General features: G+C 44.2%; 4 protein-coding genes and 1 long non-coding RNA gene across 6 annotated transcripts; 2 read left to right on the plus strand and 3 right to left on the minus strand.

Annotated features, from left to right (window-relative positions):
- Positions 1 to 14,600: 14,600 nt before the first annotated feature.
- LOC139554357 (transcription factor E2F3-like) lies at positions 14,601 to 26,204 on the minus strand. Its single transcript, XM_071367108.1, has 7 exons — positions 25,699 to 26,204; positions 23,516 to 23,615; positions 21,536 to 21,737; positions 17,580 to 17,744; positions 17,362 to 17,485; positions 17,090 to 17,225; positions 14,601 to 16,636 (listed from the first exon to the last, which is right to left on the minus strand). The coding sequence occupies exons 1-7, from the start codon at positions 25,954 to 25,956 to the stop codon at positions 16,386 to 16,388; spliced, it is 1,236 nt and encodes a 411-aa protein (XP_071223209.1). The 5' UTR covers positions 25,957 to 26,204; the 3' UTR covers positions 14,601 to 16,385.
- A 6,977-nt stretch (positions 26,205 to 33,181) lies between these two features.
- Positions 33,182 to 38,385, minus strand: srfbp1 (serum response factor binding protein 1). The gene is made up of 3 exons (XM_071368995.1): positions 38,264 to 38,385; positions 36,578 to 37,060; positions 33,182 to 34,651 (listed from the first exon to the last, which is right to left on the minus strand). Exons 2-3 carry the CDS (start codon positions 37,058 to 37,060, stop codon positions 33,278 to 33,280), a joined length of 1,857 nt encoding a protein of 618 aa, XP_071225096.1. The 5' UTR covers positions 38,264 to 38,385; the 3' UTR covers positions 33,182 to 33,277.
- A 109-nt stretch (positions 38,386 to 38,494) lies between these two features.
- LOC139555300 (macoilin-1-like) lies at positions 38,495 to 51,086 on the plus strand. Its single transcript, XM_071368994.1, has 11 exons — positions 38,495 to 38,626; positions 39,969 to 40,110; positions 40,235 to 40,361; positions 40,703 to 40,826; positions 45,106 to 45,284; positions 45,440 to 46,013; positions 46,755 to 46,913; positions 47,200 to 47,373; positions 48,499 to 48,619; positions 49,297 to 49,471; positions 50,744 to 51,086. The coding sequence occupies exons 1-11, from the start codon at positions 38,547 to 38,549 to the stop codon at positions 50,944 to 50,946; spliced, it is 2,058 nt and encodes a 685-aa protein (XP_071225095.1). The 5' UTR covers positions 38,495 to 38,546; the 3' UTR covers positions 50,947 to 51,086.
- Positions 51,087 to 55,954: 4,868 nt separating this feature from the next.
- Positions 55,955 to 97,904, plus strand: LOC139555302 (low density lipoprotein receptor adapter protein 1-A-like). 2 transcript variants are annotated; one of them, XM_071368997.1, is made up of 10 exons: positions 55,955 to 56,146; positions 72,082 to 72,224; positions 72,675 to 72,787; positions 75,030 to 75,144; positions 84,067 to 84,139; positions 84,288 to 84,383; positions 84,912 to 85,057; positions 85,382 to 85,416; positions 86,217 to 86,248; positions 96,110 to 96,303. In XM_071368997.1, exons 1-10 carry the CDS (start codon positions 56,062 to 56,064, stop codon positions 96,154 to 96,156), a joined length of 885 nt encoding a protein of 294 aa, XP_071225098.1. In that variant the 5' UTR covers positions 55,955 to 56,061; the 3' UTR covers positions 96,157 to 96,303. The 2 variants fall into 2 exon arrangements, with proteins under 2 accessions (XP_071225098.1, XP_071225097.1); XM_071368996.1 differs by lacking the exon at positions 86,217 to 86,248 and having other exon boundaries at positions 55,956 to 56,146; positions 96,110 to 97,904.
- A 13,533-nt stretch (positions 97,905 to 111,437) lies between these two features.
- On the minus strand, positions 111,438 to 115,261 carry LOC139555303 (uncharacterized). The gene is made up of 2 exons (XR_011670972.1): positions 113,425 to 115,261; positions 111,438 to 113,332 (listed from the first exon to the last, which is right to left on the minus strand). It is a non-coding gene; the product is annotated as an uncharacterized lncRNA (long non-coding RNA).
- Positions 115,262 to 115,270: the final 9 nt, after the last annotated feature.

A 115,270-nucleotide genomic window follows, 5' to 3' on the forward strand; every position in this document is an offset into this window, starting at 1 on the left:
TTGTATCTCAACTCTGTTTCCATGTCCCCCTCCTGCCCTAAACTCATCATACCCTAACTCCGTTTCCCTGTCCCAAACTCATTGTGTCCTAACTCCGTTTCCCTGTCCCAAACTCATTGTATCCTAACTCCGTTTCCCTGTCCCAAACTCATTGTATCCTAACTCCGTTTCCCTGTCCCAAACTCATTGTATCCTAACTCTGTTTCCCTGTCCCCCTCCTGACCTAAACTCATTGTATCCGAACTCTGTTTCCCTGTCTCCCTCCTGACCTAAACTCATTGTATCCGAACTCTGTTTCCCTGTCCCCCTCCTGACCTAAACTCATTGTATCCTAACTCTGTTTCCCTGTCTCCCTCCTGACCTAAACTCATTGTATCCGAACTCTGTTTCCCTGTCCCCATCCTGACCTAAACTCCAACCTTCTCATTCATTTTTTGCTGTATATCCCACAGCCCTTCTATACATCCAGTTACAGCATGGGTGTGGCCTAATAATATTGTCTTTCTCCTGAAGTGCGCACTCGTTCACTACTTCCTACAAATTTAAAAGCATTGGATGGGTGTAGACCCGCTCTAGTGGGAACATTGGATGGGCGTAGACCCGCTCTAGTGGGAACATTGGATGGGCGTAGACCCGCTCTAGTGGTAACATTGGATGGGCGTAGACCCGCTCTAGTGGGAACATTGGATGGGCGTAGACCCGCTCTAGTGGGAACATTGGATGGGCGTAGACCCGCTCTAGTGGGAACATTGGATGGGCGTAGACCCGCTCTAGTGGGAACATTGGATGGGCGTAGACCCGCTCTAGTGGGAACATTGGATGGGCGTAGACCCGCTCTAGTGGGAACATTGGATGGGCGTAGACCCGCTCTAGTGGGAACATTGGATGGGCGTAGACCCGCTCTAGTGGTAACATTGGATGGGCGTAGACCCGCTCTAGTGGTAACATTGGATGGGTGTAGACCCGCTCTAGAGGGAACATTGGATGGGCGTAGACACGCTCTAGTGGGAACATTGGATGGGCGTAGACCCGCTCTAGTGGGAACATTGGATGGGCGTAGACCCGCTCTAGAGGTAACATTGGATGGGCGTAGACACGCTCTAGTGGGAACATTGGATGGGCGTAGACCCGCTCTAGAGGTAACATTGGATGGGCGTAGACCCGCTCTAGAGGTAACATTGGATGGGTGTAGACCCGCTCTAGAGGTAACATTGGATGGGTGTAGACCCGCTCTAGTGGGAACATTGGATGGGTGTAGACCCGCTCTAGAGGTAACATTGGATGGGTGTAGACCCGCTCTAGTGGGAACATTGGATGGGTGTAGACCCGCTCTAGTGGGAACATTGGATGGGTGTAGACCCGCTCTAGTGGGAACATTGGATGGGTGTAGACCCGCTCTAGTGGGAACATTGGATGGGTGTAGACCCGCTCTAGTGGTAACATTGGATGGGTGTAGACCCGCTCTAGAGGGAACATTGGATGGGTGTAGACCCGCTCTAGTGGGAACATTGGATGGGTGTAGACCCGCTCTAGAGGGAACATTGGATGGGTGTAGACCCGCTCTAGTGGGAACATTGGATGGGTGTAGACCCGCTCTAGAGGGAACATTGGATGGGTGTAGACCCGCTCTAGAGGTAACATTGGATGGGTGTAGACCCGCTCTAGTGGGAACATTGGATGGGTGTAGACCCGCTCTAGTGGGAACATTGGATGGGCGTAGACCCGCTCTAGTGGGAACATTGGATGGGTGTAGACCCGCTCTAGTGGGAACATTGGATGGGTGTAGACCCGCTCTAGTGGGAACATTGGATGGGTGTAGACCCGCTCTAGAGGGAACATTGGATGGGTGTAGACCCGCTCTAGTGGGAACATTGGATGGGTGTAGACCCGCTCTAGTGGGAACATTGGATGGGTGTAGACCCGCTCTAGTGGGAACATTGGATGGGTGTAGACCCGCTCTAGAGGGAACATTGGATGGGTGTAGACCCGCTCTAGAGGTAACATTGGATGGGTGTAGACCCGCTCTAGAGGGAACATTGGATGGGTGTAGACCCGCTCTAGAGGGAACATTGGATGGGTGTAGACACGCTCTAGTGGGAACATTGGATGGGTGTAGACCCGCTCTAGAGGTAACATTGGATGGGTGTAGACCCGCTCTAGTGGGAACATTGGATGGGTGTAGACCCGCTCTAGTGGGAACATTGGATGGGTGTAGACCCGCTCTAGTGGGAACATTGGATGGGTGTAGACCCGCTCTAGAGGTAACATTGGATGGGTGTAGACACGCTCTAGTGGGAACATTGGATGGGTGTAGACCCGCTCTAGAGGGAACATTGGATGGGTGTAGACCCGCTCTAGTGGGAACATTGGATGGGTGTAGACCCGCTCTAGTGGGAACATTGGATGGGTGTAGACCCGCTCTAGTGGGAACATTGGATGGGTGTAGACCCGCTCTAGTGGGAACATTGGATGGGTGTAGACCCGCTCTAGAGGGAACATTGGATGGGTGTAGACCCGCTCTAGTGGGAACATTGGATGGGTGTAGACCCGCTCTAGTGGGAACATTGGATGGGTGTAGACCCGCTCTAGAGGTAACATTGGATGGGTGTAGACACGCTCTAGTGGGAACATTGGATGGGTGTAGACCCGCTCTAGAGGGAACATTGGATGGGTGTAGACCCGCTCTAGTGGGAACATTGGATGGGTGTAGACCCGCTCTAGTGGGAACATTGGATGGGTGTAGACCCGCTCTAGTGGGAACATTGGATGGGTGTAGACCCGCTCTAGTGGGAACATTGGATGGGCGTAGACCCGCTCTAGTGGGAACATTGGATGGGCGTAGACCCGCTCTAGTGGGAACATTGGATGGGCGTAGACCCGCTCTAGTGGGAACATTGGATGGGCGTAGACCCGCTCTAGTGGGAACATTGGATGGGCGTAGACCCGCTCTAGTGGGAACATTGGATGGGTGTAGACCCGCTCTAGTGGGAACATTGGATGGGTGTAGACCCGCTCTAGTGGGAACATTGGATGGGTGTAGACCCGCTCTAGTGGGAACATTGGATGGGTGTAGACCCGCTCTAGTGGGAACATTGGATGGGTGTAGACCCGCTCTAGTGGGAACATTGGATGGGTGTAGACCCGCTCTAGTGGGAACATTGGATGGGTGTAGACCCGCTCTAGTGGGAACATTGGATGGGTGTAGACCCGCTCTAGTGGGAACATTGGATGGGTGTAGACCCGCTCTAGTGGGAACATTGGATGGGTGTAGACCCGCTCTAGTGGGAACATTGGATGGGCGTAGACCCGCTCTAGTGGGAACATTGGATGGGCGTAGACCCGCTCTAGTGGGAACATTGGATGGGCGTAGACCCGCTCTAGTGGGAACATTGGATGGGCGTAGACCCGCTCTAGTGGTAACATTGGATGGGCGTAGACCCGCTCTAGTGGGAACATTGGATGGGCGTAGACCCGCTCTAGTGGGAACATTGGATGGGCGTAGACCCGCTCTAGTGGGAACATTGGATGGGCGTAGACCCGCTCTAGTGGGAACATTGGATGGGCGTAGACCCGCTCTAGTGGGAACATTGGATGGGCGTAGACCCGCTCTAGTGGGAACATTGGATGGGCGTAGACCCGCTCTAGTGGGAACATTGGATGGGCGTAGACCCGCTCTAGTGGGAACATTGGATGGGTGTAGACCCGCTCTAGAGGTAACATTGGATGGGTGTAGACCCGCTCTAGTGGGAACATTGGATGGGTGTAGACCCGCTCTAGTGGGAACATTGGATGGGTGTAGACCCGCTCTAGTGGGAACATTGGATGGGTGAAGACCCGCTCTAGTGGGAACATTGGATGGGTGTAGACCCGCTCTAGTGGGAACATTGGATGGGTGTAGACCCGCTCTAGTGGGAACATTGGATGGGTGTAGACCCGCTCTAGTGGGAACATTGGATGGGTGTAGACCCGCTCTAGTGGGAACATTGGATGGGTGTAGACCCGCTCTAGTGGGAACATTGGATGGGTGTAGACCCGCTCTAGTGGGAACATTGGATGGGTGTAGACCCGCTCTAGTGGTAACATTGGATGGGTGTAGACCCGCTCTAGTGGGAACATTGGATGGGTGTAGACCCGCTCTAGTGGGAACATTGGATGGGTGTAGACCCGCTCTAGTGGGAACATTGGATGGGTGTAGACCCGCTCTAGAGGTAACATTGGATGGGTGTAGACCCGCTCTAGTGGGAACATTGGATGGGTGTAGACCCGCTCTAGAGGTAACATTGGATGGGTGTAGACCCGCTCTAGAGGTAACATTGGATGGGTGTAGACCCGCTCTAGTGGGAACATTGGATGGGTGTAGACCCGCTCTAGAGGGAACATTGGATGGGTGTAGACCCGCTCTAGTGGGAACATTGGATGGGCGTAGACCCGCTCTAGTGGGAACATTGGATGGGTGTAGACCCGCTCTAGAGGTAACATTGGATGGGTGTAGACCCGCTCTAGTGGGAACATTGGATGGGTGTAGACCCGCTCTAGTGGGAACATTGGATGGGTGTAGACACGCTCTAGTGGGAACATTGGATGGGTGTAGACACGCTCTAGTGGGAACATTGGATGGGTGTAGACCCGCTCTAGAGGGAACATTGGATGGGTGTAGACCCGCTCTAGTGGGAACATTGGATGGGTGTAGACCCGCTCTAGAGGTAACATTGGATGGGTGTAGACCCGCTCTAGAGGGAACATTGGATGGGTGTAGACCCGCTCTAGTGGGAACATTGGATGGGTGTAGACCCGCTCTAGAGGGAACATTGGATGGGTGTAGACCCGCTCTAGAGGTAACATTGGATGGGTGTAGACACGCTCTAGTGGGAACATTGGATGGGTGTAGACCCGCTCTAGAGGTAACATTGGATGGGTGTAGACCCGCTCTAGTGGGAACATTGGATGGGTGTAGACCCGCTCTAGAGGGAACATTGGATGGGTGTAGACCCGCTCTAGAGGTAACATTGGATGGGTGTAGACACGCTCTAGTGGGAACATTGGATGGGTGTAGACCCGCTCTAGTGGGAACATTGGGTGGGTGTAGACCCGCTCTAGAGGTAACATTGGATGGGTGTAGACCCGCTCTAGAGGTAACATTTTTTATTTATTTATTTATTTCACCTTTATTTAACCAGGTAGGCAAATTGAGAACACGTTCTCATTTACAATTGCGACCTGGCCAAGATAAAGCAAAGCAGTTCGACACATACAACAACACATAGTTACACATGGAGTAAAACAAACATATAGTCAATGATACAGTGAAAAAAAAAATGAAAAAAATAAGTCTATATACAATGTGAGCAAGTGAGGTGAGATAAGGGAGGTGAAGGCAAACAAATATATGTATGAATAAATAAAAATATAAAAAGGCCATGGTGGCGAAGTAAATACAACACAGCAAGTAAAATAAAAACTAAAAACACTGGAATGGTTGGTTTGCAGTGGAAGAAAGCGCAAAGTAGAGACAGAAATAATGGGGTGCAAAGGAGCAAAATAAATAAATAAATACAGTAGGTAAAGAGGTAGTTGTTTGGGCTAAATTATAGATGGGCTATGTACAGGTGCAGTAATCTATGAGCTGCTCTGACAGCTGGTGCTTAAAGCTAGTGAGGGAGATAAGTGTTTCCAGTTTCAGAGATTTTTGTAGTTCGTTCCAGTCATTGGCAGCAGAGAACTGGAAGGAGAGGCGGCCAAAGGAAGAATTGGTTTTGGGGGTGACCAGAGAGATAAACCTGCTGGAGCGCGTGCTACAGGTAGGTGTTGCTATGGTGACCAGCGAGCTGAGATAAGGGGGGACTTTACCTAGCAGGGTCTTGTAGATGACCTGGAACCAGTGGGTTTGGCGACGAGTATGAAGCGAGGGCCAGCCAACGAGAGTGTACAGGTCGCAGTGGTGGGTAGTATATGGGGCTTTGGTGACAAAACGGATGGCACTGTGATAGACTGCATCCAATTTATTGAGTAGGGTTTTGGAGGCTATTTTGTAAATGACATCACCGAAGTCGAGGATTGGTAGGATGGTCAGTTTTACAAGGGTATGTTTGGCAGCATGAGTGAAGGATGCTTTGTTGCGGAATAGGAAGCCAATTCTAGATTTAACTTTGGATTGGAGATGTTTGATGTGAGTCTGGAAGGAGAGTTTACAGTCTAACCAGACACCTAGGTATTTGTAGTTGTCCACATATTCTAAGTCAGAGCCGTCCAGAGTAGTGATGTTGGACAGGCGGGCAGGTGCAGGCAGCGATCGGTTGAAGAGCATGCATTTAGTTTTATTTGTATTTAAGAGCAATTGGAGGCCACGGAAGGAGAGTTGTATGGCATTGAAGCTCGCCTGGAGGGTTGTTAACACAGTGTCAAAAGAAGGGCCAGAAGTATACAGAATAGTGTCGTCTGCGTAGAGGTGGATCAGAGAATCACCAGCAGCAAGAGCGACATCATTGATGTATACAGAGAAGAGAGTCGGTCCAAGAATTGAACCCTGTGGCACCCCCATGGAGACTGCCAGAGGCCCGGACAACAGACCCTCCGATTTGACACACTGAACTCGATCAGAGAAGTAGTTGGTGAACCAGGCGAGGCAATCATTAGAGAAACCAAGGCTGTCGAGTCTGCCGATGAGGATGTGGTGATTGACAGAGTCAAAAGCCTTGGCCAGGTCAATGAATACGGCTGCACAGTATTGTTTCCTATCGATGGCGGTTAAGATATCGTTTATGACCTTGAGCGTGGCTGAGGTGCACCCATGACCAGCTCTGAAACCAGATTGCATAGCGGAGAAGGTATGGTGGGATTCGAAATGGTCGGTAATCTGTTTGTTGACTTGGCTTTCGAAGACCTTAGAAAGGCAGGGTAGGATAGATATAGGTCTGTAGCTGTTAGGGTCAAGAGTGTCCCCCCCTTTGAAGAGGGGGATAACCGCAGCTGCTTTCCAATCTTTGGGAATCTCAGACGACACGAAAGAGAGGTTGAAAAGGCTAGTAATAGGGGTGGCAACAATTTCAGCAGATAGTTTTAGAAAGAAAGGGTCCAGATTATCTAGCCCGGCTGATTTGTAAGGGTCCAGATTTTGCAGCTCTTTTAGAACATCAGCTGACTGTATTTGGGAGAAAGAGAAATGGGGAAGGCTTGGGCGAGTAGCAGAGGGGAGGGCAGTGCTGTTGTCCGGGGTAGGGGTAGCCAGGTGGAAAGCATGGCCAGCCGTAGAAAAATGCTTATTGAAATTCTCAATTATAGTGGATTTGTCGGTGGTGACAGTGTTTCCTATCTTCAGAGCAGTTGGAAGCTGGGAGGAGGTGTTCTTATTCTCCATGGACTTTACAGTGTCCCAGAACTTTTTTGAATTTGTGTTGCAGGAAGCAAATTTCTGCTTGAAAAAGCTAGCCTTGGCTTTTCTAACTGCCTGTGTATACTGGTTTCTAGCTTCCCTGAAAAGTTGCATATCACGGGGGCTGTTCGATGCTAATGCAGAACGCCATAGGATGTTTTTCTGTTGGTTAAGGGCAGTCAGGTCAGGAGAGAACCAAGGGCTATATCTGTTCCTGGTTCTAAATTTCTTGAATGGGGCATGCTTATTCAAGATGGTGAGGAAGGCATTTTTAAAAAATGTCCAGGCATCCTCTACTGACGGGATGAGATCAATATCCTTCCAGGATACCTCGGCCAGGTCGATTAGAAAGGCCTGCTCGCTGAAGTGTTTCAGGGAGCGTTTGACAGTGATGAGTGGAGGTCGTTTGACCGCTGACCCATTACGGATGCAGGCAATGAGGCAGTGATCGCTGAGATCTTGGTTGAAAACAGCAGAGGTGTATTTGGAGGGCAAGTTTGTTAGGATGATATCTATGAGGGTACCCGTGTTTACGGAATTGGGGTGGTACCTGGTAGGTTCATTGATAATTTGTGTGAGATTGAGGGCATCAAGCTTAGATTGTAGGGTGGCTGGGGTGTTAAGCATGTTAAAATTTAGGTCGCCTAGCAGCACGAGCTCTGAAGATAGATGGGGGGCAATCAGTTCACATATAGTGTCCAGAGCACAGCTGGGGGCAGAGGGTGGTCTATAGCAGGCGGCAACGGTGAGAGACTTGTTTTTAGAGAGGTGGATTTTTAAAAGTAGAAGTTCAAATTGTTTGGGAACAGACCTGGATAGTACAACAGAACTCTGCAGGCAATCTTTGCAATAGATTGCAACACCGCCCCCTTTGGCCGTTCTATCTTGTCTGAAAATCTTGTAGTTGGGGATGAAAATGTCAGAATTTTTGGTGGTCTTTCTAAGCCAGGATTCAGACACGACTAAAACATCCGGGTTGGCAGAGTGTGCTAAAGCAGTGAACAAAACAAACTTAGGGAGGAGGCTTCTAATGTTAACATGCATGAAGCCAAGGCTATTACGGTTACAGAAGTCATCAAAAGAGAGCGCCTGGGGAATAGGAGTGGAGCTAGGTACTGCAGGGCCTGGATTCACCTCTACATCACCAGAGGAACAGAGGAGGAGTAGGATAAGGGTACGGCTAAAAGCTATGAGAATTGGTCGTCTAGAACTTCTAGAGCAGAGAGGATTGGATGGGTGTAGACCCGCTCTAGTGGGAACATTGGATGGGTGTAGACCCGCTCTAGAGGGAACATTGGATGGGTGTAGACCCGCTCTAGTGGGAACATTGGATGGGTGTAGACCCGCTCTAGTGGTAACATTGGATGGGTGAGGACACGCTCTAGTGGGAACATTGAGCATATTTCTTATACCAGTCATCAGGGACAGCCTTAGACTTTTGCAGTTTTGAAGCAAATTTAGACACGACTTACGCCATGTTAATATGCCATCTGAGTAAGAGTGACTAACATAATCAATAGGGGCCCTGTGAGCTCGGTCGGTAATTCCACCAGGATTGATACAGGTTTAGATTGCTGACTAGACTAATTTACTAATCTAAAACATGTTACCTGACATGGGCTTATTGAGTGACTGTCATAACAAGAGAAACACTGCTGATACAAAACCACAATGTTGAAATTACACATTGTGTGTATTGTAGTACTCTAAATCTCAACAGGAAGTTGAGACCCCGAACTGAGTTCCAAAAAACTGGGCCGTGGGGCCCCAAGCGATCGCTAATGTTGCTTATGTCTTCGGGCCAACCCTGCCAGTCATACTTTCCTTTACAATCATTGGAGTGGAGTGAACTAGTGTACCGTTTGGGAGGAAGGAAAGAATTGGGACACAGCCCCTATATCCACAACCCATTTCCTCTATAGGTGAGTAAGGCTATCCCCCCCACCACCCTAGTTAACCAAATACAGTAGACGCTGTAATTATTGAGACAGTGAAGCATTTGTTTTTCTTTTGTCTCTATACACCAAAAGGTTGGATTTGACAAACAATGACTATGAGGTTAAAGCGCAGAGTCACTTTTATTGTAAATACGAATAATGTTTCTAAACACTTCTACATTAAAATGTGGATGCTACCATGATTACGGATAATCCTGAATGAATCGTGAATAATAACGAGTGAGAAAGTTAGAGACGAACAAATATCATAGCCCCAAGACATGCTAACCCCTCACCATTACAATAACAGGGGAGGTTAGCATTTTATATCCCCAAGACATGCTAACCTCACACCATTACAATAACAGGGGAGGTTAGCATTTTATATCCCCAAGACATGCTAACCTCACACCATTACAATAACAGGGGAGGTTAGCATTTTATATCCCCAAGAAATGCTAACCCCTCACCATTACAATAGCAGGGGAGATTAGCAAGTATTGGGGGTATGACATTTGTGGATCTGTAACTTTGACACTCATCATTATTCATCTGGCACCATCGTAAAAAAAAAAAGAAGTTGGGGTAGCTATATAAATGCTTTATATTAATGTCTACATTCGTTTTTACCACATTTATTAAATTAGACACCTACATGCATACAAAGCTAAACTTAAAAATAAAATAAAAGACAAAATACAGTATATAAACATTTTCTTAAAGTATAATACTAATGTTACTGTCCCCACTACAACAACAAAAGTTTTTTCCTTGAAACATATAATTGAAATACTGTAGAATCCCATTAATTCCTATGGAGGACTTCTTCTACTGGGGAGTGCCAATATGGCCGACCAGTGGCTTCAAAGCCTCTCAATGGCCAATACATAGCATCAGCAATCTAGGGTTTATATACATTATTGGTAGAGACCAAGGGCCTCATTTATAACCGTTGCACGAATTTCACACTAAATAATCGGGCACGCACCATTTCTGAAAAGACTGCGCACATACAATAATGAGATTTATAAACTTGGCACACGCCACAGACCGGTTAGCTGAGAATATTACAAAAACGAGGCACACATTTCAAATGGGCCAGAAGGTCGTGCATTGTGGTGGTTCTGGATGGTCAGATAGCTAGCAAACATGACCAGAAACTACCATGTGAGGAATCTTGATTTGAGGTGTTTTGACCAAAGTCACATCTATGCTAAAATGGCAAGAATTCACAAGCTAGCTAACAACTGTAACGATGTATTTGAGAGAAAGCAAGTGTTCATTGTACAACTTTATTTACAGTTCCAGTCAAAAGTTTGGTCACTCCTACTCATTCCAGGGTTTCTTTATTTGTACTATTTTCTACATTGTTGAATAATAGTGAAGACATCAAAACTATGAAATAACACATATGGAATCATGTAGTAACCAAAAAAAGTGTAAAACAAATCAAACTATATTTTAGATTGTTCAACATAGCCCCCCTTTGCTGAAGAATGCTGTGGTAGCCATGCTGGTTAAGTGAATTGAATTCTAAATAAAATCACAGACAGGGTCACCAGCAAAGCACCCCCACACCTCCTCCTCCATGCTTCACGGTGGGAACCACACGCGGAGATCATCTGTTCACCTACTCTGCAGCTCACAGACACGGCCGTTGGAACCAAAAATCTCACATTTGGATTCATCACACCAAAAGGACACATTTCCACCGGTCTAATGTCCATTGCTAATGCTTCTTGATTCCAAGCAAGTCTCTTCTTATTGGTGTCCTTTAGTAGTGGTTTCTATGCAGCAACTCGAACATGAAGGCCTGATTCACGCACGTCTCCTCTGAACAGTTGATGTTCCTTGAACTCTGAAGCATTTATTTTAGCTGCAATTTCTGAGGCTCGTAACTCTAATGAACTTATCCTCTGCAACAGAGGTAACTCTGGGTCTTCCTTTCCCGTGGCGGTCCTCATGAGAGCCAGTTTCATCATAGCGCTTAATGGTTTTTGCGACTGCACTTGAAGAAATTTTCAACGTTCTTGAAATTGACCTTCATGTCTTAAAGTAATGATGGACTGTCATTTCTCTTTGCTTATTTGAGCTGTTCTTGACATAATATGGACTTGGCGTTTTACCAAATAGGGCCATCTTCTTCCTACCACCCCTACCTTGTCACAACACAACAGATTGGCTCAAAGGCATTAAGGAAAGAATTTCCAACAAATTAACAAGGCGCACCTGTTAATTGAAATGTATACCTCATAAAATTGGTTGAGAGAATGCCAATGAGTGTGCAAAGCTGTCAAGGCAAATGGTGGCTACTTTCAAGAATATAAAACATATTTTGATTTGTTTAACACTTTCTTGGTTACTACATGACTCCCTGTTATTCATCGTTTTGATGTCTTCACCAATATTCTACAATGTAGAAAATAGTAAATATAAAAGAAACCCCCTGGAATGAGTAGGTGTCCTGACTGGTACTAAAACACACAAAATCAACAGTATGTGGACACCTGCTCGTCAAACATTCCAAATCATGGGCATTAATATGGAGTCGGTCCCCCCTTTGCTGCTATAAACAGCCTCCATTCTTCTGGGAAGGTTTTCCACCAGTTGTTGAAACATTGCTGTGAGGACTTGCTTTCATTCAGCCACGAGCATTAGTGAAGTCGGGCGATTAGGCCTGGCTCGCAGTCGCCGTTCCAATTCATCCCAAAGGTGTTTGATGGGGTTGAGGTCAGGGCTCTGTGCAGGACAGTCAAGTTCTTCCATACCGATCTTGACAAACCATTTCTGCATGGATTTCCCTTTGTGCACGGGGGCATTATTATGCTGAAACAGGAAAGGGCCTTCCCCAAACTGTTGCCACAAAGTTGGAGGTTAAGATTTCCCTTCATTCATTTGAACTAAGGGGGCTAGTCCGAACCATGAACAGCCCCAGAGCATTATTCCTTCTCCACCAAACTTTACAGCTGACACTATGCATTGGGGCAGGTATCGTTCTCCTGTCATCTGCCAAACCCAGATTAGTTTGTCGGACTGCCAGATGGTGAATTGGGATTCATCACTCCAGAGAACGTGTTTCCACTGCTCCAGAGTCCAATGGCGGCGAGCTTTACACCACTCCAGCCGACGCTTGGAATTGCACATGGTGATCTTAGGCTTGTATGCGGCTGCTCGGCCATGGAAACACACTTCATGAAGCGCCAAACAAACAGTTCTTGTGCTGACGTTGCTTCCAGAGGCAGTTTGGAACTCAGTAGTGAGTGTTGATTTTTAAGCACTATGCGCTTGGCAGTCCGGTTCTGTGAGCTTGTGTGGCCTACCACTTTGCGGCTGAGCCGTTGTTGCTCCTAGACATTTACACTTCACAATAACAGCCCTTACAGTTAACCGGGGCAGCTCTAGCAGGGCAGAAATTTGATGAACTGACTTGTTGGAAAGGTGGCATCCTACAATGTTGCTACGTTGAAAGTCACTGAGCTCTTCAGTAATGCCATTCTACTGCCAATGTTTGTCTATGGAGATTGCATGGCTGCGTGCACAAAACAAATTATCATGCTAGTACTTGAACAGTCAAAACATGTGAAATGCCAATCCCTAACACCAACTATGGGTGGCAGGAAGCCTTGCAGTTAAGTGTTGGGACAGCAAATGAAAAGTCGCTGGTTCAAATCCCAGAGCTGGAAAGGTGGAAAAAAATCTGCCGTTCTGCTCTTGAGCAAGGCAGTTAACCAACTGCTCCCCAGGAACCTCTCTGATTGGGTTGGGTTAAATGGGGAAGAGATTACGGTTGAATGCACTCAGTTGTGCAACTGACTAGGTAGCCTCTTTCCCCATTAGTGGGGGGAAATGCAAAACTGACCCAAGGTCAGAATTTAGGGGCAACTTCACCCTACTCCTGGGGATAGTATAGGAGTAGTTATAGCAGTACAGTATTTGAGGGTCAAATCAAATGGCTACATTTCCTACCTTTACTAGCTCATCGCTGGTTAATTGTAGCCTGGTCCCAGATCTGTTTGTGCTATAAGCTCCTGAGTGGCTCAGCGGTGTAAGGCACTACATCTCAGTGCTAGAGGCGTCACTACAGACCCCGGTTCAAATCCCGGGCTGTATCATAAACCGGCCGTGATCGGGAGTTCCACAGGGCGGTGCATAATTGTCTCAGCGTCGTCTGGGTTAGGGGAGGGTAAGCAGTCTTTGTAAAAAATAATTTGTTCTTAACTGACTTGTCTAGTTAAATAAACGGTAAAAGTAAAAATGTTTGTTATGACACAAACAGATCTGGCACCAGGCTAGTTTAATAGCATGTAGGTTGGTAAATCAGGTAGTACACAACTCAAGTACCCAGACATGACATTCATAAGGGACAACCTCAGACTGAGGCTAGTTCAGACGACTGTGGACTCAACAGCAACGCGTTGTGCTATAGCAGTACGGACCTGGCAGAAATAAGAATAGACTAACCTGGTCCCAGATCTGTTCATGCGCTCATTTCACTCATTGTCATGCCAAACAATGCACACCCGGGCCGTCACCCGGCCCGGTAGCCAGGGCCGGTAGCCAGGGCCATCACCCGGGCCGGTAGCCAGGGCCATCACCCGGGCCGGTAGCCAGGGCCATCACCCGGGCCGGTAGCCAGGGCCATCACCCGGGCCGGTAGCCAGGGCCATCACCCGGGCCGGTAGCCAGGGCCATCACCCGGGCCGGTAGCCAGGGCCATCACCCAGACCGGTAGCCAGGGCCATCACCCAGACCGGTAGCCAGGCCATCAACCAGACTACCTTAAAAAGGAAGCGAGTACAGTATCTTTAAAAAATGGCTTACATTTAAAATACCCATTACTGTAGACGACAAAACAGTATATTCTGCCAATCGGGACGTCTGTACTCAGACATACTTTCACGTCAGGCAATTGACTCAAAACGGCTTTTTGATCAGTTCTGTAATTAAACGCAATAGGAAAAGGCACGTCCCCCACCAAATGGTACCCTATTCCTTAAGTAGTGCACTACCCTTGACCAGAGACCATAGGGGGACCATAGGGTTCAGGTCAAAGGTCGTATGCTACAAAAGGGCGCGATTTAATAAAGCACTCATCTAAAATCAGGTTCATTCCTCAAAGACAAGCGATGCTCCCAAACTCTGAATATATTTCAGCATTAGAGGTTAGTAAAGGGTTTTCCCAAACTCGGTCGTCGGGACTCCAAGGGGGGTGCACGTATTGGTTTTTGCCCTTGCACTACACAGCTGACTCAAATAATCATCCAGCTTTGATCATTTGAATCGGCTATGCAGCCCTTGAGGTCGCGGTGACAGAGTTCGGGAACCGCTGGGTTAGTAGTATGATCGGGTAAAAATACAAAAAAAGTTAACATTGGTATACCAATCAAAAAGGATAAATAAAAACTTTTATATACATTTTCATGAATGGGTTAATGATGTGTTAGGGGTATTGATCCTTAATGATTGGGTGCAGGAGTTTTGTACATTTTTAACTCAAAACATCTGGTAATAAAACATCCACTTCTACATTTGAACGAAGCAACATGTATTTAAAGTAAAAAGCCCTGAGAAACGAACATGAAGCCAGGAGTTGGTTCATAACGCTAGTCAATAAGTAATGGCTGGTAGCATGGCTCCAGTGGCTGAAACAAGATGAGGGGCTTGTCTGCGTGCATGTTGGTGTGTGTGTGTGTGTGTGTGTTTTACTGGTGGTAAGGAGGAACATTGCTTCAATATACAGGAATCAACAGAGGCTACGGGTGGCAGTAGGGAACAAACAACCAATATTACACACACACACACTCCCCAAAAATAGATACAAATAAAAATACAGCAAGTGTGTAGGAAAGATTACCCCAAATGGAACCCTATTCCCTATATAGTGCACTACTTTTGACCCTGAATGGCACACTATTCCCTATATATAGTGCACTACTTTTGACCCCGAATGGCACACTATTCCCTATATAGTGCACTACTTTTGACCCTGAATGGCACACTATTCCCTATATAGTGCACTACTTTTGACCCTGAATGGCACACTATTCCCTATATAGTGCACTACTTTTGACCCCGAATGGCACACTATTCCCTATATAGTGCACTACTTTTGACCCCGAATGGCACACTATTCCCTATATAGTGCACTACTTTTGACCCTGAATGGCATCCCATTCCCTATATAGTGCACTACTTCTGAACAGAGCCCTGATCAAAAGTAGTGCACTATATAGGGAATAGGGTGCGATTTGGGATGCAGTCCAGGGCCATCTTTCACTACATACTCTGGTTATCCTAACAATACCAGTGAGTCTCTCCCAGTATTGGGTCAGAAGGCTCCATGTGGAAGACCAGGGGACTCGCGTACCATCGACGCCCAGGCAGACCTCACCATCCTGGGGCCTAGATATCAGGTCTGCTCGCTTCTTGTGAACCCGAGAACCAGGACCTAGCCGGGCAGGTTCCACTACATCACATTATTAAAACACAAGTTGACAGATAACAGTCACACAACGGAAGAGATGGGTAAGAATCTGTGTCCAGAGGTTAATACCCATAATCCATCTCTGTTAGGGACAATCTGTGTTTTCAGACGAGAACAGTTCATCAAGACATAACGGTCTGCTATGGGGAGTGAGTGATTGAATGTTGGTTTGCCTCAGCGCAGGTCAAACCAGAAAAACAGGCTTTGAGAAGGGGTTTGTCTGTTTGTTCAGCCACAGAATTCTCCCCTCTAGACAGTTTGTGTTTGTGCTGGCCTGCCACATTTGTCCGGATGGCAACATAGGCTTACTTCCTTCGATCACATCTATACAAAAAAAAAAAAAAAAAAAAGGTATTTTCACATTCAATGTCAATTACACAGCAGGTCCTCTATGAGCGATGCAGTCCAGAATGTCACACCTCAAGAAAAAGCATTGCTCCAAAATGGCTGCTGAGCTACAGCTGATGAAACCACTGGGCTATAAGATACAACAGTTCGTTATACTGTAAATGACCACATTTGGGCCATAAATCTGGCCAATAACAGTGCCGCAAAAATCAAAATCCCCAAAATGGCCGCTGAGTTTCCATTTCACTCAGTTACAGAGCAGGTCTTCAAGTGGAAGCTGGTCCAGGTCGTAGGACAACAAGTCGTCTTCCCCCAGGCTGAGCATGTAGTCGTCCTCCTCAAAGAGGAGGGAGGGAGAGAGGGAGACAAAGGGCTCCTGGTCGACATCCTGGAGGGGGAGGAGGGAGACCGGGGTCACTGTCACTGCTGAGCATGCTGGGAGCCTGGACAGGGCGTTGGAGAAACTGATACTGGCGTTATCGGTGGGGTTATTACCCCCTGGTGAAATGGAGAGAAAGACAGAGGAGAGAGAGGTACAGAGAGAAAGGGGCAGAGAGAGAGGGGCAGAGAGAGTGCTTTGAAGGAGTAGTTCGCCCAATAACCAACCACAGAGACAGAGGACTAGTGCCCAAAAGCCTGTTTTAGCATGGGCAGCACCATTGAGGACTTTCACCATTTTGAAGTAGTCAACTGGCTGGGACTTCCTATGGGTTAAGTGCCTTGCTCAAGGGCACAGAGATTTTTCCCCTAGCTGCCTCGGGGATTAGTACCAGCAACATTCAGGTTACTGTCCCAACGCTCTTAACCGCTAGGCTACTAGGTCGCCCTAGTAGTAGAAACAAATGCACTACTTCAAAATGGAGATGGCCTCAACTGGTGCTTCCTGTGCTCTCTCAGACGCCATAATGGGACAGATAGATAATGATGCGATGTCTAAGTTTACGGGCTCACCTTGTGACACCTTGAGGACGGACAAAGAGGAGTTTCCATTCAGTGCCACGTTGTTCAGCGTGGAGGGGGCGTGGTCATCAGAGCATAGGAAGACTTCTATTGGACCCTGGGTACTGCTCAGGTGGACCTGGAGACTCTGATTGGACAATCGACAAATCAATCATTTCAGTATTTCAGCAATTCAATAGCCAACTGCAGGGAATAAAGAGAACATTGACCATGATCAGTGTGTGTGTGTGTGTGTGTGTGTGTGTGTATGTGTGTGTGTGTACCTCTGCAGGGTCTGGCACCTCCAGTCTGGTTTCAGTAGGGGCTTTGACCACAATGACCGTCTGGTCCTTCAGACTAGGAATCCTCTTCACATCCTCATACGATATGTATGCAAACGTACCCAGGGGTTAAGGAAAAAGAGTAGTCATTTACACACACAGGACAACACCACACACACACACACACACACCTCAAAAACAGCAGGCTTGTAAAGGAAGGCTATTTCCTTGTGGGTGTGTCTTTAGTCATCTGTTGGATGATGCGTGTAGAGATGTGTAGGAGTTCATCTAGTCTCTTCTCCTCCTGGGTCAACTCCAGCAGTTCTTTACCCACAGAGCCACAGGTCTGGACCCTGGCCACTCCCTCTGGAGACAGGCTACAGCCCCTACACACACACACACAGGAGAACGGCACACGTTAACACACACACGTTAATACCGATGGTGGGAAAGCTACCCAATTGTCCTACTTGAGTAAAAGTAAAGATACCTTAAATAGAAAATGACTGAAGTAAAAGTGAAAGTTACCCAGTTAAATACTACATGAGTAAAAAACTAAAAGTATTGTTTTAAATATACTTAAGTGTCAAAAGTAAAAGTACAAATCGTTTCAGATTCCTTACAATATTCAAATCAGATGGGGTGTTATTTCCTTGTTTGTCTTAAATTTACAGAAAGCCAGGGTCACACTGCCAACACATTTACAAATGAAGCATGTGTGTTTGGTGAGTCCGTCAGATCAGAGGCAGACAAGGGATTTTTTTGTTGTTGAATTGGACCATTTTTCGTGTCATGCTAAGCACTCAAAATGTAATGAGTACTTTTTGGGTTACAGGGAAAATGTACAGAGTAAAAAATAAATTATCTTCTTTAGGAATGCAGTGAGGTAAAAAGGAAAAGTTGTGAAAAACATAAATAGTACAAATACACCAAAAAAATGACTTAAGTAAATATACTTTAAAGTACTACTTAAGTACTTTACACCACTGGTTAACACACACAGAAGAAAGAACGCATTTAAAACTTCTCACGAGTCACCAACCCTGATCCGGTAGCACCCCCCACCCCACTGAGTAGCATAGCTAGCATAGCGTCACAAGTAACTTGTAGCATCTAAATATCATTAAATCACAAGTCTAAGACACCAGATGAAAGATACAGGTCTTGTGAACAAAGCCACCATTTCAGATTTTTTAAATGTTTTACAGGGAAGACACAATATGTAAATCTATTAGCTAACCACGTTAGCAAAGGACACGATATTTTTACTCCCAACAGCTTTTTCCTGCGTCAGTAGCTATCACTAATTCGACTAAATAAAAATATATATAGCCACTAACCAAGAAACAACTTCATAAGATGACAGTCTGATAACATATTTATGGTATAGCATAGTTTTTTTGGGGAAAAATGTGCATTTTTCAGGTATAAATCACAGTTCTACATTGCAGCTGCAATCTGAAATAGTGCTGACCCAGCCAGAACAATTACAGAGACCAACGTCATATAACGAATTACTCATCTTAAAACATTTCAGAAAAATACACAGCGTACAGATATTGAAAGCCCAACATCTGGTGAATCCAAACAATATTTCAGATTTATGAAATGTTTTATAACGAAAACAAAATGTAGCGTTAAATTAGCATAGCTATACCAGGCAGATTCGGCTAGGCGCCCACGGCCAGTTCACATGCACAACAGATATGATATAACATCGTAAATTGGGTCTTACTATGGCTGATCTTTCATCAGAATGTTGATCAAAGTGTCCTTTGTCAAGATGAGTCGTTGGTTCCGTTCAGAATTGTTCCTTTCCCACTCCATTTAGCACAGGTACCGGTCGAGTGGCACGGATCTCTCAAACGTAAATAAAATCAGACAACGGAACACCACAAAACTCCCGAAAAAATTCAAATAATCTGATTAAACTATATTGAAAAAACATACATTACGATGATCTGGTCACATGTATCAAACAAACTTCGAGACGGAGATAGTTTTCATCCATAATGGCCGCACAACAGAAGACAATCGCAGCTACAAGTCGCACGATTTAGACAACCGGAAGTTGTCGGTCACGCCAAAGAATTAGCTCTCATTTCACGTCAGTCCCAGATAAACAAGATATTTTTCCTCTGACGTCCTCTTGACACCCAGAGGAAGGCCAATGAGGTGTGTTTCGGGTCATAGGGGGCACGACCATATATAGGCAGAGCGTTGAAGCTGGCATACACATCTTGCTTTTTTCTTCTTGGTCATGGAAAGTGCTGTCAAATGACTTGTGTATCACTCAGAGACAAAATTGAAACGGTTTTAGAAACTAGAGATTGTTTGCTTTCCAATGGTATTATTTATATGCATATAGTAAGAGCAATAATTGAATAAGAGGCAGTTTAATCTGTAGAGCAAATTATGCTAATGGGAAAATAGCACCCCCTCTATTCTCAAGAAGTTATTAACACTCACAAACGGGAAAAAAACAGTCAACACACATTTCATACACACACGTTGTTCTTGAGTTTCCCTGTGACATCATGTAAACTCAGAAGAAAAAAAAGAAACATCCCTTTTTCAAGACCCTGTCTTTCAAAGATAATTCGTAAAAATCCGAATAGCTTCACAGATCATTGTAATGGGTTTAAACACTGTTTCCCAACACTGTTTCCCATGCTTGTTCAATGAACCATAAATGTATGATCATGCACCTGTGGAATGGTCGTTAAGACACTAACAGCCTACAGACGATAAGCAATTAAGGTCATAGTTATGAAAACTTAGGACACTAAAGAGGCCTTTCTACTGACTTTGAAAAACACCAAAAGAAAGATGCCCAGGGTCCCTGCTCATCTGCGTGAACGTGCCTTAGGCATGCTGCAAGGAGGCATGAGGACTGCAGATGTGTCCAGGGCAATAAATTGCAATGTCTGTACTGTGAGACTCCTAGGACAGCGCTACAGGAAGACAGGACGGACAGCTGATCGTCCTCACAGTGGCAGACCACATGTAACAACACCTGCACAGGATCGGTACATCCGAACATCACAACTGCGGGACAGGTACAGGATGGCAACAACAACTGCCCGAGTTACACCAGGAACGCACAATCTCTCCATCAGTGCTCAGACTGTCTGCAATAGGCTGAGAGAGGCTGGACTGAGGGCGTGTAGGCCTGTTGTAAGGCAGGTCCTCACCAGACATCACCAGCAACATCACCACCTATGGGCACAACCCCACCATCGCTGGACCAGACAGGACTGGCAAAAAGTGCACTTCACTGACGAGTCACGGTTTTGTCTCACCCTGGGTGATGGTCGGATTCACGTTTATCGTCGAAGGAATGAGCGTTACACCGAGGCCTGTAATCTGGATCAGAATCGATTTGGAGGTGGAGGGTCCGTCATGATCTGGGGCAGTGTGTCAACGCTGTGCGTTACAGGGAAGACATCCTCCTCCCTCATGTGGTAGCCTTCCTGCAGGCTCATCCTTACATGACCCTCCAGCATGACAATGCCACCAGCCAAACTGCTCTTTCTGTGCGTAATTTCCTGCAAGACAGGAATGTCAGTGTTCTGCCATGGCCAGCAAAGAGCCCGGATCTCAATCCCATTGAGCACGTCTGGGACCTGTTGGATCGGAGGATGAGGGCTAGGGCAATTCCCCCCCAGAAATGTCCGGGAGCTTGCAGGTACCTTGCTGGAAGACTGGGGTAACATCTCACAGCAAGAACTGGCAAATCTGGTGCAGTCCATGAAGAGGAGATGCACTGCAGTACTTAATGCAGCTGGTGGCCACACCAGATACTGACTTATTTTGATTTTGACCCCCCCTTTGTTCAGGGACACATTATTCAATTTCTGTTAATCACATGTCTGTGGAACTTGTTCAGTTTATGTCTCAGTTATTGAATCTTATTATGTTCATACAAATATTTACACATGTTAAGTTTGCTGAAAATAAAACTCAGTTGACAGTGAGAGGACGTTTCTTTTTTTGCTGAGTTTATATACTTTTCGGCATCGTCGTGCCGAACCCCATCTTAATGGCTGGAATATCGTGCTGCGTTACGGCACAGTTCCACCAACAATGGAGAATTTCTAACCAGGCAGTGCAATACAACTTGGCTTGGCACAGCTGTGTATAAAGGTCATAGACAGAGACCCCCCCCCTCACTCACATCCATTGGATGTTGTTCTTGGACTTCTTCTTGATGAGATGCACCCCCTCCAGGACGTTGGTGATGTCATAGAGACGTCTCTTCGGCACCTTGAGGGACTCCGCGGCCCGGTTCAGGTCCACCACCCCGTCACTGGACTGGGCCAGCAGCCGGACAAACTTCTGGGTCAGGAGGCCTAGAGATGCGTCATACCTGGTCTTCTCTAACGGGGAGGGGGTAGATGGAGAGAGAGGAGATGGGTTAGTTAACAGACAGAACCTGGAGGGAGGGAAGAGATGGGTTAGTTAACAGACAGGAGCTGGAGGGAGGGGAGAGATGGGTTAGTTAACAGACAGAACGTGGAGGGAGGGGAGAGATGGGTTAGTTAACAGACAGAACGTGGAGGGAGGGGAGAGATGGGTTAGTTAACAGACAGGAGCTGGAGGGAGGGGAGAGATGGGTTAGTTAACAGACAGGACGTGGAGGGAGGGGAGAGATGGGTTAACTAACAGACAGGAGCTGGAGGGAGGGGAGAGATGGGTTAGTTAACAGACAGGACGTGGAGGGAGGGGAGAGATGGGTTAGTTAACAGACAGGACGTGGAGGGAGGGGAGAGATGGGTTAGTTAACAGACAGGAGCTGGAGAGAGGGGAGATGGGTTAGTTAACAGACAGGAGCTGGAGGGAGGGGAGAAATGGGTTAGTTAACAGACAGAACCTGGAGGGAGGCGAGAGATGGGTTAGTTAACAGACAGGAGCTTGGGGAGGAAGGCAGACACACTAGACAGGAAGGCGAGCACACATACACACTTGAGCAGGTCCAGGTAGGTGAGGGAATTAATGACAAGTGAACTGTGAATACACACTAGGCCACAAAGAGCAACAATGTTGCTCAGGCATCTTTATTCCTCAACAAAGGCTAGACCATCTCTTCACACTAAAATGGTCTCCACTCCTTTCCTTCAACTTTTAAGTTATTGGAGTTCTCAGCAGGCCATGACGTGGCTCAAAACTGAAATAAACAGGAAGTTAAAGACTTGAGATGAGACGTTGTTTCTACTAAACAGAGATGAATGCACTGGGACGAGGAACGGCGTGACTCCGCCCCTGGACGAGGAACGGCGTGACTCCGCCCCTGGACGAGGAACGGCGTGACTCCGCCCCTGGACGAGGAACGGCGTGACTCCGCCCCTGGACGAGGAACGGCGTGACTCCGCCCCTGGACGAGGAACGGCGCTGACTCCGCCCCTGGACGAGGAACGGCGTGACTCCGCCCCTGGACGAGGAACGGCGTGACTCCGCCCCTGGACGAGGTACGGCGTGACTCCGCCCCTGGACGAGGAACGGCGTGACTCCGCCCCTGGACGAGGAACGGCGTGACTCCGCCCCTGGACGAGGAACGGCGTGACTCCGCCCCTGGACGAGGAGCGGCGTGACTCCGCCCCTGGACGAGGTGCGGCGTGACTCCGCCCCTGGACGAGGAACGGCGTGACTCCGCCCCTGGACGAGGAACGGCGTGACTCCGCCCCTGGACGAGGTACGGCGTGACTCCGCCCCTGGACGAGGAACGGCGTGACTCCGCCCCTGGACGAGGAACGGCGTGACTCCGCCCCTGGACGAGGAACGGCGTGACTCCGCCCCTGAACGAGGAACGGCGTGACTCCGCCCCCGGGGCAGCAGGTAGCCTAGTGGTTAGAGCGTTGGACTAGTAAACGAAAGGTTGCAAGATCGAATCCTCGAGCTGACAAGGTAAAAATCTGTTTTTCTGCCCCTGAACAAAGCAGTTAACCCACTGTTCCTAGGCCGTCATTGAAAATAAGAATTTGTTCTTAACTGACTTGCCTAGTTAAATAAAGGATACATTTAAAATATATATATATATATGTTAAAAAAAAAGAGGAATGGTGTAACTCGCCCTGGATGAGAACTTCATGACTAAAATGTCAATGAACCCCATGGTAACTTAGGCACCCCCATAATGTCCTCCCCTCCCCCCTCTTACTCTTGGGTCCTCTGAGGGAGTGCCTGGTGGCTCTGGAGCCTCTGTTAGTCTCACTGGTGTACTGCTGCTCACTCTCCTCCAGCTCCAACCGACGCTTCGCCTGACACACAGAGAAAACATTTATACACAAGGTGACAATCTGGATGAAACAGAACAGTGAAAGTGTGGATCAAATCTGAGGTGATTTATGTTGGTCCAAGGTCTCTGTGTGAACATCATAGTTATGACAGCAGGTAGCCTAGCGGTTAATTAAGAGCGTTAGGCCAGTAACCGAAAGATGCCCGTGAGCAAAGGCACTTAAACTCTAAAGCGCTCTTTTGAGCTGGACAAGAGAAGTCTGCTAAATGACTCAAATGTGTAAAAGCCAGTAGACGATTTCACCATTCAAAAACCAAGTACCAGCTCAGAATCAGCAGAATGAATACACCCCTGATCAGACGCAAACAGAGTTCACTTTCATAGCAGCCACATACAAACATGGCTGTATAATGTTTGTATGTGGCTGTATAATTGGCTGTATAATTCGATGGCTGTATAAATCCTTCTCGCATCTACACACTCCTCTCACCTTTTCCCTTCATTTGTGGACTTCAGTACACAACACATCAGCTGTCTGTGACCAGGTGAAAAGACCATTCCATGCCATACCTTCCTATCATAACCGCTACAAACAGCCTACATCGTTGTCACCATATTATCATCATATTCAACATAGCTACAAGAAATAGCGTGGTAGTAAACCCACTACAATCATGCAGTACAGTCAACAGCAAGCAGTTTAGCAGTTACACCGGCAGGCCACAGCAGTAATCAATTAATAAAACCAAAAGCTTACTTTGACTTGGAAGAGTTCCAGTGTTGGACAGCCATAACCAGCTAGCTAACATAGCATTCCTCTATTGAATGCAGGCAGTAGAACAACTGACTACGTATCCCCATTTCCCTTTGTTTGAGCGGGCTAAACTAGCTATATGCATTCGTTAGTTAAGTATGTGAAAGTTACAAAAAATACTAAATATAGCTAATTCTCTTGCTTATTTTTTGAGGAAATGAATTTGTTCAAAACTGTTCAACCATTGTCTCCCTCCGAGTCAACTACTCACCACGTATGCACTGCAGTGCTAGCTAGCTGTAGTTTATGCTTTCAGCACTAGATTAATTAATCCTTTGATTGGGTGGAGAACATGTCAGTTCATGCAGCAAGAGCTCTGATAGGTTGTAGGACGTCCTCTGAAAGTTGTCATAATTACTGTGTAAGTCTATGGAAGGGGGTGAAGCCATTAAACTCCTAAGTTTTGTATTGAAGTCAATGTACCTAGAGGACGAAAACTAGCTGTCCTCCGGCTACACCACGGTGCTACCCTACAGAGTGCTATTGAGGCTACTGTAGACCATTGCAAAACAGTACTTCTTTATTATTTGGTGACATGTGAATATATTTAGTATAATTTTAACTAAAAAGGGATTCATGTTTCACTATTTTTACAAAATTGACTGAGGATGGTTCTCCCCTTCCTCTGAGGAGCCTCCACTGGTCACCTCCCTGAGTTTGCATAAATCATTTCTTAGTGTGAGTTAATATGAATCGTAATTAACACAACATGTGCTGTTTGTGGGATGCAGTTTGCACGTGCACGCTTACAGATTTAGACCACATCACAACACATCTGAAATGTGTTGTACTTCCTCATGGTAGGACTTCCAGGTTAGCTAGCAAAAATGCTATCTTGGTACGTCACAGAGTTGTTCAGCTATGCGCTTACGATTGTCATTAGACACATGGAAGATAGTCCCCCTCCTTGTCATAAAACTAAAAGTACTGGAACTATGGTAAATAATTAAGTTTAACTCCAAACGCGCTCTTTTGAGCAGCTGGAGTAAAAGATTACAATTGGATGCAATCAAATTTAAAAAAAAGTTGTGTATTTAGCTAAAAGTCTAGCTAGCACTGCATACTACTAACAATAGCTAGCGAAGTAACGTTAGCTAGTTAGTTTAATACGGGTAGTTTAACGTCGGCTAGGATAAATCACTGGTTAGCCCTCACTAGTTAGCGAACATAATGTAAAGTCACAGTTGTTAGTCAACTAACGTTAACTAGTTAGCAAGCTAAATGGCTTGTTTGCATTCATGTGACTGCCCAGAATATTGTATGCCAAACGAGCCATCGCGTTATGAATTACCGGGTGTCTTCCGAGGGGTGGTCGCTGTCCGGTCCCGTTTGTAGACACCCCGATGGGGGTAGTATATAGCTGACTGTCGGTCGGGTCTGGGACACCGACATTGTTAGTCTGGTTCGGACATGGCGGAGGGCTTAAGATCTGATAATACGGCGCATTGGTGTACTGGGTCAGAACTGTGCGGTTTTTGTCCATGGAGGAGCCTACGACCCCTGCAATTAGGACTTTCTCCGGGACAGAGACTCCCCCCTTTCTCATCATCAGGCTCGAATGTCCTTTTGACCCTCCGCTACTTGGGAGCACTTTTTTTCCAAAATCCGCATCGATTCGACAAAAAAAAAAAATCTGGGATATCGTTAACTAATATCTAATATCTTACATGCCCGTTCTTTAAAAATTGATAAACGATATGTTTCTAAAACAGGGAAGAAGCAACGGATTTTATTAGGTCGCAAGCTCCATTCCTGCTGCTTGAAAAATGGCTCCAGGAAGCTGATAGTGAATTATGGGATGCAGTTTATACGCGAAACTTGGATTTCCCGGGAATGTTTTAAACAAGATTTACATATAGAATGCTATTGGTAGCGTAGTAGCAGACTCCCCTATACGTAATTGCGTCGGCGTGTCTGACCAATGGGTGAGTATTTTCGACATACAATGCAGTGTCCTGTGTTTACTTGGGGTGATTAGATTAATCTGTCTGGGCGCCCAGGTAGACGTGCTTTGCACCTGGTGAAAGTTGATTGCATTCGTTTAGGAACCGGGCTGCCTCCCGGGTGTGAGCCAGGTTACCCGTTCAAAGCTCACGGCGAAGTAGGCTCAAAACAAAAGTGGCTTAATTAAGCATGTGGAGTAAGATTCTGTGTTTTGACATGTAAAAGTGATTGTTTTTAATAATAACGCTTTTACCTGCCTTTCCAAATGAAAACTAGTTAGAAAATTCTAACATATATTTTATGGAAAATAGCTTTTGTATGTTTCTGGAAGATGCACCATGTTACCTTGTTGACAACATGACCGAGCAGCGCAGATTACTGTTCGATTGGAGAAAGGCACTCCTCCCTCACCGCTTTTTGCCCGTTCTAGTCACAGGCCACAGACTGGTGCCCTGCGGCTCAGCATAATCGAATCCGCCCTTTGTTTTTACTTAATTGTCAAAATGAATCATGTCAGGTATGCACCCTAAATATATAATTGGTAACACCAACAACCATTATTCACACAAACTGGACATTTTCTGGAATAACCAGTTTGATTCAAGCGGGCCGCAGGTAGACTGGCGGTTAGAGCATTGGGCCAGTAACCGAAAGGTACTAAGCTAACATATGGAATTGTTTTAAGATGGTGCTTACATGTGGAATTGTTTTAAGATGGTGCTACATGTGGAATTGTTTTAAGATTGTCATACCATGGATCATTTAGCTATTTGATTTAGAATTTTAGGACCCCTGTAACATAGAGTTACACATGGAATAAACAAACATACAGTCAATAATACAATAGAAAAGTCTAAATAGTGTGTGCAAATGAGGCAGGATAAGGGATGTAAGGCAATAAATAGGTCATAGTGGCGAAATAATTACAATATAGCAATTAAACACTGGAGTGATAGATTTGCAGAAGATGAGTGTGCAAGTAGAGATACTTAGGTGCAAAGGAGCAAAATAAATAACAGTATGGGGATGAGGTAGTTGGATGGGCTATTTACAGATGGGCTATGTACAGGTGTAGTGATCTGTGAGCTGCTCTGACAGCTGGTGCTTAAAGTTAGTGAGGGAGATATGAGTCTCCAGCTTCAGTGATTTTTGCAGTTCGTTCCAGTCATTGGCAGCAGAGAACTGTAAGGAAAGGTGGCCAAAGGAAGAATTGGCTTTGGGGGTGACCAGTGAAATATACCTGCTGGGGCGCGTGCCACGGGTGGGTGCTGCTATGGTGACCAGTGAGCTGAGATAAGGCGGGGCTTTACCTAGCAGAGACTTGTAGATGACCTGGAGCCAGTGGGTTTGGTGACGAGTATGAAGCGAGGGCCAGCCAACGAGAGCGTACAGGTCGCAGTGGTGGGTAGTATATGGGGCTTTGGTGACAAAATGGATGGCACTGTGATAGACTGCATCCAATTTGTTGAGTAGAGTGTTGGAGGCTATTTTGTAAATGACATCGCCGAAGTCAAGGATCGGTAGGATGGTCAGTTTTACAAGGGTATGTTTGGCAGCGTGAGTGAAGGATGCTTTGTTGCGAAATAGGAAGCCGATTCTAGATTTAATTTTGGATTGGAGATGCTTAATGTGAGTTTGGAAGGAGAGTTTACAGTCTAACCAGACACCTAGGTATTTGTAGTTGTCCACATATTCTAAGTCAGAACCGTCCAGAGTAGTGATGTTGGACAGGGGGGCAGGTGCAGGCAGCAATCGGTTGAAGAGCATGTATTTAGTTCTACTTGCATTTAAGAGCAGTTGGAGGCAACGGAAGGAGAGTTGTATGGCGTTGAAGCTCGTCTGAAGGTTAGGTAACACAGTGTCCAAGGAAGGACCAGAAGAATACAGAATGGTGTCATCTGCGTAGAGGTGGATCAGAGAATCACCAGCAGCAAGAACGACATCATTGATGTATACAGAGAAAACAGTCAGCCCGAGGATTGAACCCTGTGGCACCCCCATAGAAACTGCCAGAGGTCCGGACAACAGGCCCTCCGATTTGACACACTGAACTCTGTCTGAGGAGTAGTTGGTGAACCAGGCGAGGCAGTCATTTGAGAAACCAAGGCTGTTGAGTCTGCCGATAAGAATGTGGTGATTGACAAGAGTCGAAAGCCTTGGCCAGGTCGATGAATACGGCTGCACAGTAATGTCTCTTATCGATGGCGGTTATGATGTCATTTAGTACCTTGAGCATGGCTGAGGTGAACCCGTGACCAGGTCGGAAACCAGACTGCATAGCGGAGAAGGTACGGTGGGATTCGAAATGGTCGGTGATCTGTTTGTTAACTTGGCTTTCGAAGACCTTAGAAAGGCAGGATAGAATAGATATAGGTCTGTAGCAGTTTGGGTCTAGAGTGTCTCCCCCTTTGAAGAGGGGGATGACCGTGGCAGCTTTCCAATCTTTGGGGATCTCAGACAATACAAAGGAGAGGTTGAACAGGCTAGTAATAGGGGTTGCAACAATTTCGGCGGATAATTTTAGAAAGAGAGGGTCCAGATTGTCTAGCCCGGCTGATTTGTAGGGGCCCAGATTTTGCAGCTCTTTCAGAACATCAGCTATTTGGATTTGGGTGAATGTGTAGAAGACCTGGCTGGGCCCAGCACCCCAAGGTATGGCTCTTTATACTGTTGTATTAAAAACCTGACTGGGCACAGCACCCCGCGGTATGGCTCGTTATATTGCTATATTAAAGACCTGACTGGGCCCAGCACCCCACGGTATGGCTCGTTATATTGTTATATTAAAGATCTGACTGGGCCCAGCACCCCACGGTATGGCTCGTTATATTGTTATATTGAAGACCTGACTGGGCCCAGCACCCCATGGTATGGCTCGTTATATTGTTATATTGAAGACCTGACTGGGCCCAGCACCCCATGGTATGGCTCGTTATATTGTTATTTTAAAGACCTGACTGGGCCCAGCACCCCACGGTATGGCTCATTATATTGTTATATTAAAGATCTGACTGGGCCCAGCACCCCACAGTATGGCTCGTTATATTGTTATATTAAAGACCTGACTGGGCCCAGCACCCCACGGTATGGCTCATTATATTGTTATATTAAAGACCTGACTGGGCCCAGCACCCCACGGTATGGCTCGTTATATTGTTATATTAAAGACCTGACTGGGACCAGCACCCCACGGTATGGCTCGTTATATTAAAGACCTGACTGGGCACAGCACCCCACAGTATCGCTCGTTATATTGTTATATTAAAGACCTGACTGGGCACAGCACCCCACGGTATGGCTCGTTATATTGTTATATTAAAGACCTGACTGGGCCTAGCATCCCACGGTATGGCTCGTTATATTGTTATATTAAAGACCTGACTGGGACCAGCACCCCACGGTATGGCTCGTTATATTGTTACATTAAAGACCTGACTGGGCCCAGCACCCCACGGTATGGCTCGTTATATTAAAGACCTGACTGGGCTCAGCACACCACGGTATGGCTCGTTATATTGTTATTTTAAAGACCTGACTGGGCCCAGCACCCCACGGTATGGCTCGTTATATTGCTATATTAAAGACCCGACTGGGCCCAGCACCCCACGGTATGGCTCGTTATATTGTGTGTATGTTAATACACCGAGCTACATGTAACTTGGTTCCAGAAGAAAGACACCTTTTTCATTTCCTTATGTCATCAAGGTCAGTGTTTCTTGGTGTAAGGTCGTCACCAGGCTATTGAACACACAGCACACATAAGCCTGGGATATCAACCATTCCTTAATGGGAGTGACCTTACTGAGTAAAGTATTTGTCATCGGGCTTTGTCCTTTGCTCGCGTAAACATTCCACCTGGTTGCCACTAGTTAACACAGCCACAAAGTCCTAATTATGGCTAAACCCTGTCCATTTCTATAATTGTATTTTGAAACCCAACCCTAACGAACGAAGGCCAAGTTTGATGCGTTAGTCTACCAGACAGAACGTCTGGTAGACTAACGCATCAAACTTGGCCTTCGTTCGGCGGAAGTGTCTTTAAACACCATCCTTCAGCACGTCACCCTTTTATAAAGCACATGTTTATATTATATTCCACATAGTGGTTTATGTCACGTGAAAATGCAATTGTGTTTGTTATCCGTAGCGTATGCCTGCCCATACTATAACCTGACCAACACCAAACCTTTCGCCCACACAACGCTATACCCGTGGTCTGCGGTTATGAGGCCGGTTTCGATGTACTGCCAAATTCTCTAAAATGACATTGAAGGTGGCTAATGGTAGAGAAATTAACATTCAATTCTCTTGTTAACAGCTCTGTCGGACATTCCTGCAGTCAGCATGCCAATTGCATGCGCCTTTAAAACTTGTGACATCTGTGGAATTGTGTTGTGTGACAAAACTGCACATTTTAGAGTGGCCTTTTATTGTCTCCAGCACAAGATGTAACCTGTGTAATGATCATGCAGTTTAATCAGCTTCTTGATAATCCATCCACCTGACAGGTGTGGCATATCTTGGCAAAGGAGAAATGCTCACTAACATGGATGTAAACAAATACACTACCATTCAAAAGTTTGGGTTCACTTAGAAATGTCCTTGTTTTTGAAAGAAAAGCACTTTTTTTATCCATTTAAAATAATATCAAAATGATAAGAAATACAGTGCAAACATTGTTAATGCTGTAAATGACTATTGTAGCTGGAAACGGCTGATTTGTAATGGAATATCTACATAGGTGTACAGAGGCCCATTATCAGCAACCACCACTCCTGTGTTCCAATGGCACGTTGTGTTAGCTAATCCAAGTTTATCATTTTAAAAGGCTAATTGATCATTAGAAAACCCTTTTGCAATTATGTTAGCAGACCTGAAAACTGGTGTTCTAATTAAAGAAGCAATAAAACTGTCCTTCTTTAGACTAGTTGAGTATCTGGAGCATCAGCATTTGTGGGTTCGATTACAGGCTCAAAATGGCCAGAAACATAACTTTCGTCTGAAACTCGTTGTTCTGAGAAATGACGGCTATTCCATGCGAGAAACTGCAGATCTCATACAACGCTGTGTACTACTCCCTTCACCAGAACAGTGTAAACTGGCTCTAACCAGAATAGAAAGAGGAGTGGGAGGCCCCAGTGCACAACTGAGCAAGAGGACAAGTACATTAGAGTGTCTAGTTTGAGAAATAGAGGCCCCACAATCCTCAACTGGCAGCTTCATTAAATAGTACCCGCAAACACCAGTCTCAACGTCAACAGTGAAGAGGCGACTCTGGGATGCTGGCCTTCTAGGCAGAGATCCTCTGTCCAGTGTCTGTGTTCTTTTGCCCATCTTAATCTTTTATTGGCCAATCTGAGATATGGCTTTTTCTTTGCCTAGGCCAGCATCCCGGAGTCGCCTCTTCACTGTTATCCTTACTGCCACTGATCTGGCGGACTCACTAAACACAAACGCTCCGTTTGTAAATTATGTCTGAGTGTTGGAGTGTGCCCCTGGCTATTCGTGAATTAAAATAACAGGAAAATCGTGCTGTCTGGTTTGCTTAATATAAGGAATGTGAAATGATTTATACTTTTATTTTTGATAGCAATTAAACTTACTTTTGATACCTAAGTATATTTAAAACCAAATACTCAAAATCTATTTTACTGGGTGACTTTCACTCGAGTCATTTTCTATTAAGCTATCTTTACTTTTACTCAAGTAGGACAATTGTGTACTTTTTCCACCACTGGCTAATAAATGTACTGAGTCAGAGCAAACATAGCTAGCTAATACAGGTTGATCCCATCGCTGGTGTAGGACTACATTTTTAATGTAACCTTTATTTAACTGTGTGGGCATAAATCAGCATGTTTGTGCAACAGTATCTTCTAAATCAGAGAGGAATGGGCAAAACATGAGTGTTAGCAACATGAAGTAAGATAAACATTTAGTGGCACTCCAGTCTCCTTTTCACCTCATTTAACACCTGGTTTAAGTAACAAAAGGTACAAGTGTGTGTGTGGGGGGGAGGCTTTCCTCTTGTTTTCTATTGCGCCTTGTTTCTCAAGCAAAGGGGGAGACCAATGACATCCCCGCTTCCCCTCAAACCAAATCCTTGAAGTTTGCAGTTGTCTTAAAAAACACTATTCTGCTGAAAACATTTTTTCTTTTACCCTTTGATGTATGTACATTACTGTATTTCTGCTTAGGATATTGCTTTTCAACAACAAAAGTTCAAAAATCACTGGAGGACATCTTAAATGTAGCCAAAGATTACAAGAACCCACTCCTCTGGGAAACACTGACCAACACTTTGGTTCCTACCCTGTCAAAAATAACATCTCCATAGAGATCCTATTGGTAAGCTATTCTAATTCTCAATTCCATGAACACCTCCCTGCCTTTTTCATTCGTTGTTATGTTAAACACTGTATTAAAGGTGCCTCTATTACCCACTGGGCATACACAGGTTGAATCAACATTGTTTCCATGTTATTTCAATTAAATGACATTTTACCAATGCGGAATAGATGTTGAATTGACGTCTGTGCCCAGTTGGTACATTCTAACTATATAATAAGTATAATCATTCTATTTTCATGATTCCAACTGTTCACCCAAGTGTTTTTTTAAAATCTAAATCGCAAGTCAAAATCGCAATTGGAATATTTGTTTAAGAATAAGGCCTAAATTTTATTGTCAGATCAACTTTTGTTTAAAATTTGATTGAACAGTATAAACCAATCAAAATGGAGAAAGCCTCATTGAAATCATTTTAGAAGGTATGTGTTTCTACCCTAGGGTCATAGGTCATGCACCATGGGTCATGCACAACTCATACAGCAAATTGAGAACTTTTATTATTTAAAAACATAAAATACTGTCAAATACCATCAAAAATATTGTGATACATTTTGGCCATATCGCCCTGCCTTAGCTCAATCATCAAATTTGATCTTCTTTCCCTGGAAGGCCACTACTACGGTCTGTTGCTCCTTCCTCTTCTTACTGGCCTCCCATGACGGGTGCAGGGCCTGTTGTGGTGGCTGAGATGAAGAGGTGGAGGAGAACCCTCTGCCTTCCCGTTGCCTCCCAAAGTCCCCCCTTCCCCTCCCAGAACCCCTATCATGTGACCCAGGACCCCGAGACGGGCCATCATCTCCCCCTCTTCCCCGGTTTTTGAAGTCCCCTCCCCTACCCCCTCCTCGGCCCATACCCCTGCCTCTGCCTCCGCCTCTACCCCTGCCTCCACCTCTACCACCTCTGGAACCAGACAGACTGGAGCAGAAGACAGACCTCCCCCTGAAGTTCTGTCTGGCCTCTAGCTCATCTAGTTCAGTCTGGTGTGGGTTTAAGCTCTCCAGTGGTTCCAGCAGTGGGTTTTTCCCCAGTTCGCTGCTCTTCCCCTCCCCTCCACCTGGTGGCGCTGTAGCCGCGTCACTCTTCTTTTTGAACTTGGCGACTTTCCCCAGGAAGAAATCGTCGTTGTCGCTTTCATCCGACTGGGAGGACTGCTTACGGAAACGCTCCTCCGTGCTGTCGTCAAAATACTCCTTCTCCTCGTCGTCCGAAGACTCCAAGTCACTCTCCTCTTCCTCATCATCATCAGAATCCTCTTCTTCATCATCCTGCTTGTTTTTAACATCCTTAATTTGCGGTTTAGTGACTTTCTGGGGTTTGGGGTCTTGAGTCTTCTGAGTGGCTGGAGTGTCCTTTGTGAGTTTCTGGACTACTTGCTTCTGTGGTGTGTTTTTCATGGTTACTATGTTCTTTGTAGGTACTACTTGTGGGGCCTCTATTGTGAATGGAGTGGATGAGTCCACCAGAGTCTTATCGGCCTCTGACATCTCCTTGGGCTGAGGATCAGCTAATGTATTCTCTATGGCCGATTCTTTATTCTCTATCGTGGAAATGTCTTCTTCTGTAACCCTGACAGTCTTATCAACGGGTTGCTTTTCTATAACAGCTGGTTCGTCAACCGTTAGACTCTGGCTCTCCACGGGTGTTCCATCTTCCTCCTCATCCTTCCCCTCTTCACCTTCCACCCCTCCTTCTCCATCACTGTCCTTCGGCTGCTCGATCACCTCTACCACCTTTAAAGGCTGCTTTTTAACCGCTCCCTTTTCGTCTCCTTTCTCTACTATCATCCTCTCATCCTTGAAGGCTTTAATGGCAGCTTTGATGGTGTCTATCTTCTTGCTGAACTGGGGGTGAGTGGCGATACGGGCTACAGCTCGGTCAGAAATGGTGGCCTTTGGGTTCTTACAGACAAACTCAAAACTCAGGTTCTTCTGGAGGGCAGCCTTGGTCACCTAGAAATAATAATCAACAATTATTATGATCTGGTTTTGGGACTGTAAGTCAATTTGCAATGGTTTGGGACTGATATGAATATATGCACTAAACCTGAATATTCACTGCAGTATTCAACTTCCAAGCAAGTAAAACAAATATATACAGTACCAGTCAAATGTTTAGACACACCTACTCATTCAAGGGTTTTTATTTGTACTATGTTCTACATTGTAGAATAATAATTAAAACATCAAACTATGAAATAACAAATATAGAAACATGTAGTAATCAAAAAAAGTGTTAAATCAAAATATATTTTATATTTGAGATTGTTCAAAGTAGCCAGACTTTGCCTTGATGAAAGCTTTGCACACTCTTGACATTCTCTCAACCGGCTTCATAAGGTAGTCACCTGGAATGCATTTCAATTAACAGGTGTGCCTTCTTAAAAGTTAATTTGTGGAATTCCTTTCCTTAATGCGCTTGAGCCAATCAGTTGTGTTGTGACAAGGTAGGGGTGGTGTACAGAAGATAGCCCTATTTGGTAAAAGACCAAGTCCATATTATGGCAAGAACAGCTCAAATAAGCAAAGAGAAATGACGGTCCATCATTACTTTAAGACATGAAGGTCAGAAAATTTCAAGAACTTTGAAAGTTTCTTCAAGTGCAGTCACAAAAACCATCAAGTGTTACGATGAAACTGGCTCTCATGAGGACCGTCACAGGAAAGGAAGACCCAGAGTTACCTCTGCTGCAGAGGATTTGTTCATTAAGAGTTCGCAGCCTCAGAAATTGCAGCCCAAATAAATGCTTCAGAGTTCAAGTAACAGACACATATCAACATCAACTGTTCAGAAGAGACTGCATGAATCAGGCCTTCATGGTCGAATTGCTGCAAAGAAACCACTACTAAAGGACACCAATAAGAAGAAGAGACTTGCTTGGGCCAAGGAACATGAGCAATGGACATTAGACTGGTGGAAATCTGTCCTTCTGTCTGATGAGTCCAAATTTGAGATCTTTGGTTCTAACCACCGTGTCTTTGTGAGACACAGAGTAGGTTAACGGATGATACCCAAATGTGTGGTTCCCACCGTGAAGCATGGATGAGGTGGTGTGATGGTGCTTTGCTGGTGACACTGTCAGCGATTTATTTAGAATTCAAGGCACACTTAACCAGCATGGCTACCACAGCATTCTGCAGCAATACGCCATCCCATCTGGTTTGGGCTTAGTGGGACTATCATTTGTTTTTCAACAGGACAATGACCCAACACACCTCCAGGCTGTGTAAGGGCTATTTGACAAAGAAGGAGAGTGATGGAGTGCTGCATCAGATGACCTGGCCTCCACAATCACCTGACCTAAACCCAATTGAGATGGTTTTGGATGAGTTGGACCATAGAGTGAAGGAAAAGCAGCCAACAACTGCTCAGCATATGTGGGAACTCCTTCAAGACTGTTGGAAAAGCATTCCAGGCGAAGCTGGTTGAGAGACTGTCAAGAGTGTGCAAAGGTGTAGTCAAGGCAAAGGGTGGCTAATTAGAAGAATCTAAAATATATATTTTGATTTGTTTAACACTTTTTTGGTTACTAAATGATTCCATATGTGTTATTTCATAGTTTTGATGTCTTCACTATTATTCTACAATGTAGAAAATAGTAAAATAAAGAAAAATCCTTGAATGAGTAGGTGTTCTAAAACTTTTGACTGGTGCTTTATATCTGATATGTAATTGGTGAAGTACACCGCACTAAAGAGCTTGTACTTTTCTGATAAATTAAGTTTTACAGGACATTGCATGAAAGGAACTCACTCACCAGCAATGTGTATCAGCACATATACAATGGCTTGGTAATTATACTACACAGTATTCCAAATAAGGAAGTAATAATAGTAGTAATAATGTAGGTAAGATGTAATTGGGGAAGAAGCACCCACCGGATCAGGTTTGAGTGTCTTCATCTCATGGATTTCTTCCAGCAGTCTGCCTACCCTCCTCCGGTTCCTCTCCAGATCTTCTTCCTTCCCCTTCCTTTTCTTCAGACTTGCCATCTGCCTGGTCAACTTCCTGATGACCAGCGCCCTCACCCTTTTCACCTCCTTCCTCATCCTCACCACCTCGTTGTTCAGGTTTAATGGAACTGGCTTACTGGGATCATCTGGCTTCTTCTTCTTCTTTCTCGGAATCTCTGGTTTCTTCTTCTTTTTCTTTATCAGAAGCCCTGTTTTCTTGTCTTTTATCAGAAGCTCTGTTTTCTTGTCTTTTATCAGAAGCTCTGTTTTCTTGTCTTTTATCAGAAGCACAGGCTTATTGTCATTTTTTGGGAGTTCTGACATTGTCTGTTTATTTGGATCCTCAGGGATCGCCTCAGTCTTCAGAATGTCTGGCATTGTCACTTGCTGTGTGTCGGTTGATGACATCTGTGGATGACGCAGTTATGGGCAGAAGAGTGAGTACACAGAAAGGGATAGCTAAATACAGTGTTTTTTTCCCATCTCTCTCTGTCTTTGGGTGATACCTGTGAATGGTATAGCTAGATCTAGCTGTGAATGGCATAGCTAGATCTAGCTGTGAATGGCATAGCTAGATCTAGCTGTGAATGGCATAGCTAGATGTAGCTGAGGAACGCTCAACTCCATTGTCTTATATCGAGGGGGAGTTGAGGTTTGATAACTCACCTTGGGATTTTCAAACAACAACACTGAGTCACCATCAGTTGATTCTGAAAAGTTACGTTTTTTTTTTTTACATTTCTTATTTTATTTAACTAGGCAAGAAGGTTAAGAACAAATTCTTATTTACAATGACAGCCAATGGGACTCCCAATCACGGCCGGATGGGATACAGCCTGGAATCGAACCTGGGACTGTTGTGGTGCCTCTTACACTGAGATGCAGTGCCTTAGACCACTGCGCCACTCAGGAGCCCTAAACCTATGTTTGTCCTGTACAACTGCTGTACTTCCGCGGGCGCTGGAATTCATACTTTTAGAAAAAATACATATTGAATACAACCATCTACTTTTTCCTCATTTGTCTTGCTGGTACTTCTTACCTACTTACTACGTCAGATGAGATTCTATTGGCACATGCAAATTCGTGCTGAGTTGCGCAACACAAATGAGATGGTTGTATTCGATAACTTTTTATTACAAGTATGAATTTCAGGTAAACGCTTTCAGAATTGACACCTTTATGGTGATGGTGATTCAAGTATTGTTGTTAGAAAATCCTGCAACCAGTTGTCAAACTCAACTCCGCCTCGATATAAAAGAGAACGGAGTTGAGCGTTCCTCTGCTAAGGTAGAGCCACAACATTAGCTAGTATGTAACCACTAGCATACAGTATGAGTAAATGGAGGTAAAGGTAAATGCAATGGTATAATACCAGCTATCTTAACGGTACATTCGTTATTACGGTGGCTAATTTCCCATCAACTGCTAACAGGGCTAGTTAGCTAACGAAAGTTAGCATATTTTCAAGCATGGCCGAAGAAGCAGCATGCTACAGCATTTGTTAGGACTTTATCAACAATATATATATCAGAGATGACAGCTTTATTTTTTTATAATACACTACAGTTATCACAGCGCAAATTTAAATGTAATCAAAATCACTCATACCGTCAAAGTATAAATTCGAGAAAGACTTAGTCCATACAAGAGGCAGCCATTATTTTTTTACTACGTAGACGTATCATTGACGTAGTCACGAAGGCGTGCGTCGTGGCGTTTGATGGAAAGGGGGAGGGCCCACGATACAGTGTTTTTATTTCTTGCTTTGTTTCACGTCCAGAAAATAACAGCAATGGTGGATATTTGAAGAAATGTCCATATCAGATCGTTCGTGTGACATTTTCGTAATAATTACCGGATTGATATCAGAGCCAAATCCACAGGAGGGAGGATGAAGCGGCGCAATGCGGACTGCAGCAAGCTCCGACGGCCGTTAAAACGGAACCGAATCACCGAGGGTATATATAGCAGGTACGAACGAAGAAAGGGGGCTCTAGTTAGGGGGCATGATCGTACAATAATGGCGGCTGAGATATAGCAGACAAGACACTCAGCTGTCGGGTATAGTGTCAGATGACCTCCGCTTTCGCGTTTACTATTAGTCTGTCGTGTTCGAATGTCTAATAGATTTGTTTCTGAACTTAAGGCCTAAGTTAGCTAACGTAGCGTTACTTAAGTAGTAGTAACAGCAGTAGCTGCTAGTTAGCTCGCTAGCTATTCTGACAGTTCAAGGGATTTGTTCCAAAATGTAAACAGCACTGGCTGCGTTCACATTGGCGATGTGAACGCCAATGTGTGCTGACATTGCATACACATTATATAATTGCACGGTTAATTAGTTTCTACTTAGAACTAGCTGGCCATCTAACCCAAACATGAGAAAATTATATTGTACGATCATTCACTGTCTGGTAGCCCTGTATTTCTAGCGATCCAAAGCTTGACTGTTCTTCTTATACTTTTGACATTTCAGTGCACTGTCAGCAGCAAGCCTCCATTGATAACGCTGCATGAGAAAAGCAGCTGTTGAAAAGCCAATATGCCCTGACATGAACACAGGTTTTAGTGTTCTATTCAGTCTTCTGATAGTCCTATGCCACTGTCTGGCACTGTGTTAGGTTATGCATTTTTGGCCTTGAATGTACGGTACGAACAAAGAGTAAAGCTTTGGACCAGAGCTAAGTATGAAGGGACTGAAAGCAGAACAAGTGCCCAGCCATGAATGTATATCAACTAGTGGGGAATAAGTCAGGATTCATTACAGATCAATTTCAGTGGCAAATGCCTCTCTTTAAAACATTGGAAAACGTGTGGTCTTGTGGTTGCAGATGACCTCTAAGCGGGACTGAAATCAGGATAAAGATGTTCCATCTATAAACACTGAATGACTGTGGTACTGATCATATATCACAGGCAATTTTTGTCTAGCTCTGGTCCAGGGTGGTAGTGACACGTGTTCTCCTATTAGTTAGTAGAGGAACATTAACACCTTGGACCAGAGCTAGTTTTCATCCAGCCTCTTTGTTTTGACTGTTTTGGTTTCCCTGCTCTCCGGTTGACAGTGCTTCAAGAAATCTCACAATGTTTCTCTCTTTCCCCTTTTCTCTTTCTCTCTCTCTCCCTCTCCCTCACTCTCTATCTTCTCTCTCTCTCTCTCTCTCTCCACCTCTGTCTCTCTCTCTCTCTCTCTCTCTCTCTCTCTCTCTCTCTCTCTCTCTCTCTCTCTCTCTCTCTCTCTCTCTCTCTCTCTCTCTCTCTCTCTCTCTCTCTCTCTCTCTCTCTCTCTCTCCACCTCTGTCTCTCTCTCTCTCAGTACCTTCCTCTATCTGAAGTTTCTGGTGGTGTGGGTGCTGGTGCTGCTGGCAGACTTTGTGTTGGAGTTCAGGTTTGAGTACCTGTGGCCCTTCTGGCTATTCATACGCAGTGTCTACGACTCCTTCAGATACCAGGGGCTGGTAAGTGTGTGTGTGTGTGTGTGAGAGAGAGCTTACTCATGAGATTTTGACATGAAAGATGGCTGCACAATTGTATATTATTGCATACTGACTACATTTCTCTCTCTCTCTCTCTCTCTCTCAGGCGTTCTCAGTGTTCTTTGTGTGTGTGGCGTTTACGTCTGACATCATCTGCCTCCTCTTTATCCCTGTCCAATGGCTGTTCTTCGCTGCCAGCACCTACGTCTGGGTCCAGTACGTCTGGCACACAGGTCGGTTAATATCAGCTCTCTCTCTGTCCCATATTTAGATTTGTCTTTCCCACAATGCATTGGCTTAATCCTGGGTGTCATGTGATTTTAATATGTTTATGTATACCCAGTTAACAAATGTGTATGTACATTTTATGTATTCAGATATGCATGTACAAAATACATGTATATTTCTTTGTCTGTTTACACAGGCAGCCTCAGTTATCTTTTTCCACTAATTGGTCTTTTGACAATTCAGATCTTGCCAATAATTGGGCCAAAGATCAGAATTGGTCTGTCTGTGTAAACATAGGCTCTAACTCTCACACTGTCTCCCATCTGAGCCCTTCCACCTTGCACAGAGAGAGGAGTGTGTCTACCCACCGTATCGCTATGGATACTGTTTGTGTACATGGAAGCTGCCATCCGCTTCAAGGACCTGAAGAACTTCCATGTGGACCTGTGTCGGCCCTTCGCTGCTCACTGGTAACCCTGTCACCGGTTTCTCTAACCCTGTCTGGCCTACTACCTAGCGTATCGCAGTACCACAGTAGCACAGGACCAAGCACATTGTAGAAAAGGTCATCTACATTCTCAAAAGGTTTTAAAAAATAATTTCGATTAATGCAACAATTGGACAATGGATATAGATACTTAAAACCTTTATTTTTATTTTTTATTATATATAATCCATCAGATAATTACTTAATTATAGCACATAAACTCTAACTATTCAGCGATTTTAAAATTAAAAATGTATTAAATAATTTTTTTATAATTTATTTTATTTTTATTTTTTATACAGTGGGGAGAACAAGTATTTGATACACTGCCGATTTTGCAGGTTTTCCTACTTACAAAGCATGTAGAGGTCTGTAATTTTTATCATAGGTACACTTCAACTGTGAGAGACGGAATTTAAAACAAAAATCCAGAAAATCACATTGTATGATTTTTAAGTAATTAATTCGCATTTTATTGCATGACATAAGTATTTGATACATCAGAAAAGCAGAACTTAATATTTGGTACAGAAACCTTTGTTTGCAATTACAGAGATCATACGTTTCCTGTAGTTCTTGACTAGGTTTGCACACACTGCAGCAGGGATTTTGGCCCACTCCTCCCTACAGATCTTCTCCAGATCCTTCAGGTTTCGGGGCTGTCGCTGGGCAATACAGACTTTCAGCTCCCTCCAAAGATTTTCTATTGGGTTCAGGTCTGGAGACTGGCTAGGCCACTCCAGGACCTTGAGATGCTTCTTACGGAGCCACTCCTTAGTTGCCATGGCTGTGTGCTTCGTGTCGTTGTCATGCTGGAAGACCCAGCCACGACCCATCTTCAATGCTCTTACTGAGGGAAGGAGGTTGTTGGCCAAGATCTCGCGATACATGGCCCCATCCATCCTCCCCTCAATACGGTGCAGTCGTCCTGTCCCCTTTGCAGAAAAGCATCCCCAAAGAATGATGTTTCCACCTCCAAGCTTCACGGTTAGGATGGTGTTCTTGGGGTTGTACTAATCCTTCTTCTTCCTCCAAACACGGCGAGTGGAGTTTAGACCAAAAAGCTCTATTAATGTCTCATCAGACCACATGACCTTCTCCAATTCCTCCTCTGGATCATCCAGATGGTCATTGGCAAACTTCAGACGGGCCTGGACATGCGCTGGCTTGAGCAGGGGGACCTTGCGTGCGCTGCAGGATTTTAATCCATGACGGCGTAGTGTGTTACTAATGGTTTTCTTTGAGACTGTGGTCCCAGCTCTCTTCAGGTCATTAACCAGGTCCTGCCGTGTAGTTCTGGGCTGATCCCTCACCTTCCTCATGATCATTGATGCCCCACGAGGTGAGATCTTGCATGGAGCCCCAGACCGAGGGTGATTGACCGTCATCTTGAACTTCTTCCATTTTCTAATAATTGCGCCAACAGTTGTTGCCTTCTCACCAAGCTGCTTACCTATTGTCCTGTAGCCCATCCCAGCCTTGTGCAGGTCTACAATTTTATCCCTGATGTCCTTACACAGCTCTCTGGTCTTGGCCATTGTGGAGAGGTTGGAGTCTGTTTGATTGAGTGGGTGGACAGGTGTCTTTTATACAGGTAACGAGTTCAAACAGGTGCAGTTAATACAGGTAATGAGTGGAGAACAGGAGGGCTTCTTAAAGAAAAACTAACAGGTCTGTGAGAGCCGGAATTCTTACTGGTTGGTAGGTGATCAAATACTTATGTCATGCAATAAAATGCGAATTAATTACTTAAAAATCATACAATGTGATTTTCTGGATTTTTGTTTTAAATTCCGTCTCTCACAGTTGAAGTGTACCTATGATAAAAATTACAGACCTCTACATGCTTTGTAAGTAGGAAAACCTGCAAAATCGGCAGTGTATCAAATACTTGTTCTCCCCACTGTATATGTTTTTTGTTGTTGTTGGAATTCAGGTATTACATTTGTTAAATGTCACTTATTTTTCTTAGAATGCACTCATATACACTTTCTTATAGTATCGGGTATTTTTTTTCTCAATACATTTAGTTAAAATAAAGAGAATTATATGTACCTCATTTGCATAAATACACCAGCTGCACTTGCATATATGAATAGATGAACAAAAAGGGGTGGGGCTTCAACCACTAAACACTTGCTCTGTCTACCCTACCTGCATTGTTTATACTAGATGTCTTCATGGGTATGTGTAATTTTAACAGACTTGTCCGGAAGGGCCCCGTACAGATCCAGCTGCAGTCGAGAGATTGAGAAATTATATCATTTATGCTGATGCTCTAGCTTTTCAGGAGAGTGGAGCGTGTAGCTTGTGGTCGTCCAATCATAAGTCAAAGCGGCAATAGGCTAAAGTCATAGCGCCTCGCTCCGAACGTTCCCAGAACACGTTTAGTCTGTTATTTAAAGGTTCCCAGAATGTTTTGTTAGGTTGTGGGAACAGTTTGGTGGTTACATTGTGGGGACGTCACAAAATATACACTATATGACTAATAGTATGTGGACACCTGCTCGTCCAACATCTCATTCCAAAATCATGGGCATTAATATGGAGTTGGTCCCCCCCTTTTGCTGCTGTAACAGCCTCCACTCTTCTGGGAAGGCTTTCCACTAGACGTTGGAACATTGCTGCAGGGACTTGCTTCCATTCAGCCACAAGAGCATGAGTGTTAAGATTCCCCTTCACTGGAACTAAGGTGTCTAGCTCGAACCATGAAAACCAGCCCAAGACCATTAGTCCTCCTCCACCAAACTTTCCAGTTGGCCCAGATTCGTCCGTCGGACTGCTAGCTGGTGAAGCGCGATGCATCACTCCAGAGTGCACATTTCCGCGATCGTAATATTAAATGGGGAAAAAACATCAGGCACAAGCGAGAGTATGAAAGAGTCGCAGGAGTAAAATGAAAATTAATCAATCCAGCCAGATTTAAGTGATAAGTGGATTTTTCACCCCTCAAACACAGGAAATAGATGGCTGAAAAAGACAGATCCTCAGGTGGGCGGGACATGTGTGTTGCTACACATTTTAATTGCTTAGGCAATGGAGGTTTATCAACAAAAGGGAAACAATTCTTCTACGCTGCACACGAAGTAGAAATCTTTCATTTTTCCCCTTCATTTTGCTATGACAACCATAACAAAAGTTTATTTGTGCTAACTCTTTTCTCCTTCCACCTCTGCCCTCGTCCCTCCACCTCTCTGCCCTCGTCCCTCCACCTCTCTGCCCTCGTCCCTCCACCTCTCTGCCCTCGTCCCTCCACCTCTCTGCCCTCGTCCCTCCACCTCTCTGCCCTCGTCCCTCCACCTCTCTGCCCTCGTCCCTCCACCTCTCTGCCCTCGTCCCTCCACCTCTCTGCCCTCGTCCCTCCACCTCTCTGCCCTCGTCCCTCCACCTCTCTGCCCTCGTCCCTCCACCTCTCTGCCCTCGTCCCTCCACCTCTCTGCCCTCGTCCCTCGTCCCTCCACCTCTCTGCCCTCGTCCCTCCACCTCTCTGCCCTCGTCCCTCCACCTCTCTGCCCTCGTCCCTCCACCTCTCTGCCCTCGTCCCTCCACCTCTCTGCCCTCGTCTCTCCACCTCTCTGCCCTCGTCCCTCCACCTCTCTGCCCTCGTCCCTCCACCTCTCTGCCCTCGTCCCTCCACCTCTCTGCCCTCGTCCCTCCACCTCTCTGCCCTCGTCCCTCCACCTCTCTGCCCTCGTCCCTCCACCTCTCTGCCCTCGTCCCTCCACCTCTCTGCCCTCGTCTCTCTGCCCACGTCTCTCTGCCCTCGTCCCTCCACCTCTCTGCCCTCGTCCCTCCACCTCTCTGCCCTCGTCCCTCCACCTCTCCGCCCTCGTCCCTCCACCTCTCTGCCCTCGTCCCTCCACCTCTCTGCCCTCGTCTCTCTGCCCTCGTCTCTCTGCCCTCGTCCCTCCACCTCTCTGCCCTCGTCCCTCCACCTCTCTGCCCTCGTCCCTCCACCTCTCTGCCCTCGTCCCTCCACCTCTCTGCCCTCGTCCCTCCACCTCTCTGCCCTCCACCTCTCTGCCCTCGTCCCTCCACCTCTCTGCCCTCGTCCCTCCAACTCTCTGCCCTCGTCCCTCCACCTCTCTGCCCTCGTCTCTCTGCCCTCCGTCCCTCCACCTCTCTGCCCTCGTCCCTCCACCTCTCTGCCCTCGTCCCTCCACCTCTCTGCCCTCGTCCCTCCACCTCTCTGCCCTCCGTCCCTCCACCTCTCTGCCCTCCGTCCCTCCACCTCTCTGCCCTCGTCCCTCCACCTCTGTCAGTATTGGCTACCCGGTGGTGACTCTGGGCTTTGGCTTTAAGAGCTACGTCAGCTACAAGATGAGACTGAGGAAACAGAAAGAGGTGCAGAAGGAGAATGAGTTCTATATGCAGCTCCTACAGCAGGCTCTGCCCCCAGAGCAACAGATGCTACAGAGACAGGAGAGAGAGGCAGAGGAGGGTGAGAGGGAGCATGCAGTACACACACACACACACACACACACCACACTTTACCCTGAGCAACAGATGCTCCGCCAACAATTGGAAGGTGATCGACAAACACACACTGTTGTAATCTTACCTGACCTCTTCCTAACCTTGCTTCCTCCTCTCTAGCGGCCATGGCTAAATGTGTGTCATCAGAGGTGGACCCTACCCTGCCGGTTTCCCAAAACGGGTCAACTCCCGGCAAGAAGACCCCCGTTAACGCTTCTGTTCCCTTACCGGAACTGGAGTACCGGGAGAAAGGGAGAGACGGGAACAGCAAGGAACGGGAGGGCAAACAACAACAACAACACATAATAGGAATCAACAACAACAGTATCCTCCACACACTGGACTCCACATTACAGGAGACAGAGTATATGGAGAACACGGGGGGGAAGAGACTGAACAACGACCTCAGAGGAGGAGAGATCACGGGCAACACACACACTCCCAAAGAGGAGGTGGGGGGAACAGGGGGAGGAGGAGGAGGGAAGAACTACAAAAACGCCAGCGGAGGCGGTGTGGCCACCAACTCCTCCCCTCGGAATCACAGCGCCACCAATGGGACCGTGCCGTCGTCTGGCTCGTCCAATAAGAACGAGAAAAAGACAAAGTCTGCGGGGAAAGGAGGAGCCAATCAGAAGGATCCCGTGGAGAACTGCATTCCCAACAATCAACTGGGCAAGCCGGATGCTCTCGTGCGGTAAGACACACACACACAAAAATACATTGCCAACGTACACCCACATGCATATAGACAGGCTGGTTTCACACCCACCTTGGTGGCCTTTCAGGCCGACTACGATGCTTCTCACAGCAATCAGTGGTTTTGTGTGTGTGTGTGTGTCACGTCATCAACTACGTCCGTACATCAGATTTCATACGATGTGCGTAGCTGTTATGTTAAACACCATGTGAAACTGCGATGTAGTCTACCTGAAACATAACCCTTGTCCTCTCTCTCTAGGTTGGAGCAGGATGTGAAACGGCGATGTAGTCTACCTGAAACATAACCCTTGTCCTCTCTCTCTCTAGGTTGGAGCAGGATGTGAAACTGTGATGTAGTCTACCTGAAACATAGCCCTTGTCCTCTCTCTCTCTAGGTTGGAGCAGGATGTGAAACGGCGATGTAGTCTACCTGAAACATAACCCTTGTCCTCTCTCTCTCTAGGTTGGAGCAGGATGTGAAACGGCGATGTAGTCTACCTGAAACATAGCCCTTGTCCTCTCTCTCTCTAGGGTTGGAGCAGGATGTGAAACGGTGATGTAGTCTACCTGAAACATAACCCTTGTCCTCTCTCTCTCTAGGTTGGAGCAGGATGTGAAACGGCGATGTAGTCTACCTGAAACATAGCCCTTGTCCTCTCTCTCTCTAGGTTGGAGCAGGATGTGAAACGGCGATGTAGTCTACCTGAAACATAGCCCTTGTCCTCTCTCTCTCTAGGTTGGAGCAGGATGTGAAACGGCTGAAGGCAGACCTGCAGGCGAGCCGTCAGTTGGAGTCAGATTTACGTTCTCACCTCTCCTCGCTGACCAGCCAGGACAGGAGTCTGCGCTCAGAGCTGGGCCAGCTGCGACAAGACAACGAGATGCTGCAGAACAAGTAAGAACACACACACCCACTCGAGGCCTGGTACCAAGCCAAGGTTCTCCGAGGATTGGCACGGTGTAGAGGATCGGCCTGAGCGTGATATCACTCATCTTGATCACATAAAGAGGTGTTTTATTTCAGATGCAATGTGATCTGTAGATCAGGGATTGTGATTCTAGATTCCCCTCCAACATGTAGATTCATTCTGACTTAGAAACCCGGGGAACAAACTTCTTGGCTGTTTTTTGTGTGTACATCTCTAACCGTGTGTGTGTGTGTGTGTGTGCGTGCTCCACAGTGCTGACCAGGCCAAGCAAAAGGACAAGCAGACCATCTGCCAGCTAGAGAAGAGGCTGAAGGCAGAGCAGGAGGCGCGGGCGCTGGCGGAGAAACAGCTGGCCGACGAGAGGAAGAGGAAGAAGATGGAGGAAGCCACCGCAGCTCGGGCTGTAGCACTAGCCGCAGCCTCCAGGTAAACACACACACCAGGGTTTCCGTTAGCCGGTAGTAGCCAGCTTTTGTCCAATACATTATATATTTTTTTGAAAAGCCGATAAATAAAATTGGTTCCGGCCAATTGACCAGGAGAAGAAGAAACAATCCCATTGTGAAATAATGTTTTTTTTAGCCTCTTCATTGGTGGAAATACCAGAAATACATTTGACTGGTCATGCTTACCGGTCTATAGGTTCATTTGCATAATTTAGTGGAATTAAATTGGCGCATGTGTACAGTATATTTGTTATGTATCTTATTTACTATACCACCTACAACATACACAGATACAGAACCTTGGAGTAGAAAATCTGTCAGACAGGCAAGAGCTGCAGCATCCCAAAACGGCAACAGAAGACGGGTTCTATCAGCGCGTCCCACAATCACTTTGCAATGAGCTGGAGGCAGTATGCATGTTGAAAACAGATACCTAATTGTTTGGAACCTGAACGTTTTAATACATATTATGAGGCATGTCTTGCGTTGCTTCAAAGTAGCCTATTAGATCTCCTCTTAACATCTTTCTATAGGATATGTTCATCTCTGTCACGTGAAACCGCTCGCATGTTCAGTGCCCATTTGACGACAGTGTTTTCCCGCTAATTGCGTTATGGAACGAACGTTCGCAAATAGCCTACTGCCTGGTGTGCGTTGCTGTGCTTATAATGTGAATAAATAATAGTTTATCACCATTTTAAGCTAAACGTTCTTATCTGTTGCATTAGACACATTGCTTTTTAATGTTGATGTAGCCTTGGCCTACTGGTTGTATGAATTTGGGATCTATCGTCCCACAACTGTCCCAGAGTCAGTTTGGAATAGGCTATTTCTTTCTTGACAAGGTCACCAATAGAGTAGGTAGGCTAAACGTTTATGCTATAGTAGATTGACATAGCCTAGTGATTTTGCTGTTCGTTAGTCGTCTTGTTGGCTGTGGAAAAGTAAATATGGAAAGTTATTCTAACATGTTCAAAGTGGACATCAGAATTGGGCACATCGTTGCATCCTCGGACATGCATGTTTCTGTTAAAATGAATGTCCATTAAAATGTAAATGTTACCGTCAAATGTGTAAAACCCTGACCTCTGTGGATCTCTGTCAGGGGGGAGTGTACTGAGTCCCTGCGTGGACGGATCAGAGAGTTGGAGACGGCGTGTAAGAAACTCAGCATCGACATGAAACTCAAAGAAGAGCACATTAGAGAGCTGGAGGGGAAATGCCAGGTGAGTCCATCCTTCAATCGTAGATATTTATCCTCTCTGTGAGCTCACTGTCTCGTAAATGATGTATCAGGAGAACCTGAGCAGGGTGCTGCTGATTCCTTTAATGGGACATGGCTGAAAACATTACATTCCTTCTCTAAATTGAAGATGTTTTTTATTTTTATTTTGTTATTTTACTCTGAGCGAAAGCGATATATATTTGTACTTTTTCGTACTGGTCCCCCTGTGGGAATTTAACCCACAACCCTGATGTTGTAAGTGGCATGCAGTACCAACTGAGCCACACAGGATCCTTATGAGGAGTTAGTGGTTTCAGATGTTCATGATGAGGTGTTGATGTCTACTCTCTCCCCTCCTCTTCTCTCTCCCCTCCCCTCCTCTTCCCCCTCCTCTTCCCCCTCCTCTTCTCTTCTCTCCCCCCCTCTTCCCCCTCCTCTTCTCTTCTCTCCCCCCTCCTCTTCTCTCTCCCCTCCCCTCCTCTTCCCCCTCCTCTTCTCTTCTCTCCCCCCCTCTTCTCTCTCCCCTCCTCTTCTCTCCCCCCTCCTCTTCTCTTCTCTCCCCCCTCCTCTTCTCTTCTCTCCCCCCTCCTCTTCTCTTCTCTCCCCCCTCCTCTTCTCTTCTCTCCCCCCTCCTCTTCTCTCTCCCCTCCTCCTCTCTCTCCCTCTCTCTCTCTCTAGGAGCTGCGTAAGTACAAGGAGAATGAGAAGGACATGGAGGTGTTGATGTCAGCTCTGTCGGCCATGCAGGATAAAACTCAGCACCTAGAGAACAGCCTGTCTGCTGAGACCAGGATTAAACTAGACCTCTTCTCTGCCCTGGGGGACGCCAAGAGACAGCTGGAGATCGCACAAGGTACAGTTCCCTTCCCTGACCCACTACCGCGGTACAACAGCGACCGACTTCTAGCTGAGCCATTGTGTTCATAGACTCTAGGATCAAACTCTGAAAGCTGGATTGCAGAAGGTAACCGAGCATTACCTCAGGGTTTCATCTAGCATTACATAAACAGCATTACCTCAGGGTTTCATCTACCATTACATTAACAGCATTACCTCAGGGTTTCATCTACCATTACATTAACAGCATTACCTCAGGGTTTCATCTACCATTACATTAACAGCATTACCTCAGGGTTTCATCTACCATTACATTAACAGCATTACCTCAGGGTTTCATCTACCATTACATTAACAGCATTACCTCACGGTTTCATCTACCATTACATTAACAGCATTACCTCAGGGTTTCATCTACCATTACATTAACAGCATTACCTCAGGGTTTCATCTACCATTACATTAACAGCATTACCTCAGGGTTTCATCTACCATTACATTAACAGCATTACCTCACGGTTTCATCTACCATTACATTAACAGCATTACCTCAGGGTTTCATCTACCATTACATTAACAGCATTACCTCAGGGTTTCATCTACCATTACATTAACAGCATTACCTCAGGGTTTCATCTACCATTACATTAACAGCATTACCTCAGGGTTTCATCTACCATTACATTAACAGCATTACCTCAGGGTTTCATCTACCATTACATTAACAGCATTACCTCAGGGTTTCATCTACCATTACATTAACAGCATTACCTCAGGGTTTCATCTACCATTACATTAACAGCATTACCTCAGGGTTTCATCTACCATTACATTAACAGCATTACCTCAGGGTTTCATCTACCATTACATTAACAGCATTACCTCAGGGTTTCATCTACCATTACATTAACAGCATTACCTCAGGGTTTCATCTACCATTACATTAACAGCATTACCTCAGGGTTTCATCTACCATTACATTAACAGCATTACCTCAGGGTTTCATCTACCATTACATTAACAGCATTACCTCAGGGTTTCATCTACCATTACATTAACAGCATTACCTCAGGGTTTCATCTACCATTACATTAACAGCATTACCTCAGGGTTTCATCTACCATTACATTAACAGCATTACCTCAGGGTTTCATCTACCATTACATTAACAGGATGCTCTGCTGCTTGACCCAGAGATGTCAGCAACATGAAGAGAATGGCAACAAAGTGAGAAGCCATCTGTCATCTAACCCTCCGTTCCCCCCCGTCCCCGTCCCCGTCCCCCCAGGTCAGATCCACCAGAGAGACCAGGAGATAGCAGAGTTGAAGCAGAAGATAGCTGAAGTGATGGCTGTGATGCCCAGTATCTCCTACAGCAGCGACAGCAGCAGCCTCAGCCCTGTTACGCCACACTACTCCTCCAAGTTCATGGACAATAGTCCCTCTTCTCTGGATCCCAACGCTTCGGTCTACCAGCCACTCAAAAAGTGACAGTAGCACACACATTTAATACACACTAACACACTTACTCACAAGGCAGCATACATAGTCCCATACACACATTTAATACACACTAACACACGTACTCACAAGTCAGCATACATAGTCCCATACACACATTTAATACACACTAACACACGTACTCACAAGGCAGCATACATAGTCCCATACACACATTTAATACACACTAACACACGTACTCACAAGGCAGCATACATAGTCCCATACACACATTTAATACACACTAACACACGTACTCACAAGGCAGCATACATAGTCCCATACACACATTTAATACACACTAACACACGTACTCACAAGGCAGCATACATAGTCCCATACACACATTTAATACACACTAACACACGTACTCACAAGGCAGCATACATAGTCCCATACACACATTTAATACACACTAACACACGTACTCACAAGGCAGCATACATAGTCCCATACACACATTTAATACACACTAACACACGTACTCACAAGGCAGCATACATAGTCCCATACACACATTTAATACACACTAACACACGTACTCACAAGGCAGCATACATAGTCCCATACACACATTTAATACACACTAACACACGTACTCACAAGGCAGCATACATAGTCCCATACACACATTTAATACACACTAACACACGTACTCACAAGGCAGCATACATAGTCCCATACACACATTTAATACACACTAACACACTTACTCACAAGGCAGCATACATAGTCCCATACACACATTTAATACACACTAACACACTTACTCACAAGGCAGCATACATAGTCCCATACACACATGTTAATACATACAAAGAGAAACACTTTTGGTCATGTTTTTAGTTGTGTTTTTTGGGAAGTGATAGGAAATGTTCTCGGAGGTGTCTAGTACTAGGCTCTCAAAATGGGACACACCAGACCCAATTGGTCATGGGTTTGTTCCCATGGCGACGCTCTGTTTATGGAACAGATGGAGAGGTTGTTTTGGCGTTTTGTGTGTCGTGTAAAACGACAGTAGGGAAGATGTTGACGTTTTTAGGGATTGAGCCATTCTGATTTAACTGGTAAGAGAGACATAAAGGGACATCAGGTTGACAAGGACTGTGTCCAAAATAACACCCTATTTCCCTATATTGACCCGGGCCCAGTGGGAGTTCTCTGAGGGGACATCGAGGCAGATGACGACTGCCTGGTTAGTTGATATGAATGTTTAGAAAGACTCATTGTGTTGCTCAGTCACTCTTTCAGTGATTCATGCTCTCTCTCTTCTCCCTCCATTCTAGTTTTTGACTCGGTGTATTGCCAAACTTCTCTTTGGGTTTTAAATGAGACAACGGAAACATTTGAATTGTTAAAATGGTACCTTCTGTGAGTTTGATTATGAATGTAAAGTACTTTGTTCATGTTTTGGTATTATCGCCCTAAAGTGTGATTTTTTGTTTTTTTAAACGACACATTTCAGTTTAGTTATGATGACAATGGTAATATCATCATAACTAAATGTACAGATCGGCAATTTGTACATTACTCCATTTTTGAAAAGTGGAACTGACTCCAAACAACGTCCGGGATTATGAATGAACTCAAACACTCCTGATTTGTGGCGTTAACTCAAACACTCCAGTCAAGAAATCCATAAATCTCTCAAAATAGGATTGTCAATAAATATGACCTGGTACTGTCTAGAGGTTAAGCTATGTCATCTATTTGCTGTGAAACGTACATAAACCTGTCTCTCCTTTTGGACCAAATTACACTCTGTTGTTAGGCCGTATAACTAAAAACCTACTGGATTTAATGATGTCTAGGTAACTGATGTTTTACCTGTTGTTAATTTCACTGTGCCTTGCAATTCCATTTTATTTTTTATTTTTAAGTAGTTAGTATAATGGGTTACTTTGTCAATCTTGATTTAGGACCCTCCCTCCAGGCTGTGTCTCAATAACGAGATCTTTCTGGCAAATGGAAGCAACATATGGTGAAAGCTTATCCAGGCCTCTCACCTATCATGAAGGAAGGAAGCCAGTGTAGTGGATTGCGACGTCCCCCTATCTCTCACCATCTCCCATGCAGCCCCAGTCTCCCTTTTCTATTAGGCCCCCCGTTGTCTGATACAACACTGACCCAAGTAAACAATGGATTTGGTTCATCCCATTTTGTATAGGGAGTAGGAACGACCCTATCCACCAGCTATTAACTATGTCTGGAGCCTAAAGTTTTACCTGGCCAGCCCAAGTGGTCAGTTGAACAAACACCAGGCCTTTATGTCCAATACTACGGTAGCCCAGAGTGGACATCTATCTGTTTACAACCAGGGTTGGGGTCAATTCCATTTCAATTCCAGTCAATTCAGGAAGTACACTGACATTCCAAATGTACCTTTTTTTTTTTATAAGGGAAAATGTGGAATTGGAATTTGGTTAACTCTCTTGAATTGAAATGGAATTGACCCCCGAACCCTGTTTACAACCATGTACATTATTACATAGCGATTTAAATGTTCTCGTATTTCAGTTCAAAGTGCCACGTTTTTGCTGTTTTCTTAATTACAGCTCCTTCTCCATTCGTTTAGATTGATGTATCTCCAGCTCGCTTTAGGTTTGGATCAAGGCATCAGAACATGGCTACACATTGTTGTGCTCATGTATTTGACATGTAGTTTTATGTAGTTTTTTTGACATTCATTGAAAGCAAGTAGAGTGGATTGGTTAGATTTGACTCAATCACTGCACTATTAGTGTGCTTATTTATATGTTGCAGCAATTTTTTTTTCTCTCTCTCTTATTAAGTATTATGTTTGGATTTCTCTCAATCTCTTTGTAGAATGAGTCCAGATCTGTTTCTGCTCAAGCCAACTCCTTATGGAATTGTCCCCCCCCCCCAAAAAAATAAATAAATTGGCGTGACATCTCCATTGAGTTGGCAAACAGCGCTAAACAGATCTGAGACCAGGCTAATCTCTTTCCGACAGGGATGATCGTGTGACGTTTTGTATTTAGGGGAAGTTACACCCTGCCCACTGGGAACACACAGGTTGAATCAACTTTGTTTTCACATCATTTCAATGGAATTACGTCGAACCAACTGGAATAGACATTGAATGAACTGTGCCCAGTGGGTGATCAGTTTGCCGTGTTTTCTGTTGTAGGGTGAAGTTTCCCCATAGACGGTGATCTTGGGTCAATAAAAAAAAAAAAAAAACACTTGTTAAAATTAGGATTAGGGGAGAGGAAGCTGATCCTGGATCCTAGAGGAAACTTCATCCCTGAGCCGTGTTTTCTCATGTTTCCTACCTGGAAGGTATTGGTGTGGATCATAATAATGGACTCGTGACTTGTTTTTAAATATGTTCTACATGTTTTAGTGGGAAAGAAAATAAGTGTTTCGTTTCTGTTTTCGTTGTTCCACCATGTTGTTTTCTCTCAACGTGATGATGATGATGTCGGCTGCGTCCAAACTCCTCTCACTTTGGGGCCATCACCTGGAATTAAAAAACGATTTTGCAGGCGATGATGATGCAAGCTGTTTGAGAACCATCTGTGTTTTGTATTTCTTTCTCTCGCAGATATTCATATCCATAATTATGTTTACATGTACACATTGTTCAGACGACTAATCAACCGGAGCAGTTTTAGATCGTTGAAAGGATGACACGGCGGGAAACGGAGGTTTTGTTTAAACTAGTGAGTCAAGTGAAGATAATACCACAGTGAGAATGAGTGGGTTACAGTGGCGAAGAAGACGGAAACGAGAAGTATAGTTGTGGTGGAAACTAGGAAACCAGTAGACTGATTTTTTAGTCGGAGTCGGGATATTGGACCATTGCTGCATTGGAAATCCGTTAAGCGACTCAGGGAAAATCAGGAATGTGTTGGAGCAAAGTTTTGAGTCGGTGAGAGTCACAAGAAGTGGTCATTTAGAATTGTGTGTGTGTGTGTGCAGACCATTAGAAGCGTGTTTTAAGCCTAAAAAAGATTTCGGATTGAAATGTTTCCTGTATGGAGTTTTTAAGTAGGGCGCCTGTAAAGGGGGTTATTTCTGTGGTGGCGCAAGAAGTAATGGCGATAATATAACTGAAGAGAGATGGCACCAAAACATTGGATGCCAACCTCCGTTAAAAACCCCATCGAGGACGAAGTAGATAGTTGAAACATTGTACGTCCAATGAGTGGAAAAGTTGAGGAGAAACGTATAGTTCCGATTTTTCTATGAGCATACCGTCCTCTGGTTTACTTTAAATACTGTAATGACCTGACTAGATCATAAAGGAACAATTGTCCAGACAGAGGATTGAGTTTACGAATTGGCAGTTTATTAAACCAACTTTACACAGGCTACTGTTTGGCCGCAGCCCACGCCAAATAAATGACAGATAACCCACAAGCCAACCGTGACCTTCTCTTGTGAAGCCCAGACGTAAGAGAGAGAACAAAGGCTGAACCTGGTCTTAACTTCCAATGCTCCATCCCCCTGCCCAACCCCCCTCCACGCCACTCCGCCAACCACCAGGAGGCCCGGCATCAGAACATTCCAGGCATTCCCGTGATTGGCAGATAGCAGGTTGATTGACATGTCGGACCCCGCCGAACACTGGGTACTGGTCAGTCCAACACAACCACCTACTAGCCTAACACATAACACACAGCTGTCTGTGCGGGTCGCTACAATACTGAATACAGCTTTGAAAACATGCAGGAGAGCAAACGTTTATGACCACAAGATGGCGACAGTACATTCTTGGTTGGAACTCATGACTTTTGCACCTAAAATAGAACAAATCATTGAGACAAGTAGCCTGGCATCTTCATTGTCACTTGTCGCTATCACAGTCGCAGATAACAGGCAATAAAGCAACGACAGTGATTTGTTTTAATCAAATGCCACTTGACACACTTTATCACACATTTTATCCTCTTGGGATTCCCTCTCATGACGTATGCTTGCATGGGGATTGCCCATTCGGTTGATTGACAGATATAGCGCCGCCCAAATTAAAGTCATCCCAAGAATCAAAGCCCCGAAGTCAACAACAGACTTGGAGCTCTAAGGTCTAGAAATAACCTGACTACAAACACGTCAAGTTTCCTTGTCCTAAAGTCGGCGATGGATGCCATAAGGTCGGCTGGAAGAGCTATCATTCGAAGTCCAAGTATGGCGAAACGGTCTTGGAATACGGGCAAACATAAAAGTAAGATTTTAAGTTAAAAAAAATCTCTTCACTCCTGTTCACATCCATTGAAGGGAACAAAGCATTCGGAAAACTGTGTTTATTAGTGTACACACAGCAAATTATTAACACATTTGCTAATTTTGATGTGTGTATGTCAAATGTCCATGCTATGCCGAATTTATTATGACAGTTTGTTGGCTACTTAATAACACTTGTTACAACCAGTGCGACATTTTACATTTCATCATCATTAATTTCCATTGCATGTGTTTCATTAGTTTATTTACTAGGCTAGCCTACTGTTAACATAAGATGATTGGTGGCACAAGTAAGCCTAATTTAATTAAATCAAAACGATCATGTAGCCACCATGTTTCATATCAAATTAATCAGGTTGCAAAAATAATCGTTTTTTATTTTTATTTTCTCTGATGGGATTTTGACAAGAATGTCCTTCCGAGAGATAAGAACTAGCAATGTAATTAGGCTATCCAGTTCGCCTCTGTCCTCAAGTCTTCCCACATGAGATCAGAACATGAAATGCAACACAACCTTGATAATAACCATGTTCATCTCACATGAAGGGATCTAACGGCATGTTTTAGATGACACTACTATATTATTTCCAGTACTCGGTTCACTATTACAGTCGCCTACTACAATACTGTAAGTGGCTTACTTTAAAAAAACTAAATCCACTTTAAAATAATAAAAGGCCGTTGTGATACCAATGTTTTAAATCAAGGTTAGCCTTCTCTCAGTAGTTTGAATGTCTGTGTAGAGTAGCATTCTAAGCCCCTTTCCGTTGGAATAGTCTCTCACCCAGTTTGGAATCCGGTCAATGGAACACAACACAGTGGCTGTTTTGTACACGAATGTTCCAACTTCCTGGCACTGTGGGGCATAAAAAAGGTCAGTTGGCCACCACTGCATGTCAGCGTCCCTCCCTATTCGTTACGTAGTGTACTACTTTTGACCAGAACCCTATGAGACCTGGTCAAAAGTGGTGCACTATATAGGGAATAGGGTACCATGTGGAATGCAGATGGTGTACTAAATCTCACTTGATCCTGGACTGGGGAGGTGATTCAGTGGCGGCCGGGGGAAATGGAACTACTTGTCTCTATAACCACGGTAACAGCTACAGGAGTGCTCCATGTCAGTAAATCCTCACACAGTTTATCCAAAATATTGACCACTCTAACAATAAAAATAAATGTCTTCAAAAATGGAAGGCAGTCGGAAGGAGGCAAGATCAGGTGGGACATTTCAGGTGTTCCCGCCGGTGGCAATTTTAGCATGTAAATTAGAGGTACCGATGAATCGGACAATTTTTTTTTTGGGGGGGGGGGGGATTTTTTTATATATATATTTGTAATATTGACAATCACAACAATACTGAATTAACACTTTTATTTTAACTTAATATAATACATCAATTTAGTCTCAAATAAGTAATGAAACATGTTCAATTTGGTTTAAATAATGCAAAAACAAAGTGTTGGAGAAGAAAGTAAAAGTGCAATATTTGCCATGTAAAAAAGCTAAGTTCCTTGCTCAGAACATGAGAACATATGAAAGCTGGTGGTTCCTTTTAACATGAGTCTTCAATATTCCCAGTTAAGAAGTTTTAGGTTGCAGTTGTTATAGGAATTATAGGACTATTTCTCTCTACCATTTCATATATGTTCTTATAGGCACTTTAGTATTGCCAGCCTAATCTCGGGAGTTGATAGGCTTGAAGTCATAAACAGCGCAGTGCTTGAAGCACAGCCAAGAGCTGCTGGCAAATGCAGGAAAGTGCTGTTTGAATGAATGCTTACGAGCCTGCTGCTACCTACCACCGCTCAGACTGCTCTATCAAATCATAGACTTAATTATAATATAATAACACACACAAATACGAGTCTTAGGTCATTAATATGGTCAAATACGGAAACTATAATTTCGAAAACAAAACGTTTATTCTTTCAGTGAAATACGAAACCGTTCCGTATTTTATCTAACGGATGGCATCCCTAAGTCTAAATATTGCTGTTACATTGCACAACCTTCAATGTTATGTCAAAATGATGTACAATTCTGGCAAATTAATGACGGTCTTTGTTAGGAAGAAATGGTCTTCACACAGTTCACAACGAGCCAGGCGGCCCAATCTGCTGCATATACCCTGAATCTGCTTGCACAGAATGCAAGAGAAGTGACACAATTTCCCTAGTTAAAAGAAATTCATGTTAGCAGGCAATATTAACTAAATATGCAGGTTTAAAAATATACAGTTGAAGTCGGAAGTTTACATACACTTAGGTTGGAGTCATTAAAACTCGTTTTTCAACCACTCCACAAATTTCTTGTTAACAAACTATTGTTTTGGCAAATCAGTAAGGACATCTACTTTTTGCATGACACAAGTAATTTTTCCAACAATTGTTTACAGACAGATTATTTCACTTATAATTAACTGTATCACAATTCCAGTGGGTCAGAAGTTTACATACACTAAGTTGACTGTGCCTTCAAACAGCTTGGAAGATTCCAGAAAACGATGTCATGGCTTTATAAGCTTCTGATTGACTCAAATTATGTCAATTAGCCTATTGGAGGTGTACCTGTGGATGTATTTCAAGGCCTACCTTCAAACTCACTGCCTCTTTGCTTGACATCATGGGAAAATCAAAAGAAATCAGCCAAGACCTCAGAAAAGAAATTGTAGACCTCAACAAGTCTGGTTCATCCTTTGGAGCAATTTTGAAACGCCTGAAGGTACCACGTTCATCTGTACAAACAATAGTACGCAAGTATAAACACCATGGGACGACGCAGCCGTCATACCGCTCAGGAAGGAGACGCGTTCTTTCTCCTAGAGATGAACATACTTTGGTGCGAAAAGTGCAAATCAATCCCAGAACCACAGCAAAGGATCTTGTGAAGATGCTGGAGGAAACGGGTACAAAAGTATCTACATCCACAGTAAAACTAGTTCTTTATTTTTTTATTTCACCTTTATTTGACCAGGTAGGCTAGTTGAGAACAAGTTCTCATTTGCAACTGCGACCTGGCCAAGATAAAGCAAAAGTGTCACCTTTTTGGGCCCTCACCAATTTGCATCCCTGGATGTACAAACTATGGCATAAGGGGACAATGAGCGGCTAAGAGGAAATCCATCACCCAACTTATTGTGGGAAGCTTGTGGAAGGCTACCCGAAATGTTTGACCCAAGTTAAACAATTTAAAGGCAATGCTACCAAATACTAATTGAGTGTATGTAAACTTCTGACCCACTGGGAATGTGATGAAAGAAATAAAAGCTAAAATAAATAATTCTCTACTATTATTCTGACATTACACATTCTTCAAATATAGTGGTGATCCTAACTGACCTAAAACAGGGAATTTTTACTGGGATTAAATGTCAGGAATTGTGAAAAACTGAGTTTAAATGTATTTGTATTCTGTATACTTGTGTATTGATTTTAAGAAAGGCATTGATGTTTATGGTTAGGTACATTGGTGCAACGACAGTGCTTTTTTTCGCGAATGCGCTTGTTAAATCATCACCCGTTTGGCGAAGTAGGCTGTGATTCAATGATAAATTAACAGGCACTGCATCGATTGTATGCAACGCAGGACAAGCTAGATAAACTAGTAATATCATCAACCATGTGTAGTTAACTAGGGATTATGTTAAGATTGTTTTTTATAAGATAAGTTTAATGCTAGCTAGCAACTTACCTTGGCTCCTTGCTGCACTCGCGTAACAGGTAATCAGCCTGCCACGCAGTCTTCTCGTGAAGTGCAATGTAATCGGCCATGATCGGTGTCCAAAAATGCCGATTACAGATTGTTATGAAAACTTGAAATCGGCCCTAATTAATCGGCCATTCCGTTGAATCGGTCAACCTCTAATGTAAATCTTTGTGGGGCAAACTAACTTTTTTTTGAAAGAAAAAAATTATGCATGCCAGCAAAGCCACTACACAACACTGAACAATACATTCATTGCATTATAACAGTGACAAATGTTGCCCACAAACTGTTAGGGCCTACATAAAGCTGTCCCAATACTTTACCACTACTTCACCTGGCTTTCAGCGGAGCCTTATCTGGCAGCGAAACAATTCATTCAGACTCATTTACTGCCTTTTAAAATAACATAGCCGATATGGCTGACTTGCTTAAACAGATGTGGTATCTACTGACCATTGAGATGTCAGGGATGCAAACCAGTCACCTTTTACGGCGAAATTCGCCGTTTTGATTCCAAAATAGGTGACCTACGTCATTCATGTAGATCCGATGAGAAAAAGATTGGTTGGTGGGGGGGGGCTTTGGATGAATACTGGCTGTATGCGAACGAGTGATGCGCGTTTGGAGCAATACTGGTTGTATCCAAGGCTCAGCTAATCGTTCACATAACAACAGAATGCAGCACACGACTGAAGAGAGAAGAGACAACCAATGTGCTACTTAGAGCATCAGCGCGCGCTCTGGAAAGGCAGCGGGGGAGAGTGGAAAGGTGGTTTGCCAGTTAACCTACAGCAGCGCGTCCCCTGAACGATAACGATGAAGTAGATGAGAAGCCTGTCCATGGAGACTGGGGTGAGAAGGTGATGAAGCATACTTCATGAGCTGTAACTGAAAAACAACTGGCATTTGGAAAGTTTGAGGTGAGGGAGAAGGTGTGGTGGAACAAGTGTTGTTAGCATTGTTAAGTATCTTGCTAGATCGAATTCTACCCTTTGCTCACCTGAGAAATGTTTTGCAACATTAGCCATCTTGTTTATGGTGTGAAAATTAGCTGGCTAATAAAGTCAGACCGCTAACGTTAGCTAGCTAACATTACAACATCAGGTGAGCTAACGTTAGTAACATAATTCGCTATAGTATTAACTATTAACATTTCCGTCCCTCAAGTTATAACAACGTTAGTTGCTTACTGGACCCTGGCAATCTGTGTGAAATGTTAACTAGCTAATGAATTAACTACTATCTGAACTAACAGTAAAGTTTTCCCTCTACACTATGTGGTTAATTTTCAGAATGAGAGAATTAGGTGAAAATGAGGCGTTGCTTGTTAGTGTAGTGTAGCTGGAGCTGGGCCTGGCTTTAGCTCGATGCCACTATAGAGGTGAAAGGAACGAACGCCACACACTTTCTCACTTTTTCAATACGGCAGATAAAAAGGGCTGTGCCAGGAGTGTACTGTCTGCCTGAAAGACATCAATTATGCCAACAAAGGGTATCATGCTCTGCTGGAACATTGTAGAACAGATGTCCACAGGCAGAAAGTGTACAATGTAATAACCTGCAGTGTATCCCAAAGATATTGCTTTTGTTGAACTTGACAGTAACACTTGTGTGTGAGTGAGGGGGGATTATTGCATTTTGTTTACTCAGTGAGCGTTATTTTTGCACACGTGTGGTCCTGGTGCACTCGATCGACGTCTACTATAGTGGTCGCAAAAATAGAATGCCTGTTTGTTTCATTCTATTTCTACTGGAGATGTTTTTGTCCCAAGTGCAATATTTAAATGTGTGTGTGGTCACAAGCATTCTATTATTAAGGATGTCATGGTAACAAGCTTCTATTATAAAGGCTAACTTCAATATTAGTGTCGTGTGTTTTTTCTCAAGGCTTGAATGTAATTTGCAATAAAGTCTAGGCAACAAATAACGTTGGATTGCTTTCTTAAAAAAAATAATAATTGTGGTTTAGGTTCACGTTAACCGCTTTTTATTTTACACAAAGAGACTGATCATGTAGATCATATTCTTTGTTTTAATTAGTTAACCTGCATTTCCCCCTAGCAGGGATTATTTTTGCATGTTTCAGTGCAAATAAAAGTGTCACCTTTTTGGGCCCTCACCAGTTTGCATCCCTGGATGTACAAACTATGGCATAAGGGGACAATGAGCGGCTAAGAGGAAATCCATCATTTCGATCAAGACATTAATGACCGAGCTAGGACGGACGTAGTCAAAATAACTATTTGTCCAGCACTTTTGAAATGTACAGCGACAGAATTCAGAACTTGGACCGTTCTTACAGTATTCTCCCTGTACACCAAGTCAGAACCGTAGGATAAATAAAGTAAGATTTCAGAGTTTCCAGTTGTTTTGAGCGCGGCAGAAGTCATGCTGGATTGACAGCATGGCCAATGTTGATTGTTTATCCTTTTAAACTTGGAAAAGAAACCCTTAAACCCAGACTTGGACAACACACACAGTCCTGAATAGCAGGCTAGTGATGCTTTGCAATGCTTGCAGTTAGCCACTGATTTCCCCCCCCCCAAACCACTCATTGTTAAATTTACGAATTCCAACTTGTTGTGTAATGTTTATGTCCAATGGTCGATAAAACATATCGGTGCTCATCTATAATTTATCTTCGTATGACAAGGATTAAAAAGGGTTTGCCAGTAGATTGTCGACTTGATTCATGATGATGACTGCTAGCTAAGATTCTGAAAGTAAGATGGTGACATGATCAGTCCAATCAAAGCTACTGTAGATATAACGTGATTTGTCCTGTGGCCAATGACCTTGAGCCTTCTTGGATGGGCACTTCTAATGTAACTCTATGGCAGCACCCAAGAAGCTTGACTTTTCAAGCTCTCCCTGTAGATTTGGTGGTGACTTAGTATCAATCAAATGTATTTATAAAGCTTACATCAGCTGATATATCAAAGTGCTGTACAGAAACCCAGCCTAAAACCCCAAACAGCAAGCAATGCAGGTGTAGAAGCAGGGTGGCTAGGAAAAACTCCATAGAAAGGCCAAAACCTAGGAAGAAACCTAGAGAGGAACCAGGCTATGAAGGGTGGCCAGTCCTCTTCTGGCTGTGCCGGGTGGAGATTATAACAGGAGAGAGACAGGAGAGAGACGGGACCGAAAAAAATACACTTAAATTCACACCGGACACCATGAGTGACAGACCACTGAGCCAATCACGGCGCAACTAGAGAACATTACCAACCCCTATGCTCCGTGTTTTCCGCAGGCTGCCCCACCACCACAGAAAACAGTTTGCTAGGCTGAAACACCTGCATTTTGGAGCTGCTTTACTCAATAAAAGAAAAAATATATCTTCCTTGAATGACAAGTCGCCACTGGTTCCCACATATAAATACCTAGGCATTTGGTTTGATATGGATTTGACGTTTCAAAAACATACTGTAGATGAGCTGGTTGAGAAGCTAAGATTTGAAGTTGTCTTTTTCTACAGAAACAGTCTTTTTCTAAGCAGTAGGAAGCAGATTATTCAGTCACCTTGATCAGTCCTTGATTATGGTGAAATAATGTCATCAATGTGCAGCTGCTACTACTCTTAAACCTTTGGATCCATAGTGCCCTTTTTTTGTTTTGTTTACAGATGACAGTTTTATTATTCATCACTGCATCCTGTATCAAAAGGTTGGCTGGACTTCGCTAAAGGGCCGTAGATCTCTACATTACTTCCTATCTGTTTACAAGGCCCTACTTCATAAACTTCTGTCTGATCTATCTTTGCTGTTGAAGTATAGACACCTGAGTTGCCTAAACCAGTCCACAGGAGGGCTTAACTCGTAAGGTTCCTAGGTTCTTCACCGAACTAGGTACATCTCCTTTTAGTATTAAACCAACGTAATGCTGTAACAAAATTCAAAATATATTTTATCTTAATGTTTTGAGCGGTTTAGAGTATTGATTGAGGGCTTATTTGTGGAGGAATGTAACAGTTTTTTTGGGTGATTTGTGATGTTTTACTTGTGCTTCCCATGACTGTGTTTTTGTATTTTAATGCGTGTGTATATACAGTATATTTTTTTGTAAAATGTGTGTATTTTGTGTTTTTTATTGTGCAAGGCACATTTTGGGAAACGAGCCCGAGGTCTCAGTATATCTTCCGTGGTCAAATAAAAACATATATCTAGCCAATGTGAGGGCAGATACTCGTGTGAACAACAGGCCCAGTTCTGATAGAAAGAGTCCGGGTTGTCACGTGACCTAATTATATCACTACACTCGGTAACTGCCTAAGCATTACGGAACTTCTATTCAATCAAATAAACCTCAGCAAATAAGCCATTACATTTTTTGTTGTTGACCAAAATCCAACAGTCTCATTGACGTGAGCGCATAAGAGAGAACTCCAGGCAGATTTTGGGCCTAGTTTTCCCTCTCACTTTGCCTCTTCCGGAGCATGGTCGGGTTCACGTTGGGGAACTGCTGCTGCTTCTTCCAAGGTTAACACACATGCATTATAGGCCCACTTCTTGATGTTTTATATAAACAACTCACAAAGTCATGTATTCAGTCTGTTCAAGTTAATTAGCACAAATTATGATGTATTACATTTTTTTTTTTACCTTTTTTACTTTAGGAGGTAGTCACCATAGCTACAGGGTAGAGGGGTAGGTCATGTTGATTTAACTGTGATGTATGGTAGAGGGGTAGGTCATGTTGATTTAACCGTGATGTATGGTAGAGGGGTAGGTCATGTTGATTTAACTGTGATGTATGGTAGAGGGATAGGTCATGTTGATTTAACTGTGATGTATGGTAGAGGGGTAGGTCATGTTGATTTAACTGTGATGTATGGTAGAGGGGTAGGTCATGTTGATTTAACTGTGATGTATGGTAGAGGGGTAGGTCATGTTGATTTAACCGTGATGTATGGTAGAGGGGTAGATCATGTTGATTTAACTGTGATGTATGGTAGAGAGGTAGGTCATGTTAATTTTCTTTTTCTCTGCAATGCCCAGGGCGACGTTATACAACATCCCTCGCCTCCTGTCCCATGTCAAAACAGATGGCTTTTGGGTTAGAGAGGGTTTTTAGACATGGGCTGAGGTAAAGCCACTTGGGCAGATTCTTCCACATTCTCTGGTGTATGGACCATTGGGCAATATTACTCCATTTGAGGCCACATCACTACAGATCAGTGTTGGTATTGTTTGTCCTCGTTTCCCATAACCTCTTATTTAATATACAGTACTACAAGGCTCTGGTTATTCCAATAGTACATACCATTGAACTAGAATACTAATTAGTCCTTTAATAGGATCTCATTTGTTCATATAGTTCAGATATATTTGTTAAGTCACTCCTATGGTATGTATGTACAGTGCATTTGTAAAGTATTCAGACTTACAAACTTTTTCACCTGTCTATATAAAGGTCCCACAGTTGACAGTGCATGTCAGAGCAAAAACCAAGCCATGAGGTCGAAGGAATTGTCCGTAGAGCTCCGAGACAGGATTGTGTCGAGGCACAGATCTGGGGAAGGGTACCAAAAAATGTCTGCAGCATTGACGATCCTCAAGTACACAGTGGCCTCCATCATTCTTAAATGTAAGAAGTTTGGAACCACCAAGACTCTTCTTAGAGCTGGCCGCCCGGACAAACTGAGCAATCGGGGGAGAAGGGACTTGGTCAGAGAGGTGACCAAGAACCCGATGGTCACTCTGACAGAGCTCTAGAGCTCCTCTGTGGAGATGGGAGAACCTTCCAGAAAGACAACCATCTCTGCAGCACTCCACCAATCAGGCTTTTATGTTCGAGTGGCCAGACGGAAGCCACTCCTCAGTAAAAGGCACATGACAGCCCACTTGGAGTTTGCCAAAAGGCCCATAAAGGACTCTCAGACCATGACAAACAAGATTCTCTGGTCTGATGAAACCAATATTGAACTCTTTGGCTTGAATGCCAACCGTCACATCTGGAGGAAATCTGGCACCTTCCCTACAGTGAAGCATGGTGGTGCAGTGGCAGTGGCAGGGACTGGGAGACTAGTCAGGATCGAGATAAAGATTAATGGAGCAAAGTACAGAGAGATGCTTGATGAAAACCTGCTCCAGAGCGCTCAGGACAACGACCCTAAGCACACAACGCATGAGTGGCTTCATGACAAGTCTCTGAATGTTCTTGAGTGGCCCAGCCAGAGCCCAGACTTGAACCCGATCGAACATCTCTGGAGAGACCTGAAAATAGCTGTGAAGCGACGCTCCCCATCCAACCTGACAGAACTTGAGAGGAGCTGCATAGAAAATGGGAGAATCTCCCCAAATACAGGTGTGCCAAGCTTGTAGCGTCATACCCAAGAAGACTTGAGGCTGTAAACCCTGGCAAAGGTGTTTCAGCAAAGTACTGAGTAAAGGGTCTGAATACTTATTTAAAAGTAATATTTCAGTTTTTTTTTTTTATATAAATTTGCAAATATTTCTAAACCTGTGTTTGGTTTGTCATTATGGGGTATTGTGTGTAGATTGATGAGGAAAACAAACAATTGAATCCATTTTAGAATAAGGCTGTAATGTTAACAAATGTCTGAATACTTTCCGAATGTGCTGTATACCTAGTTATGTGAAATCAATGTTGTTATAACCCCCATTCCTATAATATGGGTTGACTTCATTTTTAAAAAATACATGTTTTTACTTAAGCCATACAAAACATCCACATACAAACGACAACATACAGATGCACACAAACATCCACAACATCACCCCTGCCCAGCTGCTCACACCCCCATCTCTAGCTCCTGCATCACTCTCCGCCACATGGCCTCAAACTGCACCATTTTGTTTCTCTCCTGCGCCCACTGAATTTTTAACATTTAGGGAATAAAGCATTTGACTTTTCCGTTGTGTTTTAACGATAAACTGGAAATCAACCAATCCTCTAAGTTTACATTGTTTTTTCAAGATGATTGACAAGAGAACGTCCTACCCGCCGGGTATCGTGCTGTACCCTCATATGCCATGTCTTGAAATAGGCAGACAGATGGATTAAAAGTACATTTAAATTGTAATACTTCCTACAGCCAACGTTCTAACACATCCATAACTTTATGACATCACAGAAGGTGTGGATTATTGAGTCATTGTTAGTTTAAACGTAAGACATGACTCTGCCGTTGTGCTGTAGAATTTGTGAATTTTGTCCCTTGTGTAATAATAAATTCTTTAAATTAGTTTATTTTGGATTAAGTGTACATTTTACTTAACTGTCATTTAGTTAGTTCTGCTCCAACTTTCCCTCCATCTTGTGTCAACGTCAGTTTCTTTTGGAAGTCTTGGTTCCAATAGTTAATCTTTTTTTTCTAAGACATTGTCAGTTGGATAGGCTCTCTGCAAGGTTTTGTATATCTTCCCTATTGTATGAACATCCTGTTCTGACTCAAATAAGATTCCCTCAAGGTTGCTCTGTCTAAAATATTTCTAATCAAAATGTCTTTATGTAACTTTTTAAATTGCAAGTGTTTTTGAAAATATCTACGTTGGTCAATCCAAAATTGGTTTGAATCATTTCCTGGAAATAAATGTATGACCTGTTACCAAGTCATTTACGGTTTCTATGCCTTTTAGTTTTCCTTGTGGCCCAATTTATCAGTGAATTCTGAAAAAGTTGTGCAAGGATTGTTCCAGTTGTGTTTTTTTAGGAAGTGATACTGGTTCTTGTAGAATACGGAAACAACATCTTGTTCCATATGGTTATCGTGTTCTTAAACTATGAAGTTGTTCATGTCTTAGTTTTATCCGTAGACAAAAGACACGTAAAAAGATTCTGGGGTTGAGCACGTTCATCTTCAATATGAACCCATTGTTCCTCTTTAGTACATTTAGTTGATTCAATTCCAAGCCTGGAAGGTTGGAACCCAGCCTCAGACTTAGGAAGAGAATAAAAAATGTTTTACATATCTGCTCATATAAAGTCTGGTATGACCTGGTGTACTTTTTTAAGGAATGTCTTCGGTGGGGTAATTGGTAGTACTGAGAATAAATATGAAAAATGTATTTTCTACATTGTAGAATAATAGTGAAGACATCAAAATGATGAAATAACACATATGGAATCATGTAGTAACCAAAAAAAATTATTAAACAAATCTAAATATATTTTAGATTCTTCAAAGTAGCCAACCTTTGCCTTGATGACAGCTTTGCACACTCCTGTTGTGATGTCATTTGTGTAAACAAGGGCACTACTTTGTAACAAAATGTTAAATAGAATTCTATGGGAAAGCTGTCCGTTCCTGGTGCTTTAAAACTGTAATTAAATGTTTATTCTTGGGTGATCCCTGTTTTTAGTGATTTATTTTTTGTCTGCTGATAATTGCTTCTGTTGTTGAGTCTAAGAAGGCTGTGGGATCAGTCCAACTTTTTAATTCATATTTCTGTTGATTTTAATAGCTTTTGAAATGGTCATTTAATCGCGTTTTCTAATTAACACATTTGTGTTAATTAAAATTATAACTGGTTTGGAGTGTATTTGTTTTGTGAGGGCCGTGAGATATTTACCAGTTTTGTTTGCCATTAAATAGTGTGCTTTGTTTGAGTTCAACCTGTAGTTGATGGCTCTCTTCAAAAGTAAAATATCTTATTCCTGTTTTAATTTCAAAAAATATTATTTTCTTTACCCCGTAAAGATTATTTTTTTATGGGCTTTTTCTAAAATTGTGATTTTCTTTCATTTGAATTTGTAACTCAGATAAAACTTTTGGATAGTTTGAGATTTATTCCCCTAATGTACACCTTTTAAAAGCATCTCAAATGATATCAGGGGATGACTTTTCTCTGTCTACATTTGTAATTGAAAAGGATTCGATTTTTTTCTCTCTCTCCATTTATGTATTTAATAAATGTCAAGTCTTGCAGATGCACTCTGTTCATTCTCCATATTCTGTCGCTAAGTGTATTTTCTGATGGTGTAATTAAGAAGGAAAATGATCTGATATCACTGTCATGGCGTTTTGAACCCAGTGAAATGTTTAGACCACTTAAAAAAAATAAAAAAAAACGTAGTCAATTCTTGAATAGATTTTCTTACTTTTGAGAGGAAAAATAAAGTATTTTGTAGTTAGGAATAATATTTTTTTTCTTGAATTTGCCTTTTTTTATTCTTACGTCTGTCCATCTTTTTTAAATGTATGATTTTAGTTTGCCTGCTAAGAGAATAGTTCCTGTATGGATTTCATCTAATATAATTATCTAAAAACACCAGATTTTTCACCGTGTAAGGTACAATTCAACATTAGAAAACGGCCTTCTTGGTCCGTGTGCTGTGAATTTAATAATACTGTCATTAGTATAGTACGTGTTTACCTCTGTATTTTATATTTCCTATAGGTACTGTATAGGATGTCGTCGACAGAGTTCTGAGAATTCACTATTGTTGTTTGTTCAGTCATTCATATCCACCTTGAAATCCCTGGATTCTGATAGGCTGGTTTGTGTTGATCGAGGGCTCTGATGCGGTGCGGTTTCCTGTTATTGTGGCAATGTTTGTTTACTTTTTGGTCCGCATTGGGACAGAGCGGTCGACAGCCCTGCTTATCTTTGTGTATGTCCCTGTGATCTGATCTACAGTTCCAACTTCCACTCAGAAACCTCACGTGAACTTGAATCCCCTCAGGTTTTCTAAGAAGCACTGTTTTCATTGGACGGTTAGCCCAGTCAGAAATCAGCCCCTAATCCAATGTCCCTAGATTACATAGACTTTATGTAGACCGGTATTGGTAATTTTGATGGGGTTGGGGGCCACAGAAAACCAGAACTCCTCATGAGGGGGCAGCAGGGGCTTATGGGTCTGCTTAGCCACCTAAATGCTCCCCTCTTCAGACACACAGGAACGATGAGGAATGAGACGATGGCCTTCTAGAGTTAATATGACTCACTGTACCCCTGTTTGGTTTTAGCTCTTTCTCCTTCAATAAAACATGGAAGAAGAATGAAGTTACCTCGACACGAGGTCAGGTTTGCGCCTTCAGTTTTACAGTTAAGGTTTTAATTTGCCCGGCTACCCATCCACAATCGCTCTGGCCAATTGCCACGCTCACTAACGTTTTTTTCTCTCCATGATGAATGTGTAGCTAGCGATCGATAGAGCAGTAGGCTAGAAGTCGTCAGGCAAAGGTTTCATAGAGGGTAGCTGGTCCTAGATCTGTGACTATGGATAACTTACCCCAGGCTAAAAAGAATAAACAAAATGATGGGAACTCTGGAAAGATAAACTTCTCTTATCATTGCATGTCAAGGTTCAAGTGTACAAGATGTTTTTATTATCCTGCTTTCTCCCCCTCAATGTTTTTCCCTTTTACAAAAACTTTTTGGGGCAGCAGGTAGCGTTGGGCCAGTAACCGAAATGTTGCTAGATCGAATCCCAGAGCGGACAAGGTAAAAATCTGTCATTCTGCCGCTGAACAAGGCAGTTAACCCACTGTTCCCCGGTAGGCCGTCATTGTAAATAAGAATTTGTTTTAACTGACTTGCCTAATTAAAGGTGAAATAATTTTTTACTAAATACAGGACAGACATAGGTTAGTTCTGACTGAAAATATTTATACTGAACCAAAATATAATTTAAACGGATGTTGTTTCATGAGCTGAAATAAATAAAATATCCCAGAAACAAATGTGTTTACATCCCTGTTAGTGAGACTTTCTCCTTTGCCAAGATAATCCACCTGACAGGTGTGGCATATCAAGAAGCTGAATAAACAGCATGACCATTACATAGGTGCACCTTGTGCTGGGGACAATAAAAGGCCACTCTAAAATGTGCAGTTTTTTCACAAGACACAATGCCACAGGGAGAGTGCAATTGGCATGCTGACTGCAGAAATGTCCACCAGAGCTGTTGCCAGAGAATTTAATGTGCATTTCTCTACCATAAGCCACCTCCAATGTTGTTTTAGAGAATTTGGCTGTATGTCCAACCGGCCTCATAACCACAGACCAGGATCTCCACATCTGGCTTCTTCACCTGCGGGATCGTCTGAGACCAGCCACCCGAACAGCTGATGAAACTGAGGAGTATTTCTATCTGAAATAAAGCCCATTTGTGGGGAAAAACTCTGATTGGCTGGGCCTGGCTCCCCACTGCGAGGGCCTGGATCCCAAGTGGGTGGGCCTATGCCCTCCCAGGTCCACCCATGGCTGCACCCATGCCCACTCGTGAAATTCATAGATTAGGGCCTAATGAATTCATTTAAATTGACTGTTTTACTATATATATATATATATATATATATATATTACTATATATATATATGAACTGTAACTCAGTAAAATTGTTGAAATTGTTGCATTTTTATATTTTTGTTCGGTATACTTTTGCATGCAGTTATTTTCTTCCAGCCTGACCGTAGACAGGGTTTTTAAAACCATTTCAGATGGAGAGCAGCTTATTTACCTTTTACTCCACAAATTCATGACAGACCAACACTGACGCAACAGAAAACACTATTTTAGAAGCAGACATACAGCCACCTGTATCGATCTTATACATAATATTGACCCTGTTCTCAAACATGATTGAAAATGATCTCTGAACATTGACCCACCTAGCTGCTTGGGGACTGGACGGATACATATAATCTTGACCCCATAGAGTTTTATCTCTGTTTGACCCCTTATTCCTTACACTCTTATAACCTCTGAACTCCTTCCCTCCCTACCTACCTCTCTCTCTTTCTCCCTCCCAAACTCTCTCTCTCGTTCTCCCTCTCTACCTCTGTCTCTCTTTCTCCCTCCCAAACTCTCTCTCTCCCTCCCAAACTCTCTCTTTCTCCCTCCCTACCTCTCTTTCTCCCCCCTCCCTACCTCTCCCTTTCTCTCTTTCTCTCTCTTTCTCCCTCCCTGCATCCTTCTCTCCTCTCTCTCTCTCTCTCTCTCTCTCTCTCTCTCTCTCTCTCTCTCCCTCCCTACCCCTCTCTCTCTTTCTCCCTCCCCACCTCTTTCTCCCTACCTCTCTCTCTCTCTACCTCTCTCTCTCTTTCTCCCTTTCTCTCTATTTCTCCCTATCTCTCCCTTTCTCTCTCTCTTTCTCCCTACCTCTCTCTCTTTCTCCTACCTCTCTCTCTTTCTCCCTACCTACCTACCTCTCTCTCTCTCTCTCTCTCTCTCTCTCTCTCTCTCTCTCTCTCCCTACCTCTCTCTTTCTCCCTCCCTGCATCCCTCTCTCCCCTTCAGAACTTCCTGAGAACTGGACAGACATGACAGAGACTGTTGTAGACGGCATGACCTTTAACCTCCGTCACCTAGGCATGACCCTGGTGGATCAGCCCAAAGGAGAGGAACTATCAGCAGCTGCGGTCAAGAGGATTGTTGCCACGGTGAGCTGTGATGTCATACAGGAAATAGGAGAGACTGGAAGTTCAAAGCACAGGAAGTTCCTAAGCACTTGGGTTTAGATTGCGATCACATTTTTTGAGTGGCTCTTCATTGCTTCTGCTCTCAAGAACAGCATTTATTTTTTGTTGTTGTTGAAATACTTCAAGATGACTGAATAACGTGGCCTGCTCTTTAGAAAACAATTGTCAATTATCTCACCCTTATTGGTATCATTATTTTGTTGTCATATTTTATCGTAGATCTATTAGTAAGCATTCCTGTGATGATGATAACGATGATATTATTTGTGATATTATTTGAAAATTGTCATACATGATCTTCATCTCTCATTATTGTTGTTATATTATCTCTTATCGATCCAGATCAAACCATTAGGAATAATGTATTTGTAATGAATCTATGTTCTCTGTCATCAACTCGACCCTCTCCAGGCCAAAGCGGGAGGCCAGAAGCCTCAGAAGATGTCTCTAAAGGTTTCTCCTCGGGGTTTAATGCTGTACGACAGTCTAACCAACCAGCTACTAGACAACATCTCCATATACAGGTAGGGCTCTGCTGTGTATCCTACCACAATGGTTGCAAATTGTATTTGTGTTGTGTGACCTCTACCATGACAAAAATACAAACAGATTGACTCCATGTATACAAACAGATTGACTCCATGTATACAAACAGATTGACTCCATGTATACAAACAGATTGACTCCATGTATACAAACAGATTGACTCCATGTATACAAACAGATTGACTCCATGTATACAAACACAGCTGACCTACTTCTTGTTTTTCTTTGGAGGGAAACCCGAGATGGGGAGATGATGGGGAGGTGGGGAGGAGATGGGAAGGTGGGAGATGGGGAGGTGGGAAGGTGAGAAGGAGAAGGGGATGGGGAGGGGGGGAGGGGAGAGGAGTGTGGGATGGAGGTGGAAAGGAGAGGAGTGTGGGAAGGAGGAATGTTTTTGAAAATACAGCTCCCTACAGGAGACCTGATCTGTACAGAGCTGGGTGGCCACATATATACAGTGGGGAGAACAAGTATTTGATACACTGCCGATTTTGCAGGTTTTCCTACTTACAAAGCATGTAGAGGTCTGTCATTTTTATCATAGGTACACTTCAACTATGAGAGACGGAATCTAAAACAAAAATCCAGAAAATCACATTGTATGATTTTTAAGTAATTAATTTGCATTTTATTGCATGACATAAGTATTTGATACATCAGAAAAGCAGAAGTTAATATTTGGTACAGAAACCTTTGTTTGCAATTACAGAGATCATACGTTTCCTGTAGTTCTTGACTAGGTTTGCACACACTGCAGCAGGGATTTTGGCCCACTCCTCCCTACAGATCTTCTCCAGATCCTTCAGGTTTCGGGGCTGTCGCTGGGCAATACGGACTTTCAGCTCCCTCCAAAGATTTTCTATTGGGTTCAGGTCTGGAGACTGGCTAGGCCACTCCAGGACCTTGAGATGCTTCTTACGGAGCCACTCCTTAGTTGCCATGGCTGTGTGCTTCGTGTCGTTGTCATGCTGGAAGACCCAGCCACGACCCATCTTCAATGCTCTTACTGAGGGAAGGAGGTTGTTGGCCAAGATCTCGCGATACATGGCCCCATCCATCCTCCCCTCAATACGGTGCAGTCGTCCTGTCCCCTTTGCAGAAAAGCATCCCCAAAGAATGATGTTTCCACCTCCATGCTTCACGGTTGGGATGGTGTTCTTGGGGTTGTACTCATACTTCTTCTTCCTCCAAACACGGCGAGTGGAGTTAGACCAAAAAGCTCTATTTTTGTCTCATCAGACCACATGACCTTCTCCCATTCCTCCTCTGGATCATCCAGATGGTCATTGGCAAACTTCAGACAGGCCTGGACATGCACTGGCTTAAGCAGGGGGACCTTGCGTGCGCTGCAGGATTTTAATCCATGACGGCGTAGTGTGTTACTAATGGTTTTCTTTGAGACTGTGGTCCCAGCTCTCTTCAGGTCATTGACCAGGTCCTGCCGTGTAGTTCTGGGCTGATCCCTCACCTTCCTCATGATCATTGATGCCCCACGAGGTGAAATCTTGCATGGAGCCCCAGACCGAGGGTGATTGACCGTCATCTTGAACTTCTTCCATTTTCTAATAATTGCGCCAACAGTTGTTTCCTTCTCACCAAGCTGCTTGCCTATTGTCCTGTAGCCCATCCCAGCCTTGTGCAGGTCTACAATTTTATCCCTGATGTCCTTACACAGCTCTCTGGTCTTGGCCATTGTGGAGAGGTTGGAATCTGTTTGATTGTGTGTGGACAGGTGTCTTTTATACAGGTAACGAGTTCAAACAGGTGCAGTTAATACAGGTAATGAGTGGAGAACAGGAGGGCTTCTTAAAGAAAAACTAACAGGTCTGTGAGAGCCGGAATTCTTACTGGTTGGTAGGTGATCAAATACTTATGTCATGCAATAAAATGCAAATTAATTATTTAAAAATCATACAATGTGATTTTCTGGATTTTTGTTTTAGATTCCGTCTCTCATAGTTGAAGTGTACCTATGATAAAAATTACAGACCTCTACATGCTTTGTAAGTAGGAAAACCTGCAAAATCGGCAGTGTATCAAATACTTGTTCTCCCCACTGTATATACACACACACTCTGCCGGAACGTTTGTTCCCACACGTTGACCAAGCTTTTATGGCGTCCTGGTTTGTCACAGAGGATACTTGCCATTTGAACCATAACTGTAACCTCTGACTTTATAATGCCCTCTGACCTTTCACCTTTGCCCTGTGTCATGCAGGATATCCTACTGCACGGCGGACAAGCTGCACGACAAGGTGTTTGCCTACATCTCCCAGAACACCCTCAACGGAACACTGGAGTGCCACGCCTACCTCTGCCCCAAGAGGAAAGTGGTGAGTCTGAACTGGTACACATCAACCCCCATAATCTGAAAGGACTGGATGGGATCTGAACTGGTACACAACAACCCCTATAATCTGAAAGGACTGGATGGGATCTGAACTGATACACATCAACCCCTATAATCTGAAAGGACTGGATGGGATCTGAACTGATACACATCAACCCCTATAATCTGAAAGGACTGGATGGGATCTGAACTGATACACATCAACCCCTATAATCTGAAAGGACTGGATGGGATCTGAACTGGTACACATCAACCCCTATAATCTGAAAGGACTGGATGGGATCTGAACTGATACACAACAACCCCTATAATCTGAAAGGACTGGATGGGATCTGAACTGGTACACATCAACCCCTATAATCTGAAAGGACTGGATGGGATCTGAACTGGTACACAACAACCCCTATAATCTGAAAGGACTGGATGAGATCTGCTTAGTCTAGAGAACGTCTATCTGGAGTTAACTATCCAGCTGTCTTTCAGAAGGGGTGGAGGTTAGACACAGAAATGCATCCAACTACAGGTGGGCAAGGTTTTTGTTCCAGCCCTGCTCTAAGCACAGCTGACTGTACAAATCCGCCGCTCAGCAGGACCTTGAGCACCTGAGTGTATCACAGCAGGGCTGGAACAAAAGCCTGCCTTAGAACATGTTACGCGTTTGCTTCCGAGATAACCGTCCCCCCCCCAATCTGTTACCTTCTCTCGTTCTGTCTCCCCCAATCTGTTACCTTCTCTCGTTCTGTCTCCCTCAATCTGTTACCTTCTCTCGTTCTGTCTCCCCCCAATCTGTTACCTTCTCTCGTTCTGTCTCCCCCCAATCTGTTACCTTCTCTCGTTCTGTCCCCCCCAATCTGTTACCTTCTCTCGTTCTGTCTCCCCCCAATCTGTTACCTTCTCTCGTTCTGTCTCCCCCCAATCTGTTACCTTCTCTCGTTCTGTCTCCCCCCAATCTGTTACCTTCTCTCGTTCTGTCTCCCCCCAATCTGTTACCTTCTCTCGTTCTGTCTCCCCCCAATCTGTTACCTTCTCTCGTTCTGTCCCCCCCAATCTGTTACCTTCTCTCGTTCTGTCCCCCCCAATCTGTTACCTTCTCTCGTTCTGTCCCCCCCAATCCCTACATCTGACTGTTACCTTCTCTCGTTCTGTCTCCCCCAATCCCTACATCTGACTGTTACCTTCTCTCGTTCTGTCCCCCCCAATCCCTACATCTGACTGTTACCTTCTCTCGTTCTGTCTCCCCCAATCCCTACATCTGACTGTTACCTTCTCTCGTTCTGTCTCCCCCAATCCCTACATCTGACTGTTACCTTCTCTTGTTCTGTCTCCCCCAGGACAAAACATTAGGTTTCACTCCTCGTCCCCCCTTCAACTTCCTGTTGTCAATCTGGAGGACTCCTCATCTTCTCTCCCAATTCACCCTGCCGTCTCTCGTATAACCCAATACTCCCCCCCCCCCCCTCTCTCTGCAGGAGAGAGATTGGATACTAATGACCTTTGACAGTCTGCCAACACTGTAGCTCTCCCAACTGTGTGAATGTATCCACAGTGGAGTATTTATATGCTTTGCTACTGACTGAGAGAAAATATTTTGTTACAGGCAATCAAGGTTGACAAGGTCATTGAAAGTTAACGATGCCGGTGATGTTTTACACCTCTGTGTCAATGTATGGTTCGATAAAGTAGTTTTTAAAAACGTTCTCTCTTTGGCCCCAAGGTTAGCTTTTAATGACAGTGGCTTCGACTGTTAAAGGAATAATCCACTCAAAACTACCTGTAGGTATTTTCTTCATTAGTCCACTGTCGATATAGTCTCAAAAATGTGTCACGTGTCTGTCGGAGAACATTGAGGGATGGTTTTGGTGTTGTTCAGAAGTATAGTTTGATTCACGTGTCTGTCGGAGAACATTGAGTCAAAAGTTTATTTGTCACGCGCGCCGAATACAACAGGTGAAATGCTTACTTACAGGCTCGAACCAATAGTGCAAAAAAGGTATTAGGTGAACAATAACTGCCTTGTTCAGGCACAGAACGACAGATTTTTACCTTGTCAGCTCGGGGATTTGATCTAGCAACCTTTCGGTTACTGGTCCAACGCTCTAACCACTAGGCCGCCTCTAACCACTAGGCTACCTGCCGCCTCTAACCACTAGGCTACCTGCCTCCTCTAACCACTAGGCTACCTGCCGCCTCTAACCACTAGGCTACCTGCCGCCTCTAACCACTAGGCTACCTGCCACCTCTAACCACTAGGCTACCTACCACCTCTAACCACTAGGCTACCTGCCGCCTCTAACCACTAGGCTACCTACCACCTCTAACCACTAGGCTACCTGCCTTCTCTAACCACTAGGCTACCTGCCTCCTCTAACCACTAGGCTACCTGCCTCCTCTAACCACTAGGCTACCTGCCTCCTCTAACCACTAGGCTACCTGCCTCCTCTAACCACTAGGCTACCTGCCGCCTCTAACCACTAGGCTACCTGCCGCCTCTAACCACTAGGCTACCTGCCGCCTCTAACCACTAGGCTACCTGCCGCCTCTAACCACTAGGCTACCTGCCGCCTCTAACCACTAGGCTACCTGCCGCCTCTAACCACTAGGCTACCTGCCGCCTCTAACCACTAGGCTACCTGCCGCCTCTAACCACTAGGCTACCTGCCGCCTCTAACCACTAGGCTACCTGCCGCCTCTAACCACTAGGCTACCTGCCGCCTCTAACCACTAGGCTACCTGCCGCCTCTAACCACTAGGCTACCTGCCGCCTCTTACCACTAGGCTACCTGCCTCCTCTAACCACTAGGCTACCTGCCTCCTCTAACCACTAGGCTACCTGCCTCCTCTAACCACTAGGCTACCTGCCTCCTCTAACCACTAGGCTACCTGCCTCCTCTAACCACTAGGCTACCTGCCGCCTCTAACCACTAGGCTACCTGCCTCCTCTAACCACTAGGCTACCTGCCTCCTCTAACCACTAGGCTACCTGCCGCCTCTAACCACTAGGCTACCTGCCGCCTCTAACCACTAGGCTACCTGCCGCCTCTAACCACTAGGCTACCTGCCGCCTCTAACCACTAGGCTACCTGCCGCCTCTAACCACTAGGCTACCTGCCTCCTCTAACCACTAGGCTACCTGCCGCCTCTAACCACTAGGCTACCTGCCGCCTCTAACCACTAGGCTACCTGCCGCCTCTAACCACTAGGCTACCTGCCTCCTCTAACCACTAGGCTACCTGCCGCCTCTAACCACTAGGCTACCTGCCCCCTCTAACCACTAGGCTACCTGCCCCCTCTAACCACTAGGCTACCTGCCGCCTCTAACCACTAGGCTACCTGCCGGCCCTAATATTAAGGAAGTCTGGAGGTTTTGCTCTCCTGAGTTAGAATCTAATGATAACCTGTTGACCATAATATTTACCAAGAGAGTTTAACAAAACAAACAAAAAAATCATATCATTCTATTGACCACCACAATCCGATGCACTAAGACCACACTCAACGGGCTGTATAGGGCCGTAAGCAAACCAGAAGATGCTCCTCCAGAGGCGGCGCTCCTAGTGGCCGACTATTTTATTGTTTGTTTTTAGGGGTTGTCACTTAAACCCTACCCTAAACCCTAATCTCAACCCCTACTCTAGACCCTAACCTTAACCTTAACCCCTACCCTAAACCCTCCCCTTAACCCCTACCCTAAACCCTCCCCTTAACCCCTACCCTAAAGCCTACCCTTAACCCCTACCCTAAACCCTCCCCTTAACCCCTACCCTAAAGCCCCCCCTTAACCCCTACCCTAAAGCCTCCCCTTAACCCTAACCCACCCTAAACCCTCCCCTTAACCCCTACCCTAAACCCTCCCCTTAACCCCTACCCTAAAGCCTCCCCTTAACCCCTACCCTAAAGCCTCCCCTTAACCCCTCCCCTTAACCCCTACCCTAAAGCCTCCCCTTAACCCCTACCCTAAAGCCTCCCCTTAACCCCTACCCTAAAGCCTCCCCTTAACCCCTACCCTAAACCCTCCCCTTAACCCCTACCCTAAAGCCTCCCCTTAACCCACACCCTAAAGCCTCCCCTTAACCCCTACCCTAAAGCCTCCCCTTAACCCCTACCCTAAAGCCTCCCCTTACCCCCTACCCTAAACCCTACCCTTAACCCCTACCCTAAAGCCTCCCCTTAACCCCTACCCTAAACCCTCCCCTTAACCCCTACCCTAAAGCCTCCCCTTAACCCCCACCCTAAAGCCTCCCCTTAACCCCCACCCTAAAGCCTCCCCTTAACCCCTACCCTAAAGCCTCCCCTTAACCCCTACCCTAAACCCTACCCTTAACCCCTACCCTAAAGCCTCCCCTTAACCCCTACCCTAAAGCCTAACTGTCACGAGAATTATGTTCTCCATGTTCATAAACCCAATTCAATTAAACTACTCGGTCTGCCACCCAGAATGTGTAAGATACTGGTTGACTGAAACAGACGGAGGCCCCAGCTATGATAGTCAAAATGTTTATTCACGGGTGCGCTAGTTCGTTGTACAAAACCGATCATTTTATACTGGCTCCTTACGCACTTACATTCACACACAAACAGTAGGTATTCTACGCACATGCATACACACGAACAGTAGGTATTCTACGCACACACTGTATCAATACCTAGCCGACAAAGATTAGGGACCGTGAGAAGCACTCCCTGTCCTCTCCCTAATCTCTCAGTGGCCCCTAGCCAAGGTCGGCACCGAATCTTGCTCAGACAGTCTGTGTTTAAGATACTATAGAGACATATTGTACAGATTATATAATTTTACGGACTAAAACTACACACATCATTAATAATAATTCTATGATTCTAATCAATTTCATACAATTATATGGTTTCAGGGTGGAATAATCTAATCATTCATTTAAACATATAAATTCCATCAACAGGTGTAGATCAGCTTTAATACTGCAGATTGTAGCTTTCATCGATGTTATTGTCTGTATCCTATCCCACATATATATATATATATATATATATATTCAGTGCTGTGAAAAAGTATTTGCCCCCTTCCTGATTTCTTATTTTTTTGCACATTTGTCACATTTAAATGTTTCAGATCATCAAACAAATTTCAATATTACACAAAGATAACCCAAGTAAATACAAAATAATTTTATTTAATAATGGGAAAAAAGCTATCCGAACCTTCATGGACCTATGTGACGTTATCTGTTATCTGTATGTTGGGTGAGATAGTCATTCAAAAAATCATGTTAAACACTATTATTGCACACCGAGTGAGTCCATGCAACTTATTATGTGACTTGTTAAGCACATTTTTACTCCTGAATTTATTTAGGCGTTGCCATAACAAAGCGGTTGAATACTTATTGACTCAAGACATTTCAGCTTTTCATTTTTAATTAATTTGTAAAAATGTAGTAAAACATAGTTCAACTTTGACGTGGTGTGTAGGCTGTAACACAACAAGATGTAGAAAAACATAGTTCAACTTTGACGTGGTGTGTAGGCTGTAACACAACAAGATGTAGAAAAACATAGTTCAACTTTGACGTGGTGTGTAGGCTGTAACACAACAAGATGTAGAAAAACATAGTTCAACTTTGACGTGGTGTGTAGGCTGTAACACAACAAGATGTAGAAAAACATAGTTCTACTTTGACGTGGTGTGTAGGCTGTAACACAACAAGATGTAGAAAAACATAGTTCAACTTTGACGTGGTGTGTAGGCTGTAACACAACAAGATGTAGAAAAAGGGAAGGGGTGTGAATACGTAATGAATGTACCTTGTTATCATTACTCGTTGTATATTTATTATTATTACGTGTTTTACTCTTATTTTTCAATTTTCTTTCTCTCTACATTGTTGGCAAGGGCCAGTCAGTAAGCATTTCACTGTTGTTGGCAAGGGCCCGTCAGTAAGCATTTCACTGTTAATCCACACCTGTTGTTTTACGAAGCATGTGATTTAATCAAATTTGATTTGATCTAATGACACAACCTTAATGTAATGAGTTTTTGATTTTCACGTCAACAAATAACCATTTACAAAAGGTATTTTTGATTTGGCGACCCCACGACAATTCCTCCGTGACCCCACTAGGGGTCGTGACCACGATAATGAATACCACTGCTCTACAGTCTACTCATTTGTAAATGGATTCATACAAAAATCTAAACGCAACAATTTCAACGATTTTACTGAGTTACAGTTTATTTGAGGAATTCAGTCAATTGAAATAAATAAATTAGTCCCCTATCTATGGATTTCACATGACTGGGAAAACAGATATGCATCTGTTGGTTACAGATATCTTAAAAAATGGTCAAGCCTTGGGGTACTCCCTTGGTGACAGGCAGTAGCTGAGACAGCAGATTTTCTGACTTTATACACTGCACTCTTTGAGAGAGGTAGTTAGCAAACCAGCCTAAAGACCCCTCAGAGACACCAATACTCCATAGCCGGCCCATGAGAATGGAATGGTCTACTGTAACAAAAGCTTTGGCCAAGTCAATACAAATAGCAGCACAATATTGCTTATGCCTGCCCATCCCATAACCCCACCGCCACCATGGGGCTTTCTGTTCACAACGTTGACATCAGCAAACCGCTCACCCACATGATCTGCAGTTGTCAGGCCGATTGAATGTACTGCCAAATTCTCTAAAACGATGTTGGAGGCGGCTTATGGTAGAGAAATTAACATTAAATTCTCTGCCAACAGCTCTGGTGGACATTCCTGTAGTCAGCATGCCAATTGCACGCTCCCTCAACTTGAGACATGCAGTGCCTTTGGAAAGCATTCAGACCCCTTGACTTTTTCCACGTTTTTGTTACTTTACAGGCTTATTCTAAAATTGATTAAATAAAACATGTTTTGCATCAATCTACGCACAATACCCCATAATGACAAAGCAAAAAGAGGTTTTAGAAATCTTTGCAAATTAAAAGTGAAATAAAAACAGAATACCTTATTTACATAAGTATTCAGCCTCTTTGCTATGAGACTCAAATGGAGCTCAGGTGCTTCCTGTTTCCGTTGATCATCCATGAGATGTTTCTATAACTTGATTGGAGTCCACCTGGGGTAAATTCAATTGATTGGACATGATTTGGAAAAGGCACACACCTGTCTATATAAGGTCCCACAGTTGACAGTGCATGTCAGAGCAAAAAACAATCCATGAAGGAATTGTCTGTGGAGTTCTGAGCCAGGATTGTGTCGAGGCACAGATCTGGGGAAGGGCACCAAAAAATACCTGAAGCATTGAAGGTCCCCAAGAACACAGTGGCCTCCATCATTCTTAAATGGAAGAAGTTTGGAACCACCGAGAATCTTCCTAGAGCTGGCAGCCCAGTCAAACTGAGCAATCAGGGCAGTACGTCCTTGGTCAGGGAGGTGACCAATAATCCTATGGTCACTCTGCACCTTCCAGAAGGACAACAATCTCTGCAGAACTCCACCAATCAGGCCTTTATTGTAGAGTGGCCAGAAGGAAGCCACTCCTCAGTAAAAGGCACATGACAGCCCGCTTGGAGTTTGCCAGAAGGCACCTGAAAGACCCAGATCATGAGAAACAAGATTCTCTGGTCTGATGAAACCAAGATTGAACTCTTTGGCCTGAATGCCAAGCGTCACGTCTGTAGGAAACCTGGCACCACTCCTACGGTGAAGCATGGTGGTGGCAGCACTATGCTGTGGGAAGGTTTTTCAGGGACTGGGAGACTAGTCAGGATCGAGGCAAAGATGGGGGGGAATACATTTTAAAAAGATGAACGGAGTACAGAGATCCTTAATGAAAACCTGCTCCAGAGTGCTCATGACCTCAGACTTGGGTAAATGTTCACCTTCCAACAGGACCACAACCCTAAGCACACAGCCATACAACGCGTTTGTGGGTTCGGGACAAGTCTCTGATTGTTCTTGTGGCCCAGCCAGAACCCGGACTTGAATCAGAAGGAGCATCTCTGTAGAGAACTGAAAATAGCTGTGAAACAACGCTCCCCATCCAACCTGACAGAGCTTGAGAGGATCTGCAAAGAAGAATGGGAGTAACTCCCCAAATACAGGTTTGCCAAGCTTGTAGCGTCATACCCAAGAAGACCTGAGGCTGTAATTACTGCCAAAGGTGCTTCAACAAAGTCCTGAGTGAAGGGTCTGAATAATTATGTAAATGTGATATTATTATTTGGGAAAAATTCTAAAAACCTGTATTTGCTTTGTCATTATGGGGTATTGTGTGTAGAATCCATTTTAGAATAGGCCTGCGACCTAACAAAGGGGTCTGAATACTTTCCCAAGGCACTGTATGTAGCATTGTATTGTGACAACGCTGCACATTTTAGTGGCCTTCTATTGTCCCCAGCACAAGGTGCACCTGTGTAATGATCATGCTGTTTAATCCGCTTCTTGATATGCCACACCTGTCAGATATGCCACACCTGTCAGGTGGATGGATTATCTTGGCAAAGGAGAAATGCTCACTAACAAGGATATAAACACATTTGTGCACAACATTTGAGGGAAATAAGCGTTTTTGTGCGTATGGAACATTTCTGGGATCTTTTATTTCAGCTCATGAAACATGGGACCAACACTTTACATGTTGTGTTTATATTTTTTGTTCAGTGTGTTTTTAATTGCTAATGGGAATAACACGTCATGATGTGGCAAGATACAATTATCTTTTTGAAAGTTGGGACTCTATGGACAGTGGACTAATGAAGAAGAGACAAAGTGCATTATTCCTTTAATACATGTTTATGTAGCATTATAACAGCCTATGCATGGTCCCCCTCTCCCCTAAGACCTAGCCAAGTGTCCTTTTGATTGCTAATGGAAGTTAATGTTGTATAATTTAGGGCTTATAGCATTATAACAGCGTTGTGAATGGTATTTTTCTCCCCCCTAGGCCCAGGCAGTGACTCTGACTGTAGCACAGGCCTTTAGAGTGGCATTTGAGTTGTGGCAGGTTGCTAAGGAAGGTAGGTGCTATTTAAACCCAATTACACACAACCCTGGAGATGTGCACACACACATTTACACAAGTCAAAAGGTCAATTTTGTTTTTGTATTTCTGGGTGTGTAGACGGTATTGTTATTATTATATTTTTTTTAAAATCTGTCTTGTAGAGGAAGAGAAGAGAGTGAAGTCCAACTCAGCTGGAGAAGCAACCAGCAGCTCCCAGTCAGAAAGATCAAACAACCTGCCTAGTCTCAAAGGAGGAAGTAAGGTGATACGCACACACGAGGACACACACACACACGAGGACACACACACACACGAGGACACACACACACACACGAGGACACACACACACACACAGCGAGAGACACAGGCTGCATTTACACAGATCTTTCCTCCCCATTTTGGTATTTTGACCAATCGGATCAGTTCTGAAAAAAGATCTGATTATGAAAAAATTTGATGAAATTGGTCAAAAGACCAATTAGTGGAAGACGTATCAGAATTGGGCTGCCTGAATTGGGCTGCCTGAATTGGGCTGCCAGCCACAGAGACACTGTCTTTATCTGATGCAGACACAAAATACCTTGTTTATAGTATAATGTTATCAGAATACATGTCTTTCTGATAGCATCTCCCTTCCGTTACTTACTCTGTTCTTCTCTGTTGATTGCGTTTGTTCCCTTGTGTTTTCTTACTGTGGTCTTGATTGGATCCATGGCATTTAGGCCTGACTTTCTGTAAGCAGTTGGCATCAAACTGGAAATACTCACACATTACTGTCTGATTAGTCTCCGTGGATGTTGCCACTGGTAACCTACTGGACCTGGAGGAACTGACTCATGTTGCCGCGGTTCTGGAAACCAATGGCAACGAGGAGTTCAAGGTGGACAACCACACTGCTCCCGAGCACAATGACGACAACAACACTGTCTGGGTACGTCTCAAATTATCCATCAACCGTTTCTCTCTACACTTAGAATTGTAATGGGAGGAAATATTTTGGCTACAAAAATAAATCCTTCTTTCCCTTTCTCTCTTTCCTCTTTTGCACTCTCGCTCTCTCTCTCTCCTCCTTTCTCTCTTTCCTTTTTTGCACTCTCGCTCTCTCTCTCTCCTTTCTCTCTTTCCTCTTTTGCACTCTCGCTCTCTCTCTCTCCTTTCTCTCTTTCCTCTTTTGCACTCTCGCTCTCTCTCTCTCCTCCTCTCTCTTTCCTCTTTTGCACTCTCGCTCTCTCTCTCCTTTCTCTCTTTCTTGCAGGAAATTGAGGAAGACTTGGATGAAGCTTTTTCTAGGTAAGACACTCGTCCTAAATGTATCTGTTGTCGATAAGCGGCCACTAGTCTGGATCTTCTTGTTGCTGCTTGACCACAGAAATCAGCTCATTGATTTGCTCAGATCAGATTTCCCTGAACTTGATTGCAACTTTTGGAGAATGTGGCTCTATAGCTCCATCTAGGGAATGAGCCACAGACTTACAGGTTAGAATAGAGAAATGGTCAGAGAGGTAGAGAGTCTTGAATTGAAGTAGTAAACAGGATACATCATTGAAATTACAATTTGAATGAAAGGAAATGTAATTGAATTCAATTACATTCCAATGCCTCTTCTATTCTATATTGGGTGTAGACTATACAAATATACATGAAAAATATTGTTATATACAAATATTCTAAGTTATTTCATGAATCATTTACATGTTGGTCAATAAAGAAGAGAAACAAATTAAATGGTTGGTGGAAACTATTCGAAGCTAAAATAATATATGAAATTAATATATGAACATTGTTTCCAGAGAAAGTGTGACCGGTCAGATTCAATGAAACTCATGTTCTATGACTGAGTGAAAGTTCTTTAAATTGCACTGAATTCAATTCTACTTCCTGTCACTCAAATTCTACATCCTGTGGGATGTGGCCAATTTTGAATTTCAACTAATGAGTTGAATGGGAGTCGATTCCAAAATTCTGAATTGAGTCCAACCTTGAGAGTAAAAAAACAGACATAAAATGGAGTGAATGAGTGAGAGAGAGAGAGAGAGAGAGAGAAGCTCCACCTCCCCTCCTTAATCCTGCCCTGTTTGTTGTCTCTCCAGCCCCAGGCTGGATAACTATGAGTCGTCTCCAGGTAACAGTGCTCCTAGCCTAACCTAACCAACACAATCATAATCCAGTCTACTGACCCAACCATAAACAGTCCTTGTGCTACAGTAACAGCCTTTGTGTATGTTATGACCCCTCCATTCATGTTTTGTGACTGTGTTGATGTTTAGTAACTTCCTGTGTGTCTCAACTCCTATCAGACCCAATATCTCATGTGTACACAATAGCACTGACAGTTCAAGCACATTTGCTCCATGTATATTCATGTACAGGACCCCACTGTTGTACTGCATCAGTTGACTTCCAGTTGGTCCACCATGGTGGAGCAGGTCAGGGTTAGAGGGGCTTGGAATACCTCAGTTTACTACAGACAGACAGACAGACAGACTGGAGCAGGTCAGGGTTAGAGGGGCTTAGAATACCTCAGTTTACTACAGACAGACAGACAGACAGACTGGAGCAGGTCAGGGTTAGAGGGGCTTAGAATACCTCAGTTTACTACAGACAGACAGACAGACAGACTGGAGCAGGTCAGGGTTAGAGGGGCTTAGAATACCACAGTTTACTACAGACAGACAGACAGACAGACTGGAGCAGGTCAGGGTTAGAGGGGCTTAGAATACCACAGTTTACTACAGACAGACAGACAGACAGACTGGAGCAGGTCAGGGTTAGAGGGGCTTAGAATACCACAGTTTACTACAGACAGACAGACAGACAGACAGACAGACAGACAGACAGACAGACTGGAGCAGGTCAGGGTTAGAGGGGCTTAGAATACCACAGTTTACTACAGACAGACAGACAGACTGGAGCAGGTCAGGGTTAGAGGGGCTTAGAATACCACAGTTTACTACAGACAGACAGACAGACAGACTGGAGCAGGTCAGGGTTAGAGGGGCTTAGAATACCTCAGTTTACTACAGACAGACAGACAGACTGGAGCAGGTCAGGGTTAGAGGGGCTTAGAATACCTCAGTTTACTACAGACAGACAGACAGACAGACAGACTGGAGCAGGTCAGGGTTAGAGGGGCTTAGAATACCACAGTTTACTACAGACAGACAGACAGACAGACTGGAGCAGGTCAGGGTTAGAGGGGCTTAGAATACCACAGTTTACTACAGACAGACAGACAGACAGACTGGAGCAGGTCAGGGTTAGAGGGGCTTAGAATACCACAGTTTACTACAGACAGACTGGAGCAGGTCAGGGTTAGATGGGCTTAGAATACCTCAGTTTACTACAGACAGACAGACAGACAGACTGGAGCAGGTCAGGGTTAGAGGGGCTTAGAATACCACAGTTTACTACAGACAGACAGACAGACAGACAGACTGGAGCAGGTCAGGGTTAGAGGGGCTTAGAATACCACAGTTTACTACAGACAGACAGACAGACAGACAGACTGGAGCAGGTCAGGGTTAGAGGGGCTTAGAATACCTCAGTTTACTATAGACAGACAGACAGACAGACTGGAGCAGGTCAGGGTTAGAGGGGCTTAGAATACCACAGTTTACTACAGACAGACAGACAGACTGGAGCAGGTCAGGGTTAGAGGGGCTTAGAATACCACAGTTTACTACAGACAGACAGACAGACAGACTGGAGCAGGTCAGGGTTAGAGGGGCTTAGAATACCTCAGTTTACTACAGACAGACAGACAGACTGGAGCAGGTCAGGGTTAGAGGGGCTTAGAATACCTCAGTTTACTACAGACAGACAGACAGACAGACTGGAGCAGGTCAGGGTTAGAGGGGCTTAGAATACCTCAGTTTACTACAGACAGACAGACAGACAGACAGACAGACTGGAGCAGGTCAGGGTTAGAGGGGCTTAGAATACCTCAGTTTACTACAGACAGACAGACAGACAGACTGGAGCAGGTCAGGGTTAGAGGGGCTTAGAATACCTCAGTTTACTACAGACAGACAGACAGACTGGAGCAGGTCAGGGTTAGAGGGGCTTAGAATACCTCAGTTTACTACAGACAGACAGACAGACAGACTGGAGCAGGTCAGGGTTAGAGGGGCTTAGAATACCTCAGTTGACTACAGACAGACAGACAGACAGACAGACAGACAGACAGACAGACAGACAGACAGACAGACAGACAGACAGACAGACAGACTGTACAGACAGATACTGTACAGAGACAGACAGACAGACAGACAGACAGACAGACAGACAGACAGACAGACAGACAGACAGACAGACAGACTGTACAGACAGACAGACATACTGTACAGAGACAGACAGACAGACAGACAGACAGACAGACAGACAGACAGACAGACAGACAGACAGACAGACAGACAGACAGACAGACAGACAGACAGACAGCTCATTCTAACCCAGAATGGATCAGCGTTGTAATTATGATTAATTCACACAGCCCTGTGGGTTTATACATACTGTCCTTCCTGGGTTCAAACTACTGGACATTAACCCTTAGTTCTGGGAGACTAACAGACTACGGCGTGTCCTCTCCCTTTCAGTAGGGATCAAACTACTGGACATTAACCCTTAGTTCAGGGAGACTAACAGACTACGGTGTGTCCTCTCCCTTTCAGTAGGGATCAAACTACTGGACATTAACCCTTAGTTCAGGGAGACTAACAGACTACGGTGTGTCCTCTCCCTTTCAGTAGGGATCAAACTACTGGACATTAACCCTTAGTTCAGGGGAGACTAACAGACTACGGTGTGTCCTCTCCCTTTCAGTAGGGATCAAACTACTGGACATTAACCCTTAGTTCAGGGAGACTAACAGACTACGGTGTGTCCTCTCCCTTTCAGTAGGGATCAAACTACTGGACATTAACCCTTAGTTCAGGGAGACTAACAGACTACGGTGTGTCCTCTCCCTTTCAGTAGGGATCAAACTACTGGACATAAACCCTTAGTTCAGGGGAGACTAACAGACTACGGCGTGTCCTCTCCCTTTCAGTAGGGATCAAACTACTGGACATTAACCCTTAGTTCAGGGAGACTAACAGACTACGGTGTGTCCTCTCCCTTTCAGTAGGGATCAAACTACTGGACATTAACCCTTAGTTCAGGGAGACTAACAGACTACGGTGTGTCCTCTCCCTTTCAGTAGGGATCAAACTACTGGACATTAACCCTTAGTTCAGGGGAGACTAACAGATTACGGCGTGTCCTCTCCCTTTCAGTAGGGATCAAACTACTGGACATTAACCCTTAGTTCAGGGAGACTAACAGACTACGGTCTGTCCTCTCCCTTTCAGTAGGGATCAAACTACTGGACATTAACCCTTAGTTCAGGGGAGACTAACAGACTACGGTGTGTCCTCTCCTTAGTTCAGGGAGACTAACAGACTACGGCGTGTCCTCTCCTTAGTTCAGGGAGACTAACAGACTACGGTGTGTCCTATCCTTAGTTCAGGGAGACTAACAGACTACGGTGTGTCCTCTCCTTAGTTCAGGGAGACTAACAGACTACGGCGTGTCCTCTCCTTAGTTCAGGGAGACTAACAGACTACGGCGTGTCCTCTCCTTAGTTCAGGGAGACTAACAGACTACGGCGTGTCCTCTCCTTAGTTCAGGGAGACTAACAGACTACTGTGTGTCCTCTCCTTAGTTCAGGGAGACTAACAGACTACGGCGTGTCCTCGCCTTAGTTCAGGGAGACTAACAGACTACGGCGTGTCCTCTCCTTAGTTCAGGGAGACTAACAGACTACGGTGTGTCCTCTCCTTAGTTCAGGGAGACTAACAGACTACGGTGTGTCCTCTCCTTAGTTCAGGGAGACTAACAGACTACGGCGTGTCCTCTCCTTAGTTCAGGGAGACTAACAGACTACGGTGTGTCCTCTCCCTTTCAGTAGGGATCAAACTACTGGACATTAACCCTTAGTTCAGGGAGACTAACAGACTACGGCGTGTCCTCTCCTTAGTTCAGGGAGACTAACAGACTACGGTGTGTCCTCTCCCTTTCAGTAGGGATCAAACTACTGGACATTAACCCTTAGTTCAGGGAGACTAACAGACTACATTGTGTCCTCTCCCTTTAGTAGGGATCAAACTACTGGACATTAACCCTTAGTTCAGGGGAGACTAACAGACTACGGTGTGTCCTCTCCTTAGTTCAGGGAGACTAACAGACTACGGCGTGTCCTCTCCTTAGTTCAGGGGAGACTAACAGACTACGGTGTGTCCTCTCCTTAGTTCAGGGGAGACTAACAGACTACGGTGTGTCCTCTCCCTTTCAGTAGGGATCAAACTACTGGACATTAACCCTTAGTTCAGGGGAGACTAACAGACTACGGTGTGTCCTCTCCCTTTCAGTAGGGATCAAACTACTGGACATTAACCCTTAGTTCAGGGAGACTAACAGACTACGGTGTGTCCTCTCCCTTTCAGTAGGGATCAAACTACTGGACATTAACCCTTAGTTCAGGGAGACTAACAGACTACGGTGTGTCCTCTCCCTTTCAGTAGGGATCAAACTACTGGACATTAACCCTTAGTTCAGGGAGACTAACAGACTACGGTGTGTCCTCTCCTTAGTTCAGGGAGACTAACAGACTACGGTGTGTCCTCTCCCTTTCAGTAGGGATCAAACTACTGGACATTAACCCTTAGTTCAGGGAGACTAACAGACTACGGTGTGTCCTCTCCTTAGTTCAGGGAGACTAACAGACTACGGTGTGTCCTCTCCCTTTCAGTAGGGATCAAACTACTGGACATTAACCCTTAGTTCAGGGAGACTAACAGACTACGGTGTGTCCTCTCCTTAGTTCAGGGAGACTAACAGACTACGGTGTGTCCTCTCCCTTTCAGTAGGGATCAAACTACTGGACATTAACCCTTAGTTCAGGGAGACTAACAGACTACGGTGTGTCCTCTCCTTAGTTCAGGGAGACGAACAGACTACGGCGTGTCCTCTCCTTAGTTCAGGGAGACTAACAGACTACGGCGTGTCCTCTCCTTAGTTCAGGGAGACTAACAGACTACGGTGTGTTCTCTCCTTAGTTCAGGGAGACTAACAGACTACGGTGTGTCCTCTCCCTTTCAGTAGGGATCAAACTACTGGACATTAACCCTTAGTTCAGGGAGACTAACAGACTACGGTGTGTCCTCTCCCTTTCAGTAGGGATCAAACTACTGGACATTAACCCTTAGTTCAGGGAGACTAACAGACTACGGTGTGTCCTCTCCCTTTCAGTAGGGATCAAACTACTGGACATTAACCCTTAGTTCAGGGAGACTAACAGACTACGGCGTGTCCTCTCCCTTTCAGTAGGGATCAAACTACTGGACATTAACCCTTAGTTCAGGGGAGACTAACAGACTACGGTGTGTCCTCTCCCTTTCAGTAGGGATCAAACTACTGGACATTAACCCTTAGTTCAGGGAGACTAACAGACTACGGCGTGTCCTCTCCCTTTCAGTAGGGATCAAACTACTGGACATTAACCCTTAGTTCAGGGGAGACTAACAGACTACGGTGTGTCCTCTCCCTTTCAGTAGGGATCAAACTACTGGACATTAACCCTTAGTTCAGGGAGACTAACAGACTACGGCGTGTCCTCTCCTTAGTTCAGGGAGACTAACAGACTACGGTGTGTCCTCTCCTTAGTTCAGGGAGACTAACAGACTACGGTGTGTCCTCTCCTTAGTTCAGGGAGACTAACAGACTACGGCGTGTCCTCTCCTTAGTTCAGGGAGACTAACAGACTACTGTGTGTCCTCTCCTTAGTTCAGGGAGACTAACAGACTACGGTGTGTCCTCTCCTTAGTTCAGGGAGACTAACAGACTACGTTGTGTCCTCTCCTTAGTTCAGGGAGACTAACAGACTACGGTGTGTCCTCTCCCTTTCAGTAGGGATCAAACTACTGGACATTAACCCTTAGTTCAGGGAGACTAACAGACTACGGTGTGTCCTCTCCCTTTCAGTAGGGATCAAACTACTGGACATTAACCCTTAGTTCAGGGAGACTAACAGACTACGGTCTGTCCTCTCCCTTTCAGTAGGGATCAAACTACTGGACATTAACCCTTAGTTCAGGGGAGACTAACAGACTACGGTGTGTCCTCTCCTTAGTTCAGGGAGACTAACAGACTACGGTGTGTCCTCTCCTTAGTTCAGGGAGACTAACAGACTACGGCGTGTCCTCTCCTTAGTTCAGGGAGACTAACAGACTACGGCGTGTCCTCTCCTTAGTTCAGGGGGACTAACAGACTACGGTGTGTCCTCTCCCTTTCAGTAGGGATCAAACTACTGGACATTAACCCTTAGTTCAGGGGAGACTAACAGACTACGGTGTGTCCTCTCCCTTTCAGTAGGGATCAAACTACTGGACTTTAACCCTTAGTTCAGGGAGACTAACAGACTACGGCGTGTCCTCTCCCTTTCAGTAGGGATCAAACTACTGGACATTAACCCTTAGTTCAGGGGAGACTAACAGACTACGGCGTGTCCTCTCCCTTTCAGTAGGGATCAAACTACTGGACATTAACCCTTAGTTCAGGGGAGACTAACAGACTACGGTGTGTCCTCTCCTTAGTTCAGGGAGACTAACAGACTACGGCGTGTCCTCTCCTTAGTTCAGGGAGACTAACAGACTACGGTGTGTCCTCTCCTTAGTTCAGGGAGACTAACAGACTACGGTGTGTCCTTTCCTTAGTTCAGGGAGACTAACAGACTACGGCGTGTCCTCTCCTTAGTTCAGGGAGACTAACAGACTACGGCGTGTCCTCTCCTTAGTTCAGGGAGACTAACAGACTACGGCGTGTCCTCTCCTTAGTTCAGGGAGACTAACAGACTACGTTGTGTCCTCTCCTTAGTTCAGGGAGACTAACAGACTACTGTGTGTCCTCTCCTTAGTTCAGGGAGACTAACAGACTACGGCGTGTCCTCTCCTTAGTTCAGGGAGACTAACAGACTACGGCGTGTCCTCTCCTTAGTTCAGGGAGACTAACAAACTACGGCGTGTCCTCTCCTTAGTTCAGGGAGACTAACAGACTACGGTGTGTCCTCTCCTTAGTTCAGGGAGACTAACAAACTACGGCGTGTCCTCTCCTTAGTTCAGGGAGACTAACAGACTACGGTGTGTCCTCTCCTTAGTTCAGGGAGACTAACAGACTACGGTGTGTCCTCTCCTTAGTTCAGGGAGACTAACAGACTACGGCGTGTCCTCTCCTTAGTTCAGGGAGACTAACAGACTACGGTGTGTCCTCTCCCTTTCAGTAGGGATCAAACTACTGGACATTAACCCTTAGTTCAGGGAGACTAACAGACTACGTTGTGTCCTCTCCCTTTAGTAGGGATCAAACTACTGGACATTAACCCTTAGTTCAGGGGAGACTAACAGACTACGGTGTGTCCTCTCCTTAGTTCAGGGAGACTAACAGACTACGGCGTGTCCTCTCCTTAGTTCAGGGGAGACTAACAGACTACAATGTGTCCTCTCCTTAGTTCAGGGGAGACTAACAGGCTACGGTGTGTCCTCTCCCTTTCAGTAGGGATCAAACTACTGGACATTAACCCTTAGTTCAGGGATACTAACAGACTACGGTGTGTCCTCTCCCTTTAGTAGGGATCAAACTACTGGACATTAACCCTTAGTTCAGGGGAGACTAACAGACTACGGTGTGTCCTCTCCCTTTCAGTAGGGTTCACACTACTGGACATTGACCCTTAGTTCAGGGGAGACTAACAGACTACGGTGTGTCCTCTCCCTTTCAGTAGGGATCAAACTACTGGACATTAACCCTTAGTTCAGGGGAGACTAACAGACTACGGTGTGTCCTCTCCCTTTCAGTAGGGATCAAACTACTGGACATTAACCCTTAGTTCAGGGGAGACTAACAGACTACGGTGTGTCCTCTCCCTTTCAGTAGGGATCAAACTACTGGACATTAACCCTTAGTTCAGGGAGACTAACAGACTACGGTGTGTCCTCTCCCTTTAGTAGGGATCAAACTACTGGACATTAACCCTTAGTTCAGGGAGACTAACAGACTACGGCGTGTCCTCTCCCTTTCAGTAGGGATCAAACTACTGGACATTAACCCTTAGTTCAGGGAGACTAACAGACTACGGTGTGTCCTCTCCCTTTAATAGGGATCAAACTACTGGACATTAACCCTTAGTTCAGGGGAGACTAACAGACTACGGTGTGTCCTCTCCCTTTAGTAGGGATCAAACTACTGGACATTAACCCTTAGTTCAGGGAGACTAACAGACTACGGTGTGTCCTCTCCCTTTCAGTAGGGATCAAACTACTGGACATTAACCCTTAGTTCAGGGGAGACTAACAGACTACGGTGTGTCCTCTCCCTTTCAGTAGGGATCAAACTACTGGACATTAACCCTTAGTTCAGGGGAGACTAACAGACTACGGTGTGTCCTCTCCCTTTCAGTAGGGATCAAACTACTGGACATTAACCCTTAGTTCAGGGGAGACTAACAGACTACGGTGTGTCCTCTCCCTTTAGTAGGGATCAAACTACTGGACATTAACCCTTAGTTCAGGGGAGACTAACAGACTACGGTGTGTCCTCTCCCTTTCAGTAGGGATCAAACTACTGGACATGAACCCTTAGTTCAGGGAGACTAACAGACTACGGTGTGTCCTCTCCCTTTCAGTAGGGATCAAACTACTGGACATTAACCCTTAGTTCAGGGATACTAACAGACTACGGTGTGTCCTCTCCCTTTCAGTAGGGATCAAACTACTGGACATTAACCCTTAGTTCAGGGAGACTAACAGACTACGGTGTGTCCTCTCCCTTTCAGTAGGGATCAAACTACTGGACATTAACCCTTAGTTCAGGGAGACTAACAGACTACGGTGTGTCCTCTCCCTTTAGTAGGGATCAAACTACTGGACATAAACCCTTAGTTCAGGGGAGACTAACAGACTACGGTGTGTCCTCTCCCTTTCAGTAGGGATCAAACTACTGGACATTAACCCTTAGTTCAGGGGAGACTAACAGACTACGGTGTGTCCTCTCCCTTTCAGTAGGGATCAAACTACTGGACATTAACCCTTAGTTCAGGGGAGACTAACAGACTACGGTGTGTCCTCTCCCTTTAGTAGGGATCAAACTACTGGACATTAACCCTTAGTTCAGGGAGACTAACAGACTACGGTGTGTCCTCTCCCTTTCAGTAGGGATCAAACTACTGGACATTAACCCTTAGTTCAGGGAGACTAACAGACTACGGTGTGTCCTCTCCCTTTAGTAGGGATCAAACTACTGGACATTAACCCTTAGTTCAGGGAGACTAACAGACTACGGCGTGTCCTCTCCCTTTCAGTAGGGAGGTTCTAGCTTTGTGTTGTTGTTTCTGAAGTCCCCCCAAAACCCTGTTACATTGTTGCGTTGACTGACACACACAGACAAAAGACTGACATGACGGCAGACTGAATACACATAGTCCTATCCTTTCTATCTAAATACCCGCTAAATAATGTGTTATTGTTGTAAATAACACTGAATAACCAACAAGATGACAAAAATCATAGCGAAATGCTAATAACATAAGCTAATGATGTCAAATCAATTGATATCAAAGTCATGGGGTGTTGAATCATCTGCAATCCATCCCTAAATGTGTGTTTTCTTCACACGTTGCCTCTTAATGATGTAGTTCTCCAATAAATGTTTTCTCCCTCTCTAACCCCACCTCAGATTCTTTCCATTTCTATCTCCCCACCCCCTCTTCTATTCTCTCTCTCTCTCTCTCTCTTCCCCCCTCTCCCCAGCCCCCTCTATTCTCTCTCTCTCTCTTCCCCCCTCTCCCCACCCCTCTCTTCTCTTCTCTCGCTCTCCACCCCCCTCTCCCCATCCCTCGCTCCAATCGATAACCCTTCTCGCCTCCCTTATCCCTTCCCATCTCTCCCCCCTCCAGACTGGCGGTATCCCGTACTAACCCCCAGGTCTTGGACATTGGGGTGACCCCCCAGGATTGGCTGATAGAACCTGACTGGGCCAATGGGAACACACCCAACAAGAACATGACCAATAAGAATGCATCAAACAAGAATACCACCAATGGGGACAACTTCTTTGGCTTCTGATCGACCACCAGAGGGCGACCAAGAGGCACAGCCTTTTTAGTCTTTGGCCTAATCCCAAATCAACCGCTAGGCCCTATGCTGGAACTATAATATATTGTGTCCACCTGTCAAGTCCTCTCAGATCTCCACAAGTGCACAGGACACAGGGTCTAGGGGTCGATTTGGGATTGGGCCGTAGAAGAGGACTTTGGTTCCATTCCAAACCGATCCCTTGCCTCTGTCCTTATTTCCTAGTTGACTCCCTCCCCCTTATAGATCTGAAAGGACTGCATAGGTTGAGAGCTTTGGTTGAGGTTCTATCATATTGTAGATATACATGGGGTCGCCAGGAAGAGTCTATGGGTAGACGCTAGGGGTTATGGGTAGACGCTAGGGATTATGGGTAGACGCTAGGGATTATGGGTAGACGCTAGGGATTATGGGTAGACGCTAGGGATTATGGGTAGACGCTAGGGATTTGACTTGGTACTTTATATATTTTTATAAACTGGGTGCTTCAAGCCCTGAATGCTGATTGGCTGACAGCCATGGTATATCAGACTGTATACCATGGGTATGACAAAACATGTATTTTTAGTGCTCTAATTACATTGGTAACCAGTTTATAATAGCAATAAGGCACCTCGGGGTTTTGTGTTATATGGCCAATATACCACGGCTAAGGGCTGTATACAGGCACTCCAAATTGCATCGTGGGTAAGAACAGCCCTTAGCCGTGGTATATTGGCCATATACCACACCCCCTCTGGCCTTATTGCTAAAATATACCACTCAGTGTGTCAGCCTAGATTGTTATGTTTACTTTGTTCTTTAGTCTACTACAGTAGTAGACAGTAGTACTATTTGGACCGTAATCAGTATTATTTTTCTATGTGTATGTATTTTGTGTTGGTTATAATCATACATCATGAGATGTCAGATTTATATTTAAGCTATAAGGCCAGTGTAGTATATGCCCAATATAACACGGGCTAAGGGCTGTTCTTAGGCACGATGTGACGCGGAGTGCCTGGACACAGCCCTTAGCCATGGTATATTGGCCAATATACCACAAAACCCCTAAGGTGCCTTATTAGTATTATAAACGGGTTACCAATGTAATTAGAGTAGTAAAAATACATGTTTTGTCATACCGGTGGTATACAGTCTGATATACCACGGCTGTCAGCCAATCAGCATTCAGGGTTCGAGCCACCCAGTTTTGAGATTTGGAGTTAAACTAGTCTTCATCTGTCACAGTAAATATGTATTATATATATATAGTATTGAACATAAACACACTCGGTACCATAAAGACCAAGCAAGACGATACATCCTTACTTTCTGTAGTTGTATTGGGCATGTATTCTTTACATACTAGAGACTGGTTCAGTTGCCATGAAACAGGAGAAAGCACGTTTTGAAAAAGAGGTACTTCCTGAATATCTTTCCAACTTGTTCTGTTTTGTTCCTGCCTACTAGGAAAAGAGATGTTTTGTAGTAAATTCCTTTCCGACAAGTTTCACCCTGTTCTGTTGGCTATCTCTACCCTTATGTCCAATACGCCATGTAATACTGTATACCAGCAGAACTTTGAATATCATTGTTTTTTGTTATGTATATGAAATTAAACAGTTATTTGGTCTACTTCTAGGAAAGGATGTTTCCTGTTGCATGACACACACTGACAGTGCAGATTATCTTTTTTCACCAGCAGGTGGCAGCACTGTACCACATTCCACCATTGGTTACATCTCAATAGTCCTTAGTGGCTTCCTCCTCTCCTCTCCTCTCTTCTCTCCTCCCTCCTCTCCAGCGCTGAACTGACAACACTAGTGTGATGTAATGCATGCCCACTGGAAATTAGATAACTGAAAATGAAATCCTGCAGATGAAGCCAGCTGACCTGATACAAAGTCCTTACAATTTTTACCTACGGGAACTGTGCAGCTGAGAAAATGCCAGTAATGTGCACTCCATACTTTGTGGGTGGGTGTGTGTTGCACACCTTACAGACACCAGCAAAATCCACAAAATGCCACCCACCCACGAGTGTGTTAAGGTCAAGGTGTGGGTGGTCAGCATCTACGGTATTAATCTTTATAAAGATTTTTGTACAATCTCCTGTGTGCGAAAGAGCAAGAAAATATCATTTAAAATCTGTAAAAAGTCGGAGGGGGGAAAAAATGTCCTTTTGAGGCAAGTTACTGGTTAATAAACCTTTTCTCAACTACTTGTCAAAAAAATCCATATTTTCGTGTTCGCGAATCCGCGTATGAATGTGACAATTTTTTTGTATATACTGTATATGTGTGTGAGAGAGAGCGTGCAGGTCTGAGTGAGTGTGTGTGTGTTTGCGTGCGCGGACGTGTGTGCATGTGCAAATATAAGTTTATCTGTGTGTGTGTGTGCTGACCCACGTGTCTCAGCTCTTTAGAGTCCTCTTCACGCTACAGAACATGTCTGGCAATGTGTGAGTGTGTGAGGCTCAGTAATCATGTTACTGGACAGGTGCAAGGAGACCAGACTACATCTCTGTCCCTTCATCGCCCCGATACTGTGCATCAGAGCTTTACTATTCACTTTACAGCTAGTGTACCCTGCTTCTGGTACTGAAGAGCTTTACTATTCGCCCTACAGCTAGTGTACCCTGCTTCTGGTACTGAAGAGCTTTACTATTCGCCCTACAGCTAGTGTACCCTGCTTCTGGTACTGAAGGGCTTTACTATTCACCCTACAGCTAGTGTACCCTGCTTCTAGTACTGAAGAGCTTTACTATTCACCCTACAGCTAGTGTACCCTGCTTCTGGTACTGAAGAGCTTTACTATTCGCCCTACAGCTAGTGTACCCTGCTTCTGGTACTGAAGGGCTTTACTATTCGCCCTACAGCTAGTGTACCCTGCTTCTGGTACCGAAGGGCTTTACTATTCACCCTACAGCTAGTGTACCCTGCTTCTAGTACTGAAGAGCTTTACTATTAACCCTACAGCTAGTGTACCCTGCTTCTGGTACTGAAGGGCTTTACTATTCACCCTACAGCTAGTGTACCCTGCTTCTGGTACTGAAGAGCTTTACTATTCACCCTACAGCTAGTGTACCCTGCTTCTGGTACTGAAGGGCTTTACTATTCACCCTACAGCTAGTGTACCCTGCTTCTGGTACTGAAGGGCTTTACTATTCACCCTACAGCTAGTGTTCCCTGCTTCTGGTACTGAAGGGCTTTACTATTCACCCTACAGCTAGTGTACCCTGCTTCTGGCACTATGTCCCTGTCCTAGATCTGATTCTCCATGGGAGAAACTACAACACAACATAAAGCTGAAGTCTGAATGGTCTTCACTTTGAGTTGATTCCAGTAGCAGGGTTGACCAACTTGGGTCTCAGAGTGCTGCAGTGTGCAGGTCTATGTTCTAACACATATGATTAATCAAATTCTGGTCTCAACCAATGATATAGTGGAATCAGATGTGTTTAGTACTGGGGGGTAGAGCAACAACAAAATCTAATCTAATGCACGGCAAATACACTTTATGTAGAACATATTGAATGAGTGAGATGGTGGAATGAAATATTTGATTTCACATAGCTCCTTCCTCTTGACATTCTGACAACACGTGGCTGCATGGTGAAGTGATGGCAGGAGAAATAAATGAGAGGGGTTCTTAAAGACTTGAAGGAGCCGACAGAGGAAGGAAAGCACTCAAGGCTCACTGATGCCATGTCTGATCTCCACTTGAGTGACAGACAGGCAGAGAATATTGAGCTTTTCTTTCCAGACATTTTAAAATAACTGCAGTGAATATCTACCTTTTTTTTAAAAGCTCTTAAACGTTTAACTCATGCCCAAATAATGTTGTTGACTGGTCCTATACATGTGTAGGATCTTCATTTGATCACCCTGTTGCAGGAGAACTTGCAATGCAGGAAATGTTTAACTTGTTGTGTTTTTCAGGTTTAAAAAGGCTTTTGAAGTTTGTAATTTCCACTTTGAAATTCGATTTTCTGTTTTGAAAAATGTATCAACCCCTACAAAAAATGTTCATTAATTATTATAATCCACATAATAATTTATATTTCCAGTTGTTGCATGATTATTTTAAAAATCAAATTAAGATCCTCAAATTAAGATCCTACGTCTGTACATGTTTTTGTGGTCAACGTGTAAATTTGAGAAAAAAACATTTCAAAAACCCGACTTCAAACTTGTATCTCAAACAGACCGTAAAAAAAAAAATGCTGGCTATTTCCTCTTGAGGATGACGTCATGATTTTGGCCGAGACGGCTCATTGGCTGAGCTGGCCAATCAGCTGTTTACTTGTCATGAATATTTTTAATGACCGGTATACGCCCACACCATTCCAACACAGAAATGCTGCAATTTCACCCATATTGTATCCAATCACAGATCATATTTAATAGAGACCGCGAATCACTGGACAGCTACTTCAAGGAAGAAGTCAACAAACATTCCAACTATCTTTGTTGCCTCATTTGAAGCCCAGTGTGTCTCAGTATTGATTCAGTATTGATTCAGTGTGTCTCAGTATTGATTCAGTATTGATTCAGTGTGTCTCAGTATTGATTCAGTGTGTCTCAGTATTGATTCAGTGTGTCTCAGTATTGATTCAGTGTGCCTCAGTATTGATTCAGTATTGATTCAGTGTGTCTCAGTATTGATTCAGTGTGTCTCAGTATTGATTCAGTGTGTCTCAGTATTGATTCAGTGTGTCTCAGTATTGATTCAGTGTGTCTCAGTATTGATTCAGTATTGATTCAGTGTGTCTCAGTATTGATTCAGTGTGTCTCAGTATTGATTCAGTGTGTCTCAGTATTGATTCAGTGTGCCTCAGTATTGATTCAGTGTGCCTCAGTATTGATTCAGTATTGATTCAGTATTGATTCAGTGTGCCTCAGTATTGATTCAGTATTGATTCAGTATTGATTCAGTGTGCCTCAGTATTGATTCAGTATTGATTCAGTATTGATTCAGTGTGCCTCAGTATTGATTCAGTATTGATTCAGTATTGATTCAGTGTGCCTCAGTATTGATTCAGTATTGATTCAGTGTGTCTCAGTATTGATTCAGTGTGCCTCAGTATTGATTCAGTGTGTCTCAGTATTGATTCAGTCTGCCTCAGTATTGATTCAGTGTGCCTCAGTATCGATTCAGTGTGTCTCAGTATTGATTCAGTGTGCCTCAGTATTGATTCAGTATTGATTCAGTGTGTCTCAGTATTGATTCAGTGTGTCTCAGTATTGATTCAGTGTGTCTCAGTATTGATTCAGTGTGTCTCAGTATTGATTCAGTGTGTCTCAGTATTGATTCAGTGTGTCTCAGTATTGATTCAGTGTGTCTCAGTATTGATTCAGTGTGCCTCAGTATTGATTCAGTGTGTCTCAGTATTGATTCAGTGTGTCTCAGTATTGATTCAGTGTGTCTCAGTATTGATTCAATGTGCCTCAGTATTGATTCAGTGTGTCTCAGTATTGATTCAGTGTGTCTCAGTATTGATTCAGTGTGCCTCAGTATTGATTCAGTATGCCTCAGTATTGATTCAGTGTGTCTCAGTATTGATTCAGTGTGTCTCAGTATTGATTCAGTGTGTCTCAGTATTGATTCAGTATGCCTCAGTATTGATTCAGTGTGTCTCAGTATTGATTCAGTGTGTCTCAGTATTGATTCAGTGTGTCTCAGTATCGATTCAGTGTGTCTCAGTATTGATTCAGTGTGCCTCAGTATTGATTCAGTGTGCCTCAGTATTGATTCAGTGTGTCTCAGTATTGATTCAGTGTGCCTCAGTATTGATTCAGTGTGCCTCAGTATTGATTCAGTGTGTCTCAGTATTGATTCAGTGTGTCTCAGTATCGATTCAGTGTGTCTCAGTATTGATTCAGTGTGCCTCAGTATTGATTCAGTATTGATTCAGTGTGCCTCAGCATTGATTCAGTATTGATTCAGTGTGTCTCAGTATTGATTCAGTGTGCTTCAGTATTGATTCAGCATTGATTCAGTGTGCCTCAGTATTGATTCAGTGTGCCTCAGTATTGATTCAGTGTGTCTCAGTATTGATTCAGTATTGATTCATTGTGCCTCAGCATTGATTCAGTATTGATTCAGTGTGTCTCAGTATTGATTCAGTGTGCTTCAGTATTGATTCAGTATGCCTCAGTATTGATTCAGTGTGCCTCAGTATTGATTCAGTATTGATTCAGTGTGCCTCAGCATTGATTCAGTATTGATTCAGTGTGCCTCAGTATTGATTCAGTGTGTCTCAGTATCGATTCAGTGTGTCTCAGTATTGATTCAGTGTGTCTCAGTATTGATTCAGTGTGTCTCAGTATTGATTCAGTATTGATTCAGTGTGCCTCAGTATTGATTCAGTGTGTCTCAGTATTGATTCAGTGTGTCTCAGTATTGATTCAGTATTGATTCAGTGTGCCTCAGTATTGATTCAGTGTGTCTCAGTATTGATTCAGTGTGTCTCAGTATTGATTCAGTGTGTCTCAGTATTGATTCAGTGTGTCTCAGTATTGATTCAGTGTGTCTCAGTATTGATTCAGTGTGACTCAGTATTGATTCAGTGTGCCTCAGTATTGATTCAGTGTGTCAGTATTGATTCAGTGTGTCTCAGTATTGATTCAGTGTGTCTCAGTATTGATTCAGTGTGTCTCAGTATTGATTCAGTGTGTCTCAGTATTGATTCAGTGTGTCTCAGTATTGATTCAGTATTGATTCAGTGTGTCTCAGTATTGATTCAGTGTGCCTCAGTATTGATTCAGTGTGTCTCAGTATTGATTCAGTGTGTCTCAGTATTGATTCAGTGTGTCTCAGTATTGATTCAGTATTGATTCAGTGTGCCTCAGTATTGATTCAGTGTGTCTCAGTATTGATTCAGTATGCCTCAGTATTGATTCAGTGTGTCTCAGTATTGATTCAGTGTGTCTCAGTATTGATTCAGTGTGCCTCAGTATTGATTCAGTGTGTCTCAGTATTGATTCAGTGTGCCTCAGTATTGATTCAGTGTGTCTCAGTATTGATTCAATGTGCCTCAGTATTGATTCAGTGTGTCTCAGTATTGATTCAGTATTGATTCAGTGTGTCTCAGTATTGATTCAGTGTGTCTCAGTATTGATTCAGTGTGTCTCAGTATTGATTCAGTGTGTCTCAGTATTGATTCAGTGTGCCTCAGTATTGATTCAGTGTGTCTCAGTATTGATTCAGTGTGTCTCAGTATTGATTCAGTGTGTCTCAGTATTGATTCAGTGTGTCTCAGTATTGATTCAGTGTGTCTCAGTATTGATTCAGTGTGCCTCAGTATTGATTCAGTATGCCTCAGTATTGATTCAGTGTGTCTCAGTATTGATTCAGTGTGTCTCAGTATTGATTCAGTGTGTCTCAGTATTGATTCAGTATGCCTCAGTATTGATTCAGTGTGTCTCAGTATTGATTCAGTGTGTCTCAGTATTGATTCAGTGTGTCTCAGTATCGATTCAGTGTGTCTCAGTATTGATTCAGTGTGCCTCAGTATTGATTCAGTGTGCCTCAGTATTGATTCAGTGTGTCTCAGTATTGATTCAGTGTGCCTCAGTATTGATTCAGTGTGCCTCAGTATTGATTCAGTGTGTCTCAGTATTGATTCAGTGTGTCTCAGCATCGATTCAGTGTGTCTCAGTATTGATTCAGTGTGCCTCAGTATTGATTCAGTATTGATTCAGTGTGCCTCAGCATTGATTCAGTATTGATTCAGTGTGTCTCAGTATTGATTCAGTGTGCCTCAGTATTGATTCAGTATGCCTCAGTATTGATTCAGTGTGTCTCAGTATTGATTCAGTGTGTCTCAGTATTGATTCAGTGTGTCTCAGTATTGATTCAGTATGCCTCAGTATTGATTCAGTGTGTCTCAGTATTGATTCAGTGTGTCTCAGTATTGATTCAGTGTGTCTCAGTATCGATTCAGTGTGTCTCAGTATTGATTCAGTGTGCCTCAGTATTGATTCAGTGTGCCTCAGTATTGATTCAGTGTGTCTCAGTATTGATTCAGTGTGCCTCAGTATTGATTCAGTGTGCCTCAGTATTGATTCAGTGTGTCTCAGTATTGATTCAGTGTGTCTCAGCATCGATTCAGTGTGTCTCAGTATTGATTCAGTGTGCCTCAGTATTGATTCAGTATTGATTCAGTATTGATTCAGTGTGTCTCAGTATTGATTCAGTGTGCTTCAGTATTGATTCAGCATTGATTCAGTGTGCCTCAGTATTGATTCAGTGTGCCTCAGTATTGATTCAGTGTGTCTCAGTATTGATTCAGTATTGATTCATTGTGCCTCAGCATTGATTCAGTATTGATTCAGTGTGTCTCAGTATTGATTCAGTGTGCTTCAGTATTGATTCAGTATGCCTCAGTATTGATTCAGTGTGCCTCAGTATTGATTCAGTATTGATTCAGTGTGCCTCAGCATTGATTCAGTATTGATTCAGTGTGTCTCAGTATCGATTCAGTGTGTCTCAGTATTGATTCAGTGTGTCTCAGTATTGATTCAGTGTGTCTCAGTATTGATTCAGTATTGATTCAGTGTGCCTCAGTATTGATTCAGTGTGTCTCAGTATTGATTCAGTGTGTCTCAGTATTGATTCAGTATTGATTCAGTGTGCCTCAGTATTGATTCAGTGTGTCTCAGTATTGATTCAGTGTGTCTCAGTATTGATTCAGTGTGTCTCAGTATTGATTCAGTGTGTCTCAGTATTGATTCAGTGTGTCTCAGTATTGATTCAGTGTGACTCAGTATTGATTCAGTGTGCCTCAGTATTGATTCAGTATTGATTCAGTGTGCCTCAGTATTGATTCAGTGTGTCTCAGTATTGATTCAGTGTGTCTCAGTATTGATTCAGTGTGTCTCAGTATTGATTCAGTATGCCTCAGTATTGATTCAGTGTGTCTCAGTATTGATTCAGTGTGTCTCAGTATTGATTCAGTGTGTCTCAGTATCGATTCAGTGTGTCTCAGTATTGATTCAGTGTGCCTCAGTATTGATTCAGTGTGCCTCAGTATTGATTCAGTGTGTCTCAGTATTGATTCAGTGTGCCTCAGTATTGATTCAGTGTGCCTCAGTATTGATTCAGTGTGTCTCAGTATTGATTCAGTGTGTCTCAGTATCGATTCAGTGTGTCTCAGTATTGATTCAGTGTGCCTCAGTATTGATTCAGTATTGATTCAGTGTGCCTCAGCATTGATTCAGTATTGATTCAGTGTGTCTCAGTATTGATTCAGTGTGCTTCAGTATTGATTCAGCATTGATTCAGTGTGCCTCAGTATTGATTCAGTGTGCCTCAGTATTGATTCAGTGTGTCTCAGTATTGATTCAGTATTGATTCATTGTGCCTCAGCATTGATTCAGTATTGATTCAGTGTGTCTCAGTATTGATTCAGTGTGCTTCAGTATTGATTCAGTATGCCTCAGTATTGATTCAGTGTGCCTCAGTATTGATTCAGTATTGATTCAGTGTGCCTCAGCATTGATTCAGTATTGATTCAGTGTGCCTCAGTATTGATTCAGTGTGTCTCAGTATCGATTCAGTGTGTCTCAGTATTGATTCAGTGTGTCTCAGTATTGATTCAGTGTGTCTCAGTATTGATTCAGCATTGATTCAGTGTGCCTCAGTATTGATTCAGTGTGTCTCAGTATTGATTCAGTATTGATTCAGTGTGCCTCAGTATTGATTCAGTGTGTCTCAGTATTGATTCAGTGTGTCTCAGTATTGATTCAGTGTGTCTCAGTATTGATTCAGTGTGTCTCAGTATTGATTCAGTGTGACTCAGTATTGATTCAGTGTGCCTCAGTATTGATTCAGTATTGATTCAGTGTGTCTCAGTATTGATTCAGTGTGTCTCAGTATTGATTCAGTGTGTCTCAGTATTGATTCAGTGTGTCTCAGTATTGATTCAGTGTGTCTCAGTATTGATTCAGTATTGATTCAGTGTGTCTCAGTATTGATTCAGTGTGCCTCAGTATTGATTCAGTGTGTCTCAGTATTGATTCAGTGTGTCTCAGTATTGATTCAGTGTGTCTCAGTATTGATTCAGTATTGATTCAGTGTGCCTCAGTATTGATTCAGTGTGTCTCAGTATTGATTCAGTATGCCTCAGTATTGATTCAGTGTGTCTCAGTATTGATTCAGTGTGTCTCAGTATTGATTCAGTGTGCCTCAGTATTGATTCAGTGTGTCTCAGTATTGATTCAGTGTGCCTCAGTATTGATTCAGTGTGTCTCAGTATTGATTCAATGTGCCTCAGTATTGATTCAGTGTGTCTCAGTATTGATTCAGTATTGATTCAGTGTGTCTCAGTATTGATTCAGTGTGTCTCAGTATTGATTCAGTATTGATTCAGTGTGCCTCAGTATTGATTCAGTGTGTCTCAGTATTGATTCAGTGTGTCTCAGTATTGATTCAGTGTGTCTCAGTATTGATTCAGTGTGTCTCAGTATTGATTCAGTGTGCCTCAGTATTGATTCAGTCTGCCTCAGTATTGATTCAGTGTGCCTCAGTGTGTCTCAGTATTGATTCAGTCTGTCTCAGTATTGATTCAGTCTGTCTCAGTATTGATTCAGTGTGTCTCAGTATTGATTCAGTATTGATTCAGTGTGTCTCAGTTTTGATTCAGTGTGTCTCAGTATTGATTCAGTGTGTCTCAGTATTGATTCAGTGTGTCTCAGTATTGATTCAGTGTGCCTCAGTATTGATTCAGTCTGCCTCAGTATTGATTCAGTGTGCCTCAGTGTGTCTCAGTATTGATTCAGTCTGTCTCAGTATTGATTCAGTCTGTCTCAGTATTGATTCAGTGTGTCTCAGTATTGATTCAGTATTGATTCAGTGTGTCTCAGTTTTGATTCAGTGTGTCTCAGTATTGATTCAGTGTGTCTCAGTATTGATTCAGTGTGTCTCAGTATTGATTCAGTGTGCCTCAGTATTGATTCAGTCTGCCTCAGTATTGATTCAGTGTGCCTCAGTGTGTCTCAGTATTGATTCAGTGTGCCTCAGTATTGATTCAGTGTGTCTCAGTATTGATTCAGTGTGCCTCAGTATTGATTCAGTGTGTCTCAGTATTGATTCAGTGTGTCTCAGTATTCATTCAGTATGCCTCAGTATTGATTCAGTGTGCCTCAGTATTGATTCAGTATTGATTCAGTGTGCCTCAGCATTGATTCAGTATTGATTCAGTGTGTCTCAGTATTGATTCAGTGTGCTTCAGTATTGATTCAGTGTGCCTCAGTATTGATTCAGTGTGTCTCAGTATTGATTCAGTGTGTCTCAGTATTGATTCAGTATTGATTCATTGTGCCTCAGCATTGATTCAGTATTGATTCATTGTGTCTCAGTATTGATTCAGTGTGCTTCAGTATTGATTCAGTATTGATTCAGTGTACCTCAGTATTGATTCAGTGTGTCTCAGTATCGATTCAGTGTGTCTCAGTATTGATTCAGTGTGTCTCAGTATTGATTCAGTGTGTCTCAGTATTGATTCAGTATTGATTCAGTGTGCCTCAGTATTGATTCAGTGTGTCTCAGTATTGATTCAGTGTGTCTCAGTATTGATTCAGTATTGATTCAGTGTGCCTCAGTATTGATTCAGTGTGTCTCAGTATTGATTCAGTGTGTCTCAGTATTGATTCAGTGTGTCTCAGTATTGATTCAGTGTGTCTCAGTATTGATTCAGTATTGATTCAGTGTGTCTCAGTATTGATTCAGTGTGTCTCAGTATTGATTCAGTGTGTCTCAGTATTGATTCAGTGTGTGACTGATGAATGGCTGAGAGAAATTTATGACAAAAAGATTGTGGGGGCTTTGTTAGACTTCAGTGCGGCTTTTGACATTATCGATCATAGTCTGCTGCTGGAAAAACGTATGTGTTATTGCTTTACACCCCCTGCTATAATGTGGATGAAGAGTTACCTGTCTAACAGAACACAGAGGGTGTTCTTTAATGGAAGCCTCTCCAGCATAATCCAAGTAGAATCAGGAATTCCCCAGGGCAGCTGCCTAGGCCCCTTACTTTTTACCATTTTTACTAACAACATGCCACTGGCTTTGAGTAAAACCACTGTGTCTATGTATGTGAATGACTCAACACTATACACGTCAGCTACTACTGCGACTGAAATGACTGCAACACTTAACAAAGAGCTGCAGTTAGTTTCAGAATGGATGGCAATAAATACATTATTGGTAACTATTTCAAAAATGAAAAGCATTTTATTTGGGACAAATCATTCACTAAACCCTAAACCTCAACAAAATCTTGCAATAAATAATGTGGAAATGGAGAAAGTTGAGGTGACTAAATTGCTTGGAGTAACCCTGGATGGTCAAAACCTATTGATATGTTACAACAGTAGCTAAGATGTGGAGAAGTCTGTCTATAATAAAGTGCTGCTCTGCCTTAACAACACTATCAACAAGGCAGGTCCTACAGACTCTAGTTGTCGCTCCTGGACTACTGTTCAGTCGTGTGGTCAGGTGCCACAAAGAGGGACTTAGGAACATTGCAATTGGCTCAGAACAGGGAAGCACGGCTGGCCCTTGGATTTACACAGAGAGCTAACATTAATAATATGCATGTCAGTTTCTCCTGGCTCAAAGTAGAGGAAAGATTGACTCCATCACTGTTTGTATTTGTGAGAGGTATTGACATGTTGAAAGCACCGAGCTGTCTGTCTAAACTACTGGCACACAGCTCGGAAACCCATGCATACCCCACAAGACATGCCACCAGAGGTTTCTTCACAGTCCCCAAGTCCAGAACAGACTATGGGAGGCACACAGTACTACATAGAGCCATGACTACATGGAACTCTATTCCACATGAAGTAACTGATGCAAGCTGTGGAATCAGATCAGATTATTTTAAATAAAAAAATACACCTTATGGAACAGTGGGGACTGTGAAGCAGCACAAACATAGACACATGCATACGCACACACATGATAACATACGCACTATATACACACGTACACATGGATTCTGTGTTGTAATGTTTCTATAATGGTATAACTGCCTTAATTTTGCCCGGACCCCAGGAAGAGCCTTCCCAAGTTCTCTCACGTCACCCCGCTCCTCCGCTCTCTCCACTGGCTTCCAGTTGAAGCTCGCATCCGCTACAAGACCATGGTGCTTGCCTACGGAGCTGTGAGGGGAACGGCACCTCAGTACCTTCAGGCTCTGATCAGGCCCTACACCCAAACAAGGGCACTGCGTTCATCCACCTCTGGCCTGCTCGCCTCCCTACCACTGAGGAAGTACAGTTCCCGCTCAGCCCAGTCAAAACTGTTCGCTGCTCTGGCACCCCAATGGTGGAACAAACTCCCTCACGACGCCAGGACAGCGGAGTCAATCACCACCTTCCGGAGACACCTGAAACCCCACCTCTTCAAGGAATACCTAGGATAGGATAAAGTAATCCTTCTGACCCCCCCCCCCCCCTTAAAAGATTTAGATGCACTATTGTAAAGTGGTTGTTCCACTGGATGTCATAAGGTGAATGCACCAATTTGTAAGTCGCTCTGGATAAGAGCGTCTGCTAAATGACTTAAATGTAAAATGTAAATGTAAGAGTAGCTGCTGCCTTGGCAGGAACTCATGAGGATCCATGATAAACCCCAGGAAGAGTAGCTGCTGTCTTGGCAGGAACTAATGGGGATCCATGATAAACCCCAGGAAGAGTAGCTGCTGCCTTGACAGGAACTAATGAGGATCCATAATAAACCCCAGGAAGAGTAGCTGTTGTCTTGGCAGGAACTAATGGGGATCCATGATAAACCCCAGGAAGAGTAGCTGCTGTCTTGGCAGGAACTAATGGGGATCCATGATAAACCCCAGGAAGAGTAGCTGCTGCCTTGACAGGAACTAATGGGGATACATGATAAACCCCAGGAAGAGTAGCTGCTGCCTTGGAAGGAACTAATGGGGATCTGTAATAAATACAAATACTCAGCTCAAAATCTGGCAGTGTAAAATAAGCCATTTTTTTGTGTGGCGGTCTATGAGCTCGTCGAATTATGTGAGTCTTATTTGATCTAATTAAAGTTTTGTAATATATAGGTTGTTACAAATTTACTGATATAACACACGTGATTAATCAAATTCTTTTGTCTGATATAAGTGGATGGACGTTGCATTCCGGCAACTAGGAGAGGAAAGACACCGTAGTCCTTCCTGTTGTTCACACATGCCCTCTCATTGGCTAGAATGGTCCTACCACACGTCACCTGTTTTGTTCACACATGCCCTCTCATTGGCTAGAATGGTCCTACCACACGTCGCCTGTTTTGTTCACACATGCCCTCTCATTGGCTAGAATGGTCCTACCACACGTCACCTGTTTTCAATCATTCAGGATATATATTTCCATTAGTTAGAGCGGTCACTCGACTATCTTGTCATTATAGTAGAGAATCTTTGTCCAGGTAGCCTTGAGGCCTGCTGTCCATCAGAATTGGGATCCCAGAGTGGTGCAGCGGTCTAAGGCACTGCATCTCAGTGCTAGAGGCGTCACTACAGACCCTGGTTCGATTCCAGGCTCTATCACAACCGGCCGCGATTGGGAGTACCATAGGGCGGCCCAGCGTCGTCTGGGTTTGGCCGGGGTAGACCTTCATTGTAAATAAGAATGTGTTCTTACCTCACAGGGTACACAGCTGGTCATCTCACTAGTCCCTTCTAGAGAAACAACATACATTTTGTGAAACAGTACAAATATGGCATAAATTTGATCTTTCATGGCATCTCAAATCAAAACAAATACACAGTTTGCACATACACACATACATATACACACACACACACACACACACACACACACACACACACACACACACACACACACACACACACACACACACACACACACACACACACACACACACACACACATACATACACACATACTGTACATACACATACACATATACATTACATACATACACACACACATATACACACACACATAAACACACACACACACACACACACACACACACACACACACACACACACACACACACACACACATATACATACACATACACATACACATACACACACACACACATATACACACACACACACACACACACATTCAATCTATCCGTGCGCATCAATGAGATAAAACATCAACACCCAACCACTGCGATTGAAAATATCAGATATTTATTATTTTCTTGTGTTTTGAATACATAATTAGACATTTATTTAATGTACAATAGAAATAGTATAACTTCATGCTAGCCCTCATTAAAGTTTCCAGTTATGAACATTAAAATGCTTCATCACAGACTTGGTTTGACATAAAACATGGAACTCCTTTGTTTCGATGGGAACCCATGCTTCCCCATGGGACTAGCATACTACACAGGGAACAGGGAACCCATGCTTCCCCATGGGACTAGCATACTACACAGGGAACAGGGAACCCATGCTTCCCCACGGGACTAGCATACTACACAGGGAACAGGGAACCATTTGGGATGCTAGCTTGGTTATTTGTTTACTGTAGTACAAATATATAAGTAAATATAGTAATATCTTGCGTGTTTATATATAGGGATATTTTAGTGAATCATTAGACCCACGCCCATCTATAGTCCATAGTCCTGTAAATAGATAGGTACAGTATAATCTGGTAGTATATGGGTTAAGGCTCTCTCTCTGTCTCTCTCTCTCTCTCTGTCTCTCTCTCTCTCTCTCTCTCTCTCTCTCTCTCTCTCTCTCTCTCTCTGTCACTTGCCAACACAAGTGAAGTAGATAATAAACAAAAGTGAAATAAACAATAAAAATTAACAGTAAACATTACACTCACAAAAGTTCCAAAAGAATAAAGACATTTCAAATGTCATAGTATTTCTATATACAGTGTTGTAATGATGTGCAAGTTTAAAGTACAAAAGGAAAATAAATAAGCATAAATATGGGTTGTATTTACAATTATATTTGTTCTTCACTGGTTGCCCTTTTCTTGTGGCAACAGGTCACAAATCTTGCAGCTGTGATGGAACACTGTGGTGTTTCACCCAGTAGATATGGGAGTTTATCAAGATTGGATTTGTTTTCAAATTCTTTGTGGATCTGTTTAATCTGAGGGAAATATGTGTCTCTGATATGGTCATACATTGGGCAGGAGGTTAGGAAGTGCAGCTCAGTTTCCATTTCATTTTGTGGACAGTGTGCACATATCCTGTCTTCTCTTGAGAGCCAGGTCTGCCTACAGTGGTCTTTCTCAATAGCAAGGCTATGTTCACTGAGTCTGTACATAGTCAAAGCTTTCCTTAAGTTTGGGTCAGTCACAGTGGTCAGGTATTCTGACACTATGTACTCTCTGTTTAGGGCCAAATAGCATTCTAGTTTGCTCAGTTTTTTTGTTAATTCTTTCCAATATGTCAAGTAATTATATTTTTGTTTTCTCGTGATTTGGTTGGGTCTAATTTCTCGCTCTCTCTGTCTCTCTGTCTCAGTAGTATACTGTATGTGTGTGATAGAGGGGGAGAGAGAGAGGGAGAGAGAGGGGGAGGGGGGAGAGAGATATACCTGTTTGAGTTTGGCTTAGAGCAACACAACTGTGTGTGTGTGTGTGTGTGTGTGTGTGTGTGTGTGTGTGTGTGTGTGTGTGTGTGTGTGTGTGTGTGTGTGTGTGTGTGTGTGTGTGTGTGTGTGTGTGTGTGTGTGTGTGTGTGTGTGTGTGTGTGTGTGTGTGTGTGTGTGTGTGTGTGTAGGCCGATAAATGTCTGTCCAGCCTTCTTCAAATCAACACGCCTACAGTATAATGAAGATGACTGAGAACACAGAGGGGAAAGAGGGACACTCTGTCCTCACTAAAGAAGGAACCCCCTACACTCTGTCCTCACTAAAGAAGGAACCCCTTCGTCACTAAAGAAGGAACCCCCTACACTCTGTCCTCACTAAAGAAGGAACCCCTTCGTCACTAAAGAAGGAACCCCCTACACTCTGTCCTCACTAAAGAAGGAACCCCTTCGTCACTAAAGAAGGAACCCCTACACTCTGTCCTCACTAAAGAAGGAACCCCTACCTCACTAAAGAAGGAACCCCTTCCTCACTAAAGAAGGAACCCCTTCCTCACTAAAGAAGGAACCCCTTCCTCACTAAAGAAGGAACCCCTACACTCTGTCCTCACTAAAGAAGGAACCCCTTCCTCACTAAAGAAGGAACCCCTTCCTCACTAAAGAAGGAACCCCTTCCTCACTAAAGAAGGAACCCCTACACTCTGTCCTCACTAAAGAAGGAACCCCTACACTCTGTCCTCACTAAAGAAGGAACCCCTACACTCTGTCCTCACTAAAGGGCCAATCCTAACTACCTGTTTAGTGCTTCATTTTCACTTCATATTGATGTCAACAGGAGACTCAGTGAAAATGTGTATAAATTAGGATTCACCTCTAAGACTCCTTCACAAGCAGTCCAAACACTGCATTAGAATTGTACACACTATTCTAGACTGTGAAGGAGCAACAACAACAACATTAAACAAGCTGTCGTTCAGTGAAGGTCTTACTGTCAAAGGGATTTCAGGAAGGAAAGGATGACAGAAAGGTTGTCTGTGTGTCCCCATTCAGGGCTTAAACTGACAGTCACTCACAGATAAGTGATTTAGGTAAACAAAGTGTGTGTGTGTGTGTGTATATTTGTTTTTGTGTGTGTGTTGTGTGTGTGTTGGTGTATGTGTGTGTGATTGAGGGTCTGATTGGCTGGCTGGAGAGCTGTCCCAGGTCAGATGGTGTTTCTCTGTATAATAGCTGGGGTAATGTAGCAGAACATTGGACATCGTGTGGCTGTTTCAAGTCATAATGCATAGATGCCACTGTTGAATAGGTCTCGCTCTCTCTCTCTCTCTGTCTCTCTCTCTCTCTCTCTCTGTCTCTCTCTCTCTCTCTCTCTCTCTCTCTCTCTCTCTCTCTCTCTCTCTGTCTCTGTCTCTGTCTCTGTCTCTCTCTCTCTCTCTCTGTCTCTCTCTCTCTGTCTCTGTCTCTGTCTCTGTCTCTCTCTCTGTCTCTGTCTCTCTCTCTTCAGGCGTCATTCTCCCTCCCTCTAACTTCTTCTCTCTCTCTATTGCGTAAGCTCTAGTGTTCTCAAACAGAATAGTGTTGATGTGGAAGCAGGAGAGGGAGAGAACTGATGAGAAACAGAAGGGAAATACAGTGTGGAGGAAAATAGAGGAATGTGTAAGAAACCATCGGTAGCCTTGTTGCTTTCTCCCCCCCCACCTCCCTCCCTCTGCCTCATACACCTACATCTTATATAAGACGCCCAAGACAAAGTATCGATAGTGTCTATTTCTCACTCTCCTCTTCCCTCCTTCCTTCCTTCCTCCCCTCCTTCTTTCTTCTCTCTCTCCCTCCTTCTCTCCCGCCGTCTCTAATACTCCTCTCTGCCAGCCAGAAATAATTAGCCGTCATTAAAGTAGAGTTATACTGTCTCTGTCAGAGAGGGAGGGAGAGAGAGGATGAAGGGAGGAATGGAGAGGAGAGGAGGATGATAAACGAGAGCGAGATGGCTGTCGGGAGAGAGGGGAGACCGAGAGGGAGAGGTTGATAAACGAGTGTGCAGGACCTGGTGGAGGAGAAAGAGAGAGGGATGGTTTTAAGGGAGTATGTGAGGGGAAAAGAGGGCAAAGAAAGAGAGAGGGAGGGATGATAAACGAGAGTGAGGGAGGGATGATAAACGAGAGTGAGGGATGGGTGATAAACGAGAGTGAGGGATGGGTGATGGGGTGAGGTTCCAAGAGGGAGGGAGGGAGGGAGGGAGGGAGAGAGAGAGAGAGAGAGAGAGAGAGAGGGAGAGAGAGGGAGAGCAGGGAGGGAGAGAGAGAGAGAGAGAGAGAGAGAGAGAGAGAGAGAGAGAGAGAGAGAGAGAGAGAGAGAGAGAGAGAGAGAGAGAGAGAGAGAGAGAGAGAGAGAGAGAGAGAGAGAGAGAGAGAGAGAGAGAGAGAGAGAGAGAGAGAGAGAGAGTG

This window comes from Salvelinus alpinus, chromosome 26 (assembly GCF_045679555.1).
Source record: "Salvelinus alpinus chromosome 26, SLU_Salpinus.1, whole genome shotgun sequence".
Lineage (NCBI taxonomy): Eukaryota > Metazoa > Chordata > Actinopteri > Salmoniformes > Salmonidae > Salvelinus > Salvelinus alpinus.

What these genes read in the sequence shown, in the direction of transcription:
- LOC139555302 (XM_071368996.1), top strand. Translation starts at nt 56,062, where the DNA reads ATGGATGCCATAAGGTCGGCTGGAAGAGCTATCATTCGAAGTCCAAGT. An exon ending in GCCTAGTCTCAAAGGAGGAA is followed by an intron (nt 84,384 to 84,911) that starts GTAAGGTGATAC and finishes CTGTCTGATTAG; the next exon opens with TCTCCGTGGATGTTGCCACT. An exon ending in TTGGATGAAGCTTTTTCTAG is followed by an intron (nt 85,417 to 96,109) that starts GTAAGACACTCG and finishes TCCCCCCTCCAG; the next exon opens with ACTGGCGGTATCCCGTACTA.
- LOC139554357 (XM_071367108.1), bottom strand. Translation starts at nt 25,956, where the DNA reads ATGATGAGAAAGGGGGGAGTCTCTGTCCCGGAGAAAGTCCTAATTGCA. An exon ending in CACCCCTCGGAAGACACCCG is followed by an intron (nt 23,616 to 25,698) that starts GTAATTCATAAC and finishes TCTGTGTGTCAG; the next exon opens with GCGAAGCGTCGGTTGGAGCT. An exon ending in AGGTGCCAGACCCTGCAGAG is followed by an intron (nt 17,226 to 17,361) that starts GTACACACACAC and finishes TTGTCCAATCAG; the next exon opens with AGTCTCCAGGTCCACCTGAG.
- srfbp1 (XM_071368995.1), bottom strand. Translation starts at nt 37,060, where the DNA reads ATGTCATCAACCGACACACAGCAAGTGACAATGCCAGACATTCTGAAG. An exon ending in AGACACTCAAACCTGATCCG is followed by an intron (nt 34,652 to 36,577) that starts GTGGGTGCTTCT and finishes TATTATTTCTAG; the next exon opens with GTGACCAAGGCTGCCCTCCA.
- LOC139555300 (XM_071368994.1), top strand. Translation starts at nt 38,547, where the DNA reads ATGAAGCGGCGCAATGCGGACTGCAGCAAGCTCCGACGGCCGTTAAAA. An exon ending in GGAGAGAGAGGCAGAGGAGG is followed by an intron (nt 45,285 to 45,439) that starts GTGAGAGGGAGC and finishes CCTCCTCTCTAG; the next exon opens with CGGCCATGGCTAAATGTGTG. An exon ending in AAGCCGGATGCTCTCGTGCG is followed by an intron (nt 46,014 to 46,754) that starts GTAAGACACACA and finishes CTCTCTCTCTAG; the next exon opens with GTTGGAGCAGGATGTGAAAC.